General features: G+C 42.0%; 11 protein-coding genes across 17 annotated transcripts; 5 read left to right on the forward strand and 6 right to left on the reverse strand.

Moving 5' to 3' along the window:
* Positions 1 to 1187: 1187 nt before the first annotated feature.
* Positions 1188 to 4668, forward strand: rd3 (retinal degeneration 3, GUCY2D regulator; the record flags this gene model as incomplete). Its single annotated transcript, XM_079291165.1, has 2 exons — positions 1188 to 1477; positions 4311 to 4668. The coding sequence occupies 2 exons, from the start codon at positions 1188 to 1190 to the stop codon at positions 4666 to 4668; spliced, it is 648 nt and encodes a 215-aa protein (XP_079147291.1).
* Positions 4669 to 4999: 331 nt separating this feature from the next.
* LOC306793662 (uncharacterized protein) lies at positions 5000 to 9003 on the reverse strand. The gene is made up of 7 exons (XM_079291363.1): positions 8864 to 9003; positions 8454 to 8526; positions 7940 to 8089; positions 7724 to 7785; positions 7517 to 7609; positions 6455 to 6544; positions 5000 to 6370 (listed from the first exon to the last, which is right to left on the reverse strand). The coding sequence occupies exons 1-7, from the start codon at positions 8864 to 8866 to the stop codon at positions 6320 to 6322; spliced, it is 522 nt and encodes a 173-aa protein (XP_079147489.1). The 5' UTR covers positions 8867 to 9003; the 3' UTR covers positions 5000 to 6319.
* Positions 9004 to 9923: 920 nt separating this feature from the next.
* On the reverse strand, positions 9924 to 18751 carry rhag (Rh associated glycoprotein). The gene is made up of 10 exons (XM_079290393.1): positions 18522 to 18751; positions 14030 to 14213; positions 13611 to 13761; positions 13347 to 13494; positions 12857 to 13023; positions 12631 to 12768; positions 12368 to 12489; positions 11895 to 11968; positions 11673 to 11746; positions 9924 to 11391 (listed from the first exon to the last, which is right to left on the reverse strand). The coding sequence occupies exons 1-10, from the start codon at positions 18700 to 18702 to the stop codon at positions 11317 to 11319; spliced, it is 1314 nt and encodes a 437-aa protein (XP_079146519.1). The 5' UTR covers positions 18703 to 18751; the 3' UTR covers positions 9924 to 11316.
* Positions 18752 to 36427: 17676 nt separating this feature from the next.
* On the forward strand, positions 36428 to 42727 carry LOC306793226 (macoilin; the record flags this gene model as incomplete). The annotated part of the gene is made up of 11 exons (XM_079290738.1): positions 36428 to 36519; positions 37999 to 38140; positions 38262 to 38388; positions 38480 to 38603; positions 38952 to 39130; positions 39334 to 39796; positions 39873 to 40031; positions 40518 to 40688; positions 41316 to 41442; positions 42133 to 42307; positions 42537 to 42727. Exons 1-11 carry the CDS (start codon positions 36443 to 36445, stop codon positions 42725 to 42727), a joined length of 1935 nt encoding a protein of 644 aa, XP_079146864.1. The 5' UTR covers positions 36428 to 36442.
* A 3370-nt stretch (positions 42728 to 46097) lies between these two features.
* On the reverse strand, positions 46098 to 53286 carry nrbp1 (nuclear receptor binding protein 1). Of its 2 annotated transcripts, XM_079290449.1 has the most exons (18): positions 52753 to 53286; positions 52268 to 52526; positions 52059 to 52181; positions 51261 to 51362; positions 51070 to 51159; positions 50881 to 50921; positions 50549 to 50643; positions 50341 to 50424; positions 50066 to 50124; positions 49817 to 49915; positions 49600 to 49732; positions 49031 to 49121; positions 48865 to 48915; positions 48491 to 48626; positions 48227 to 48280; positions 48042 to 48105; positions 47784 to 47839; positions 46098 to 47690 (listed from the first exon to the last, which is right to left on the reverse strand). In XM_079290449.1, exons 2-18 carry the CDS (start codon positions 52496 to 52498, stop codon positions 47595 to 47597), a joined length of 1605 nt encoding a protein of 534 aa, XP_079146575.1. In that variant the 5' UTR covers positions 52499 to 52526; positions 52753 to 53286; the 3' UTR covers positions 46098 to 47594. The 2 variants fall into 2 exon arrangements, with proteins under 2 accessions (XP_079146575.1, XP_079146576.1); XM_079290450.1 differs by lacking the exon at positions 51261 to 51362.
* Positions 53287 to 54899: 1613 nt separating this feature from the next.
* Positions 54900 to 67145, forward strand: capn3b (calpain 3b). Of its 2 annotated transcripts, XM_079291494.1 has the most exons (23): positions 54900 to 55428; positions 57760 to 57829; positions 58403 to 58521; positions 59074 to 59207; positions 59663 to 59831; positions 60196 to 60279; positions 60378 to 60469; positions 60589 to 60666; positions 61153 to 61313; positions 61438 to 61619; positions 61712 to 61723; positions 62297 to 62505; positions 62600 to 62636; positions 63467 to 63490; positions 63700 to 63783; positions 64363 to 64437; positions 64545 to 64602; positions 64686 to 64750; positions 65140 to 65208; positions 65290 to 65368; positions 65454 to 65570; positions 65787 to 65845; positions 66428 to 67145. In XM_079291494.1, the coding sequence occupies exons 1-23, from the start codon at positions 55117 to 55119 to the stop codon at positions 66452 to 66454; spliced, it is 2316 nt and encodes a 771-aa protein (XP_079147620.1). In that variant the 5' UTR covers positions 54900 to 55116; the 3' UTR covers positions 66455 to 67145. The 2 variants fall into 2 exon arrangements, with proteins under 2 accessions (XP_079147620.1, XP_079147621.1); XM_079291495.1 differs by lacking the exon at positions 63467 to 63490.
* A 21-nt stretch (positions 67146 to 67166) lies between these two features.
* Positions 67167 to 76448, reverse strand: znf106b (zinc finger protein 106b). Its single transcript, XM_079291493.1, has 21 exons — positions 76392 to 76448; positions 75870 to 76003; positions 75684 to 75745; positions 75096 to 75299; positions 73907 to 75004; positions 73510 to 73825; positions 73352 to 73412; positions 73074 to 73228; positions 72907 to 72967; positions 72253 to 72823; positions 72116 to 72165; positions 71868 to 72010; positions 71525 to 71659; positions 71292 to 71408; positions 70737 to 70928; positions 70372 to 70434; positions 70058 to 70177; positions 69739 to 69810; positions 69557 to 69628; positions 69283 to 69429; positions 67167 to 69050 (listed from the first exon to the last, which is right to left on the reverse strand). Exons 1-21 carry the CDS (start codon positions 76405 to 76407, stop codon positions 68994 to 68996), a joined length of 3846 nt encoding a protein of 1281 aa, XP_079147619.1. The 5' UTR covers positions 76408 to 76448; the 3' UTR covers positions 67167 to 68993.
* A 165-nt stretch (positions 76449 to 76613) lies between these two features.
* Positions 76614 to 78219, forward strand: churc1 (churchill domain containing 1). The gene is made up of 4 exons (XM_079291449.1): positions 76614 to 76785; positions 77082 to 77217; positions 77781 to 77851; positions 77947 to 78219. Exons 1-4 carry the CDS (start codon positions 76747 to 76749, stop codon positions 78037 to 78039), a joined length of 339 nt encoding a protein of 112 aa, XP_079147575.1. The 5' UTR covers positions 76614 to 76746; the 3' UTR covers positions 78040 to 78219.
* Positions 78220 to 80584: 2365 nt separating this feature from the next.
* Positions 80585 to 88225, reverse strand: ttbk2b (tau tubulin kinase 2b). 2 transcript variants are annotated; one of them, XM_079290440.1, is made up of 15 exons: positions 87987 to 88225; positions 87435 to 87557; positions 87160 to 87307; positions 86836 to 86909; positions 86588 to 86728; positions 86377 to 86481; positions 85871 to 85936; positions 85692 to 85784; positions 85474 to 85599; positions 85238 to 85392; positions 84785 to 84974; positions 84241 to 84455; positions 83659 to 84124; positions 82632 to 83332; positions 80585 to 82089 (listed from the first exon to the last, which is right to left on the reverse strand). In XM_079290440.1, exons 2-15 carry the CDS (start codon positions 87501 to 87503, stop codon positions 81735 to 81737), a joined length of 2904 nt encoding a protein of 967 aa, XP_079146566.1. In that variant the 5' UTR covers positions 87504 to 87557; positions 87987 to 88225; the 3' UTR covers positions 80585 to 81734. The 2 variants fall into 2 exon arrangements, with proteins under 2 accessions (XP_079146566.1, XP_079146565.1); XM_079290439.1 differs by having other exon boundaries at positions 80585 to 82092.
* Positions 88226 to 89946: 1721 nt separating this feature from the next.
* Positions 89947 to 98811, forward strand: mideasa (mitotic deacetylase associated SANT domain protein a). 4 transcript variants are annotated; one of them, XM_079290812.1, is made up of 13 exons: positions 89947 to 90387; positions 90856 to 92555; positions 93903 to 94121; positions 94857 to 95193; positions 95288 to 95354; positions 95494 to 95636; positions 95763 to 95866; positions 96041 to 96116; positions 96274 to 96362; positions 96888 to 97031; positions 97238 to 97351; positions 97489 to 97655; positions 97785 to 98811. In XM_079290812.1, exons 2-13 carry the CDS (start codon positions 91107 to 91109, stop codon positions 98047 to 98049), a joined length of 3174 nt encoding a protein of 1057 aa, XP_079146938.1. In that variant the 5' UTR covers positions 89947 to 90387; positions 90856 to 91106; the 3' UTR covers positions 98050 to 98811. The 4 variants fall into 4 exon arrangements, with proteins under 4 accessions (XP_079146938.1, XP_079146941.1, XP_079146940.1 ...); XM_079290815.1 differs by having other exon boundaries at positions 96888 to 96944; XM_079290814.1 differs by having other exon boundaries at positions 95494 to 95621.
* A 15498-nt stretch (positions 98812 to 114309) lies between these two features.
* LOC306793296 (delayed-rectifier potassium channel regulatory subunit KCNS3-like) lies at positions 114310 to 116484 on the reverse strand (the record flags this gene model as incomplete). Its single annotated transcript, XM_079290855.1, has 2 exons — positions 116371 to 116484; positions 114310 to 115813 (listed from the first exon to the last, which is right to left on the reverse strand). The coding sequence occupies exon 2, from the start codon at positions 115807 to 115809 to the stop codon at positions 114310 to 114312; it is 1500 nt and encodes a 499-aa protein (XP_079146981.1). The 5' UTR covers positions 115810 to 115813; positions 116371 to 116484.
* Between the last annotated feature and the right edge of the window lie 24709 nt (positions 116485 to 141193).

Here is a 141193-nt window from a genome sequence, read left to right on the forward strand (position 1 = left end):
TGTAAAACTGAACAGTGGGGATGTGAAGAGAGAGAAAGAAAGTTCAAATTTCTATAATTCCCTGGAAATAAGTCAAATTTGAATGTACCAAAAACTGGTGAACATGAGAGAAAACACTGCCGAGCTATATCCACTGTAGAGCTGCAACCATTAGTCGACCAACTATTATAATAATCATTTAAGCAAAAACAGGTTTCTTGCCCTTGCTTCATAGTAATTGAATATTTTGGGTTGTTTTGACACTTGAAGAGATTGGGCTCTCAATTGTGATGGACAGGTAACGGCTTCAACTCATCTCACTCTGTGGAAGCTGTTTTGATGCACATGTTTACAGCCCCATTAAAGTGCAGCAGAGAGGTATGAAGCTGTCGCTTGGAGCACAACCTCAGCACCTCAACAGATTAACTCAAGATTAAGAGAGTTACTGAACTAAATGGAGACCTGATAAAAGAAAGAAGGGATTACCTACATGTGTAAAGGTACAACATGAAGGTAATGTGTACTTCTGCTGAAATACTCAGTTTAACTGATTAATTGGTTGTTAAAAAACAAAATCCATTGCATCTTCCCAGAGCCCAGGGTGACATCTTAAAATGTCTCGTTTCGTTATCTGTTACGTTATTGTACTTTCATCTCAAAAAGAAATGCAAACAAAAGACTGCCTATTGAGTTGAATACAGCATCAGAGCGGCTGTGACACCTGTAGAACAAAGAGCCATGTGGATGGGAGAGACGGGGGGGGGGGAGGCTTTGTCCAGATGTTGAAACAGCGTTCAGATGTGGTGATATAAATGATGCAACAGACACCATGCTGCCTCTTTCCTATGTGGTAAAAACCTTGAAAAGCAAACACTTATTCAACTGAACTCCATCAATGAAATGCTCATTACAGCAGAAACTGCTGCAACTCTGTACTGCTTGTTTTGTTTTATTGGTTTCACCTTTCAAGCTCTGCAAAGTACAGACAAGTAAATTACTGCACAACCTTTCCAAAATCTCATTGTCAACTCATCAGCAAATGAAAAGAAACCCCATCAGTATGAATTCTTCTTTTATTCTCCAGTCACAATTGAGACAAATTAATCGGAGCAAATATTTCCCCAGCTCGGGGGTATTTTTGGTGTGATCTCGAATCATTTCGGTGATTGTATTTGTCTCATCGGTGGCTGTAGAAGGAGGACAAGGCCATGGCCTCCTGGTTCAGCTGGAATGAGCCGTATCACCGGAGCCCACAGCGGAACCCGGCCGATGTGGTCACCGACACCCTGATGCTGGAGTTCAGCTGGCAGCTGAAGGAGGCAGAGAGGCAGCAGAGAGAGAGGGAGAACGAGTACCAGCGCCTCAAAACCGGAGTGGACTACAGCTGGCTGGCCAACACGCCTCGGGCCTCCTACAACCTCAGCACCGGGGAGAGGATCGGCCTGGAGGACCTCTGCTCCAAGGTGCCGCCGCCTTACTGCGGCCAGGTCATACTGAAGTAAGGAAACACAAACACTGCAGCTTAGTGAATATCACATTCATGTAATGACCATATAGTCCACGTTTAGGAATAATAGAATTATGGCCAACATCTAATAGAGGAAATATCAGATCAGATCAGCTCCAAAACTGAATTAGCTCCAAAATCAAAATCGAATCATTTAAAGTCAGCTGGCCGACCTCTCTGTTGTCCGTCACATGACTCTGTAATGCTTTGGTGTCTTTGCCCTTTAATCTGCAGCAGAGACAGCCTGAGCTTGTTGGAGCATCTGTTCACAGAAAGATGCTGAGGTCTCCGGTGTCTTGTTAGAGGTCCACAGCTTTTTGGGAAGCAGTTTGGCTGCTGGTGTTAATGTGAGGTGCTAAACGCTTCACGACGCTGGACAACACACACACACACACACACACACACACACACACACACACACACACACACACACACACACACACACACACACACACACACACACACACACACACATTTAAATTAGCTGCACAGAGGAGGAGCCCTACGTTGAAGGTACTTCTGGGTTTTCCCAAATGCCAGCTGGTCCTTATCTCTTATTCTTATTCTATATTTGGAATCCCATCAACTTCCACGAAGCAGGCTACACACACAATTATAATATTTTGGATGCATAAATAATTGAAAAGAGGGGAGAATGAGTTTTAAATGTGTGACGTTTATGTATATTTTTTTATTCTTCTATTTTCTTTCTCTTATTCTACACATACAGTGGATATTTTATTCCTATTTGAGAATTATTAAAAGAAAATAGAAAATGAACATAGTTACAGAAGGGAGATGGCTTCTGTGTTATGAGGAAGCTCAGAAAGACGCACAGATGCAATTAAAAGTGTGGACTTAAAATGAAGGTTCAGTTTTGTCAAATGTAGCTTCTGTAAAACGTTGGCTTACATTTGTAAAACTGGCTCATGTTTCCAATTATTACATATTTGAATAATCAATTATATATGTGAATAGTGCAGCTTTAAGTAATATGTTGAACAAATTACGGACTAGGTCCTTAACGACATGATGAATTTAAAGTGTGAATAAATAGTCGAACATCGACTCATAGACGTATAACAGATAGAACAGAAGATAAGGGTTCTTTTTCAAGAGAATGACCTTTCATGCTCAATCAATAACTTTCATCCAGTCATCACCGAATGAATCCTCTACTAAAGGTCAACCGATGATTATGAGGCTGACAGCAGGTTTCAGTCCGGTATTTTCAATGTTAAATGTGATGCTACATTTTCATTCTCAATTGAATCATGAATTGTGCCTTTACTTTAGCTCCTTTCCACTTTGATTTGATACCATTTGAATATTTAGCTTATTGCTAACAATGACAGTTAGAGATGAATATGATTCTGGCCCTGAATGTGTCCTCAGAGCTCACATGAGTTTGTGTCTAAGAGGAGTAAAGTGGGCCACTCAGTCATCAGTCAACTGGAAACACTTCCTGGGAAGCAGATTCACAAATAGCCATCTATCTAAAGGTTTTATTAGGCCTCGGCACCTTAGTACGAGGATGACGAGTCATCGAGGCGATAGCAGGAGTGTACCGGTCACACGCGTGGAGAGATGATGACTGTGATTCAGCCTTTTATATCATTTGTCATTTAAGTAGATGTCATTTTTTCTCAAAGGCCAGAATAATACTCTGTTCTAACGTTCTACGCTTATATTTTCTTGATACCGTTTCATTGTTTAATTTGACATATTTTCACATTTGTGTTTTAGTTTTATCCTGTACTTCCTTGTCATCTGTGCGTTAGATGGTTAAGTGTAAAACTATTTATTTTTGTACTTCTGACCAAATAGTTTTTCCTTTAAGCGGCTATATACTGTATCTACATTATATTGTATAATTTAAATAGATCACATGACTTCAAGCCACTGGAGCCACCAAAATCTGTTATCGGTGCTTCTTGAGAAGGACTACTACTGCATTTGTGAAAGAAATATTGTATGAAGCAAAGTCTGATAAAGTGCCTCAAATTATGTCATTTGTAAGTTGGGTCCAAACATTTGAAAATAAAAAATAAATCTGTGAGTGTGGAGTTAGAAAGAAGGGAGTTTACCTGATCCCAGTTCATCAGATTGAATTGGCAGCAGTTGAGCTGCATTGTGGATAATGTATGGGTTCGTGCACCCCCCCCCCATTAATAAAAAAAAGCAACAGAGCCTATATATATTTATATATATTTAATATTATTACACCATCAGACCGCCATTACACTTCTCCTCTCGAGCACCCCCTAGAGCAGGGCTCTCAAACTCATTTTCACTCCGGGCCACATCAGCATCATGGTCGCCCGCAAAGGTTGTAAATGTAACTACTCGTAACATATTGTTGAATAACTCTGCATTCACAGTTTAAAGTAGTCTTCAATGTGCTCACAATACATTTCCATGTTAAATGTACAGTAAGCCAAAGTGCTGCTTCTATGACTGTTTAAATATCTCATAATTTTGACTTTCTATCTCAGCATTATGACTTTCTATCATAGTTATGACTTTCTATCGAATAACTTCGACTTTCTATAATTTCGAGAATAGGGATATTTTTATTATTATTAGTCTAACTTAAAAAAAAAAAAAAAAAAATTAAACTTTTTTTTTTGCTGGCGGATTCGCGGGCCACATAAAATGACGTGGCGGGCCGAATGCGGCCCGCGGGCCGGGAGTTTGAGACCCCTGCCCTAGAGGCAGCTCGCGCACCCCCAGGGGTGCACGCGTGCACTTTGGGAATCCCTGCTCTACTGTTCTTCCAGTATGACAGAAAACACAGCGTAAACTTGACCTTTGCTCCTCTCAGGTTCAGGGAGGTTCTGCGGGCCAATGAGCCCGAGGTGCAGGAGCTGTCCGACCTGTTTCGCTCCGTCCTCCTGGAGACTCTGGACCACCTGAAGGAGGAGCGGGAGATGCAGCGGCTCGCCCACCAATGGAACAACAAGCGTGCCATGAGCATGTCCCTCATGAACTTCAGGTCCCGGATCAAGATCAACCCGTTCGGAAGCACAGTTGGCCTGACCTCCGCTGTGACTGACGAGGCCGGCTTGAGTGACCTCAAGACCGTGTCAGAGGATGTGGAGAGAGGCATGGAGGGGTCACAGAGGGTGTGGAGCATGCCTGACTTCAGATACAAAGGAACCAGCAGCAGCAAGGTTGCCTGATGTGGGGCGTTCACGGCACAGGACCCGAAGACACGGCATGTCCACTTTGCACCAGACGAGGCAGGATGAATCGTCCTCTCGTCAGTATGAGACCAATCAGCATCGGTCCATTTACTGATTTACCTGTTCACTTAAATGGGCAATGTCAGGTGTATTTTTGTGGAACTGAAACAGTTACAATTTAGTGTAAGAGTATCGCCTCTGGCAGTGATGCATCTTGTATTTTGTAGACATTTGCTATCTAAGCATTGATGGCTATTTACTTCTCGACTCCTAAATATTGCCGGAATGCATGAAATATGTTGGTGTTGTTTTCTCACACAACACAAAATGGCTGCAAAGGTGAATGGTCTTTTATGACAGTACGCATGTATGTACATATATATATATATATGAATATATATATAAAAATTGTATGTACAAGTTATTGGTGATAGTCAACGCCAGTCAGAGGGTGAATCATGCTCCTCTTCCACAAACAGCACACAGAGACTCAGCACAATAATTCATCATTCAATGTCAACAAACTGAAAGCGTTCCTCTGGTTCTTCATTGAAAGAAGGCATCAAAAAGACCTTTGAGTGCAGAAAACAATCCTCCCGGTCGTTAATTGTGGTTCCTTTTCTGTTTGTCAGATCACGCTGCAGGTTTACTCCATATACAGCTCTCAAGTGGATTGATTTATTTCAATTTAATAAAACGACTGATGCTGAAACAATATCCATGACAGAATTTGGGGGAATGAATGTTCTGAAGAAGACATACAGTTACCATCAGAGTTGATTCCCATATCATTTGAAAGAAGATGTACACATTTAACTATCAGTACACGCTGATAACACTCCGGCTCTCACCGTCACCGTGGAAACATAACGGTTAGGTATCCACAGAAAAATAATAAGAATGATGGGCAATCCTACATTAGTAGTACGGTTGACATGAATGATTGACAGAGCCAGCAGGTAAACAATAGCTTCAACTTTAAAGGAGAATCAATTTTACATATCAAGGTCTGTTTAAGGGGTAGAGGAGCACTACTGCACATGTGACAGTAAACGTTGTGTCTTTCAAAAACCTGTGGGTGGGGAGTTAAGATAGAAATTAGTCTACCAGACCTCTGGGGCTCGTCAAGTTGCATTTTGGGTAGTGAAGGCGGCTGGTTTTGAAGAAGAATGCATGAAATAAAAAGGGTGAAAGAAGAGAATGTCTCTGGTCCACTGCGAGTCCCACACTTATAGGAATAAAATGCTCAAACGGTGGAGAACTCTTCACGGAGTCACCGTACGTTCAAACCACAAGCAAACGTTGAGAAGCTGATCGCTGGCCTTCATCTGATGTAGTTAATTACAGACACAATATTTGATGACACTGCTCACCATAAAACACTTCTCATATCACAAAAGCTCTCAGACCAAGCCGAAGAATCCGCCACCTGGACAGTGCCACGGTGAAAATCAAGCCGGCGGTCTGAACACAACCCCTTCAGTCCCATCAGGCTCGGTGCTGCCTGTGTGTGTGTGTGTCAATGCAAGTTGTATTCATCATCTCTTTCTCAGACAACTCTTCATCGCTGTTCTCCGGGAAAGCCGAGTTGTTGTTTCCTGAGTTCTGCCGACGTGTCTGAGCACTTTCCCTGCCGTCCACAGCGGCATCACACGGTGGAGTTCAGGAACTCAAGAAGTTCGGCCCGATTTTTATCCCGCTGTAACAAAACAAAAAAAGAAGCAAATAACACACTGTACAGATACACTCGGTTGCCTACTTGACAGCAAAAATGTGAGATTACCTGTTTGTCTTTCTTTGACTTCTTTACTTTCATCTTTATCTTCTTCCCAGAAATCATGCTGTACTTGCCTTTTTTCTTGTCCTTCAAGTACTGAAAGAAGACAAATGTAAGTTGACAGGGCTAGATGACAATAGAATAGAGTAGGTTGACACAATGACATAGCCTTCATTACAAATGTCACGATGTGCATATCATACTAGCACATGTTGGGGGGGCCCTCATTGGGATTCCATTAAATGGCATCGAAATAAAAAGACTTGTGTGGTTTGATGTATTTCGGAGCATGTTTGCAACTTATCGAGGTGGACTTGATTTTAGAGCTCAGTGGAATCCAATGAATGGAAGTCAATTAGAAAATGGGGTCAATGTAATGCAGGGACTGTCTAGAACAGAGGTAGCCAACACGGTGCCCGCGGGCACCTGGTCGCCCGCAGGGACCACGTGAGTCGCCCGCAAGGTATGTTCTAAAAATAGCTCAAGTCACCAAGGAGCTCCGTCTAAACATTTTAGTTGCTGTTCATTTTTTATCAAAAACGCTTGCATTGTTGAAGATTTTGAAATGACAATATTTCCTGTCATAAGAGAGTTGAGTACCCAGAAGCGCACGGCGGACAGCCAGGAAGAGGCTGCCGTAATGCACTAGGTTTTCAGGTTCCGAATGGCGGGCGCTTTACTAAAATATCAGCGATGTAATACCTCTAACTTTCAAATGTTGAAACAGAATAACAGAAATAAATGTTTAAATATATCTGTGTTTCCTGCCATCATGTTGTGGGAATCAGTTAATAATTATTGTGAGGAATAAGTAACATTGACATGTGATCAGACAGTGTCTTCACACATATTATTATTATTATTATTATTAAAAGGTGATCTGTGGAACTTTGTTTTTCAGGAACTTTGTATCAAACAAGTAGCCCTTCGTACTACTTGAAGTAGCTCTCAGCTTCAAAAAGGTTGGTGAGGCTGTGAGGCTGCTCTAGAACAATGTGCAGAATGCATTTTCTGACAAATGTATTTCTGGTCATTTTTTTGTCTCACGGCACGTTAACGGGCAGTTACCTTGGAGATTTGTACAGGTCCCGTGTTTTCCTCTCCTCCTTTCACTTTCTTTTCTTTTTTACGTTTGTGTCGTTTTTCTTTCTTCCCTTTCGGCTGCAGGACACAAAATAAGTTGGACTCAGTTCTGTTCCATTATTACACAATTCAGTCACTTTTACTGAAACTTGCAGTTGAATATAAACACGAGATAAAGATGCACAACATTACTTTTTTGTGTTGTTTCTCCTTTTTCCTTTTCTTAGACTGCTTTCTGGATTTACTGTCCGAGTCTAAAAACAACAAAACACAATGAGTCAATGTATTGATATTTGTACCGTTATGATGATAGAAATCACATAATATGTGGATGAACAAAATACAACATTCATAAGAAAACATCTGACATCAGATGTATTGCAACGCAGACTTTAAAGATACACTTACCGCTACTGCTAGAGCTACTCCGACTGGATGAGTTCGATGAGCCCGACGAAGAGGAAGAGGACGACGAGGATGAAGACGTGGAAGATGTCCTAGAAGAGGATGACGAGGAAGACCTACTAGGACTACGTTTGCGCTTCGTCTTTTCTCGACCTGAACAAACATGAGACAGAAATACAAAGATAAACTTGAGTAACTGCACAGAAGACGACAATTGATTCTTATTAAGAGCAAGAAATAAGACCTGTGACCTGATGCACTGATGATATTATGCTCTTTGGGATGCCATTCTCCCTTGCTTCCACTATACAAGCAGAATAATAATACAACTTTGTAACCAGGTTAGAGAGGGACGTTTAGAAGACAAGACTAAAAAGGACTGAAGCGGTCTGAAAACAGTTCCAACAACATTTCACTTGAAAGTGAGAAAAACAACAGTGGATGTGACTGTGAAGGTATTGTTGTTGTCGTGGCGGTGAGTTTCATAACTATCTGTCACATCTATAAGCGGTCTTACCTGAACTCGTTGATCTCTTCCTCTCATCTGTTCTGGAGCTCGAGCTGGACACCCTCGTCTCCGCTTTCGTTGACTAGAAACAAAGACAAACATTTAAACCAAATTGTATTCGGCAATTTTTCATTGGAATCTGACCTGAGCTCCGGGGGAAGACGTGGCTAACACTGACTAACCTGATGAAGTTACACATGGCCGAAGCTACCTAACCGTTCAGAATAGGTAAACCATTGCATGTAATCGGGGCTTTGTTGCGACAATTCTGATAACATACTTGTAAAATATTAACGCGTACCTTAATTGTCCTTTCACTTGTGCTTAACAAGGCTACGTTTACTAAGCTAAAGCTAAAATGCGCTTTAAGCTACTAACGTTGAATGATCTAATGCTGGTGAAGGAAGTTCTGTACTCACCATGATGCCGACAGCAGAACGCCGTTAATCGATCACATATATATATATACTGACACATTAACAGCTGAAAGAAGAGTACGATTTATGTTTATTCGCGATTATCTCTCGCAAAATAGCATTAGCCAGCGCTCTGAGGAGACATTTTGTATCCCATGATGCACCTCGGGAAGTACGTTCAAAACAACGGAGCGAAAACTGACGTCCGCCAGTTAGCGCAGCAGCGCCACCAGAGCCGGTTACAGTGCTGCTGTGTACTGTGACTTAAAGCTGTTCATTTAAAGATAGAATACCTTTTATTCTGCTTTAGGACTTTTAATCTTTAACTGTCTCCAAGCATCCACAAACCACTTGGGAAGAAGCTTTATTAGTTAACGTTATCTGCCATGTTTCCTCACTTTCCAGTAACGTGACGTTACAGTCAATGTTTATTATGACAGGCAATGTTACACCAAACTACACTAAAATGAATGCAGAATAATACTGCAGCTTTGCAATAAATATAACATTCGTTATACAGTACTTATGATGCTTATTAGTAGAGCCTGACCCAAAGAAGGTTTGTAATACATCAATATTTACTGTTTGAAAGCTGATAATCATGTATCGACCAGTGTTTGTATTTGAAACATAAACAGATAAAATGATAAGCAAACGTTTATTATAAAGCTCTTTGAAATGTGTAGTATTGTGACAAAGATGTCGTACATTTTACAGTTTAAAGATAAACGTATCAGGAAGCATATCATAATTTGATACACCAGCCTATATATATACGTGTTGGTCGAGTAGACACATTTGGACAAATAACAATTCTGTCCAGCTGGTGGTGCTAGAGGAAAAGTCAGGGGATCACAAAAATGATTCATCCTGAAGGGACATGAATGTCTGAACCAAATTGCTTGACAACTAATCCACTAGTTCATCAGATATTTCACTCGAAACCACACTTGGCACAATTAAGTTACCGTGCAACGTTACAGTCAAATGTAAGGAAGTTATTAGACTGTAATATTTCCACAAATATCTGCATGACTACGACCACAAAACACAGAAACACTGGTATTGTACAAAACCATATTTATTATGACAGTATTAGTATATTATACAAATATGAGCACATCCACACTGTATAAAAATACAAAATCTTGATGTGTTCAGGACATACCAAACCAAAATATTGATTCACACTACCGTATGTGTGTAGTCAGTTCCATCTTGCCCTGCAGTCCATGTTTAATGTTGAACACAAGAAATCTGTCCTTCATCACTCAGACACCATGCAGCTTTGTTGCAAGTGCCACAGTTCAAAACTAAACCAACTAAACTAAAACAAAAGAATCCAACAGTAACTCAGCTACAGAGAAAATGTGTGAAAAATGATATAAAGTTTATTTTTTTGACACGTTTCCATCTTCTATAAATAATAGCCCTTTCTTATTTATCAGTATGTAAGTTCCTGTTGAATTATTGGAATGCTTCTGAAAATATTCAGTACCCGTTGCTCCTTCTTTTAACCTTGCAGGACTTCAATAAAACTGACCATGTCAATTCATCTAAAAGCTAAACTGTACATGTAAGAATACATGGGGTATACATTGAAAGGAGACACAAAATAACTTTAGCTTGCCCAGTGACAGCCAATCTAATGCTAAATGCATTTATCGTCTTTGCATTAAAGAAATTGTTCAGCTGCCCTCGGACGAATAGAAAATAATTGTAAGCAGTGGGAGATAAGCAACACAAAGGTTCGTTAGTTACAACATATCATGCGACTATCCCTGCCCATGTCAGAGCCTCGCTGCTGGTTTCACACAGTCTGACTCTGACTCCGTACAGAAGGACCATGGGCTCCAGTGAGTTGATGTCAAGCAGCAGATCAAAGCAGGTTTAACGCCTCAGCTGAAATACAAATGTGAGGTGTATGGAAATATAAAAGAATGTGTGAAGAAAAAATATCATACTCTACTAATATCTTAAAACATGCTTTAATGCTTCATTTTATTATATAAAAACGACATAAAGGAGTGGGAATAGTTGTATCAGCAGTGAATCTGTGGCGTGACGCACTGTGTTTTTTGATTTAATCACAATTTTCAGTGTAAAAAATCGCTAAAGGTCCTTGTTTCAAATTGTTTTTATGTATGTAAATGGTATTTAACCAAATCTTTATGTTAACAATTTTTTAAAATGACTCGTGTGTTTTGGAGACTCTATTGTGAAACCTTCACTGCCGACCCTAATGTCAAATGTAAACTGTACTTTGATGGAAATACACTGCTGTAGACATCTTTGCTCACAAAACAGTTTCAAAATTGACATGTGTCGGTTAGTACAGCAAAATCGTCTATTTGAAGAAAAACAAACTTGACAAATTGATTTGAGCAGACATGGTGTGGCAGATTAAAAGTCCTTTACTTCCTAGTTTTCAAGCTCAATGGATGGTGAGCAGATATTTAAACCTCTGCTTTGTTCTTTGAGTGATCAGCGTGAGTCAAGCTCTCCTCATTCTCCTCCTCCTCCTCAGGAACCTGGAAAACATGTCGTCCAAATGATTTGTCCGTAGCATAATGAAAGAGACATACATAAGACATGGGTGAACGGCATGTGGACCTCGAACAAGTATTAGCTTGTGTGCTGTACCAGCTGGGTACAGAGAGTTAAAGTCTAATCGAATGAAATATTGATTGGAACGACACCAAAACCACAAATATAATAACTTAAAAAAGATACTGGGCTGCTGCTTCTACTACTTGTGATCCTCGACAGTCAGGAGCGAGAGATAATATGCATGAGAAATGGGATTTCTTACCTCCCAGTATATAGAGTCATCGAAGCAGTTCTGGTCCGGAGGCTGGCCCCAGCACGGCAACTTCATTACTAAACCTGGAAGAAGAAAAGTCATCGTTTGATTGCTCAGGCTTTTTAAAACAATCAAAAAGAGGATTGATAAATAAGGAAGGCCTTTTCCGTTGTTGCTTAGGAATTTAACTGTTGTGTCACATTGATGGCCTCGTGTTTCATCTCCACCCACCTGTAAGGGCACCTCCAACCAGAGCGAACCCGAGGGACGAAGCCAAGGCAGCAGCTTGCATGGCAGCGACACCTCTGAGGGGGCGGAGGAGGCAAGAGGGGAATGTAAGAGCTGGCATTTAACGAAAGCATGCCATTACCTCAAAGCTACAATACTGTTATGTGTGCTTGTTAAGGCTGGGTGATCATTTAATGTGATCATTTATTGTCTTTCCATGGAATGGTGTTGTGACGAAATCATATATTTAGATACCGTGATACACAATTGCGACGTCTAAATTGATAATAACAAGCCCCAGTGTGATCATTCGCACTTAAGTTCTTGATTAAATGAGAATATACTCAATTGTCAAATTTGTACATGTACAGATACAAACATGGTTATATATATGCATACACACACACACACACACACACACACACACACACACATTTATGTATATGTAGAGTTGTGGAGATAAGTCTGGCCCTTACCCCTCTTTTTTTCCCAAAGCCACAGCGACAATACCAGCCAATCCACCCAGGATGCCAGGCATGCCGTGCAGATTGTGGACGCCGCAGGTGTCCTGGATGCCCAGTTTAGATGCCAGGAGGGGCTGCAGAGGAGGAAAAAGGTCCCTTGTTACAACCAAATCAGTGTCTTTTTTAAAAGGTGAAAAATAATTGTGTTATCAAATACATCACAAATCTAAAATCTGCTTGTTTTATTTTGCACCTTTGCTTTGACTTGAACTTACAGTCAGGAACTTGAAGCCCAGGGTAGAGATGCCGCCGGCCACTAATCCAATCAGCATTGCCCCAAATGGCCCGATGTTCATGTCAGCGCATGTTCCCACAGCAACGCCACCAGCCAAGGTAGCATTCTGAATATGCACCTGTAGTATATAAAGACATGTAAATCATTGTTTGTTTTGTTAAATGATTGAACTTGTGGTATTAGACATTAGAGGAAAGTAATCTGACCATGTCCAGTTTTCCTTTGTGCTCCACGAGGCTGGAGATGGCGTAGGCAGAGAGCACGCAGGTAGCCAGGGAGAGGTAGGTGTTGACCACGGCTGTGAGCTGACTGAAGCCGGGGTCAGCTATGGCCGAGTTAAAGCTGGGCCAGAACATCCACAGGAAGACGGTTCCTGGAGGGTGATAAAGAAACCGCATTTAGTTCATCTTAAAAATGTCATTCCTATCAAATCACACTGCAAGGTACTTATAGATTCAAATATTCTGTTTGTTTCTGAACGGGATTGAGAACTAGTTGAGGTCAGGATCTCTTCAGCATCACTGTGCCTGCTGCACGGTTATTTGTGTCCACTAGGGGACATAAGTCGTACGTGTTCAGGAGGCCAGTGATGAACCAGTGAGGGAAGATTAAGACCAAGTAAAACTCATATCCCTGTTCAAAATGTAAACAGATAACTAATACATTACATGAGTTTGAAGTGTAACTGGCTCTTACCAATCATAGCAAACAGATCAGAGTGGTAAACAGATCCATCGTTCTCATGTCTGTTTTTCAAACCCGGTCGGTAAAGTACTCGAGCCACTGCCAGGCCGAAGTAGGCTCCAAAAGCGTGGATGATCATGGATGCACCGACGTCATTAGCCTGTGAAAGAAAAGGTGATGCAGTTTATTGCAAATCAGTTTACTCCTGGTCATAATGCAGGATTTAACTGTGCTCATCCAGTTCATCAACATGTGTATGTGTCGTTGTGTGCTTACTTTGAGGACTGTGGCCACCAGATGTTCATTGATGGCGAAGATGGTAATCTCCAGTATGGTCATGATGAGGAGCTGCACAGGGCTGGTTTTACCCAGAACAGCTCCGAAGGAGATCAGGACGGTAGCTGTGCTGAAGTCTGCGTTGATTATTCTGCAGCGTAGAGAGGAAAACAAGTCTTTAGGAGAACAGAAATTATAGGACGATGATGAGAAGAGTTCGAACATAAATCCCCAGGCCAGCACAGTTCAACATTCATCATTTACTGAACCTAAAGTGATCTGTTAGAGCTACTCAGCAGCCAACACGACAGCTCATTGGTTTATTGAGCAGCTACTTAGTTGGTGATGTATGTATAACTGCATAAATGTTAATCGGGGGGTTACTGAAAACCAAAACGTGCAGAGAAAGACATTCATACTTGAGGATGTTAACTTTGATCTTGCCGTCGTCTAGGTGCCAGAGACCCTGCGTGAGAAGGCCCCACTGCAGGCCGAAGGCAGCCAGGAGTAAGTTGAGACCAACGCTGCTGAACCCATATCTCTTCAGGAACGTCATCAGGAACCCGAAGCCGATAAAGATCATGACGTGGACATCCTGAAACACTGGAGACACGAGAAGGGAGGTCAGTTCTGCTGCTGATTCGATGACAGGGCGCTGCTTTGTCGTGAGAGTGCCACTTTGGCCTCAGCTAAATGCTGACACGAAATTTGATTATATGAACGACTTCTTTTTTTTTCTCTTTTACTCTGCCGTCAATTAGAAATTAGACTTTGCCTGACACGGCGGTATTCTTTAGACTTTGTAGTTTAAATGATTAAGCAGTTGCTGTACTTCCCTTGAGTCATTTCCCTCCACAGGGACTGTATTGTCAGCTGTGACCTGCTAGCTGGAAAAGCAATTCAACCACACTATGAATAGGATTCTGGGAGAATGCTTCTGCTGTTCCTGCTTCTATTAAGTGCATATGATCTTAATACATTTAACTGACACGTTCTCGGAGGGAGCACACCCTTATCCATTAGTCTGTGTTAATACTCGGACAAAGACAGCAGGGTTTGGAGTTTATTTCACCGTCAGTTCGTGATGTTTTCACTCTATTTTCAGCAATAAGAACACAAAACAAGGCAAGCTCTTTAAGAGGAGATTATCGGTGTGAAGGCGGATCTACGTAGAACTAGGCCAGCTTCATCACCCTGACAGGAAGTGGGACTCCTGTTTCCTAAAGGCCTTTACACTTGATAGATTGAGCCCCGTTTGTGGGAAATACATCACGGTGGAGGTGTGCGCAGGCTGAGAAACAATGTGCTTCATTACCTATTGTGCAGACAGGTCTCTGGGGTTGGGCGATGTCTACCGAATTGGCATATGACGTTGTCCCAATATTGTTGTCCCTATCGCGGTGTCTTTGGCTCAGTAGGGTCATCACGTAGAGCGTTGACTTACCATAACTTCAGCGGTTTGATCTCTGGGCCCTGCAGGCTATATGTCGAGGTTACCTTGGGGCAAGGTAATGGCTGGGCCATCTATCTGTGAGGGTGTACGGTAGCTTCTGAATTTCTGAATGTGTGTGTGAATGGGTGAATGCTGGCTTGTGTTGTTTCCAGTCTTTGTGCTAAGCTAAGCTAACCATGTGCTAACTGTAGCTTTATATTTGCCAGACACACATTAGAGTGGTATTGATCTTTTCATCTACCTCTCTGCAATGAAGCAACTAATCATATCTCACGAAGCTATTCCTTTAAATAAAGACTGATGTCTTAACTCCACTTATCTAAAAAGACTATTACATACATACAGTAGATATGAGGAAAACAAGTACACGTGCAAAATATTTAAATATTTCTATTTGTCTACTTCAGGCTACATTTCAATATAACACAGAATATCTTGCAGGCACTGGTGCCGCCGCTTTAGAATGGTACTATGAAAGAGATTCAATTCATCCAGATCTATTTTCACAAGCAATATTTACATATCGGGTATGTCAGCACATTTGAACATGTCGTGAAAAAACACCCACATCTACTTTTGTGAGGCAGAATCCGAAGATGCTACAGTTTGAATACGGTGCCGTGTTTTACTGGGTTTCTACATGTGCTCAAAAAGCAGTTGACTGAAACAGATGTTACACTGTAGGCTGCTTTAATCATTTACCAATCAGATGAAAACAGAACTGCTCAAATCCAACTGAGTCATAGCGGTTGCCTGGCTGCTCCATATTCAGAATGTTGTTTTTAGAGGTTTTAGGGGGTAGTAATTAATAGTTGAAAGGGAATAATGTTTCAACTACTTGAATCTGAAACGAATTAATGTTTTAAATAAATTTTAAGTACCCTAATTTACTCAGATAAAAAGGATAAAGATCCATAACGACACATGACAGAGTGTTAACTTAGAGAGTCTGTATTCAGGGTGATTATCTCATCTTGTTAACCAAACATTTACGTTCTCCAATGCTTGATAAACCAATCAATCACCTTACGAACACAGTCAGAATCAGATTTAAAGGCCAAGTATGCACATGAAAGGAATTTGACTCTGTTTTTTCTCTTACAATGTACTTACACAGAAATAGAAATAACACCAAGGGACAAGGACAACAAAGCTGGACCGATAAAGGTAAAGAATAGGTGTGAATATAATTACTATATACATATACTGTATATAATAGTAATAACACAAATAATAAAATAAGAAGTGTTTCTTAATTTGTAAACAAAACGAATGGTTTAATGAGTCTGTATAATTTAACAAGAAAATAATCATGAACTTTGTGTTAATGTTGGGCTTAAATAAGTCCTGGTGTGTGTTCTTGTAGCGCTGCATAACACGTGGTCAGCGTTTCAAACACTGATATCGTCAGCAGCGAATGGAGGTGTAAATATTGATTTGGCTCACATTCATCTTGTACTTTGACCCCCCTCCCAAACTCAGTCGGTTGACGCAGACTTGCGTTTCTCGTAGTAGGGGCTTCTAGTGAACAGTAGATGGAGGATGGGGAGCAGGTAAAGCCTGGAAAGCAGCCACAGTGTCTGGCACCACGCCCAGATGTTAGGCGACGCTCAGTAATCTCCTGAAGAACTGGGTGAGCCTTTACGATAAAGAGAGAATCCCCTCAGGACCTACTGTCATGCAGACTGTAGAGGAGGGAGGCAACCGGTGCTAAAACATCAATTATTCTTTCATTTGTTTGTTAAATACTGAAGCAGCAGATTTCTCTGTTGTCTTTGGTGTTTTTATGCAAATAGTTTGAAGATAAAATGATTTTCCAAGAGTCTTAATTCGAAATGCGTGCAGTGTTTTGTCACTTTACACAATTGTATGATTGATCTGAGCTTGAACTCAGTCCAGTGCAGTCCACATGTGTCTGCTCATACGTCTTCCTTTGATCCTATAACTACCGATGCCTGGTATGCAGAACTCTCTGCACGCAACCCGCAAGTCGTCATGTTATCCAATTGCATTCTAAGTGGTCAAGGCTGTAGCTCATTCCACAGAATTTAAATTCTTGATACTTGATATCTTTTTGAGGCATTTTGCAGATATGTCCTTCAACAGCATGAAAGTAAACCTCTTTAAAAAAAAAAACCTGCTCATTGTGACCTCACTTGGATGTTTGTATGTGACTCTAGAAAGCTGTTTTCACATCCATCTGCTGAAGGAGGTACGGTTTCTCTCTGCTCACCTTAAATCTCAGTTCTGCAGACGTGCACATCAGATCGGTATATTATACCACGACGTTTGGAAGCCAATCGTGGTCCAATATGCAACTTACACGAGTGTAATGTGGAAACTACACTCACACTTTTCCACTGGCGTAGAAGATGTCTTGCGTCGAGCAGTTCAACTTTACTGAACAATATTTGCACATTAATGTGTGGATTTTCATTAAAGGGAAAAGCAGTGGATGTGATTTTAGGAATATTTAACACAGCAGCATCAACGTGTTTTGTGGGAAAACCGTATTAGAGGCAAAGCAGACATGTAATAAAATGTCGGGAGAAGACCGTAACTCAATGCGGTCAAAAAGTAAAGAAGAAATAAAAAATAATGATCGAAATTCTGAAAGGCTATATAAGCTGTGCATGTTGTAGTCTATCCTATCTAAAGTAGAAGATGAACTCAGACTTAATTATGACCAATGAGCTAATCTCTTTCGGACACACTTGCCCCACCCAATCATGACCAGACGTTCAACAGACGATTCGTTTTCAAGATGCAAGAAAACCCTCAACTGCAGAAGCCGCTCTTTGCTCAATGAGTATAGATTAAACAAAAACACATATTTAACATCTGCCATTATTTTTCTGTTATCTGTGTGTTTGACACATTGATTTAAAACACATGTGACCTCCGCTCTATGACACTTTTCCCTGCAGGATCCTCTTTGACTCCTCGGGCTGCATGTGTATGAATAGACTTTGTGAGAAATGGGAATGTGACCCCATGACTCCTCTTATTGCAATCAGCAGACCTGCTCTGGAAACAGCCTCCAAATTATTCTATTTCTGTTTGCAAATAATTGTGAAGATTTCACCCGTAAAACAGAATCAACATTCTTCCGAGGAAGGAAAGGCGGCTCTTTTCACTTCACTCAACACTTCAAAGTTCAAGACTAGAGAACCAAAATTTGGAAATATGAAATATGGGAGATTTATTCTTTAAAAAAAAATCTTTTTTCAATTCTTAATTTCAGCATATTCCCCAACACACACAATTGTGTCATATTCTACTGAAGATCCGCATAACAATGACATTTTTTCTCTGTCACCAGCAAAGCTGCAGCAACGGCAATGTGTTAAAAATCTGATTGTACATCATTTTTAACCTCTCCAAAAGAAGTCTAGTGACCAAATATTGAGGCATCCTGTAGCAGAGCATCCCTAATTAGCAGACCCACGCAGACTTACTGGGGTAGAGCTCCATGGGCTGCGCCTCCTTATGGTGCGTCTCATTGGAGTGCGTGTCGTGCCCGTGACCTTTCCCATCATCATAGACCACAAACACAGCAAACAGGATGATGGTGATAATCTCCAAAGTCAAGGCCACAATAGGGAACTTTATCCTCATGTTGGTGGCGTAGGCAGGCATCCTGAGTCCAACTATGGTTCTCTCTCTCTCCCTATCTGTGTTTTTTTAGGGGTAGTGCGGTGTGAAGGGAGAGAATAAACTGGTGTCTGGGTTTTAAACTGATGCAGGTTTGGTGGTGACCAATGACAGGGCAGAAGACTCTGAGGCCTTGGTGGGGAACACCCCCCTCATGGACTTTGCTCGCGGGGATGGGTTTCCTCTCTGGGCGTCAGAGTGGACAAAGCAAAACAACAAACGTAATGACAGTCGGCCAATGAGCGGACACGAGAGGAATACGTAATGACTGCGCCTTCCAACTCATTTTTCACTGTCAAAGTTTTGTTTGTTGACGTAACTCGAATGTTGGGACTGGTGCACTTCTTTCATGTCTTACATTAGAAACAGAAAATTCTTTAAACGATGTCAAAATAAATGTCTCTATTTACTCGTTAGAGCTGTTGCTTGCTCAAGACAATATTCGGTACCTTTCATACTAATTTCAGTTTTTGAGATTCCTCTTTTTTTCTGCTCTTTTGTTTCTCTTTCTTAGTGCAGAAGACTTTGGTAACTGTTCTCTTGATATTGCAGCCTTTTGCAGGTTTTTTTTAATACACCTGCTGTTTCAGATACATAGATACAAAAATGTAAATAACACTCAGTAAAGTATTACTTAAAAGTATTAGGTAAAAGTCCTGCATTTCAGTTTTGTATACAGGTAGAAGTACAGAAGTAGCAGCAAAAAAGTATATGAAGTAAAAGTACTTTTATGATGTGTGGACCCATTATAACTAATCCATTCATGTATAAGCAGCGTTTTAATGTTGTAGCTGGTTGAGGTGGAGCTAATGTAGAATCCTAATCTGAATCTCTAAATGCAGTTATATGCAGTTATACAGATACACATTATAATTAATAAAATAAAATAAAATTGTCATGAAGTAAGTACCAGAGCAACAGAATGCAGTTCAACATCTAACCTGCAAAAGGTAGAAAAAGTGGATCGAGATATATCTTAAGAAAGACGACTTCACAATAAACCAGTCGGGTACTGACACTAACAATTGATGTAACTGTGCTGCATATATAATAAACAAAAAATAAACCAAGTATATAATTGTACAGTATAAATGAATGCAACTATGGTATTTCAGTAATAGAACTACTGTATATGGTATGTACGGTATGCACCGGGACATGCTATGCAGTACAAACAGCAATAGGATAATGTGTACAGTGACCGAAACGAAAATCTCCTCCCTGAAAAGCCAACTGTTAGCTGTGGTAGTTGTCTCACGTTGCATCTGGTGCTCCATACATGACCCCTACAGACAGTGTGTGCAACTGCGATCATGTCCCCTCATAGTTCAAGCCCTTCACGACAACCGTTACATACAGCACATGCCTGAGCTTCCTTTCCCCCTGGAAACCATCCGAGCATTCTCATCTGATCGGCTCGTATCGGTTCAGTGAATGGCTCCCAGAGTGAGTGTGGGGACAATCTGAGGCAAGAGCTTTATGAATGAGCGGAGCTGTTAATCACTGCCAGCGACACATTTCTGTTTGTCTTGGAGCTGAGCGCTGTGAATGTTTTCCCAGACCCTTTTGGGAAATTACTTCCAAATGTTGAGAGGTATCAAAAACTCTGCAGCACAGCTCGAAATAATCCACTCGTGCTGAGCATGTGCTTTACAATGGTTTTTTTGTAGTATTTGGCAGACAGTGGAGGCTTCTTCATTGGGCGGGGACGTTGTTTTTGTTTTTTGACAAATGAGCTCAGCGGCGAGCTTGAAGAGCACGAGAGGATTTGTGGTCCAACTGCTGCAGTCATTCATTCATTCATTCATGCATGGCGGTCGCAGATACTTCATTCGCTTTCTCTTCTTTGAGCTCTTTCTTAAATGAAATCTTATGATTATCTTTATCAACTTTTCTCCACTCAGCTGTAATCTGTCAGAGTTTTGACAGAGAGCATGAGAACTGTTTGTATCGTCAACTGTTCAATAACAGTAAATGCTCTGAGTCTCACATTTCTCAGCAGAGTATCCCAGAGGTACCAGTGCTCTAAGGTTGTTGCTTTACGTCTCATGACCCAAAGAGGCATGAGTGAGTGTCTTGATTCGACATTGAGACAGAGTGGTAACATGCTTTAATCTCCTAGTAAACAGGAATCTCTGCAGGATGGATAATACGTTTGGGAAAATACACTGATTAGCTTTCTTTTCGAGAATAAGATGAGAAGAGTCATGAATGTGCCTTAAGTATGTACCGGTAGCTACAGGCAGGAGACAATAGGCCATATTCGCGCTGCAGGCAAAAGAGGCCGAAATCTGACCACCTTTTGCGCAGATGTGACACATCTGTTCACATTGTGAACGGCACAGATCACATAGCATCCGATCTCTTTTACTCTGATTTAAGACACTTTGTCAACCTAAATCAGATACAGGTCAAGGGGACCTCAGTCTGTACAGTCGTATCGAAATTCATGCGACTTTTACGTCCTCTGAACAAAAGTAGCCACCATTACGCCACCATAACTGAAAATTTGGCTCTCACTCTCTTTGTTATCATCTGCTTACAAATTAGCTTGCTTCCACTGCACATCATCTTATCAATGAAAGGTGAAGGCGGTGTAACGGGATTGTACGGAGGACACAGGAAATAGTGGCAGCACAGAAATCAGAGGCAGAGGCAGTTCTGCAGTTTTCAGGACAGAACAACAGAAAACCTTGCTCAGTCCAGAGCTCGATCACAAAACCTGAGAAAATAAACTCTTTCAGCCGGGGCCGCTAGCCGGCTCACCGCTCTTAAATCTCTCCAACCCTGGGGATCTTAGGGAGGCGCGACCCTGCTCTCCGCCTGTTCTCCCCTTGATCAGCTTTCCTGCTTCACATTTACTCATCTCCCTGATGAGGAGATCAGCTCCAGGTGTGCCTCTTCCCACGCCTCTTCCCAATGCTCTCCTGAAGAAGTGGGTGGAGCCCTCTGGCCGGAATGTAGATTCCTCTTACTACCCTGGACCTCAGCCCCTTACAGCTGTCTTCAGAGGCCTCCATTATTTACCTCCTCAGACAGCATGCTGCGAGTGATGTCTTTGTTGTCCTTCGTGCATGCGTGTCAGCTCAGGGCCGTGAAGTTCACACAGGAATCTGATATTGGCCATATTTTAAAAAAAGAATCTGATCCCAGCAATAAATCTGAATTTAGCACAAGAGACTTGCAGTGTGAACGTAGCCGTGTTCATATAGACTGAAAGCACTGGGAAACTGCTCGCCTGGCTCAGTGCAAAGTAAAAAAATACAATCAATAGCATCTCTAAAGCTCACAAAATCACAATAATACATATCTTGTTGTTTGATCAGATTTAACTAACAAGATGCAATGTATTATGAGTAGTTGGTAGATGCATAGAGAGCTGGTTTAATGTTTCCCCAGACAAAACTGATGGTGAAGTATGAGTATCCATTTGTCAGAAGTTGCCTAAAAGATCACGATCATAAAAAGAAAAAAACATTCAATTCTCCACCGATTTATTTTTTGTCTTTTCTACACACGCATTTGCTGACGTTATTGAAATTGCTAAACCATTGTTCCTTTAATTATTGGCCTAAGTTGTCTTATGTTGTCTTCATGTTTTCTGTCATGTTTCTATCATTATTCTATGACAACAATATCTTGACAACGTATCACCACTCTAACCACCGTTGTATGGTAGACTAGCATTGCCGCATACAGCCGCATACGTTCTGTCCTCATTGGTCCTGTCAGTGACCATTCTCATGCTAACTGTCAGTCAGCGGCAGGTAAAAGCACAGAGCAGAGAAAATAGAAAAAAGCTTGGTAAACTATTGTGACTGACTTGCCCTCGCAAAGTTGTAGGAACAAAACAGGACAACCCGAAGGTTTCCACCTCAAATTCTGGCTCCTTTTTCGTTCTGTTACTCGGTCAGTCTGATATGGAATATTTTGGCAATTTCATTGAACAATCCCTATTATTGCTACTGGGACAGAAAATGTGTTGGCTTGTTTAGGTTCACAGAATCTGAGAACATTGAAGACTTTGAACATTAAAGCCACAAAGCAGAGAAAAAAACAGCTCGGCTAAACAGCTCAATTGTTTATCAGCTAAAAATCTGTTTTAATCTCGCCTCCCTGTGAACATTTTGAAACATTCCAGGAAAACCATTCAGCGATTTATCTCTGCTCACCCACAACCCGCGAGTGAGCAGAGATAAATCGCTAAATGGTCTAAATCGGCGCCATAAAGCACAGATTTGTGGAAAAATAAACAAGCCATCAGGCCGAAATGAACTCTGTCCTTTGTCTGGGATCCCCATGTGCCGTTATGCAACATACATGACTACACAGACCTCCCTGATGTCCTGATTGCTTTGAAACCACACTGACTGAATAGTTGATACTTGTTCACTCGGCCCATTAGTCACAGATTGAGTCTCATGCAAGACGGCTTGGTGAGTGGAAGGGATCAGAGAGCAAAGGAGCAGGACGATGGAAGCCTACTTTGGTTCGCTTTAGTTGTCAACGTCACGACATTCCTGGACAGGCTTCACTCTGCCACATGTAAAGGTCAAACTGAGGATCAACATTTCTCTGCTTCACATATTGTTCTAATAATTGCATTTTGATGAAACATCCAGGAAAACTATTACTTTTATCTGATCTGTTAGAGCAGATACTGTAGATTTATTTGACATTGATGGTGAAAAAGTTCAGCTCACGTATTGAAAAGTTGTACATTGGATAGTAATTCTACACGTTATGTTTAAATCTATCAAATGACATCATTCTCAGTGCATCTACTCGGTGTTTCTACTCTCATCTCATGTGAGGGACACCACCTTGCAGCTGATATTTATGTATGGACATTCCTCCGTGTGGTTGTTTGCTCAGCTCTTTCGCATGCAAAGGTCAACTAAGGTCAAACGGTCTATAGAGCTGTAGCTGTGAGTTTACAGGCAAATTGGATCTGCAGTGAGTCTAGGTGGTAAGTGCAAAAAACCCTCTTCTCTCAAGTATTTCACTGGAGAAACGAGCAAGGAATGTCTTGGAAAATTAAATTAAATTAAATTAAATTTCACATTTCCAGCTGCAGAATGCTCGTGTACTCTTTTCTTTGAGCCAGAACGTGTCCTGCTCATTATCTCCATGTTTCGTGTAATGTGACAAACGGAGCACGGGTCGGTATGCTTACGCGGGTCAAAGAAGTAGTCCACATTAGACGCTTAGTGGGTGACTGCTGTGGAAGCTAAAGATGAGAAGCATGGGGGTGAGGAGAAAGGAGCTGCTCTCTTTTTTTCCAGAAGAAACCATAGAAGACCAGACTAAAACATCCCGGCTAAAGAGTGTGCAGTAGAGATGGCATTTTATGTCTTTACCTAATGCAGATCCTTACATTTTGTATTTATTCAGAAATTTTTTATTTAGAAACATTTAAATCAAAGTGTTGTTGTTTTGTAATATTTCATTTACCTTATCCCTTTAAGGTCATCAAGTCCTCAATATGCCAATCTGCCGTTAGAAGCAGTGACGAGATGGCAAAAAAGTCACAACCACAGACCCATATGAGATGGGTCTGTGGTTCAAGATGGGTCAAGAGGGCCGCTGACATCGGCGCAGACCTCTGACGCAATGAGGACAGCGAAGGGTGCCATTTTTACCCCGCGGACATCATGGAGCCTGCACTAGCTGTTGCTAGCAGCTAGCCAACTTAACGACAATAAAAAAACAAGTTGACTTGCTGACCTGTACAGTCAATCTCACCTGTTGCTAATTTTGTGGATGTAGCTAGGTAGCTAGCTAGCATATAGGAAGATGACGTCCCCATTCTTAATCCCGCCTACAAAGCTCTGGTTGGCCAAAATAGCCATCAGTGAACACAACACCAGACCTGAATCCCGATTCAGAGGCCTCTTAGGAACACGACTACATTCAACAGCAATCTGGTCTGTTGTTTTTGAGAAATCATGCTCTGAAGTGACACACAGGTATCCTTATGCGCCATCACTAGAAGGGAAAAAAACATCACTACCAGCACCACAAGATTAATTTAGGCCTCCACACTTTAATTCCCAACACCCCTGATGCATCATGCGGGTATGAACTGGCAGGGAAAGGATGATAGCGCATAGATACTCCTCCTCTCTCACCACAGCCCCCCCCCCCTGAAAGTACCCCACCCCTTGTTTCCTGTGGCTGGGGCTGAGGGGAACAGTTGCACACCCTGATAAGCCTGCTCGAAGGGAAGCCTATGCATGCTGGCAATCAGCATGTTAGATGCGAGCAATCAAGAACAATTACAAGTTCTCATCGTGTTTATGTTGTGGTGGCCCTTTTATGCTATTTAAGTGAAGGGCAACTGTACAGCATCCCATAGTGTTTTTACGTCACACGGTTAGGAGGGCACACATCTGATAGAGTTTGTTCAGGTGAGGAGAAAATAAACTCATTGCAACAAGTTGAGGCCGAATGGAAAGTAATGTAAGTTTTGTCAGTCAAACATTGAATCTTTCTAACACTTTCTCTTACGCCAGCACCTATGTACCCAAAAGGCTTCGCAAACAACTGCAGACGCTGATAGGCCCGCGACGCTGGAAAAAGGCTGAGAGCACTCGAACACTTAACAGGTGTGTGAACGATTTAACGCCGCGCCTATCGAGTTACCGTGGGATGTGAAACAGGTGTCAGTCAAAACAGAGTGCATGACAGGGGAGCGTGAGTACAGTATGAATGCTGTGGAACCACACGTGCAAAATGTGATCTGGAGAACTTCCAGTTACGTGTTCTTCCGTGACAGCAGGAAGATGTACAGCAGTAACTGACCCTCTGATGCCCCATCATGCTTCTTTTAAAAAGAGGTGTGGTCGCTCCTGGAGGGTTGCTAGTTTAAATCCTGTTTTAGCAGTATGGCAACACATTTTGGGCATTTGCAAAATATTTGAAGAGAAATAGATTCCTTGTATGGTAATGAGAATAACGTAATGGTTGGATGGCATTAGCTGGTTTCCTGTGTAAGTTTGGCTCCATGAAGACATGTTATGTCTACGAATACATTTCAGCCCATGCTTACTGTCTACATATACAATATGCGACCTATTAGCAGGGGGGAGGGCTTCGTTTGGTTACTTTGCAGTGCCTTGGGACTTCTTCCATTTGCTTGCACACAGAGATAAATCTTTGCTTTACTTTCTAGTTTCCGCAATTATAAAGATAACACTGGCAAGTTGTAGTCCCAGGCCACCGCAAGTCCGAAATGTATGATAACGCTCATTAACATTTCTCATCGAGAAAGTGACAAGAAATGCATTCAAAGAGCTGTCCTTGAACTCATAATGTCACTCTGAAGCCACATTTTGCTTTTCAGTTGTAAATGTCAAGCTCATAGGATGCATAGCAGTGACAGCACGAGCAGTACCTCTGTTGTTTTTTTGTTTTGGGTTTCCCACAGTCTTTCTCCATCTAAATCCTCCCAGCCTGGAAGGAATTGCCTGTCATATTATTGTTGGATGAAAGCCTTTGCTAGACAGTGCTTCGGCTTCCTCGGTAGTACATCCTGATGCCATGCTGCATTTTAAACACAGAGCCTCCAGTGATGCTGTAATTGCTTTATCTAGCGCAGGCTTCTTTAAATGACGCCTAATTGAGGGTCTGCGCCGCACCCTTTCCTCATGTGGCTCCATGCGGCAATCAACCTGCCTGCTATCACCACATCTTAATAAAAACTAAAATGATTGGACCACAACCCAGGACTTCCCATAGAAATAGGAAAACGAGGGAGGAGGGATGCGGTAAAAAAAACAAAACATCCTGACCTCAACGACATGCGGAGTGGGCTTTCAATACACAGGATGTAGAGCGAGATTGGTGGTTTGAGGCATGTTGGTGAAGTAGAGGAGGGATGGAAAAAGAGAAAATGACTTGTCACGCAAACGACTGTAGACCACACAGCGGGGAGGAGTTTCGTGTACATGTGATATGATGAACGACTACAGTATGTAAAACATTTACACTCTGAGAAAGTGCTTGGAACACAGAACAGTCATGCGAGTTTCAGCTGTGTCATGAAATCCCTCTTGAAAACATTGATTTAAGGCAATGAACTATATATAATATCAAAGAATTTCCAGCAGCCACATGAAACAGAATATATGTTGACTGTGTCGTTTGTATGATGGTCCGGCTGTTTTACATGCTTCCCCACATGTTAGTTATTATAGGAGGCATGTTAATTACATAAGAGCTAAACACAGATGTACAGTATAGGGTCAGTTTACTGTACATGAGAAACCATGTTTGTTCTCTCCTCTTAAAGCTTTTCTCCTGGCAGTTTAAGACCTCAAGGCAAACCCGTGATAGAAACACCATAAGTTCGGAGGGACATGGTTAACTTCAAATGTTACGAGCCATGTTTGGGTTGTACAAACAGCTTTATGTGATAATATTTGCAATTTTCTTAGAAGGTATGTGTTTGTATATGTGTTTGCATGCAATGTTGGTTTAAGTTCACAGTTAACGTCACAGTGAGGCCTGTTTACACTGACGTACGACGTGTAAACAGGCCTCTTTGACAGGATCTCCCACTTTTGTATATGCCCTATTTGTACAATAGTTCTTACTTTCTGTTTTCGTTTATGTTTTTGTAGCTTTTTTCTTGTGGCACTAAAATTACGTTAAGATCAACTTGCTGCGATGTGCCAACAAATAATTATTTAGGTTTCTGTCGTGAAATGAGGACTTATTGTACAGATAACTCCTCATGTCGACTTCACAAATTAGCCATTCAAAATGAGCTTGTAATGGTTGAAAGACTTAAAAGGTGCTCTATAAATGTAAAAGTCCATTTACCGTTGCAACCCAATTTAGTGAATCACTAGTTTGAAACTAGCTTGTATAGTTACAAAGAACTTATTAAGGACTTTACACACACACTTAGTAAAGGTTTTTTAAATAGTGGTGCAACCCAATCCTGAACTTGAACCTTTCAACTCTCTTCTCTCATGTCACATAACTGCTGTACCATGAATACATTGGCTGCCACTGAAATAATGAAGTGAGTGATTGACCCTTGCATGACCAAGCCATTCCTGAGTGAAGCGTATGGATTTGGTCCCTGCATCTGTGTGACACGGCTAATCGCAAACAGATTTACCAGGATGAGAAAAGGGAATGCGCTCTCATGCAATTATTGTCAGGGCATTGTGCCTCCCTCTTGGGATAATACACCAGATTGGATATTCAATTCATGCATTTTTCCCAGGTATCAATTTTCAAGAATTGTCATAATGAATGTAAAAGTTGACGGTGAAGTTTGAAAAGGCGCAGGAGCCAATCTTAAAAAACAACAACACAGAAGGTGGCTCTGATGATACAACACATTGAGTTCAGAGCAAACATGTGTGCGCGGTAAAAAAATGTATAAAACGATAACAAAACAACGAAACGGATCGGCCAATATGGATCATAGATGATCGGCACTTGGTCTTGCTGATCGGCAATAAAACGCGATGGTTTCACAAACCACAAGAATTGATTAAGTACAGCAACTACCAACCCACTAATAACAGAAGCAAAGTGAGCACTGCTATTAAGGCTGTTTTAGCTTCTGATGATAAAGGCCGATTGGTTTTTACTGAATTGTTTGGATTGGTTGGTCCCGATATAGCCTGTGGATAAGTGCCTCGTATTCTTCTGGGCATTTTATTCCACAAGAAGAGGAGAGCTGTTGACTATTATAGATACTTTCAGTTGCGCACACACATCTGGGCGTCTTGCCAACGCACAGTAGACGGAGCACGAAAGGGAGGGCTATTGTAACAGAAAAAACTAAAAAGAATAAAACACAATAGGCAGTGAAAACCTCTCCTGGGAGAGGGCCTGGTGTTGTTAATGTCATATGAGCATTTAAACCAAAGTTCCCCGTGGCACAGAGCTTTTCTGTCTTTTTGCCAGTCGGTGCAAATCTAACTTTGGTTGTCTCGTGCCTTTGCACACTGAGTCTGATGATACCAGTTTGACCCTTTTTTCTCAAGTCTTACTGAATGTGTGGCGGCAGCCTCTATTTTGTAAGGTCCCGTCCACCTTGGTTCAGTCCATTTTCTTTTCATGACTTTTAACCAAACCCACTCTCCTTCTTTCACCCGATCCTTGGCTTGCCTCTGCTCATTCTGCACCTGTTGAGAGAGGGAAGCTACCAATGTTGTTAGTGCATCATAGTATACTTTACCCTCTATACTTGATAGCTCTACAGGCTCCGTCAGAGGGCCACTGGATGCCGGTCCTGGCATCCTTCTTCCTGTTACTAATTCATGGGGAGAGAAACCTGTGCTGCTGTTTATCGATGATCTAATGCTCATTAGGCCATGAGGTAATGCCTCCACCCGATTGAGGCCGGTTTCTCTGCAGGTTTTTGACAATTTGTCCTTAAGAGTCCTGTTTGCTCGCTCCACCTTCCCCTGGGACTGCGGGTGATACACTGAACCGTAAGCGTGCGTTATGTTCAACACAGCCTCTACCTTTTTTAGGTCCTTGCTTGAAAAATGTGTTCCATTATCCGATCTTAGCCTCATAGGGAGTCCAAGCCTAGGGATATGTTGATTTACCAAATATTTTATCACTGGCATCCTCTTTATTTAGTGGGGACTGCCTCCACCCACTTTGAGAAACAGTCGACTATTACTAACATGAACCTGTGACCCCCAACTCGTTCTTGTCCCATGTCTGTATAATCGATCATTATTTCTTGGTCATAGGTCATAGGTTGTAAATGTCTCAGGATACTATTGTGAAGTATGTGGTTATAGAACCAGCAACCACATACAGATTAGAAATGAAGTGTCTGTCATGGCTACAATCCCCCTTCCTTCAGGTCTTTGATGATGAAAGCGATTGACTGTTAGTGCTTTGGCATGTGGCGGAGGAGATCTGTTTTCAGAAGGCTTCGGTTTGACGGTGGTTCTGCGATGTTCGTGTATTTGTTGTGATGACAGCTTAAGAGGCGAGCCGACGAGCCTGTTAGCGAGTTTTGTTGAGCTGCATCTCAAAGCACTCAATGGAAGGAAGGAAGCTGCGCAGCACTCTGCTTTCATCAGAGGGAGGTCTGAATGTTTCAGTCGCACTCAGTGGGCAGGAGCTCACTTCCCACAGGTAACACACTACGGTGCAGTACTGGACCGTAATCCAGATAAAGGTCGCAGAGGGCAACGTTTATGTCACTCAGGCGACTATCGGTGTCAGGTGGGTGTGAAGTCGATTTAACGCAATCCATTCCATTAGAGTCAACACGATGTAAAAATCAGAGAGAGCTGACTGTGTGGAATGGGTAGCTGGAATATAATTGTTTTTATCAAACCCCATCATCAGACAAGTACATCAAGATTGGGCCATTCTGCAAAACCTTGGCTTACATCCAATACCAATTAATTTTTGTAGGGTTTTTCAAAATACAGTTTCAAAGAGAGAGAGAGACAAAGAAATACATGAAACTGCTAATAACATCAGGCCAAACGACAGGACAGGGAAACATCCAATAAAGGTATTTTATACCAACATGACCCCAAACTTGAGATGAAGTCAAAGGGTTCTTTAAATAAAGAGATGATTACATTTTATATTAGATCACAGATTTGAGCCAACATTTGTGACTGATGTGTGTACAACTAAAACATGTGAAAGAACAGGTGATGCAGAAACACTTTCTGATTCGTTCAGGTATTGGCCAAAACGCTCCCATTTAGCTCTCCAAACAAACTCAACTAGTATGAGCTATGGAGTATTTGATCTTGAAGTCAGTGTCAGTAATTCAAATACAGTTTGCTGCACCGATCCCTCACATCTTTGGTCAGATTCAAACGGAGTGAGCTCTTTTTTTCAGCATCCTGTTTCTAATCCAGAGGGATTGTGATGTGGTGAGATAACAGCCCAGACTAAATGAACTGTCTTCAGTCCGGACAGACTGATGTAACTGATCCCTCGGTGTCTTCCTGCCTGTGAAAATGTCTCTTGGTTTTTCGCCAACATATTTCCCTTATTTCTCTCTTTCCCCCTTAACCTTTTTTCACGCTTGTATCTCCTTTATTTTCTAACACTTTTAAAAGAAATAGCAAGTGAAATGTATCCTCTGCACTTGATTACATGCTCTGCCACTAGACATGCAGAGCGCTGTCTGGCGGAGCTGAAGTAAACTTTGTTAACATATCTGGTTTAGACTCAGCCTGAATGAGATTAGATGAGGTAACCACACAGCACAGGGCAACTGTTGCTGCAGACACTTGCAGGATTATCCAGATCGCACTGTTGATTTATACAAAATCTCCAACATAGCATAGTCCCCATTTCCCCCGTATTACGCAATCTACTGTTAAGGAAGTCAAACTGACACCAAAGTCATGAACATTTTACGGCCCTGGGACCAACTGTTGAGGCTTGCTGCTGGAGTTGATAAGCCCCACAGGATGGCAGAGCCGGGCTTATCGAGCTCGGCCAAGCCAGAGGACTTTGTGACCTCTGCTATCGCTGGGCGCACTGGCAGAGCAAAAACTCATCCCCTTATCTCCCCTCTGCGGGGGGGAATAATACTCCTTCCAAGCTCCCCAGTCCGCTCACGTCAGGTGGCGCTCTCATCCGTCCTCTTAGCATGGAGATTGCAGTGACGGAGCAGAAACAAGAGGCTATGCTGTGGTGTGCAGATCGAGGCTCTTTTGGCACGCAGACACCATTACAGACATTTAGCCCAAGTGTTTGTTCTCAATGCAAGAAGTTTGCTGTCACACGAAAGGGAGCTAATTTCAGCACAATAGCTGTGCGTGTGACAATGTGGCAATAGGAAATCTAATGTTGAAGTTGGAGCCTATTATTTAACGAGCGAAAATGAAAACAATCTCTGTTGTGATTGCAGAGTGGAAACCCAGAACAGAAGGGACAAAAACATCCACTCGGACTCAAGGACCAGCCGATTACAATTTGGTGGTCAAAGGTCACTTTGACGTCACAAAACATATTTTTGGCCATACCTCAAGAATTTAGAAACAAAGAGATTAGGACTGTTACCTAGTTTTTTTTTTCGTGGACCAAAGTTGTTACCTTCTGCAGCAATGTAAATTGCAAAGGGAAGTCTGCAGTGTGAAGGTGTGCGTCGGCCTTTATGGTCTCGGTGACGTCATGGCCGTGTCACAGGGACTCCCTGGGGTTCCTGTGGGTTCTGTCCAATGAGGCACCGGTATTGTGGTTTAAATCAAATGGGGGTTTGTCGCGGTTTCATAGTTTTAGCTTTTCTTTTTAGGCCTCTCTGTTTGTTTCCCCCACATGTTGAAGTCCTGTGAGTGTGAGTGCAATCTCAATGTTTCAACGGGTTAAAAAGAGAAAGATCAAGGGAGCTTTGCTGCAATCAAATTATGAAAAATATTATTTAATACATTTCTTAAAATGAGTTGATTTGTGTTGGAAGCAGCTTGAGATACTGCTACAACACAGTTTTCACTTTTCATAAAGCTTTAGGGCCCCATTTTAGACTAAAATATAACCCAGTAAAGGGTGAAAAGTACAATATTTTTTCTGAAATGTATTCGAGTCGAATGTAGGATGGAGTTTAAATTGGAAATAATGCTTACAGAGTGAATGTACTTGGTTCGATTCCACCTTTTGGAATGTATTACGTACAGTTCAACACTTCCTTTGAAATGGAGATCAATGTGTTGTCAGGTCAGGTTTCCATCTTATCTAAGAGGAAGCTACCTTCTCAGCGTCCTGTGAAAACCATGCGGCCTGGATTCCACAGGAAACCCCCCAAAAATGTACCTGACAGTGTTATCAGTGCATCATGATAAAATAAAAGGGTGTTCTCATTGGTCTTAGAATATCAGTTACATATTTTAAGGATGTAATCAATGCGAAGGAAGTCTTGATTCAAGCGGCTTAAAGCCTGGATGTACAAAACTATTACGATTACTTTATTATTAGCCACAGCAAGCAGGTGTGGTCGCAAACTGTGGTTGTTTCTTGGCTTAGTTGTAGGAAATCCATGTGTAATTACTTTTCCTCCCCACTTCTGCCAAATCCACCCTGCCAAATGTGTTCTCCTTCCTCTTTGTGAGTTCACGTCTTACATGCAGTCAAAGGGCACCTGCCGCTGCAGGCGGTGTTTGTCCAGAGAAGTGCAGTGACAAAGTAAGTTTCCTTTCTAATCTCTGGTTTAATACTTCACGCTATTTAACCTGTTCAGTAATCAGCAGAGGGATAACAAGCTTCAAAGATAAGCGTCTTTCATTGACACTGACTGATGAGTCAGGGCCTGGGTGGACATGTATTTTAGACATGTATACGTGTATACGTCACTGGTTGGAGTCTTTCTGTCTTGTTCAATACATTGAGATTCAGGAAAAGACAGAATTAAACTGAAGGTATACAATATCAGCAAACTGTATGAACATAAAGAAAGCTGACGAAACAAACTAATGAAGTGAACACCACCGTCATGAATTCATTTATTTCTTCTGTCGATACCTTTCTTTCGTAACTTTGTGGACTCCTCTCACTGAGGTTTAACTCATCCAGTTATAACTTGAATGTATTCTTTATATCTTACTTCTCACTCTTTGACATGTGATTTTACTGATAATAATTTAGGTTTTTATTGTATTTTTCATTTTTATTGGTAAAGTGATATCAATTAGTCCTGCAGCCCTATACTCTGCACCAATGACTACAATGGAAAGTAAGTTTTGGATTTTATTGTGTGACCTTTGACACTTTGTAGAGATTTACTGTCAAAAAAGCAAAGCTAAGATGTAGGCTAACCCATTCAGGGAACACTTTGCTTTAACCGCCCTAAAGAGCATATATAAGCAATAGATAAATAATTAAGAAATGGTTTACAACACACTTCAATGAAGTAAAGTGTTTTCCAAAATTGAATTTGCCACTTACTGCCCAGTCAGCACAGGAGGGTCCTGCTTTGTCGGGGAGTGTTCCTGATGTTTCCACTGTAATGTAGGCCAAAGCATCAAATATTTAACGTATCAGAAATAGACACTCGCACTGGATATCAGCCCCAACAAGTCACGGATATGATCCGGGAACGCATTGTTTAACAACTACTCAGCGAGGTGTAAAAGGACAAATTAGTTGTGATCAATGCAGACCATCACGGTGTTTTTTCTTGCATCCACTTTAGTATTTCAATGAAGTGTTCAACCTTATGTGTATTGCAAGAGCACTTAGAGCAGGCCACCGTAGTCTCCTAACTCCGAAATACATTTAATATTACATCATGGAACGTGGTCTAGGATCCATTTAACCCATTCAAATTCATGGGTCCACATCTGTAATTGTATGCACTCAATCCACAGGTAAACATACCGGTAATTAAGTTATAATTAGATATTGATTTTTCCCAATTAAGTTTGTTCCCTTCAGATGTAAAATAAATATAATCCATATTCCTGGATATAACACTATTGTTTTATTGTATTTTTAACAGCATTGTCTCATATAACGTTCGAAATAGTAACGTTTGTTTATGTTATATTTGGACGCTTCCATTCACTAAGGACCAGTCTGATCATCGGCACAAGACCCACACATAATATATCTTCCTGTATTTCATTTGACTCATGCAGCTACATCAGAAAATTGCATAATAAGCTGCCACATGAAACTCGTCTATAAAACCTGCCATGACATTTTCTTCACGATGCAAGGACTTAATGTTTCTGCCATTAAAGACTGTAGATATGGTGGCCATTGAACTGTAAGTAATGTGATTTGTCTGGGTGTCAGTGTAGAGTTTAATGTCTCATGATGCTCTAAAATTATGTTTCCGATTATCTCATGCTCTGATAAGAATAAAAATGCTTGAAAGACATTCAAACTTACTCAGTATCGCAGTAGCTCTCACTTATCTATGTGCTTGTACAACAGTGTGGCTGAATTTTTTGTGAACTTCACTTTTACAACAAGTGGCGTTATAATAAACTTACAGCTGTTCTCTTTAGATTCACGAGGGCTGTAGTTTATGGAGCAGGTGTTGGCCCATTTCTGAGCTTCGCGTTCAACCTCGCTGTTCCAGCTCTGTTGGGAGCCGATGACAGATCTGCCTTTAGCACGTAGATCACTACAGTGATACACCAGAACATCTCCCAAGTGCTGCGTGCTTGCCCGGAAAATGATTTGATCTGTTACTAATATGCTGCACGAGGGAGCATGTGTAATATCAAATCAAGCACTAATAGGCTCAAGTGATAATCCATGCTCAGAATATTGATCAGTGAAGCACTTTATGCTTTTGAGATCATGAAATCATTTGAATGCATTATCAGGATTTGAGGTACTTTTTTTTAGGATAACGTAAAGAAATATATCATTTTCTAACAGAGTGGACATTTTTAACTTACAACTGATGCAGAGGTGCTTGGAACCGGAAGAGACTTGAAGGCGGACAGATGAGTGAAAGTGTACGCAGCCATAAGACAGGTGTCAGTTATATGTGTACAGGACCACACAGACGTGTGACAAATGAACACATGCGCAAGGGCATAGTTTTGTATTTTGTTTGGTTTCTTGTGCCTCATGTTTAGCCTGGACGTTGCATCATTCATTCTTTTTATTTTTCAGTTTGGATCAGGAGAAACACAATGGTGTCCCTCTATGTGCTGCACTGTATACAGATTGATGACAATAACTCCTCTCTTAACTGTACAATGTCCAACTTGCTCTCCAGACATTTCTCAATAAAGCTTTGAATGTTGAATTGAATCTTAAATTGATAAAATAATAATCTATGGTAATGACAATAAACAAAATCAAGTTTTTATTGCACAAACGTGTCTACTGTGTGATGAACATTTTTCCACAAGGTACTTCTATAATGTTTTTAGAAATCAAAATTATATTCATAGTGCACACATAGTGCAGATCTGGACGCCGGCCCTCGAGCCTCTGAATCTGCCGTTGTCTATGTTTGGGTCTATTCCCTGTTGCCACACTCACACATGCACATTATCTTGATGTCCAGTCGGACATGAAGTAGATGGATATGTCTGTCCTGGGAGAGGGATTCTTCCTCAGCTGCTCTTCCTGATGTGTCTTCCATTTTTACCTCAATAAAGCTTTTATTGTCGAGGGGAGTTTGTCCTTATCTGAATCACGAGTCTACGGAAAGAGGGTGTTGTACGCTGTACAGATTGTACGGTTCCTTGGGGGAAATTTATGATATTAGGCTCTATAAATACAATTGACTTGACTTGATACATATATATTGTATGTGATTCTCAATGTGGAGTCCAGGAGAAACCCTAATCTAAATTTAAAATAATCAAAGAACATGTTTAATCTAAAAAATGGTTTATTATTTAAAATACCGTAATCAGAATTTGTGTTTTATTGTTTAATTCATTATAAGGCTATGTGTTATTATTTTTAAATTATGTGTTTGTAAAGCTCCTCGCAATATTACTATTATTATTATTATTATTATCACCAGTACAATAGCATATAATATAAATAAAAACAAGTGTTGTTCTGCTCCCCTCCTGCGATGAACACTTGTAGGTGCAACATCCACTGGGCATGCGCAGAGCCGTTCGGGAGACTGTAGATGTTGCCAGACATCTTCATCACAGGTTTGAGCTGAACATCCTCCTTCACAACGAGGGATCTTCTTCATTTTCATCTTGTGCCCCCTTTTTCTATCTCCGCTGCCGCTGCCGCGGTGTGAAAACACAAACAGCACGGAGGGAGTAGAAGCCATAAGATGAAGAAACGTTATGTGGACGCGAACAGGCTACGGAAAATGAAAAAAATGAAAATAACGGAGAGGCTGTCTGAAAGGTAGCTAACGCGTCGCCTGGCGGAGGCTGCTTTTGTTGTGGTGCCTCGTCTTTGTGTGAAAATTCAGCCGTCGTCATCATGCTCACCTGTCTGCCTCCCTTCATCGCGTGCCTCACGTTTTTACATGCACCAGTCTGGGGCTGTAAATGCGCTTCATCGCGGGTTCAGCTGCGCAGACATGCGTGTAGAAAATGTGCGACTTTCTTCACCCGGATTATTGTTTCGGGAAAGGACAGAAATCAGCAGCCGTGCAAGTTAACGTCGGCCTGCTTGCTCCTCGGCGTGTGACATCTGCTTTTACGCAGACACAATTAGGCAGAATGACGCGCGTGCATTTGACGTATTGTGTTTTTATTCGCTGTATTTTCCCTTTTAGGCCAAAGGAAAGCTGCTGCTTTTGCACAGAAACAAAAGCAGAATTTAAAAGCGTCTAGACAAGAGTCCAGATAAGAAGAGATAAAAAAAAACACACTTGTTTTCATTGAATTTGTTACACATGAGCAATTCAGTAAATACAAACAGATAAGCTGTATATTTAAATACACACACTGCCTTCTTTTGTTTTCATGAATTTACAATAAAATATACAATTCTTGCTCCTTAATTGTGGTATACTTCTGTATTTGGTAAATAAATACGTTAAAAACGATTTAAAATGAAGTTCTTTGAATAGTTTAAGACGTGGTAGTCCTCCATATCTCACCCTCTTTACTCTTAAAGATGAACTCGCATATGTGTTGTATTTAAAATAGCAGTGAGATGAATTGAAATTGAAGATGTGCTCGTCCTCCCTCTTTGTCCCTCACTCTCTCCGATAAATTACAGCTTTTCTGTTGTTGCATATTTAGTATCATATTTAAGTGTAAACTACCTGTAAGTTGAATTCAAATTACATTCCACATCAGTAACATTAAATAGGGGACATTTAAAACTTCCATGTGCAATCCGATGCTGTGGTGCTCCCTCTCTCCTCCAGATGAAATATCGCCATGGTTACCAAACAAAGAAGGGCTGACGTGAGCAGAACAAAGGAGGAGAGCACGGCTCCCGTTTGGCTCCTGGTCGCCTGATGAAATGAACGAGGGAACAGTCATTGTTCTGTAGTGCCTCTACTTAAAAGGACGGACCGCGGTTTTTAAGATGCAGCTGCTTAATTATAGGTTCAGCAACATGTATCCCATTGGCCTTGTGTTGGCTTCTGTGTGTGTGTGTTTAATGTTTTGACTTCAGAGGCTTCTCTATAGCTCTCTTCATTTGCTAGAATCAGAGCCTAGAGTACAAATCACATTTACCCTGCCTGAATACACCCCCCTGCTGATGGTTTATGCATAATAACAACAGTACGGTGCTTGATTTACTATTATTATTCCTTTACTTGTTTGGGATTTGTTTTTCTTTGCTACAAAAAAAACCCCTTGATAAAATATTGAAGTGTAAAAAACAAAACAGTAATGGACTTCATCTGTCATCTATTTGCAGTGCATACACTTTCCTGAAGTTCATGATGATGTGGACGCTGGTGCTGCTGGCAGATTTCATGCTTGAATTCAGACTGGAGTACTTGTGGCCATGCTGGCTTTTCTTCGGGAGTGTGTACACCACGTTCCACTGCCATGGGCTGGTGAGAACCCTCCACTGTGTGATTTCATATTGTGTGCCAAGACGATCATAAGTCCACAGAATGAATCCAGTGCATTTTTTTTCCTGAAATTAATGTTTTGTGTTGTTGTTTTTTTTTGCAGGTTATTTGTGTTGTTTTTGTCTGTGCTGCCTTCACTCTGGACATCTTTTGTTTAATTTTTGTGCCTTTGCACTGGCTGTTCTTCGTGGCGAGCACTTATGTGTTATTCAATTACATATGGCATACAGGTGAGTGTGCGATTATTGTGTCCTACATGTGAAAAAACATACCAAACTCTGTTCCTGTAATAACAAAATGAAGCTTTGCGTTTGTCTGCAGAGAAAGGCATCTGTATATCGACGGTGTCCTTGTGGATTCTGCTCGTGTACACGGAGGCTTCACTCCGACTCAAAGACCTCAAAACCTCTCATGCCAACCTGTCTCATTTCTTCGCTGCACACTGGTATGTTGACTCAACACAAATCTTTCGGCCCTCAGAATAACTTTCTGATTTAAAATGTCTTACATAAAATTGAGATGCGATAAAAAAGCATCAGCATTAAACTTGTATTAATCCACCGTGTGATAGTATGACTTGGCCTAGATGTTTGTGAACCATTTATTAAAGGAGCAAATTCACTTTTATGCTACTAGCAGCTAGCTAATGACCTATAAAGTAACAAATGAAGGAAGTCAAAATGAGCAGAAATCTATAAACATACCAATCATCAATAATAGAATGTGTTTTCATCATTTTAATGTGGCACACATATTCTAACTGTGTCTTTCCCCCCTTTGTTTTCAAACTCAGCATTGGATATCCTGTAGTGTATTTGGGCTTTGATGCCACCTGCTACTTCACCAACATCTTCAAGCTGCGCATACAGAAAGCTGTGCAGAGTGAGAACGACTTCCACATGCACCTCCTGCAGCATTCGCTCCCTCCGGGCCTGCAGGTTTACCCCAAGGACGGCACAGATGGCAGCAGCGGTGAGTCATCTGCACCATCTATTGACACACACTTGTATCTAATTCATGAGATCAGAGGTTCTCGGCACTCTTTTGTTTGTTTGATCGCTCAAAGTCCGAAACGGTTCCATTCCAAACTAACAGCAGGAAAGACCTGCCAGAAACAATTATGCATTACATAATGTTAATTTATTATCAGGTTGTTTCTACCTGTATACCTGCAGGCTCAAAATGGAAGATAAAGCCTGAGTCGACTCAGTACCAGTGTCAGAACGGCACTGTAGTGGCCCATGATGAGGTGCACACTGTGGACTGCCTCCAGATCCGCAGCGAGGAGAGAGCGACGGAGAATGGAACACCGGAGATGAGGTCAGCTGAATCAAACCGGCGGCCGTTATCATCCAAACCTGGTGAGTCCAGAGATCTGCTCCACTGTGGGGCAGGAGGACCAGAATCCTCCACAACCCCCGAAAATCTACCTCAAGATGAGCAAGGCAGCAAAGCCACAAGGGCGGCTAAAGGCTCCTCGCCAAAAGCCCGCAGAAGCAGCACAAACACCCCTTCACCCCCGGCGAGGAGGACGGAGAAGAAGCAGAGATCCAGCTCGAAAACATTCTGCCTCAACCAAGACACAACAGAGAAGAGTGCCGCGGCAGCTCAGAATCACCACGCTGAGCAGATGACCAAGTATGCCACCATTAACGTCCTTCAGCTAGAAACTAGGCATGTGTAGGTGAATTTAAAGCCTGTAATTTCCTTTCAGGCTGGAGCAGGAGCTGAGGAGGCTGAGGGGCGAGCTGCAGGTGAGCCGGCAGAGCGAGCAGGAGCTGCGAAGTCACATCTGCAACTTGACGAACAGCGAGAGGAGCCTGAGACCAGAGGTTTCCCTGCTCAGACAGTCTAACATGCTACTCCAGAGCAAGTGAGTCATCCTCCAGATCCGCTGCTGAAAGCTTGTCTCTGGCTCCTTCTGTGGGCCGTCGTCCACATTACATCCGTCTATAAATACAAAGCAAGACGGGGATGATTGCGTGCAGAACTGCCGCCAGGACTACGGCTATCTGTGTGAACGCAAACCATGTGTGGGCTGATGATGGATGGATCTCTTCTTGAGAATTAATATCATATGAAGTCGTATTTCATGTTGAGGGATTGTGGCTCATACTTCACGTCTGTGTTTTGGGGCTACCAATGCACAATCATGCTTGATCGTGGTATTTCATTTCCTGTGTCGTTAATGCATTTCTCTTCTAATGAGACATGCTCCAGCTTTTAAAGCAAGGTGCTCCCCAGCAACTACAAGGATTCTGTCCGTTGCGGAGACACTGTGAAGTTAATCTCAAACCACTCCTGGATGTGGTCCTATTTCTGGCGTTGTGTAAAGTGAGATTATTGCTTTTTCATTCAGGATTCTGTGTCTGACTAAAACCAAGCAGAGGGACAAACAGAGCAGTGCGATGCTGGAGAAGAAGACCAGAGCAGAGACGGAGGCCAGGCTCTCTGTGGAGAAACAGTTGGCTGAGCTTCAGGCTCAGAAACTGGAGGAAGCCGCCATGATGGCTCGGAGTCTAACAAACAGGTAAATCACAGCTAGCGCACCTTTAGAATTCCTCGTTATTGAAGTGGCTTTCTGCCCTGGGGAAGTAAAGCTGGATCTGCATTAGTATGATTATATACAGCTGTGAGTGTATGGCCAAACATTTGCAGAAATACTTTGAGTTATTATTATTTGCTTTCTTGCCAAGAGGGTGTTTTCAGTACTCTTTGTGCTAAGCTTAGCTCATTTTAACTGTCGTCTTATTTTGAAAGTACAGATATGACATACAATACAATTACTAGTTACTCGTACCAATAGGATTTCTCCCTTTTATCTGTAACTGTAACATAGTACAGTAACCTTTTTCTTTGTATCCTAATGACATGACGCCGTTCCATGTAAACAGTTACCCCCCCCCCCCCCCCCCCCCCGGGTATCAATTGTCTCATCCAAGTCTTGGCAAGAAAGTGAATAAGCGTATTTTTTAATGCACGCATTACATTTACTTTGCATTTTATGTAACCATCTACATTACATGTGTGTAACATAAACAACAACAACAATGCAAATGAAATGTCATGTTTCTTTCTGTGTGAACTGGTCTTCATGTCCAGTAAAAAACCCTCTCCTGCTGCTCAAAACTCTTATTCTCTCCATCTCCTACACCAGGCAGGAACACTGTGAAACCCAAATGTTAAGGAAGAGAGTTAAAGATCTAGAGACAGAGTACAAACAACTACAGCTGGAGTGTCAAGTGAAAGAGAGTCGTGTGGTAGAGCTAGAGAGTGATGTTGAGGTATCTTTTTACACTATTTGGGAATGAGCTTGTGAGTTTAAATGTCTGTGGTCCAGTACTTGGTTGTCCTCAGTTTGGTCATGTAGTTGTTTTGCTGTTTGAGTTCTAATTTTTTTTTTGTCTGTAATTCTTTGTGTTCGTAAAAAAAGAAAAATCGATTAGAAAACCGAATTGTTCATCGGGACCATTTTTGTTTTTGGCCTGCAGTCGACATATTGCACTTTGTCATCATAACCGTATGCGGTAATATTGTATGGTTGTGTTGTTGTCTTTACATCAGGTGTGTACATTGTTGTAATGTTTGGTAATTGATTTGATGTGCACACTCTCCATGAAGCATGCTGAAAACAAAAGCCCGGTCTTTCATAAAAACATTGCACTGCTTTAAGAAGGTTTCAAAGTACAGGTCACCTCCTTCAAAAAGATGTTTACGGTCAATGTTAACGCAGAAACAATCATCCCTCAGCGTACGTAATGTCTAATCAAATGTGCAGCTTTCGTGTTTTTTGAATGGCTGGCCAATTCATCATGGAAATGATTTTCTCTCTGCGCTGCATTGGTTTCTTAAGTCGATGAGCCTGAACTCGTCTTTATGAAATAAAAAAACAACACTTAAGAAACCAAAGCACGTAATCCCTCAGGTGGCACATTTTACACGTCTTCTTACTGTCAATGTGTTTCTGGACTCAGGCTCTGGGAAAGTACCGCTGTGTGGAGAAAGAGACAGACATGCTGCTGTCCACTCTGTCGGCCATGCAGGAGAAGGCTCAACATCTGGAGTACAACCTGAGCGCAGAGACTCGCATCAAACTGGACCTGTTCTCCGCTCTGGGAGACGCCCGCCGGCAGCTGGAAATCGCTCAAGGTTCCCACTCTTCTTCTTCGTGTGTTTTGTGTCCTTGTGCAACTTCATTTTAAATCTGTGTGTATTCTCAGCGCCTGTGTTGTGTGACCCTGTGCGCAATGTTTTTTAATACTTAAATGAAAAGAATAACCCCTAAGAATCCAGCTTTTCATACATGATTGGTTAAATGATGGTTTGCCACATCCTGCAGTCTCCACACACTCATGGATTACCTTTGTTTGTCCGGCAGATAAAGTGATGAGGCAGGACCGGGAGATCAAGGAGATGAAGCAGAAGATTGCGGAGGTAATGGCCGTCAGTCCCGCAGTGTCCTACATGGCTCCTCGGCCTCCGGTGCCGCAGTATCTCACCAAGTTACTCAGCTCTGAGCGCTACATGCTGAATCCACGAGCACTGATGTACCAGTGTCTGAAGAAATAAAGGATGTCGTCGCCTTTTCTTTCCGATCCTCAGACCCCTCTGTCATGAAACATTAGGGAAATGGATCTTTATTACAGAGCTAATTGACACCATGAGGTCATCTACTTCCAGCCGTGAGTGGAACCAGAATGAGCCACCACAAGTTGAATGCCTTTCGCTGCACTGATGGTGCTGACTTTTACATTGGGTTGAAGCGTTTCACTCCAAAATAAGAAATCTGATATGCAGAGCTGCGGCTTAAGATGCAGCATGAACCATCAAGTTGGGATGCAACAGAGAGAGAAAAGCACAACATTTCTTCAAATTCACAACCGAAAGATTTGTCGAAATGGACGATTTCTGGATATGTTTAGAATGTACCAGCGGATGAGTCACGCGACCCTGCAGACCCACTAAATTACCCACCGTAAAAGGCCGATTAACTCTGTACAATATGTCGTCATGGCATGACAGTAGAACGTCACACGTTGTTTATGTTGCTGTCAAAAGTATTATACTGACAAAGTTTAAAGAATTTAGGGACTATAACAACCTTTGTTTTAATTACACAGAATCATTTTGATCTGCAGGGATATTGACAACAATATTTAAAATAACATGGTGTCATTTTTTTATCTTTTGTATCCCTTTGAGTCAAATGATTTTTGGTATATATTAGAACAAAATGATCTCACAAGTATGGAAAACCATTTCTGGCAATGTGGTGAAAAAAGAAAGATCCTGTAAGTCATTATAATAAGAAACTCTCAAAATAAGTAGTAAGTATCTCAAAATGACGACGTAGCAGTGACACTGCCAATGGACAAGTTAAAGATAACTTTCACTCAGAACTTCTTTCAAGTTTTCTATTTTGTAAAAGAGAATTGCTTTTAATACATTATTTAAAAAGAGATTCAATTCAGAACACGATTCGAATTAAATCATGTTTAAAATACAACTAAATGTTTCGAGAGCAGCAACAGTAAAGTCACGATGTAAACTCCATAATATCTCACTGGAAACAATCTGAAATGAATAATAATCCCAACATCCGATACTGGTTGAAGTTCAGAGCGACTGACTGAAGAAACACCAACGCGTTCAAAAGAACCGATAACATAGAAGCTTATCAATACTCCAGTCTTTAATAATGTAGCACTGGTGCCCATTCCGGGTTTTGTTACCCATCCCTACACAATAATCCTGTTGTGAAAATCTGATATTGTGACAGCCCGAGTCATGATTTACAGGGTCTTTTTTTTTCCGGCTACGTTTTTGTATTTGTATTCTCTGTTACTGGCGGGAATGGGCTTCCATAAATAAACCTTTTTCCCAGCCAGACAGTTTGACTTGTCATAAGCCCACAACAATGTCAATACCTGTGCTCTTCGTACCGTGACAAGTCAAAATGTCTTTCGTGAAAAAAACACCCTTAAATTGTTAAGATATCATGTTTATCATGCTGCGACAGATTTAGGTAAAACTGCACTGTTCAAAACGACTCAATATGAATATGGAGAGATGATAAATGATAATATTGAATTCACCCCAAAACCTAGTTTTGATAGTATTTGATAAAATACAAATATAAGGTCCAAACAATATTCTATTTACAAACATAAAATATCAAAACAAATATAAATATTAACTGACATCAACAAATGCTGAATATTTAAGGAAAGTCTGTGCCTGTAAATAATGGATTATAATGATTATTTGAATTGTGCTGAAATGAGCTTCGTGGCAGCGGTCCGGTATTGAGAGCAAGGTGCAGCGATGTTTAATTGCTGGAGACAGACGATGCGGTAAAAGAAGCTCACGCTCAGCAGCAACTATCACTCTTTGTTTCAACTGACCTCTGCAAAAGAGAGAAAGTGTGACGAAAATTAATGTTTGCCAGAATTAGACTCGGAAACGAGTTGAAGGGGAGTTGTGAATAACAAGGAACGGTGTTGACCAAACATGGTTCGTGAGTTTAATTACTGTGCCTAATATACATTACTTTCAAACTGGGGAGTAAAACACAAATTTAATGTGAAAAGTAATGTGTTTGAATTGAAGTGCTATGTACTGTTTTTGTAGATTGATTTTTTGTTTTTACTCACACTGTACAGAATTGAAAAAGACCCACGCAGCGGAAAAACACTCATGAACTGGATGTCGCCATTTTGGTAGCTTTTTATTTAGAGCGTGTTTCTAGGGTGTTTTATATCAAAAATATTTTTTAGTCTTGCTGTACCTTTATTATACTGCTGTAATTTTGTACGGCAATGTGTTTGTCAGCATGAAATGTGTTTTATTCAACTGTTATTCGAGCACACATTGTGACTTTACGTACGTACAGGAATTTACTTGTACAAGGGCTACAGTTTCTTAAAACTTTGAACAAACAACGAAGTCAAACAGTGATGCTCGGAGGGCAGAGCTCATGCTCCTGATCCTCCAGGATGGGTTTTTTTCTATAAATAATTTCAACGATTGAATTTTGTCTCAATTGGTTTCTGTGTACATTATTTTACTTTTAGAATGTGAGTTACAACTTGATACACCACATTTTACTTTCAAATGTAATTTCCTACAAATAGTATATTTTTTCAACAAGCTATATGATGACTTTTTCTCAACATGGACTTTTTCATTACTTATTTTGACATCATGTACTATGACTTCTTAATGATTTTTTTAGACATATACGATGACTTAAAAAAAATATTCAACATATTACACTTACTTTTAGGACTTTTTTTGACATACGATCACTTTTTTCAACAGGCTATGCTATGACTTTTTAGACCTACTATACTGACTTTTTTAAAGCCTTTTATTGACATACTATATTGTAACCATTTTATGGCACACTGTACAATGCCATTTTTTATTCACTTAAATTCATATTACTTTTATTGGCATGCTATACTACTTTTTTTGACTGTGCTATGATTCGTTTCGACACGACACGTGACTTTTTAATAACTTGTTTCAACATACTATACAATTACTTTTTTCGACAAGCTATACTTTGACTTTTTAAAACGTTTGTCAACATACTCTACTTTGACCTTGTTTGACGTACGATACCAGGACTTATGACTTTTGTCAACATTGGAAATAATTCATTTTTTCAACATGCTATGCTATGACTTTTATTGACATGCTATACTAGATTTGTATGACTTTTTAAACATGCCGTTATTGGGCTTTTGATTTTTTTTCCGACATATGACACCAGAACTTTATAAAGAATTTTTCGACATGCTATTATTGGCCTTTTCAATTCGTTTACGTAGGATAGTATCCGACTTTTGCCGACATCAGAAATAAGACATTCTTCTCCAGTCTTTATCTTCTTCCACTTTCCTTGATCATGAAAATTGACACCAAACTAAAAAGCTGAAGTGTAAATATTTATTTCAGGAAGTGAAAAAGAAGGTAAATGCGTCGCAGAAACAGAGCACTGGTTCCAGCCTACAGTGTACAAGATGGTTACAAGCATGCCAGGCAGTTCCACACTTGTATCTCGAAGCATCTACAGACCTGTCAAAAAAGTAGTGTCACAGCATAGAGCAGACTCGATCGCCGACATTTTGAACGATGCCATATCCAATTTATCTAAGTAAAGCAGCCAGAGGCCACAGGACATTTCCAAAAAGGATATAAAAGTGTACAGCAGTGCAAACTAACAGAGTTCCCCAAACAGGTAACACAGAAGGGGGACATGAGCCGATATCTATATGGCGGGGGCAAAGCGTTAGCTCTGGTGTCACGTAGAATACCTCATCATGATTACATAACTCCATCACCATCGATGTGACAATGAGACGGGAACAAACTCCAGAAGCGAGCTTGTTGCACGCATCGGTTTCCTTTGAGGCACAGAAAAGCATACATGCATTCACTGAACCTCTTGAGAACCAGATCATGTGCTGAAACGCAAAACCATCTGCACATGAATCTAACCAACCTCTCCTGTGTGAAACATCCCCAAAAGACAACTTATTATGAATCTAGACCTAATCAATGACACAGACGCTACAGTCGTAGTTGGACCAGTCAAGTGATGACTTCCTCTTCTCGTAGCAAAATAACGATTCAAAGAAAAGATAGCAAATTAAAGCATACATTCAAACACCCACCGGCATTAGTGCTGGAAGTGAATGACAAGAAAAATACACAAATAAATACTTAGATTTCTATATATTTTAGCTAAAGCTCTTCAAATTGTGTCGCAGCTGCAGATTACATGACTTCTTTGTATAATTACAGGATTTTGAAGGAAAAGTGACGTCGCATCCGTCGCATTAACCAGCTCGATGCATTCGAGAGTCTTCGAGAACCGATAGAAGGTCGGAAGTTTCCTCAGTCGCTGCTGAAGAGAACGTTTAAAAGGACCAGACAACAAGACTTTACCTCACGACACCATAATACATACACTTCAGTATGCCGGGACAAAGATTATTGTTTTCTATACAGACAACTATTGAACAGTTTGAAGTAAAAATATTTAAAATACAGTTTTAATACTGACTTAAGGGAAACACTGCTGTCATCAAGTCTAATGGAGCTTTCTTCACTCAAAGAAATAAGTGGCAGAAAAGTGAAAACATTTGTATTTTCCTGTAAGTTGCAACTTGTATTTCTTCTTTTAAAAGAGAAGCAGATGGCTGTATTGGGTGGGAGGAGGAAAAAAAAAAAAAAAAGAAGATTGACAGCGACAACCACTCAGTGGCAGTTTTTCCCACCAGGAGATACGACAGGCTGCAGGATGTGCAAGCAGACCAAAGGCTTCCTCCTCTGTCCTCACAAAGCTGTCCTGCAACACAGAGGCGGAGCAGAAAGCTAGTCCTGTTGTGGAGCACGAGGGCCGACAGAAGGCCCAGAGAGTCCTCCGCTACGAGGAGACAGTCACCGGATTGAGGGAACCGTTCCGGCTGTAGAACTTTGAAAAGGCCTCTTCAAGGACGGACGCGAGTCGTGGCTGATCGCCCTGAAAATGTGGAGACGGTGAGGTTAAACGTACGTCTCGGAGGTTGTGGTGACTCATCGGTTCGGCAGCGTAATGATGATGAACTCCACTTACCTCACTGATGAATCCCAGCTGAACAAGCTCCACAGCCAGCTCCTGCACGTTCTCATCTGAACACAAGTACTCATGTGATTAAAGGTGCAGTGCGGAAGTTTGACCATTAGTGTTCCATTTGTTTTTCTCTGTTTATGTGCATTTGTTGCATGTTATTCTTCATCTCTGTCTCCAACTAAAGACTGGTGATTATAACAGAGAGTGAGAGTATTGGGTAATAGAATGTAAATGAATGTGTGCACATCGCAAGATACTCACTTGGTAACAAATCACAGCTTAAGTGCCTGTTCAGTTTATCCTCAAGTTTCAACAACAAGGTCAGCTGGAAGGAGAAGAAGTTAAGGTATATTATTCTACGGTCTAGAACAACAGAGAGCACTTTCATGTATGAAATAGTTACTGAAAGCAGAAGCAGTTCATCACTGATCAGACTTGAAGCTTACATGATGCTTGGTTCCCTCATCAACAGGCTCAATATTGCACTGCATCTGAAGGACCTGTGAAGGAAGAGTGCTTAATATATTTGACACACTGACGCTCAGAATATGGACAGAAAATGATGAGGCGCAACACACATGAAGAACTAAATGCAAATCCCCAAACCTATGATTAAATGATCAAAACAGTTGATAGTTGCAACCCAAGCAAACAGTTTTTGAAGTAATATAAAATCTTATGTTTGAGCCCATCTGCATGTCACTTCTTACCTTCCTGGTCTCGAGTTCTGCAGGTTCGGGAGTCGGGCTTTTCACCGAGGGCGGCACTATGGGCGACTTCACGGTCTCCTGCTGCGGTTGTTGTGGAGAGGGAACGCCAAACGCAGTCAGAGGATAGATCCCATTCCTATTAGGCCAACGGAGAAGAGACGACGCCTTCAAGATGATTGCAAATTATTTCATGATGTGCAGTCTATGAAGGCTTTGCTGACCATACATGTGTATTATAATGTACACACGAGGCTCTACTTCAGGCTTTGCTCTTATTCAACTGCAATAATACGACAACAATTTCTCATTCTTGTCCTCTGTCTGTTGTTGCATCATCTCACTTGTAGATCGAGGCATCCGAGCCAGAATCTTACCTCACATCTTCCAGGAACTTGTCCAGCTCAAGGGCAGGAAACTGAGACAGCCTGAAGGAGAAGAACAAACATCATTACTTACGCTGAATATTCAGCCAATCAGGACCTAGTGTGGCGAAATCTTTATTTCATTAAAAAGCAGTTTTGTGGTTTTACTCAGACTTACTTCATCTGAACTCCGTCCTTGACCTCAACAATCACCAAGTTGGGGTCCATGTTCTTTGTCATCTCTTCTAAAGCATTTTCTGGAATCATATCTACAGACAAACAGAGAAGACCAATCAGATACGAGCGTCCACCCATGATGTTAGTTTTTCCATTTAATAAATCGAGAATTTCCGCAGTGGGTTAAATTATTTGCATCACGGCTTCACTTACAACAGCTCTAAGCAGCTTATAATATATCATTAAAACTTCTAAAGCAAAGACTTTTTTTAATCAAAGCAAATATTCAATTAAAAATACAATCATTTATTTTCCTAATAATTTGAATTGTGTATTTTTGATATGGGCATTTCAAGCATAACGTACTCTTTGATAATCACTGGGAACCATTCGATGGTTTTTACGAGTTTTATTCTATTTCAACAACTCAACGTTCCAACCACACATTGGTTGTAGCAATATGGACGGTGAAGACGTGGCAAAAGAGTCACACCCACAAAACATGGACGGGTTCCGTATTTCAACGTGGGAAGCTCATACTGATAAAACGCTGTGTGCACTTTGACTCACGTTGGTGGCTGACGATGCAGTGTGCAGCCAGCAGCTTGAGTAAGGGCACCTCAAACAAGGCCTGGTGAAACAGCAGCTCCTTCGCCGTGGGCCGCTTACTGGGGTCGACCTCCAGACACTTCTGGATGAATTCCTGAGAAAGCACGAGGTAAAGAAACTTAAGGTTATGGATTTCTCTTCCAGACTTGCAAAGCTTGCGTCTCCCTCACTCACTAACCCGTTGCAGTGGGTCCTCTAGGAACTGGATGGCACTGTTTATGGCTTCTTGTGACACATAAGATGAATCTCCATTACTCTGGATTTCCAACACAGCCATCTGAGGAAGAGATCGGACAAAGTAGGGTGTTGATTGGAAGGGATTCATATTTATAATACAGCACAATACCAATCAAGCACATCTCCCACAAAATAATGAGCAGTTATGTTTGTCACGAACTGCTCAGAGCAGAACAAGGTAACCTCTCACCTCTAAGGCGCACATTCCAAAGGAATAGATATCCACCGCTGTGGTAACACTGGCAACAGCTGAAAGCAGAGATAAGCTGATCAATATCCAGAAACGCTGACGCGCATCACAATGATATGACACAAATTACAGGATCTTTTTAAAATGATGATGATGACGAGTGAGTGAGAGGAGAGATAGACAAGAGAGAGAGACAGAGACAAGAGAGAGGAGACAGACAGACAGAAACAGGGATGAGAGAGAGAACCTTTAATGATAAAATCACGAGATCGTACCTCCATATTCTGGAGCAAAGAAATGAAGGCTCTTCTGCTCTTCCCTGCAGGTTTTCACATGGTTATTGATGGTGTCTGGAGCAACTGAAATAGAGTGGAAAAGCCTTAATAATAACAAAGTTAATATAAAAATGAACATGCTAAAAATGTGTGAAAAGAGGGACATAACAGTGGCTTTCCACTGTCCGGATCTTTAAATGAGGTCTACCTGAGCCGATCTTGATGAGGCCGTTGTGCTGGATGAAGATGGTGTCACAGGTTAAGTTGCCGTGAATGATGGGAGGTTGACATGAGTGCAGGTAGCTGGAGACAAGAGAACGAGGGTAAAGTCAATACAAACATCCGCTACCACACCACAGAACAACTAACTTTGTCGTTTGCATTTGGTGAATTCTAAAATGTACAAATCACTTCCAAAACAAATATGATTTGATTGCCAGCAACAGCTTTACATTTGGACTCTTGAGTTGTGCCAAAGCCCGACGCGACAATTTACTCTTTAAAGCTAAGTAGCTCACAGAGAGTTGTTGTGCTACTTACCTAAGAGCAGAGAGTATTTGTGTACACCAGCGCTTCCAGGCCTGTCAGAGAAAAAAGGTAAATACAAAAAAAATGTAACACAGCAGTTTGAAGTTACATTTTTTTATCTACCGTTCTTGACTTGTCAGTGTTATTTCGTAGTAACTTCCTTTTAAAGTAATCTGATGAGTTACAGCAGCGCTTTCACACCTTTTCATTCATGGTCTTGTGGTTTTTCTTCGTCTTTTTCAAAAACTGTTTGAGACTTCCTGAGGACATGTACTCCGTGATGAATATGACCTGCAGACAAAACAAATGCAAACGGATCAACATAGAAGCCATTACACTCTACGCTTTCTACACAATTTGATAAAAACAGCTATTTTTTAACAATCTCCCACCCTCGCTCTAATCTCCTTCACATCCGCCCAGTACTTGTGGAACTTCACAATGTTTAAATGCTCCAGCTGGATCAGATTGTCAAAAACCGCTTTGACTTTTTCCTGCGGAAAAAACAGACAACATTCAATTCACGTTTAAATGCATACATAATGTAAATATGTTAACAGTAGCATACAACTGAACTGTGCCTTTTCCATCCATGTCGGGCTTCTATTGGTCAGCAGGTCAGACAGACGGCCTTTTAAGTGCACGGTACAATGCTAATTCCACAGCTGTAAATGTCTATAAATAGCACCTCTGGGCCTGGTTCTTTACTCCATACAGACCATGATGAGCTTTTTAATTTGGAACTAAATACATTTTAAAAGCTCCATGAAACTGAGAACACAGTCTTCTTTCAGTCATATGCAGATTAATCTGAACAGTTTGCACTAACTGGTCGCTAACGAGCCTTGCTCAAGCGCACTCAGTAGCTATCTAACACAGAAATACTTTCCCATGATTTAAATTGAAAAGAAAGCAACATACTGTATATGATGCCATTTTTGCAACAAAGATTAGAATGGGAAAATAGAAACTTAAAATACCAAAAAAATTGCAAAAGCTGGAGCCTTAAATCTGACTTCTTCTGGTCTGCTTAAGCACTCTCCTTCAAATGTATACAACTTGTTTCTGCAACTACTCAGGTACAGTATGTACTTTGCTACGGTGCTGGTAGCAACATGTCTGACCACTTACCTAAGGACCTTAAAGCTAAAGGGGGGAACTTAGCTCCATCAACCTAGCGTTGCACCTACCTCCTGTAGTTTGAAAATCTTCCTTTCTGAGAACATGACCTCATTCCACACCACCTCAACTCCTTCTTCGGTGTCCATGGCCAAGTAAGCATTATCGATCCCAGGGACGTTGCGCTGATTCACCTTCAGGAAGACAACAAAAACAATGCATCAGGCTTTAATTATACATTAGCGAGGGTAAACTTGACCCCTCTAGACATATCCTGTACCTCTTCTCTGCGTTTCTGCCAGCGTCCACACGGGCTTTCCTCCAAAATCTCCGACTCATCCTCACTCTCCTCTTCCTCATCCTCTGTGGCAGCAGTAGCTGGAGGCTGGGTCACCATGGAGACAGGGGGGGACACGGACGACACGGTTTGACCCGTGGGTGCAGCAGCGATGGACTCTGTCTTCACTTCCTGGATTGTGTCTGAGGCCTGCTTGTTCTCTCCCTGAGACATCTTCTTGGTTGTCAGGCCCAACAGCCAGCTGCCAAAACACAATATCATCATGGTTCACATCGCTGCCTGTTGAGGGTATACAATACACAACGTGCTACTTAAACTAGCTTGACAACAATGGTATGAACTTGGGGTGTATAGCTGGCTAACACGGTTGCAGACGTTGACACTTTGCAAAAGTTAACGTTAGCTTCACTTCATTGGCTACAGGAAAGGCCATAACAAACATGAGTAGAAGTAACACATAACGTTACGTTTTAGACACGGGAGATGTGACGATGCCAGCTCCAGTGTAGCAGACTCCCCACCGTAGAAGACCAGTCCCAGCTCCGTGTTGTGTTAGCTTTGTTAGCTGAAAATCATCAGTTTCTCAGCCGAGTTGCAGCTAGCTCTGTGACGCTGCTAGCTCCTTAGCTTAAGGTGCGTAGTTAACTTAATGTAACACCGTCCACAGTCGTTGCTTCCTTCACTTCGACGTTGCTCGATGTCGTATTTAGGCAGCCAGCTAACTAGCTGGCTCGTTTAGCTGCTAGCTAGCGACGATTTTCGCAGCTTCTCAAGACTCCAGCTAATGTGTGCTCTGAAAATTAGCCACCGCTAATGTGAGAGTAACGTTTAAACTACACACTATTACACGAACAGCGCCGGGTCCTCGACGCGTTCACCGGATAACAACATCATAACAGCTCACAGGTACTTGACAGAAGAAACAAAGAGAGGTTAATGATATCATTAACTTTGTGTCCTCGAACCACAACGGCTGGATGACTTAAAGGCTAGCTTGACATTTAGCCAAATATGATGGCGACAACTGGCAGATGCACACCACTATGAGCTCTGTGAGCCAAGTAGGGTTGCCAAGTACAGTTTGTCCCATCCCCCTTCTGCAATGTTCGAATCACTGCAGCCACTTTGTTCCCTCCGTGATGCAACTGGAATGTAACAACTGTGGTTGTTTGGCATTATTAACATCTTAAATAAAGGCCAATTTACGTGTCTCACTTTACAGAAATACTTCTGCCTGAAGTTAAGCAGGATGAAATCAAGTATCTGTAAATCAAAGGCCTCGGACCTCCAGGGGCCCCAGGTTCCCTGTGTGTCAGTTTTTCTTCTTTCTTTTTGTAAACTTGACGAATTATACATTTGTTAGGACATTTGCAAGTACAACAAGGTATATACTGTATTCATTAAAGATCCGGTTTTAACACAGTTCATATTTCATTGAACAAAATAATCTCACCAAAAGGTCAATTTAGCTTTTCCTGAGCTTTTCATCTCCATCACAGAATTGTAGATTTTCTTTCTGAGCACTCTAAGGACTTATTGTCCAAGTTGGCTCAAAGGTTGTTCTTTTCTTGTACCTTTCCTCTCAACATAATTATTGTGTTTTGAATTGTGTAAACCGGGGACATACCATGTTGTTAACACAGACAACCTGGAGTCAGGAATGCTGGTTATTCTTTCGGTCTTTTGAGATATAATGAAGCTGCTGTGCACATTGTAATGTAATGGGAACGTGACGGTGACGGGGTACTTGTAGGATGCAGTGGTCAGTCGGGGCACAAGAATACATTGTTGCCCGAAATATCCATAGTAATCAAATCAAAAAGATTGGATAGAGACTGAGCTTACCAACTCATAACTTTGATTTAAGAAGTCATACATTTGACTTATTGTCTCATTATTTTTGATTTACCGTGAGCATTACTTTGTAACAAAACAAATGCACAATTTAGTTGAGAGGTCCTTTCATCCTGGTTTAATACTGAAACAACAATGCAGGTTTCTGTCAAACCTGGCAATCCTGCGCTCAACAGCCTCCCTCCTCCTCTTTGATACGGGCATGGATTGACAGAGAATCTGACCAACTGAAGACTGACTACTTGTGATGAAGGGTTGGTTTAGTGAGCCACAACAACCCATTGACGGAAGGAAGAACCGAGGCATTTGTTTTACCACTAGGTGTCACTATAGCTGATATTATAGATGTTGAACAGAGATTTGGAGTAACTGTAATTCGGTTAATCACGTGGTACTTATGTTGTGCAATATAATAAGATAAACTAAGCTAATAGTAAATATCAGATGTGTTGCTAATTGTAAGCACTAACTATAGGTGTTATTGTATTTTAGTACAGGAAATGACATACAGTTAAAAAGGCCACTGCATGACCTGACTCTGACCAACATTTTTCAGAATTACATTTCTCCAAAAATTCTCTCTCCAGTAATTATCAGCACATCCCCCCCCCCCTCTCAATACACTGTGACCTTAAAATGTTGTGTCAGTGTCCAACCTTTTCTCAGGGTCTCTCTTTGAGGAGCCTCCTCCCCTCCTCTAAAGAGGCCTATATTTAGGTGCAGCCTGGCAGCAGCAGGGACACACCAGTGACTGCGTCAGAGGCTTTTTGGCTGGTGACTGTCGGTGAGTGGGGACAGGATTTCAAGCAAATAAAGGAACTAAAAAAGAAACAGTACCAGGAAGGACTCAGGAAGCGTCTTTGGCTGTTTTGCAAGTCCATGCTGTTTCTGCAAATAAGGAGTGCCTTTTTTTCTGTTGCATTTTATAAATTGACTTGTAAATAGAAACACCAGAGGCTGAGGCTTTCACTTATAAGATGGGGGACGAGAAATGTAAAGTGCCTATTGTTGAAGATACAAAGGTGAGAGTGCTTTATGAAACTGAAGCATCATCCGGGCCGGATGAAAAAGCCGATTACCCTTCTGCTGGTGCTAACTCCATCTACTCGGCGATTCTAAGCAGAAACGAGGCTGTCAAGGATGCCAAGCGTCTCAAGACTTTTTTGGAACTGCGAGACAAATACGTGAAGAAGAAGGTGGTGTTTGAAGACCCCCTGTTCCCTGCAAATGACTCCTCACTCTTCTACAGTCACACACCTTCCATGAAGTTCGAGTGGAAACGTCCCTCGGTGAGTGCCAGCCTTTAGTAATCATCATCTCCTTTAGGCCAAGTTACTCTAAATGCAAAAGGGACTCTATCGTGTTCAGATGAACTCCTCTCTAAAACCCGTCTATCTCATCACTTCCTCACAACACATGGCTGGGGTGTCAAGTGGCTGCATGCTGTGTATGCATAGCTCTGGGTGATCACTTTCTCCAATCACAGCCAGCTCAACCTCACGCAGGAGTTCGCCCTCAATGCTGGGAAACATAGTGACAACTAAGCACTTCAGGATTAAAAGTGAGAGTTCTTATAATAATCTCTATATTATTATTGTTGTCATATATTAGGCTATATTATGTATATTATATTATCATTATTATTTTAGCATTGCTGTAACTATTGTTTTAGTCAAGTTGGAGGTTTAACTATACTTTATATACTCTCTGTAGTTAAATATGTGTAACAGTGCATCATATTTAAATTGAACTCAACATTTAAAGTGTAGTGGAGTATTAAAGGAATAGTTTCTCATTTTGAGAAAAACACTTATTTTCTTTCTGAGAATTTGATGAGAAGATTGACAAAAGTAAAGTACATTACCTCAATATTGTTTACGTGTAGTAAATATATTTAGCTACTTTCAACCACTGCCTTTACATACATGAGCAGAATAACCATAACATGAGTTTCATGTCATTGGTGTGTATTTGTATAATAATATTTCGTCTAGATATTAACACATATTTTAAAAAAAGACAATGCATTCCCACAATATGAATTGATTCTATTTTAATTATTTTCAAATTATTAGCAGTGAAAATAAATAACAAACTGAACATGGAGATTATTTTATTTTTTAATTTCTGCTTTTGCCATTTAGAGATCAGTGATACATGAATCTCATCCAGGGATTCAGCAGTGGAGCCTGCTCTAAATTCGGAACATGAGGCTGCATTTTTAAACCTAGTTATGGTAAATAATGTGATGAGGGGAACAGATTAATTGCTGTGAATCCCCGGAATTAAAACGTCTCATCGGTATCCTCTTTTATAACCCCCGAAAACTGTCATTTTGGAGATTTAAGTTGTTAAAAAAAAGTTGTTTCTTGTTTGATTATCATGTTTTTTAAGTTTGTCCAAAGCAGTTTCTAAAGGTTTAAAAGAACAATGGTTCCCACACATTTTGTAAGACCTCTTCGTATTTTGTGTAAATTTGTGTTTTTTTCTTCTCTAATTGCTTCACTTGAAGAATCTTTAGAGGCCTAAAGAGGTGAACGTATCAAAAGTATAACAGAAATATGTTTTCATTTCATCGTCTTATGACCCCCTCAGATTTATCTTCTGTATCGTTATCCCTTTGAGGGTTCAAATCCACAAATTGCAAACCACTTTTATGGAAGACAATGTAATATTCCAACATGAAATCAAGCAATGTGTGCTCCAAAACAATGTTCCACAGTATTAGCATAAACGTAACACCTCACCAAAGTCAACTTTGGAGAAGAATAAACCATAAAGTCGCTTTAATAAGTGTCTGAATATATGATTCAGATGGATGATAACTTGTAATTTCCCACACAGACACAGTCAATCACTGCCATGACTGAGACATGTATGAGCTGAGGCTTCTCTACATTCAGCAAAGCATGACCCCTTGTTCAGAGCACTAAAAGGTCGTGACCGGCGGACCGCCAACAGCTGCTTCTTCATAAATATGCAGCCAGGGAAATTTCTCCGACTCGCCTTCAGTTTCAGGGTCAAATCCTCATATTGTCAATCGTGTCAGGTGTAGATTTGTAAATACAGATTTTTAAATGTTGTGGAGTGGAAATGTTTACCAATACCAAAATGAATCATTTATAATACCTTGCTTCAAAAAAATATAAATATGTCGTTTTACAAAAAAAGATGAATCTAAAAACGATCGAATATAATATCTAAAACTGGCAAAATGTGCACTCAAATCAAGTCCTCAATTTGTTCAAGGAATAAGTAAACGAGAATATGACTCTGACCCGACATTCAAGCCATATTTTACAGATTTTGGGATATTAAAAAGTGTTGAGGTTTGATTCCAAACCCTAAAGACATTTATCCGTTTTACAGTCATGATTATTTTGTTGTCTTTTACTTTCTTTTGAATATAGACACTAAAGACTACATGTTATCTTGCAGGACATTCTAAAGTGGACTTCCAATACGAGATCAATATCGTCTAAATGTTGGCTTTTACAGCTAATGCATGCATCATTTCATCTTCCATGGTATTTCATAATAAGTAAAAAAAAAAAAAGATTTGAACTCTGGCATTGATATTTCACAACATGCTCAGAAATCTTTTTTTTTTTGTATGACAGGAAATTTGTGAAAACCCCCAGTTCATCATCAATGGAGCCAACAGGACAGACATCTGTCAAGGAGAATTGGGTAACATTTAAACCGTCTCTGCTTTCAAACAAGTGGTTCAAAAGCATTCAAGTACTCATCACAGCCTGGGAACTCACTGGCAGAGAAGGATTGGGTATTTGGATTCATGAAATACTGGTCTCTCCTTCTCTACTTTCACTGATTCTCCAGGCATCTCTATATCAACACATAGAACACATGTTTTCTTGCTAAATGTTCATAATACTTGAAAAAAAAAATAAGAATATAACAGCAAGAGCATTGGAAAAGTGTGAAAAGAAGCTGCTTTTGGTGCCGGATAGATGTTCAACAAAAAAGTGTGTCTCAGCTTAAGACAACTTGTACCTTCTGTGCAAGCAGAAAGCGTCCTGTCAGGGGACATGGCCAGAAAATACAAGGCACAGCCAAGACATGTGGGAAACTAGAGCCAGGCTTACGCCTGACCGCTGAAATACCAATCAGCCATATTTTAACTCCCAATTTATGTTGACTACTGACATCCAGGGACATGGCTTTAAATCTGTGACAGCTGCTTTAGGAAGTGAAATGTTTGGATCGAGTGTTTTCGTAGCTCGTGAATCTGCTGTTTGACAGGTGACTGCTGGCTGCTGGCTGCCATCGCCTGTCTGACAGTGAACGAGAAGCTGCTGTACAGAGTGATTCCCTCGGACCAGAGCTTCACAGACAACTACGCCGGCATCTTCCACTTCCAGGTTTTACTTGGATATTTGGCACATTGTGCAAGAAGCATGAAGTTTCATGCTGTAGTGACAATGATAATGACAATTACCAAATTCCATTAAAACAAATAATACAGTTGATGAACATTAAAGAAATAGTTTGACATTTTGGGAAATACGCTTATTTGTTAGATGACATATTAAACATGTTAAAAGTATTGGATAAATTGGTTTTAAACATGCTTCTTGGTGGATTTTGTTATATTTAGACAGAGTCAAGCTGTTTCTCCCTGTTCTTTATGCTAAGCTAACTGGCTGCTGGCTTTGTACTGACATGAGAGTGTTGTCAATATTCTTTAATAGCAGCCCATATATTGTTATCAGTATTTTGTAAACTCATAAATATTGATATCAATAATAGTTAATAAAATAAATAAAAGTTGTTGATAGAAACTAAGATTTTTTTTAACAGATATGAATCAACAATCTGAAAGATGGCCCTTTTCTTGGCACGATGATAAATGTGTTTTCTCTGTCTCATCACTGACTTCCTGTTTTAAATCTGTTCTGTCTTCTTACACTCAGTTCTGGCGTTATGGCGAATGGACCGATGTGGTCGTGGACGACCGCATCCCCACCTGCAACAACAAACTGGTGTTCACCAAATCTTTCAGAAAGAACGAGTTCTGGAGCGCTCTTTTGGAAAAAGCTTATGCCAAGTGAGTGCAGTCCATAAACGCCCACTGCAAAGTTGGGAGTTACCTCCATGATGTTGATTGATTCAGTTTGTAAAAAAAAGTTTGTCATTTAGTCTTCAGTTCTTTTTTTGTTGCTGAAAAAGTTAAAGCCTGGGAACATGAAGCATTTCAGGTGTTTTAAATGCAGTTTTTGATGAATGTTTATTGTTAGTGAAAGTATTGAGGAATAGAAAATGACTGCATCGAGGTGATGCCACATGACTTAAAACATCTGTCAAACAAATATATCAATTTTTTAAGATCCAATTTTGAGCTAAATGTCATATCAAGGTGTATATTTTTTGCAGTGCAGCAACACAAACTGGCACACCATTCCTCCGTCCTCATGTTTTAAAATTGGCTGCAGACACTGTGAAAAATCCAAGCCATGACATATCATCGCATTGACCAGGATGATTCACCGGTCTCTCTCTCAGGTTGCACGGGTCTTATGAGGCGCTTAAAGGGGGCAACACTTTGGAAGCCATGGAGGATTTCACAGGAGGAGTTACTGAGTTCTTTGAGTTGTCCGAGGCGCCCAAACAGCTCTTCATCATCATGAGGAAGGCACTGGAGAGAGGCTCGCTGATGGGCTGCTCTATAGATGTGAGTGGAGATGAAAGCTGTGAAACGAAGTGCACAGAGAGAAGTCAAACAGTAAAAAACATGAGAGACACAAAGCAAGAAAACATTAGAAGAGACATACAGCAATACAACTGGATGTTAAACAGTGGATTCTTTTCTTCAGGCGTATCAGCCCGTTTCAACAATTCTGTCACAATATGAGAAGCTGAATTAAAGTGTACAGTTTGCTTTCATTATCCAAGCTTTTACATCTTTGACTTGATTGTAGGAAAACTAGATTTTAACCAATCCAGAGTAAATGACTGAATTAAAACAATGTTTTAGCAACATGTATTGCCTCAAAGTCCAGTCTGTGTTATTTACCGACTTGTGTTGTATCTGTCAGACTTTTTCAGCCACTGAACTGGAGACTCAGACTGATCACGGGCTGGTCAGGGGGCATGCCTACTCCATCATAGGCCTGGCGGAGGTGCAGTAAAATGTCCACTTACTACAAATCCAGATTTGTGTTCTTTGCAAGAGAAGGCCTGCTAAAGGGATGCTGACATGCTTGGTTGTTGTTTCTAGTGTGACGAGGTTGCAAATGACACCAGAATTCGCCTGATTCGATTGCGCAATCCCTGGGGTCGGGTGCTGTGGAAGGGACCATGGAGCGCAAAGTAAGATCTGAGACCTGGAAAAATGATGTAGCCTTTTATACTATTATCAAATGTAAATTATTACAAAATAACTCATGTGTCTTCATGTTGTGTATTAATATTATTTTGTCTTTCTGAAGCTCAAAGGAATGGTCGACCATTTCCACCGCAGACAAAGACAACCTCAAAAAACAGACTGTCGAGGCGAGTGAGTTCTGGTGAGTAAAACACTGTGTTATAATCTTCTTCTTCTTAAAAAAAAGATATTGATTTTATACTTTCATCAGTTTTGCAGTTGTTTTGGTTCAACCTCAGTGGTCTATTCTGGTGGTGTACTTCATAGTACACTGGCACAACATTGTAGTGCCTAACAAGAGGTGATTTGTTTTTTTTTTGCTTGTAATGAAATTATTTGTGTGATCGCCAAGTAAAAGGGAAAGACAAGTTATTCAAGAATTTGTTCAAATGTATGTTAACATCATAACTATACACGTGCAAATACATGGATACATTCATTGTACTTACCATTAGCATGTTAGCATTCAGCTCTAAGTGCATCTGAGGCTGACACAATACAACTCCCACTCAGCCGCTTCACTTTTTTGTTTGCCCCACTAGTGGTAAAGAGTGAAAAGCTGCAAAGTCCTCCTCATCATTCACCAAATATAACTGCACAGATCTTCTTCTTTCGTGTTCCCCTTCAGGATGTCTTTTGATGATTTCAAGAGGAACTTCACCAAGCTGGAGATGTGTAACTTGACCCCTGACACCCTGCAGGCCGATGTAAGGCACAGCTGGACAGTGTCGGTCAACGAGGGTCGGTGGGTGAGAGGCAGCTCTGCTGGCGGCTGCAGGAACTTCCCACGTAGGACTTGGCTTTTTTTTAACCTCAGCTTTCATAGGAGTGATGTTGATCACGTTCTTGACGTCCCCACGTGGCACGCGTGTCTTCACCCTTGTTGCAGATTTACTTTTTTTGCATTCTACAGAGACATTCTGGACGAATCCTCAGTATCGGCTGCAACTGTACGAGGAAGATGACGATGAAGATGACGACCCAGAGCACGGGCCGGCGGCCTGTACTGTCGTCGTGGCTCTGATGCAGAAAGGCCGAAGGATGCAGCGCCATCAAGGGGCCAAATTTCTCACCATCGGATTTTCAATCTACGAGGTGCTGATCACATGAACCCTAAGTCCCTGGATAAACTGATGTTCATTCACTGGAGTTTAACTTCTTCTTTGACTTCTTCTTTGTGTCTGCAGGTGCCGAAGGAGGTATGCCCATGTTGGAGAAGGACGTTAGTTTAATGAAGTCAGCGTTTTCACAGTATTGACCTGTATCTCCAGATAGTTGTGTTTGTGTGTGTTTGATTGAGCTGTACGTGTGGTGGTAGTGGTAGTATTAGTCCAGGCTGTGGAACCTCCATGTACACCTTACAACACAAGACAAATACTTTGTGTACAAAGTACAGGATTATTTACATCCTTGAATAGTCTGTCAATTGTTTTTGGATTATTCTACTAACTGTTGAGTCAACAAAATGTCAGAAAATACAAGAAAATGCAATTCACAATTTCCCAGAGCCCAATCAAACTGCTTGCTTCATCCCACCAACAGTGACAAGTTAGAAGACCATTTCCACGGATATAAAGCCGCTAAAACTGGCAAATCCTCACAGTCGAGCAAATATTTTGTTAACTTCTTTTGCATGATAAATTATGGACGCAATGTTTTGTTGTTTTACATTTTTGGTGCAAATAAATAATATTAAACTGCCCTACAGTTCCAAAGATCCCAATTTTCAGAGCTCATTCCTTTCTGACCAAATGATTTGTTTCCATCCAAAGATGTGTGGCCAGAATCAACACCTGCAGAAGGACTTCTTCCTGTACACAGCCTCCAAAGCTAAATGCAAGACCTACATTAACCTGCGGGAGGTGACGGAGCGCATGCATCTGCCTCCAGGAGAGTATGTCCTAATCCCCACAACCTTTGAAGCCCATCAAGACGGAGAGTTCATTCTGAGGGTCTTCTCTGAGAAGAAGAGCACGTCTGAGTAAGGATCACTGACGGTTGTGCCATAGTTCATGTTATTTTTGGGATTGTTAACAGCAAAATTGCAATTCTAATGTGTCTGTTTATCCTCACAGGGAAGCGGAGTACACCATCGGGTCTGACAAAACGCAGGTTTGCAACGAAAATAGTGGGATCAAAACATATTTTGATAATTCTGACTGATATTCCAGAAGTGAAATGACTAAAGCAGAGAAGTACGTTCAACAAAATTATTTTTGACATGGTTTGAATCATGGTGGGATTTCTCCCTCTCTCCTCATATTAGTATTTCTGGTTTAAAGAGGCTCGACTGTCAGACACCGTCTATTGTCTAAAATGTATTTAAAAGGCCAGATTTTTGTTGAAACACTTTTTTGTTTGACTCATTTTTATAACATTTCAGATTTAACAGGGATGGGATGTAGAACACAAACTTTCGGACTCGAATATTTCATTTTCATCCAGTATTTTCCACCCTTCTCTTTCTGTCTTTCTTTTATTTATGGAGCAGCGATAGCTGAACGTGTCTGTGAAAAGGAATATTTCTTTGAGGCCATGCGGGATAATCTTTTTACTGGTAGCCATAATAACGCTCTTCTGGAAGTATTTATCACTTTTACTCAAACCGAAATGAGACACTAATACTAAAACAAAGTATCCTTGGCATTAAGCTTCCCACTTCCTCTCACAAAGGCTGATTATATGGACAGTGCCAAAAGAGGTCAGTGCAAAGGCTAACTGCAGCATACGTTCACACTGCAATATCAGTTCGAATTTCATCATTTGTAAACCCCATTAGTGTCACACACGCATTTCATCAACATTGTTCTCTTCGTCTTTGTCCCAATTCATACTGTACTCGTTGTTTTTCCAACAAGAGTGACTAACAGACTTGAAAAGTGTTTTCCTCCTTTTCCATCTCATTTCATCCTTCTGTCCTTCTTTGTCTTATTGGCTGTCAGCAAGACCAGAAAAAGAAAGAGAAGGTACTGCATGTAGCATTAGCATTGTTCGATGACTTTTTAACTCTGTTTCCCCACTGCCACTCTCCATTACATGTCAGCTGTTATCAATGTTGGTAGTTATAGTTTGTGTCATCATTACACATATAGATCATAACTGTTACAATAACTATAAATTAACTCTCTCTCTCTCTTCTGTTTTTGTTTGTCTTTTGCCGTTATCCACATGCCAGCCGATTGTATTTGTGTCAGACAGAGCACGAGCCAACAAAGAAATCGAGCATGACGGCATTCAGGGGGAGAAGAAGAAGCCAAAGGTAGGTAATTCCCTTGCTGTAGGAGCCAAAACGTTGACACCGCAGCCACGCAGCAAATAGCTCCCAGTGAGACTGACGGCTGTGAAATGCAATCTTGACCAGGTCAAATAACATCCCTGGGAATAAAACAATTGAATTTGAGGCCAAGTGACCCCAAGTGGCTCAACTGCACCTGTTTTCCTATAAGGCCTCAGTCAGTGTATACAGGCTAAGTTGTTCATGTCTTTCTCTAATGTGCTGCTCTCATCTGGTACTATGAGGAAATGCATCAATCCCTATAGTGTAGTGTTGTTTATACTGCACTGCAATTAAACCAAGCTGCAGAGACTCAGCAGTTAGGGAAAAAACTTTTTTTTTTAATGCTTCAAAATGTTGGTAATTGATTTTGTTACATCACATTTAAGCTAAATGTAATCACAAGAAAAAAGAAACACCAGATAAACTAGTAAAGCTAACTAGCAAGCTTAGCTTTAACCTTGTCCATACCTGTGGTCCAAACGCATGTCAATCTTCTAAAAGACATACACTTTAGGTTTTAAAACTTAATATAATTTACTTCTCTCTTACGTGTCCCCTCAGCGAAAACTACTCCAACCAGAGGAGACTGAAGAGGAAAAACAGTTCAGAGCCATTTACCAACAGATTGCTGGTGAGGTGAGTACCGGTACACAGAGAGGAGAGAGGACGAGGATAATACAGGACAGGTGTGGATGTCTGAGTGTTATAAGGCATATGCAACAAATTGATCCTCCCTCCATCAGGACATGCAAATCTGTGCCAACGAACTTAAGATGATCATGAGGAACGTACTCGCCAAACGTGAGTGCTCCAGAAAGGTTGAGATCATCATTATATAGTCGGTGTCCATGTGATCGATCATATCCAGTTGTCCTTTTCTCCAGACAATGAAGTGAAGACGGAGGGTTTCAGCCTTGAGACGTGTCGGAGTATGATCGCATTGATGGATGTATCCTTTCAGTTTATATGGAGACGACAACAGAGAAGCCTCGTGTTGCCTAAGCCTGACATCAGCAGGTTATTGGTTTGAATCCCTCTAGACTAGAGGCAATGAAATAACCAGTACTGTCCATCCCCAGTTGCTTAGTAGAGCTGCCCAGTGCTAGTACAGGCAAACAAAACAAGTCAGTATTTTAGAGGACTGTACTACAATGGTGCTTTGAGGTAAGGCTTATGGATGCATATAGTAAATAGTAAATTTAGTAAAATATACTCTCAACTCAACTTCATCTATACAGCCAGTTTCTTACAATCGTGCATCCCAAATTGCTACTCGGAGATAAACACATGTATTTAAAAACATGTGTGTTGGTTTTCCCATAAGTGACCCTCTCTTAGACCGATGGGACGGGAAAGCTAAACCTGCAGGAGTTCAAACACTTGTGGAAAAAGATCAATGAGTGGCAGGTATGGACCGTAGTAACAACCCTAGAGCCTCTGCTCACGTTCAACAGACATCTGACTGTGCATCTCCTCGTGTGTTTCCAGCTGATCTTCAAACGATACGATAAAGACAAATCCGGCTCCATCTGTAGTTTTGAGATGAGGAACGCTGTTGACGACGCAGGTGGGCAACATGAAAGAAATACCTGTAACCTGTAACGTGATATAAACTGTGGACCACAAACCGTATCTGTCTTCTCCACATGAAGGGTTTCACCTCAACAAACAGCTGTACGACATCATAGCCATGCGCTACGCAGACGAACACCTCAACATCGACTTTGACAGTTACATCTGCTGTTTTGTGAGGCTAGAGGGCATGTTCAGTAAGTACACACCCCCAGCTGAGCTTTTCATGGATTCACCGAACAATCCCGGAATCACTGCTTAGGCAAATACAGAATGGTTGTTTTTTTTTTACACTTTTTTATGAATCTCGGGCCAAATTGAACTTGTAGGACCCACTAATGTCAGGCTTGCCCTCCAGCTGTTCAAGATGTATGAAGAGGTGGATGAAGACTGATTTGTTTTGTCTGTTGCAGGAGCTTTTAATGCCTTTGACAAAGATGGAGATGGAATAATAAAGCTCAATGTCCTGGAGGTAAACACCCGTTTGATATTCATGATATTATGTGCATTTTGTTATTTATACGTTTCATATTTTCTTTGTGTTGAGGATGTTAAGACATGTTTGGGATGAAGGGCATCAAAGTTCATTCTTGCTATTTTAAGAGTATAGAAGTAGTAGTTTGGCTAAATGCTCCCAATTTAAGGTCAACTTACAATGTAGCTTTTCCTGAGCTTTTAACCATATTACAGTCTTCAAACCTGCTAAGAGTCAGAGTAACCAAAAAAGAGGAACACCAGTTGCCTGCCTTTCAGGAAATATCACCTTACGTATTTTGTATCGTCCATTATTTGTGAGGTTGCACTTTGAGGTACTGCTATGTTGGATTGCATTGTACTGACAGGTGTCTCGAATATTTTGTCCACTTAATCTCCATATTTAGAAGACCAAAAACAAGGGGGGAAACAGTCACAATACAGTGCAGTGCAATACAACGCCACAAACTACAGCCATGCATTACATTACAATGTAAAGTGTCTTGTAGTTTTCACTTGTGTACTGTAAGTATAATGAAACCCTTTATGCTCACTTGTGTTTCTTCGTCCCTCTCTGTAGTGGCTTCAGCTAACGATGTATTCTTAAGTCGCCGTCTTGACGTAGCGTCAGCCAGTTGGAGCGTCACATTCATGGCTCAGCTCTCCTGGACGGCCTCCTTATGTATTTCTGCACAGCTTTTGAGATTGCAACAAAATCAAAGGGTTTGATGATTTCTCCAGTTTTTATGTGAATTAGCTTTCTCTCAACACTCAAACTCTGATGGTTTAGACTTCATTTAAGTTCATTTTTAAATGGAAAACTTCGCCCCCGTTTTATGTGGATGTCCAAGAACAACAGATTGTGCAGCTGCAAACTTTCTCAGGGAATACGGCATGCACCGAGGGAGTTATTGCTTTAACCGACTACATTTATCATGAACATTGATTGGACATCCACATAAAAAGGTGGTGCATTTCCCCTTTAAGTGAAATGACATCCGTTCAGTTTTGAGCGGATTCCTGAAACGTGATCAGTTCTCTTTGGTGGCGAGGAGAGCGGCAAGACCTGATGAATGCTGAAGTCAGTGTAGCCTGATAACATGTTACATCAGTGTTTGGTGTGAAGCAGCGATGGATGGTGAAGCAAGCAGGCGAGTAGCATTGACCTTTTGGTTCTTAACGTTCCTATGTTGTGAAGAATATCTTAGAATATCAAAATGTTTGAATATGAGAACTGAGAGAATTAGCATGTTTGACAAATCATTGAAATGAATGTTCTGTATATTCTGTTAGAATAAAGCAGAGGTGAATACAGTAAATTGTATTTGTATTTTTTATTGCTGTACACATACAGTAGGTATTAAACACAAATCAAATACACACTGTACACTAGAACATACAAAAATTAAGGCAAAACAGCATTCTTAGAAGTTACTTTCTGGACAGTTCAGTCAACTTTCACTACTACTTTTCAAAGTAGTTTTCTAGGTGATATGGGGACATTGCCTAGAATAACTCTCTGGGAAATGTGGAAATGTAAAAGTTAGAAGTGAGTGGAAGGTTCATTTACGTAATGATGCTAAACATATTTTCTATAGTAAAACCTCTCAGTCAACACAGGGAATTCATTTTCAAGTTTCTAAGTGTGAAAGTGGGTAAATAAGGACACATTGTCTTAACACTGTGATGTTGGGGGAAAATCTAATACAATTCTGATTTAAAAGTAGGCAGGTACAGATACCCCTTTCACCCTTTGTACAGAAAGTGTCAGTTGCTAAATATTAGCTAATGGATGTTAAACCCTGGAGCTCCTTCCCAAACTGCACTTTGTATAAATAATACAGCACAAAGCAAGTTAAGCCTGTTTATTTCCACAACTGAGCCATCGTCCAGAGAATCTCAGAACTAAAGTTCTGAAAAACTTTAGAAAGGATTTTAAAATCCTCCCGACAATCCTCAAACCTTTCCTAAAATGACCAAAAATGATCTGATGTCTGAGGTGCTGTATATGTGAAAGAAGAAGTATAAAGCCTGAAGTTTTGTGGCTCCAGAGTGCTGCACGAAATCTGATCAATTGTGTCATTTGGGCTTTAAACTACAAGTTAGAAAATGAAAACAAATCTGGAGGCGTTGCTTTAGCGTCTCATCTCTGCTCGAACGCTGGTGGCTCAAGACTACATTAGCCAGCACTAGCATAACACGCCCAAATCTGTGACGGAACTGTTGGCTGTCGAGTTGCATTGTGGGTATTGTAAACGCCAGGTTTTAACGAGGAAGATGAATGCATGGAATAAAGAAAACATATCGTGTTCTGACGCGTCGACTTTGATCCTTTTTTAAAAACTGATCATTGTCAGACCGACAGGAGCTCAAAGCTAAATCGGTGGAATAAAACTTCATGATAACTCGAGTGTGCAGACGGACGATTGTCACAAACTGGGTGTTGATGTATAACTAAATTAATTTGGTTTCAGATTCAGACACTGTTGCACATCTGCTTTGCTGTTCTTCAATATATTCAAGACCCGTTACCTCCACTTTGAGTCAATCGTCAAAACAAATGAAAACAAGATCGATTCTGAAGGTTCACACTATTGCTGCTTCGCAAAAGCTACTCTGAAGTGTTTATTTCAGCGCTGCATAGTTGAATAAATGTTCTGAGTAGTTAGCTCCACATATACTAATGACATCTCCGAAGAGGCTTACTGTACAATGTACATAAATATATAGTGTACAAAACCACATCATAAATTCATCGTGAAAACAAAACACTTGTAGACCAACAAACCAAAGTATGAGTATTGAATTACTCATCTCATTCAATTTAGATTAATTACTGACAACTGCAAATAATTTATGAAGAAATTAGCTGAAAATAATTATTTTAACAGGACTGATAAGAGTGTTAGAGATTGAACGTCTGGTCATGCAAAGGCTTCAGGCATCAACAACAAGTAGTCTGTCACAGAGACCATACAGTGCGCACAAGACCAAGAGATGTGCTCTGCACCTCAAAAGGAAGACCATAACAGGAAAACATCATCTCCTGTTGGAAAATGACTGGAAAATTAAAAAAAAGGAATTTAAAATATAACCAGCAGAGGTGTTGTTATGAACCGTCTCTGCTGCATCAACTTCACCGCAGCTCAAGGCTGCACTTTACTGTCGTTGTCCACGTGGCACTGCATGTGTTCAGGCAAATTCTGCAAGAAAGATAACAAACACTGAGCAACTGTTTCATCCCGTTTTCTGCCTCGAGCTACATGTATTAGTATATTAATATTTTTCAATAAAACACCGGGGATGAAAAGTGGAAATTGCTCTCATGGTAATGTTCAACCTGCCCAAATGTACCAAGCTCTTACACATTGCTGAGCTAACGAGCCGACTGGCAATCTTCACTTTGCTGAAAGTCAGACGGCGTTGGTTCATTACCTGCTGAACAGACTGCTGTGTCCTGAAAAAAGTGCTGCAGCCTCTCCACCGACATTTGACATGTTGCAGGCTCAGGTTGCAGTGATCTCTGACGAGGTGCTGCAAAAGATGCTCCGCGTTGCCGAAGATCAGAGCGCAATTCTGCCACTGAACAGAGGCCGGAAGACACAAGTAGCACACGTTACAATGCAAGCCAATCAGAAAACATTACAAACCATACAACCATTTAATATCTTCACGAAGAAGAACGTTGGATAAGTTGTTGTGTCGTTACCCAGCAGCGGTAGTTCTTCATCAAGTTGAGCTTCACAGCTTGAACGCTGCCATCGTAGCAGCCTGTGTAGACCTGGTTGGGACAAACGATGAACAATATCCATCCATCTTTTTGTAAAAATGAACCTCTGTCGTGCAAGTTTAGATTGAAAACCATGGCTGGACCAGACTTAGACCACGTACCACACTCTTATGCACGGCCATGCACATGACCATGTCACTGTGACCCCCGTACACCTGCAGACGGTCATGAGACTGAAAAGACACAAACACAAAGTTTAAACGAATAACAGAGATGATTCACCTGATGCACAAGACAGACAGCTAGTTGTAATACATTACACGTGATATCGGCAAGAAGTCAAATGTCTCTCGATATACGATTCATTTTTTGGTTCTATACACGAACACCTTATTCAGAAATCAGCGTCAAATGGCCGTAGTCCACTTCTGGAACCACACGTGATTGTTAAAATGCACAATTAAATCATAAATTCTGTACCTGTAGCTCATAAACTCTGACCAGTTTATCCAGACAGGCGGTCACCATCACTTTCCCCAAGATGACTATCGATGTGACCGCATGATCGTGACCCTTGTAGATACGAACCAACTCACCCGTCTGCAAATAAAGACGCACGACAGAAATACCGGCGACGGTGAGCGTGTGACGTTCGAAAAGACGAAGACAGACGCAATACTTCAAAGATTATAAATTCCAATGTTGTTCACCTCAGTAACTAAAGAAACGTTCAGATGAACAGATCTGTGATGTTAAACGGTCATTTAATACTCATAGTTAAAACTCATACTTACGTGGATGTTGTGGGCATGAACAGATGTGTCACTGGAGCCGCTAAAAACCAGGTCGTTCACCACCTGAAAACAACAAAGGAAGTATTATTCAGTATACCAGAGTATGTTTTAGTAATAATATCTTTGATGGTCTACATTTCATCTACACGTCTATAAAAATACAGCAATTAATTGCAGCATTTTTAAGGGATGAAGTATTTACAGCTTTAAGAAGATGTAAATTCTATGTTTAGTCATTTTAGATGTTTACGAAGCATCTGCAAGTGTCAGCGTCTGAATTTCCAATTACTTAGTCTCCTCATCTGGACAAGACGTGTTTTTAAGTTTAACAGTTGAGGTTTTCAGAGCTAGGTTGATCTCCTTACCTTCATACAGAGAACAGTTTTGGTGTGACCCTGCAGCGAGCGCAGCAGCAGGCCACTCTTGGCGTCACGTACGCTGATGCTGCTGTCGTAGGAGCCGACCAGCAGCACCCGGCGGGCGCCCTCCTGTGATGTACCCAGACAGCTCACGCCTCGCGGGCCGTGGCACTCGAACACATCCAAGTGCTTCAGAGTCTAATGAGAGCGATCAGAATGAGGTGAAAGCAAAAGTAAGAGAGAGAGAGGGAGAGTTAACGGTTCTGCTGATGTTTTTGAGCAGCTGACAGAACATTACTCTGGCAGACAAAGATAAAAATAACTCGTATGCTCTGGAAATATAATCCACAACACTGATATGTCAGTGGCTACATTTACAGAGATGGAGATGCTTTCAGCCTGGACTGAAATACTCAGTGTTGCAAATACTCAGTGTTGATGATCGTCTCACTCAAGTTGCAGCATGTAGTGCTTTTAAGTGTTTTAGCACAATAAATACCAACCTCTCCTGCTAACAAAATCATGAGCTACGTACTTCTCCTGTACAACAATGTCACTCACCTTTAAGTCACAACTAGCGACTGCTCCATTGGCCAGTCCAGCATACAGGATGTTCCAGGCAATGTGCAAACACAGCACTCTGTCCATCAGATAGATCTGCTCCAGACACTTTGTGGTCTAGAGGTGAGAGGAGAAAAAATAAATTGCCAAATAAAATCATCAACATTAATAACTGACACGATTCCCTGTCTGATCAGAGATGACGATATGGCTTGTCCAGTCGTTTTCTGTACCTTTGTGCTGTGACAGCGGATGGTCTGGTCACTGGATCCGGTGTAGAGTCGGGGTGCCATGTTTGGGACAGATGACACCAGGAGACAGTTGACTTTGTTTTTGTGACCCTCAAACACTGATTGGCACTCCCTGGTCTGGACACACACAAACAATTTGTCTTATTATTTCACAGTACCGGTCGTCATTTTTCAGTGTAAAAAGCAGAAAATCAACACTGCGTGAAACAGAAGGACGCTCTTTTGGTTTGATCATATTTTCTTATTGTCTGAAGAAAGATGCAGTTGTCAGCAGGGACAAAGTCTGGTGAAAGTGGGTATAAATTCAGGGCCGTGATCAACGCACCATCAGACTGTAGGCCCGTGCTGTGTTGTCCCCTGAACACGTGTACAAGCGGCCGCCGTGAACCTGGAGGCCGTGGACGGGGCCTGTGTGATGATAAAAAGCTCCCACGGACGGCTCCTCGTCCTCGACCACATCGACACATTCTAACAAAACAACGAACAAACCGTGATTACGGGGGAAAAACATCCTATCTTTGCATCTAAACGTGTCCTGAGACACTTGATGCAAGTGGAACAAACAATGCTCACCGACAGAACCGCCGGTATCTTTCATTGGCACAAGTGGAGGCTGAAATTTTCTGAGTGGGCGAGAGAGAAACGTCGGTCACATTTTCAAGTACAGTAACGCCTGTAATGTTCAGGATCTACACAGAGCGTCATCTCACCTCTCAACGTCATTTTGCGGAAATGTCTGTGAGCTTGAAGAATTGAACTCCACACTGACGGACTTTTGAGGAGGCTCTTGGTGGACCGGAGCATCTGGTGCATCCTCAGAGTCCGATTCATCGATATCAATGACCACGGCGCAGGGCTCCATCATTTCGACGGAGGCGTCGCTCTCGTTCCCTCCGTCGTCGTCGTCCGGTGCTGCAGCAGATGTATTTGGACCTCTTTGGGGGAGAAGAGCGGAGGCCGGCTTTCCTCCCATCTCTTCCTCAGAATCACTGACAGACGACTGCGTTTCTTCTCTCACTAAAGGCGCTGTCTGCTGCCAGGCAGATGATTCGGGAAAACTATTTGTACCGGCTGACACAGAGCACTCGAGTTTCAGTTGTTCGAGAGAGATTTCTTGCTTTACTGGCATGTTTGGCAGGGCAAGGGGGCTAATGGATGATGCTGGGTTTAGGAGAGACTGCTGGCCAGAGGAGATGGGGAAGACTGAGGAGGGAAGGGGAGAGAGTCTTGGATGCAATATAGCTGATGAGGTGGTGGCTTTCTCTGCTCCTGTGTATCCTCCTGAAAGAGATTCAGAAAGAAAAAAAGGTTAAACTACTCATTTGATATGAAGTCATTCCAAGCGATGGGTAAATGTAACGTACCTTGCATTCCTTGCAGGATTACAATGCGCTGGGCTCTCAGACTGTTGACCTCCGCAGTGAACTACAACACCAAAATGAACAATTTAATGTAAAGCCTTGACATGAAACCTGAGGAAAAAGTTTTAAAAAAATAATATTTTGTTATGCGTGTTCATTAGTGGTGCTACCTGCTGTCTCATTAGCAGGAGCCTTTGCACTTCTGTGTAGGCAGCTTGAAGGGCATTGCGGGCCAGGACCAGAGACTTGTCCAAATCCTGCAACGAGTGACTCAGCTCATCCTCCCTCAGAGACACAGCCAACAGCTGGTCCATCTGGCCCTGCTCTGTTAGGTAGGAAAACAACAGAAACCAGTGTTTTGGGTGACTTTTTTCTGGGATCAGACGACCTCACTGGGATCAAAACGTTGTCCATCTAAAAAATAAAGCACTCAAAATATCAGAATTACCCTTGTTTGACTTTTTCTTCTTCTTTTTTCCACTTGGCTGCATATCAGAAACGCCATCATACTGTAAGAGCACACAAGAATTATATTCCAACCATAACAATATATCAGTTTGACGTTTCAGCTGTGCCCTACACTTAAAAACACCGTACACCACTTACGACGTTGTGTTTCCTCTTGCCGGCACTACCGTTGGCTCGCAAATTTTCATCATCCAACTTTGGCTCCACCTTCACGGAGACAGCTTCAGCCGTGTGGCTGCTCCAGCCTTCCTGTGCTGCACCCGGCTGCTCCTGAGTCTGAGAGTCTGACTGGGAGTCTTTGTGGGGCGGAGGAGGTGACGAGGTCCAATGTGCCCCCGAAGGACCGTCTGGGAGCGACTCCCAGTGAAAGCCTTCTGACAGAGTTGCGTCATTGTCCTTTGCTTGTGTTGAGCTTTCTTGGTCAGACAGAGGGTTCGCCAACTCAATTCCAAACCTGTTGCCACACAGAATTAAAAAACTATAACTTCAAACGAACGGTAAAACGAAAAAGGAAAAAAAAGGAAAAGAGGTTTACCTGGGCATGCCTTTGCCGCTCTCCTGCTTCTTCCTTTTCGTCCAGCTCAACGTGTTCTTGGCCCCGGATAAGCTGAGCAATTTATTCACCGTTGGTTTAAGCTCAGCCTCTTTCCGCACTTGACCGTTGGCCAATTTGTGGGCAATTCGAACCTTGCGGGTGATGTTCAGGTTGGGCTCAGAGGATGTGGTCGGAGAAACACCAGCTGCAGGGGCCGGGCCGTCAACCTGCGAGGATTGCTCAGATGTAGCTGCAGCAGAGGAGGCGTGAAGTGTCGCCTCCTTCTCAGCTGGAGCTTGTTGCGTGGAGCTCTGATCAGCCACCCGGACACCCGTCTCGCTGCTCTGCTTCCGGGCTTCGCGGTCAGCTCTACACGGCTCCCTCACACCCAGCGCTCTTCTGATTTGCCGCAGCATCGCACTGACGTCGACATCCCGTATCGGAGCCTCGTTGGCGGTCCCGTTTGCTGTAGCAGTTTGAGCTGAACCTTCTTGTGCCGACGGAGAAGATCCCAAATTCTCCTTCTGGTCACGACCGAAGATGATTGCTCCGTTATCAGGAAGGTGATCACTGGTGAATTCCTCATCGTACTGCTTGTCGTAATAGTCATTCTGGGTGACGGTAGACCATGTTTTTTGTTTTTGCTTGTTAGTGGCACCTCCTTGGGTTTTGTAACCAAGTATGTCCGTTTGGGAGCTCTCAAATTTGACAGAACAGTTGTCATTGTACTTCAGCTGCTGAGCCGATTGAGTGGACTGGTTTCGGACAGAAGGGCAAGTTTGACCTGCAGGCTCCTCTGACAAGCAAACCAATGTTCCGCTTTGATTCTGAAGAGTTGATTCTCTTTGGTGAAGAGACTTGTGCAGACTGGACATTTTGTTCTCTTTGTTTTGAACAACAGCATTGTTCCTTCCTTGGATCTCCTGTCGCAGTATCTTTGTGTTCGCTTGTTTGGTTTTTACCAGCTTCGCTACTTTGGGCGCCGCCGTTATTTTCCTCTTGGCTCCACATCGCATTCCCACATGCTTCTGACAAGCTACCTGCTTCTGACCAGCTACCTGCTTCTGTTTCTTTTTTCTCTTTTTCCCTGCTTTCTTCCTGTAATGGAAAAAAAAAGCCCCACAGTTATTAAAACTATTACATCATGGAGAGAATAAAATGCATCCAAATGAAAAGGTGAAATTATTACTCCTCTTTCTTTAGTGTCTTGTTCCTCTCCATGATCTGGCCCATGGTCTCTTTGCTCAGAGTGTTACACAGAGAGACAGGCTTTCTTTTTTTCATCATCAAGCTCTTCAACTTGATCTGGTGTTGAGCGGTGGAGATGTGCCGAGCATACTCATTTAACCCCATGGAGGACGCCTTACACGCCTGGCATTCGTGATATGAATCCCTGTTAATGGAAGAACGGGACATTTAGTCAGATACGAGTACATGTCAGAATCTTTGCTTTAAGATGGGTTGATGCATGTTATGATTATGTTATCCCAGTAAGGCAGGAAAACACTGGATAATATTTAAATATTTTGATACTAGTGCCTACACAACACCTGAGTTTCAGTACAACAGGTACCTTTTATTGATACCTTACTTTGAGTAAGAACATGTTTTTATACACATTTTACAAGTGGTAACGTACGAGAACTTAAGTCTAAATAAAATATGTTCTCTGCACCACGAACAAATTAAAAAGAATACTACAGAAGAATGCAACCATGACATTTGTTGTGCATAAGGTGTGTCAATAACATTTTCATATCTGACAAATATCACTCACTTGCCCAGCACTGCCTCAAGCTCTCTGTGATGCAGCATACCATGCACATGGTCTTGTGCTTCCTGTAGTTAAGAAACGTATTGTCAAGCTTATAGATAATTTGGAACGGCTGTAGGTTGGTAAAAACAACATACTAGCCAGCACTACTATTCATTTAAATGTGTTGGTAAAGTTAGAGCCACTTACATGTTTCAAATCAGACTTGCGACATAAAATACAGTAGACTGTTCTTGCGTTCTTTGAAGCGTTTGTGTAGTTGCTCTTCTTCTTTACACGGGCTTTACCCACTTTACCAAGTGGGGTTTGAACCTTTGACATTTCTACACAGAGGGGGGAAGAACACGCGATAACAGCGCACGTGAATCAGAGCCTGGCACGAGCACGACACATGGGATAAATAAATGGCTCCATAGCATCCTATCGCCACTGAATAAAGCCTACAGCCTATAGGATATAGACTGTTAGTGGATATAATCGGCTTCAGGGTGAAATGTTAAAACGTTGACTAATATAACACTGCAGTCATCGAGTCTAAACTTATAACAGCAGCACAACGTGGTTAAGTCAAAAGTAGCCAGCGTTCACGTTTTAGGTGGACTAACGTTAAAACCACACAAGCCGTTAAGGTCAATGGCATTTTAGGTAAATCCTTAACGGATTATGATGATAAAAAATATTAAGCTTGAATTGTAAATATATCAGAATTACCAGACAGATTTCTCATAGCAACACAACTCTACTGCAGCTCAACCGCCATGTTCGCTCACGTAAACTGACGTACAGTTCACGTCGACCAATGGTTGGCTAAAGAGGACACCGGAAGTGTGGCAGCCGGCAGCGGGCAGCCTTCGTAGATCTACAAACGATTCGATGGGAGCGATTCGGGGCTTTTGCAACGACATCCGGGCCATGAGGGTCTTTTACAGGTCTAATGAGCCGCAGGGGCCACCGTATCGTACGGAAGAGGAGTTTTTGCCAAAAAAAAGGAGGAAGAAAAAGCTGTTTGTTTGGTGGTTTACAGTGTTTTATCGACAAGTGACTCGAAAGATTTTCCAAGTACAAAATGTGCAACGGCTGTGTGAAAAAAGAGTACCCGGACCGGGTAAGTTAATTTGATGTAATGTAGCTGTTAATCTAACTTAACGTTAACCTTTAACTAGCTACTTCTGACGTTCCGACGCAAACACGCTAAACACGTTATACTAACTTAAATGTATAGCTAGATACTGACGCTAGCTATGAGTTACGTTAATTAATGCACAGTTGTGTTTACCAACCACCTCAAACGACGACGCCCTGTTACAACCATGTTACAGCGCTAAAGTTTGACATTTTAGGGCGCCATTGAGAATTTAAAACGAGTTGAATGCGTTGTTATTGTTATGTTTTCCTGCTCAGGGTAACACGTGTCTGGAGAATGGCTCGTACCTGATGAACTACCTGGGCTGTGCCAACTGCAACCAGAGGGACTTTGTGCTTATCAGCAATAAAGCCACCGAGGATGAGGATGGCGAGGAGATCGTCACATACGACCGTCAGTCATTCTTCTTATGCTCCTGACACAGTGTTACCAATATGTGCTGATATGTTATGTAACGTTACATCTGGGGCTGGTTTTCAGGTGTTGTGTAGAGACTCCTAAATTCAATCTAACGTAATGCTGCAGCATCCAGTGTTGTAGACAGTAGTGCACTCCCACCGATTCTGGCAACACTTTGAGGAAGACAGTGTTCCTGTTTAAACATGCCATGGTTCCTACATGTTTTCCCTGGTTAGTGTGCAAGAATGTGACACCTTTAGGGTGAACTAGATTCTCAACCGTGAGTCAGGCCGTATAACCCAACATCAGTGGCCAACCTCACTCATGCTCTTGTGGCTGAATCGGACCAAATCCCTGCAGCCAGGTTTCAAAATCTTGTGGAAAGCCTTTTTAAGAAGAGTGGAGGCTGTTATAGCAGCATATTATATACTATACAGTGTATTTCTTCAAAGGGCCTTGTGAAGTAAAAACAATGACCAGAATCTTTCATAATAATCCGAAATCTAATAATGCACGGGCAGAGATGTCATCCACTAATGTCCATTTTCTCCTTCCAGATGTTTGCAAAAATTGTGACCATGTTGTTGCCAGGCATGAATATACTTTCTCCGTTGTTGATGAATACCAGGTAATGCATCTCTCTAATTTAACAGTATTCCTGGTTAGTTGTTGCCCCTGGATAGTCTTTCAGTGTGTATATAAGGTGTGTTTTGTGTTGTCCAGGAGTACACGATGCTCTGCATGCTGTGTGGAAAGGCTGAGGACTCAATCAGCGTGTTGCCAGATGACCCCAGACAGTCCGCACCTCTCTTCTAGACCTCAAACTTGTAGGTCATGATTTACTTCCACCACCACGGATGTGGTGCTGGCTGCTGACATCGGGGCTTCCGACCCCTTTTTTATCCTCCATTCAAGGTTTTGTGCAAATCTTCAATTAAGTACACCATATTTTAACTGCTTGGCTGTAGATAAACTACTGTAAATAAACATTTCTTTACTAAGAATTTTATTACCGTCTGCATTTTAGTTCCTTTTTTATGATCCAAAAAGGCTATCATTTGTAATTATTTTTTTAAACAAAAGTAATAATTATCAGCACATGTGGTTCAAAGTTATTTATTTAGCCAAATAGCAAAAATAGTATGGCTCATATTCAAACAGTTTGGCGTGTTTCAATTGTTAATCACTGAGCCACAGTCTTCATAGTTATGAATTTATTTGTGAAGGTGCTTGAGATTAAAACTTCATTCCTGATCACCACACGGGTCAAGATTTAACTGTCGAACATACATTGGTAAGCTAACATAGACTGGAAGCCCCGTTAAGTGTTCAGATAAAAATACAATCCTAAACATTTCCAAGACAGCTGGTCAAACTCAAGCTCCAGAACGGCTACTGAGTGAAACATTTTGTGAGTGTTTTTAAGTTGCTTGTGATATTGTCAACATCTGGCCATTTGTTGTAATTTCAGTTTCTTGTACAGCAGTCGAGATTTATCACCGACCTGCAATGTTCCCTCTAAGCTGCGCGCTTGAGCAATCGCGCACTGCTCGCACATTCTCAGCGCACAAGAAAATCTATGCAGCGCATAAAATAAAATTCAACATAAACGTATTAATTAATATCTAATATTAGTCCTACTCTTATCTAATCAATTAAACCAATAATAATAATAATAATAATAATAATTTTGTTTTCTGTACTATTTTGCAACGTAACTCAGTGAGTGACAGGTGTCCAGCCAATGATACGATTCGGTTCACTTACGCTACGCAGCCAATCATAGCATTGACACTATTGCCCTGCCCATTCGCGCCGTGCAGGTTAGCTAGCTAACAACAGTGCGGCGGAGTTACGAGACGCAAATGCTAACCCCTTATCATGGCGAAACGAACGGGCAGCGACACATCCACTCACCAAGCCATTGGAAAAAAGAAATGTGGTTCTTTTAAGATGGAATGGCTGTCGGAGTATGTTCAAATAGAAGAACAAGCGGTGAAACTGGGTGAGATTTTTTCTTTTTCGAGGGGGAAGGGTCTACTCTGCAAAACATGCAGCGAAGCTAAAGTAGCAAATGAGTTTTCCGAGGGAAAAATGTGGACTGAATGGAAGTTGGACTACCTCAAGCGTCACATTCAGCAGAAAAAACTAAAAATAAAATCAAAACAGCATCCAGAAATCGTCTTGAAGTGGCACATTTGGACCAGCTGATGCGCATAAAGTCAAAGCAAGAAGCAGACGAATCCATCAACCTGGACAAAGTGTACAACCATTGGAGAAGTGAGAAGGACAGACGTGAAAAATAAGGTAAAATTTAAGTCAGATTTGTGCATATTCTCGTGACATTTATTAAGATTTTTTACTTATGGATATTAATCATTAAATTATGTTACTACTAGATCATTTATGGGTAGTAGAAATGATAATAAAAAACTGAGTAATTACATATTTTACAGACAGAGTTACAGGAATTTACACTGTATCACAAGCTACAGCACACGTCATTGTGCAAAATGTGAATGTTTTAATGTGAACAAAATGTTATGTCTGAAAGGTGTATATGTATCATTTCTTCCAGAACAGGACCCTCACACAGGCCACAACAGGACCTCACACAGGCCAAAGCAGGACTCTTCCCATGGCCAAAGCAAGACTCTCACATAAAACATACTACACATCTCATGAACAACAAGATTTTTGTCTTTTTCCTTTAAAGTTTGTCAAATCACTTATATTAAAAGTAAACTAGTGAAAATTGCTGCTGTAATTTGATTCTTTTAATAAGCCATGTAACTTGCTATGATCCAAGGTTTTGAACAGGTGTGATACTGGTGTGTGGCCACAGCGTGCACATCTGATGTTGCTCACAGTGGTCCTCAGTGTGCTCAGGGAGCTTGTGTGTATGCCCAGACACATGAAAAATTAGAGGGAACATTGCCGACCTGCATCTGCCACACTGCACATCTTGTATGTAATACATCATCATTATTTCGTACATAACCACTGGTAAGCCAGGTTGGAAAAAGTTTAAGACTGGAGTCTGTATAGCAAGAAAGCCCAAAGGATGACTAATCTTGCCGTTATTTTAAAGGAGTTTTGAGATTCAATCTGTCTCTGTCTACACATGGTGTGACTTCCTGTCAATTACTGATGTTAGATTTAAACATTGACCACCACAGATGGAGGAGCCTTCATTTCTCCGTTGTCATCTGGGACTCCCACCATTCAGTCACCACCTCGTCAGCAGTCTCTCTGTCGCGCTTACAGGGACGTCTGTCTAAAACAGCTGCTTCAACAGACTGACAAGTGATTGTTCTCAGCGGGCATGTTGCAACTTGAGCATAAAAACATTACATTGTCTTCTGAGCATGTTTAGTCAAGATTTGAATGTCTGCTTTGTCTGTCTTTTCCCATTTATCTGATCACCGACAGTGCTGCTGAGCCGTTCTTCAGTAAATGTATACGTAAACGTCCAATGTTTCCATTCACTTGTGTCGAGGTGGTGACAGAAATCTCAGAGACAGACATCATTACACTCCCACGGTTTGAAGTACTGAGAAACATTAGTTGCACTGACCCTTTATTCACAACGTAAACAGTCTATGGTGTCACCAGGAATTCATATTTCTTTTTAAAGATCTGGCACTTATTGAATCTACTTATTTTAATATATATATTTTGAATTTTGCTAAAAAATAAAATGCAACAACAACCAGACATGAACAGGTTCCACTTTTTCTTCCTTTACTGTTTACTTGATGTCAGAAAGAATAATTGCACATCGATGCTGGTCTATATTATGATGTATTTCAATCAGAAGCAGTTCAATAAAAATACGTCTTAGCGGATTGTACAAATGAATAAAAATAAAAAAGTATTTGCAATGATACCCATGCACTTTTACAATACTTAAGTATGAGTGCACTTACACGTACATTCTAATATGCGGATGCCGTTTGCATGACAGATATTTTCTAGCAAAGTAAAAACACATTACTACACTTGTGATATGCCAAATGAGCAATTCATTGTCACATAGAATAATTCATCGAGCTGTTTTACAGGAGTGAGGTCGACATGGGGCACCGTGCTCTGGTTCTGTACATGAATGCCGATGTTAGTATACTGCTCGTGTTATTTACTCAAGTGTTCTTAATGCGAGTACATGGTTTATATTAGTGTTCAATATTGTCCTCATGGTACATATCTACAATAAGCATCCTTTTTACATCCCTCGAGTATTTAACATTATCTTTTTGGTCTCATATTAGGCCTTTATGGAGATTTAAGAGGAGTGAAATGAGAGGTAAAGTTGGCAATCTTCAGGTATCAAGCCACATTGTCAAGTATTTTGAGACACACATCCATCAAATTAATAAATACAATTTATACATTTTACATTACATACAGTACATTCCCTTGAGTAAATACCGTATTTACACATGCTATCAGCGATTGAATGCGAAGCAATCTCGCTGAATCCGGATGAGTCACTTGTGTGCCAAATACAGTCATCGACTCACTTTGCCGGAGCCTTTACCCTCGTGGGTCAGACCCCTTCCCCTGGAGCCGTGGACCCACTGACCCGGGGGGCCTCCGGACCTGTCGTGTGGGTGAGCGTGGCGAGGAGGAGGAGGGGAGCCGGAGAAGCTAGATGGAGAGCGGCTGCGTCCCTGCAGAGCCCCGACCTCCCGGAGCTCGTGGCGGGAGGGGGAGGAGCTAAGTGAGCGCTGCAGGGAGGAAGAGGAGCTCCGAGGGCGAGGAGGGGGGCTGAAGAGCATCCCGCTCCGGTCCTGCATCAGCTGAGTCAGACTGGCCAGAAAGTCTGCGTCACTAGTGCTGCTGGCGCGCACTCTTAACCGCCGTCTTCTGGAGAAAAGAGCACAGGACAATGTGATCACAATGCCTTCTGGATTATCCCTCAAATCTCTGTGTGAAGAGAAATGAAAGTTATCATCCTTAAAATTTACATGAAATCAACCCACAGTTTTTTACATTTACTTTCAGCAATTGGCATTTAATATATTCACATTCTTGTAGTTTTCATTGGTAGTAGTTGAGTCCGCCATTCCTGCTCTGCATTCTAATTGCATCAGGGATTCACAGGAAACGATGCTCCTAACGATTCTCCTAACACCGTATCAGAGCTAAGACTGAACATTTCCTTCTGCTGCTTATTCACATCAAAAGCATTCAACTCAACACAAAACGTCTACAAAAAACAACAGTAATATTCAGCATTTTTTTGACAGCAGAATCTAGCCATAGAGACCATAAACTCATGTTTAAACTACGTTTACTGAGGTAATAATCCAACGGATTATAGCTTTAAATATTCACCACCAAACAGCAAGTGACAACTGAATTGGTGATGTAGATGATTTGATCACACTTTTACAGCAGCATACCTGTTGTCCACACACAGGCGGATGGGTGGTTTCCCAGGTGGTGGTCGAGGCAGAAACCTGCTTGGGAGCAGCTCGGGTACAAAGGTGGCGCTCACCGGACGTGGGATCTTACTTCTACTACCTGATGAGGAGGACAGAGAGAGAGGGTCTTCTCCTACACAGTCAGACCTGGAGCCTCGCTCTGAGAGGAGCCTGTCTCTCAGCAAAGCACAAGGCAGGTTGTCACAGGACAGAGATGGAGAGGGGGAGTGGGTGGGGGAGCCAGGGACCGGGCTGCTCCAGCGATGACGCCTCTCCATGTTGAGGTCCCTGCTCGGAGAGTCCAGGGGGTTGTTTGGGTCTCGTACTGGGATTCGGCTCAATCTTGGGGACGAAGGAGAGTCTCTTCTCCTGAGCAGAGCTGGCGGTGGAGAGGAGGAGACGGTGACGGTGCTCTCCAGAGCGCCTCCTGCCGTGTCGGCTTGAGGCTGCTGATTCGGCTCAGAGGAGCGATCGGGCAGACCGGAATCACTCTCTGGGTCTCTGTCGTTTGTCAGGTGAGCGGCGTGGCCTTTGGCTGAGCTTGGCACTGGAGCTAAGTCCAACCTCCCTCCATCTTTTAAGATGTCCTCTGGGAGTTTTTCAGATTTATCAGATGGAGCCTCGAGTGGTATCGCATCGCTCCTCTCCTGTACAGGGGACTGTAGGGCACAGCTGGAAGACTGAGGAGATTTTAAAGACGGTTAGAGGGTGTGACCGTGAAAAGGTTTAACACAAATATTTGAAAAGTCCTTCCTATTTAGAATAGAACAGAATAGAATATATACTATCTTTATCCCTTTAAGGGGGAAATTTGTCTCTGCATTTGACCCATCCCTGTATATAGGGAGCAGTGGGCTGCCAATGACAGGCGCCCGGGTAGCCGGGGGTTCAGTGTATTGCTCAGGTACACTTCGACACGTGACACGTCCCAGTCGGGGATCGAACCGTGGACCTTCCGAGGACAATTTATTAGTTCATGCACAAATAAATGCTTGGTCACCCTTACCTGGTCCATCTGGGGTCTTCCCATAATCACAGAGGGCATTTGTCCCAGCATCCCCGTCAGTCTCCTGTGGCCCAGTAACCACGTGCCGGGCATGGACATCTGCGACAGAACAGGACTGCTCGGCACCACTGCGGGCTGGCCATCCTGTGGCTCAGAGGACTGGTTTTCAGCCTCAGCAGGCGTGCGTGTCGCAGGCTTGTCCTCGTGCAGGGCCTCGCCTGGAGGCTTGGTGGCTCCAGAACCGCTGCCTTGCTCTAGCTCCAGCATCACCCACTCCTGGGAGTCTCCCTCTTGGGGCACAGGGCTGAGGTTCACGGCCACAAAGCCACTGCTTGCTGCGCCCTCTTCGTGGTCAGGGGTTGCTGTGCCAGAGTGTTCCTCGTTGCAGGAAGACCGCTGCCCGTGTCCCCTCTCAGGAATGGATTTCTCCCCGAGTTGAGAAAGGATAGGGCGCTGTTTGCCCAAGCTGAAACAAGATATTATAAGTGTAATGGTGAGTTCCAGTCGGGCTTCCAAAACATACACATTTTTCGAGCTCTTACAACGGTATATTTTGAAATTTGACATGTATCGAGTACTAACTAGGTCTCGAGGAAGCGTTCAATGGTGGGCTTGGATTCAGGTGCGAGCCTCTTTTCAAACGCCAAGCTCTGACTGTGTCTCATCCTCCGGAGGAGTGGCGCGGCACGCTCTAGGAACATCGTCTCTGATCGCACCCGTCGAGGAGAACTCTGCATGGAGCCGGTGTTGGGGCTCTGGTTCCCCTGGTTCTGACTGTGCTCATCTTCACTCACCACCTGAGAAGAAGGAAATATTGCATTTGTATCCCCCAGAAAGACGCTGTAGCATGACATCCATTTCTTTATATGGGGAGGCAGGCAGAGTCAGAAGTGGGTTTCTATACAAGCCCAGGAGAAGTAGATGTAGTAATAGAGGATGGCGGGGTCATTATTATTATCATTTCTCAAAGGCAAAGTCAATGTAGTCTTGTGGAGAGTTTTGTGCATGACATGCACTGCAGTGCAGATAAACAATGCATCTCAATGCACAGGAAGAAAAGCAGTTCCATGAGAGCACTGTTATAGCAGTAGGTAAGAACATCTACAGTAAACCACATTGCCCTGACCTTCCTGATCACCGGCTGGACATGTTTATGGTTGCGGTTGCGGTCCATCTCTTCCCATACATCTGCACCAGGGGTGGTGGGTGTGGGGATGGGGGGGCAGTTGTCAGCATCGCTGAGGCGCTCCCCTTGCAGGACATCCTCCGTGTTCTCCCTCTGCAGCTCGCCCGGCAGCACTGAAGCATTGGCCATGCTGTGGAGGAGAGGGACGGTCACCCTGCAGCTCATTTGCCACAGCACAATTTAGAGCAGCGCCTTTTTCTAAAAGGGATCGCCGACTGTGCAGAAATTCAAGTCGAAAAAAAAAGCTGCAGCTATATATTTTACCACCTGTCCGACAGAGTGTGAAGGAAGTTCCAATAGCACAAGTGGAACTACGACAACGAAAACCAATTATTCGAATAAAAAGGCGATATATAGATCAACAGGGATAGAGCTTGCTTTAGCTGCGAATACCCTAAGTACGCCGGTGTGAGCCGAGTCAGCTGCTGAGTGGTTGTTGCGGCGGTGATGGTCAGCATATCCTCCGAGTCACATTTCTCCCAGTCATAAGGGTCATTCTCCAGCACGCTGTGGCTCTTCATCGCACTTTCAAACACTGACATCAGGAGCTGCCACAGAGAACACACAAGCGTCAGCATTTGACAGCTAAACAGTGTGTGCAAAATATGCCAACCGAGCGATAGAACCACCTGATAGTCTGGCTTAGTGAAGTAGTCCAAGATCAAGATGTGGTCCAGGAAAGTACTAAACTCTGTGGGAAGGTGCTTGAGCATGAGTCGGTGGTCATACGTGTCTTTCAGATTTCCTACTTGTTCCTGAGAGCAGCAGGGATGAAATAAGAGTTTTTGAATGGATACACATAGTGTGAATTATGAATCGATGCTGTCTCATACATAGACACACGTACTTTGTCTTTGATTTTCCTCCAGGGCAGCTGACCAACCGTGAACTCAACCAGCATGTAGAAGAGGGACCACAAGTCATCGTGACGACCCATCTCCTACAAATTACAACACACAAATGTGAGTCATTTCAAAATGCCAAAATAACATGTGAATAGCATACATGTGCTTGGTCCACGCTCACCTTATTCTTATGAGCATTGACTGACGCATATCGCACAGTTCCTCTGAAGCCTGCCACGGGACGAGGCTGAAAGAGAATCGCGACACAATGTAATCAAAGATAATATGGAAAACAACAATGTTTCCACCAAGTTTATTGGTCCTAAATAGCATGCTGAGGTGTTTATAAACACTGTGTTGAAGGCAACTGGATTGACTGTTAATCTTAAAAGACATCTCCCAGTCCCGAGCATTTAAACCTTTTTGGGATGTCACATAGCAGCCATGTGAAAGTTGCCACATGAATTAAATGTGTACATGGTGTGCCTTTAACTCAGTGTTTCTATATATCCTATCACCAGGATGACTCCCTAGTGCTGTAAGAGTAAGTTATATCATTCTTTAAGAACACTTTTCTGGGTTAACATGCCAGACCAAACCTCTAAGGGGTTGACAGAGTCAGCTTTTCTCTGACAATAAGTAACTTGTGAAAACATTTCTTCAAGGAAGTTTACATAGAGCACTTACTGGACGGACTTCCTGGCTGGAGTTGGTAAACTGACGGGCCAAGCCGAAATCAAGCATATAGCAGCATCTGCAGGTGCTGGCTAGTCTTCCCATCGCAAAGTTAGACTATCATTTTAACAACACAGAAAAAAAGACAAGCATGTTTAAGGGGGAAACTGAGTGTCATACAAAAATACATTGACAAACCATCAAGAGTTTCAGGTCAACTTACAGGTTTAATGTCTCGGTGCAGGAAGCCTACAGAGTGGATGCTTTCAATGGCCTCTAAGATCTGCTTGCAAAGTCTTAAAGTTGTGGAAATGGAAAAGGTGCCGCGGGCCATGGTTCGACGCAAATCTGCCAGATTCCTCCCCTGAAGACAGAATCAGTGTTCAGCATGGCACATTTATGACACGGTGATCAGGTGTCAGCAACAAACTAAATACTTGACCAACACTGACTCCTAAAAAAAAATCCTACCTGGAGTTCCATCACCACATAGTTGAAGCGATCATTTCGCCCACAGCCCACAAAGCGACAGACGTGGTCTTTGCCTGTTCAAGAAACATGAATCGTTTCAACAGAATTGCACTGCTAGATAACAAATTGTGTCCGTGTTTACTTCCTGTCTGCTGAGATCATTCATTTAGGACACACCTTTTCTATCTATGTAAGGCCGTCATGCACTAACGCAATTGACAAAATGCGTAATGATCTTTGGTGTTATCAATTCTTGGGAGGGAAAACTGTGCTACTTTGTAATTCTCTAGGAAAAGTCTGTGACAAGGGGATAGCATCACTCACCCTGAAGCTTCTTCAGCACAGCCACCTCCATCTTCAGCACCTGTTTGGGTTGTTGAGCAGACTCCACCTTTAAGGCAACAGTGGCCTGGCTCAACTGATCCAAAACCTCGTAGATCTCCCCAAACCCGCCTCCTCCTATCTTCCTCGTCTGAAAAGAAAGGGAATATTCATTGTCAACCCAAAGTGTCGTTATGGAGAAAACACTGCTCTTCATTTGGGGCGATCTGTTTGTTACTTCTTTTTTTTTTTAACGTGATTTTGTGACTTTCTCTTACCACTTTCCATCTGTCTCTGACCACGTCTGCCACTGACAGGATGTCTGTGTGCTCTCCAGCCCCACTCATCCTGAGTGCTCTCAGCTACAGCCTGCACCTGGCATCAGTGGCGCAAGCCTCTCACTAAAAAAAAACAACACAGGGAACAGATTTTAAAATTCAGGTCCGTTTTCTCTCTTTGAAAAATCACTGCACTCTGCACGCTACTGGGGCGTGCAGAAGATGAAGCATCACTTGTTTTCACATGTTACTGTGCCTGACAGAGACAAGGAGCAGAATGACATTTAAACGGCTACATGGGTTAGCTAACCGTACACCGCACGTCTTAATTAATGATATAAGACGCTAACAGATGCTAGATGGTCGCGAGCATATAGCAAGTTAGCATTGGACAAAACAACCAGCACAACGGCCATAACCCGAGTTTTTGAGAGATTAGCCTTTAGGGGGATAATCTATCTATGTAACGTCGGTGGTCCTGTAAACAAGCTAACTAGCATGTACACTAAACATAACCGTTAACGTTACAGCGAGCCTCTCTTGACCTCGTACCTCGCTCCGTTGCACCATTGCGATCCAAGTTAAAATCCAAACAGCCCCCATGATGCTCCCAATCTGGTTGTTAGCTAGCAAGGTCATTCCCAGTAGTTGGTTATTTTAGAAATGAGAGAATAGTGATGATGGACCATAGCTGACGTTAGCTACAGTTAGCCACCAGCTAGCCTGCTAATGGATGAGGAGTGTTGCCCCGTGCTCTGCCTCACGGCAGCGGCAGTGACGTCACAGCTCTAGTCTCCTGATTGATCCGCAAACTCCATAAAAAAGAAAACCTCCTCAGTCACTGCATCCCTGAGACACTGAACCACTGCACATACAAGACGACGCACAGGCTACATGAGTGTGGTCCAAACTGCGCAAAGGACAGTGGAAGGGACACTGCATCGCCAGCACTGTTGGGTCACCATTCAAACTGATCAGTTCGTCGTTGTCGAATAAAATAAACCATATCAGCAGAAAGGGCGTTGCAGGGATTTCTGGTGCTCCTGATGAAATATTGATAGCCCTCCACCCCCGTATACCTCCCCACCACCACTGGCCAACAGTGGTGGAGGAAGTACTCAGACCTTCTGAGGTAGGCAAAAAGTGACAATACTACAGTGTATAAATACTCTGTTGCAGGTCAAAACCACGCATTAAAGATTTTACTTCAGTACAAAAGTATTCGCATCAAAATATACTTTCCAAATAATGTATATTATTGGGTTATAATTATTGACGCATCAATATGTATGTTGCTGTAATGTTGCAGCGGGTAAAGGTGAATTTATTTTATACTGTAATTCAATAAAGTCTATACATCATAATTTATTCATGATTATAATTTCTATTATTAATCTGAATATGCAAATTAACTAAAAGTATAAAATACATGTATAGGAGTAAAAGACGTCCCCCTGAATTGTAAGTACAATATCTCGCATAACAAGTTAGTTACTTTCCACCACTGCCACCCAAGTACACACATTCTTTTTTAGTTCACAGAAAACAAATAATTTACACCTCTAAACATAGGAATGAAGTTCATTCAAGTTTGACTTGCAATTCTTATTGACAGCACTGTGTGAAAAAAGGCTGCCCCACACTAACTTAAATGGAAAAATGGGAGCAGGAAAAAAGGTTGAACTTGGCTCAACGTTCTTGCAACAAACTGCAAAGTCATTTGGCAAACTCATATGTGCTGCACTGGCCAATCAAAAAAGTGCAAACATACATTCCATCTTAATTATCCTGTAATAGCTCCAGACCTGTGCTCATTCCCACCCCTGCACAATGAGATATACGAGCCATCCCAATGCCCCTTGGAGGTTGCAGCGAAGCGATCCTGACATGACACTTTCCTCTCGTCAGCTGTGCCTTGACATTGTATCCAGAAAGAAACCAAGCACAAACCTGACAGGCCTCGTGGACACAGCTCTGGCTGTGCTTATGCAAAGAAAATACATGTTTTGATGGATGTGTTTCAGCCTTGTCAAAGCAAATATTTTACTTTTCAAAATAGGAATTCCTTTGATTAATATATATATATATTTTTTTTTTTTGCTGTGAAGATATAATGATCACAAGTTAGAATGTTAATATATAAATATCTCTGTAAAGACTATTTACATGTGAAATATATATTTATAATTATTATTTTTCTAAACAATCCTCATAATTACCATTGTGGACACATACGGTCATGTTTAAAACCACAACATTGTAAGTCGCTTTGGATAAACGCGTCTGCTAAATGACTGTAATGTAACAACAACAAACAGTTTCGGTGGGATGACTTGAGACTCCGCTTTCCGGGCAGCCCGGACAACAAAACAAACGTACACGGATACAGCGATGGGCGTGACCAGACGATCGGATTGGATAACAGGATGTGAGTTGCGCTGTTTTGGGGTGAGGCGGTGCGTTCCGGGGTGCACAACTTTCTGCATGTTTGCGCAGTTTCGTATATCCCGAACAAACCGAAACACAAGGCTTGAATTCGCGAGGCTCATCGGCGAACGTGTTCAAATCAGCGGAAATACCGGAGCAGGCCGCAGCACGGCACCGGTGTCACACTTCCACCGTCTCGCGTGTGGTTTACTCGCTGATGCGGGGAGAAAGTTGTGGACATTTTTTTTTTTCCTGAGGTGCACGGTCGTAGGGATACAGTGTGCAACATTGCAACTACAGCGTCAACGAGCCTCTCCAGCCTGTCCTGATTTTGGATTATGTGTTCGTGGGATTGTAAACACGCCTGTTCGCCATATTGTGCGCTGTGAAACTCGAGGGAAAGTTGTCCGAGTTATGACATTTGCTGCGCACAATCCCTTCATGGAGCTGCATGCAGTCGACTTTGATCGGAACCAAAGTGACTCCATGGAACTGGCTATGGAGAGTTCCGTGCACCATTGATAAGGTAGCCGATCTAACCTACACTGTGTTTAACTAATGCTCACTATTCCGCTGTCTTGCCTAACAGTACTCAACTCTCCAGGCGCTTCCTTATTGTTGCTTTTTTAACATATCATCACAGGCTTTCGCACGGGCGATTGCACGAGCCCCTTCGTTTCCTGTATTTCTTGTTATGCCAAATGGCAGCTACACAGTAAGCGCCTCCTTGTTGCTGTTGTCCGCCGCTTCAAAACTTATTCAGCTCACAACGTCCCGTCTGCATGCACTCGGACGTAAACATCGACTGATAGGTTTTGCTCCTCCAGCGTTTGCATCGACAGACAGGTCTGAGTGATTTACACTTTACTGACTGAGCGACTTGCTCGTGTAGGCCTCAATTTCCTCTTTGCTGCTTACGAAAGGCGACTGAAAAAATGTGAGTGCTTGTCGTCAGAGAAAAAGAAAGTGTCTAACCACTCCTTTCTCTCACAAGGTCCGGCACCATAAAGAGGATGAGAAGAAAGGACAGCAAACCTCAGATTTGATTCTGGAAGGAGGTTGCATGCTCCCCCCTGCACTTTCCTTTGGGATTTGTATTTCCTCCCAAATACCTCCTGTATACACAATTGAACAAACATGTCCTCAACCACAGGCATTGAAAGCACACTACAGAGGCAGTAACATTTTTGCACGCTCAAGAGATCAAGATTGAGAGTTCTGACTCCAACATTACCGTATATTACTATGAGTCTTCCTTCTCAAGTTAACACTGACAAGAGCGGCAAGCATCGGGCTGCAGCCATGAAAGAGCCCGTGCAACATTCAGGGGAGGTTTATTATGGTATGGGACCTCCGGCTTTAGAGTCGAGCCACAGTGACTCTGCTAGCAGTTCTGGTGTTTACAACCCCGAGAAAGGGCCTCAAAGTCTACCGCACTATCAACAGGCTGCTCCAGTAAAGTGGGTGCCCCAGGACTCCGCACAGGCCCCCGGCTGGTCTCAGGAAGCTCCTGTTCAAGCCTGGGGGCAGAACTTTGGCCCCTATATGAGTGGAGTGAATGTCAGGGGTCAAATGGCGTTCCACAAAGGAGTCCATGAGGGTGTAGCTCTGCCAATCGCGGGAGAAAATCAACTGCCAGGACCGGTTGAGGTTTACAGAGATGCCACCCAGGCTCAAACTCAGGGGAGGGGGCTCGAGTGGGAGCAGCACGCTGCGGCTGCAATGCACCAGGCTCAGCTGCAGGCTTATCAAACCGCCCACAAAGGCGTGGAGCTTCAGGGTCAGCCCCATGTGCCTTCTCACACTTTGCAGGGGCCCATGCTGCAGCCCTTCCAGACAACATTTAGGCCCGGCAAGCAACAGTTTTCATCAGGTTATTACTCCGTTTTTCCAGGCAACAAGGGAGTGCAGAGTCTGGCGTACGGCGAGCAGCCAAAAACTCAACAGCAGCTGCTACAGCAGATGCAGCAGCAGCAACAAATGCATCACCATCACCAGCAGCATCAACAACAACAACAACAACAGCAGCAGCAACAGCAGTTGCAGCAGCAGCATCACCTTCAGTTGCAACAGCGGCAACATTTGCAGCAGCACCAAATCCAACAGCATCAAATGCAACAACAGCAACAACTGCAGCAAATGCAGCAACAATATCACCAGCAACAGATACAGGAGCGACAGCAACAAATTCAGCAGCAGCAAGTACAACAGCAAAATGTGCCACAGCAAGAAGCGACGCAACCAAAACGGCAACAAACCCAAAACTTTGTGACTTCTCCGCCTCCTGAGCCCGGTCCACCTATCGCCGCTCCTAACAAGGAGGGAGTCCAGTCAGCGGAGCTGCAGCAGGAACCAGAGGATCAAACCTGTGAGGCGTCACCCGTTCCTGATTCATGCCCCGAAAAGCTCGCCACAAATCCCGAAGAGCCTTCAGATGCACAGGCCGCCCCTCGGCGTTCACGTCGCCTCTCCAAAGACGGACAGTCCCCGCTGGGACCCCCTACGACAAACATCTGGTCCAAAGATCCCCCACCGTCCCTGAACGGAGTAGCAGGCAGTCAGGCTGCGAAAGGAGGGGAGGTGACAACAGGAGGGGTCATTCGTCGGAGAAGGAGGGCGTCTAAGGAGATCAACTTGGAGACTCTGGCCCAGAAGGCATCAGAAATGGAGTCCCTACCTTCTAAGATGGTCAAGGTTAAAATCACTCACTACACTGCCACTGTAATTGTATATTTTTGGTGTTTTACATTTTTTTTTAAATAACCATTTAAATGCTTGCTTTAGGCCCAGTTTAGTAGAGCAAGAAAGACAAAAGCAGATAATCTGTGCATGTAAGGGCAACTATTCATCTGGCAAAGTGGGCGAGCAGCTGCACAAAGAGGAAGAAGCTTGTTTCTATGCAGAACTTCCCTTCTAGCTTACGAAATCCTTTTCTTAGGTCTGTTAACTTGATTCCTACAGCCGTTGATCCCCGGCCATAGCCGGCTGTTTAACAAGTGTACACATACGATACAATACACTGTCATGCACTAGATACAGATACTGGTGCAAACTGAAAAACGTCTATTATTGGAGAATAAGAGCAATCTTTCAAATCCAAAAGGAGGTAAGAAAGATGATCCTCTCTTAATGCTGTTGTTCAGGATTTTGTTTTTTAGGTTACGACCTCAGTGGCACACCCACTGAAACCGGCTTCTTCATTTTCTGTCAAGCAGTTTCGTTAAATGGACACCAAGCCCATAAACAAATTCAACTCTGGTTTTGTCAGTGTTTTCTAAGCACAGGGATGTCTGGTGCCCTATACCCTCAGGGGTTCGAAGGCTTGTGCTTGGGGATTTTGTGCAGAGTGCGCATGCAGGTCGTACAGTTGGAGCAGCTGCATGTCTGCACACCTCCACATTCCTTCCCAGTCATTCAGCAGAGCTAGGGAGGGGCTGAGTTCTCAACCGTACACGCCTATAATTCCCAACACACACCAAACCGGTTTAATATTGCTGTTTCAAAACCCAGTGCTGGTGGAGTGTGGTTGACAAGCAGCACGTATGAGGGGTTTAGGGCCTGAGGTTCAAGTGTTTTTATCTCAGTTCTTTTCTTAGAAATCGTAAAAACTATTTTTATATGTTTCATTGACACCAGTAGAATTTAGGACTGCTGAATTTTTTTTCAGTCATTTAATCAACAGAAAATGCCACATTTTCACCGGTTCAACCATCTTAAATGTGTAACGAGGCATTTATAAATGTCTCGTTATGTGATGGCGATTTTTAAAAAATTCTTTTTACTTTTCACAGTTTAAATGATTCATCAAAAATAGTGTATCTATTAATTTATTATAAAATAATTTAAAATGGCAGACCTAATGTAATTTATTTTAAACACAAAATATATATTTTATTCAGGAAGAAAATGAATTAATGACACCATGTCCTTCTTTTTATATCTAACCTCTTTTCCATTTTCCCTGCTTCTTTTCTGAATCTCTGTGTAACCTTCTCTTTTCCCTCTCCCCTTATCTCCGCCTCGTTGCTTTTGGTGCCTCAGCAGGAAGACGGTTCTTCAGGCCGACAGGCCTCTATGGTGCCTCTGGTTATCCCCGTGTCCGTGCCAGTGCACCGGAGTCAAACGGATCCTCAGGGTGGCTGGACTCTGGGACGACTCTGCCAGGGTGAGCGGCCTGCAGGACTGTCCGATCACAAACCTTCCGTCATTGTGGCTCGTCGGCGATCGCTCAGAAACCCCATGACTGAGAGCTTTGGTCAGGTTAGTAAGGAGATGACATTAGCATCCGCACACTCTACAATGAGGTGTATACAGAAGTTATGGTTCCAGATCTTTATTCCGTCTCAGACTACTTTACATTACTACTTCAAGATCCTTGAGGTGCACAGAAGCCTGCATTTGAGCCCAGAAAACCTCCACTGGAAACCAAGTTGGCATGTTTGTGTGACTCATTAACCCTCCAAAACAGCTCCGTCAAACAAGCGTGCAGGTTCACAGTGAAGCCTCATTCAGCCAGTACACAATGTACTACCTATGTCATGGTTATTAAGATGTGACAATGTTTTGGGGACAGCCCCCATGTGTGTCCATTTTGAAAATCGGAAGATGAGACCAATGACAGCCCAGCAAGTGTGATGCTTTGGTCCAATCAGGTGTGGGGAAAGGTCCAGGTGCCTTAAAGTCCTGGTTTATTTGGCGACAGCAAACCCTTCATGAGCAGCTTCTTTGTCAGAAATTCAGCAGAAAGACTGGCTGCTATATCAGTTTGCAGGGCAAACAAACTCAAGGTGTTTTAATAAAGAAGCCAATGAATAATATTAGCAACCACAATCTGATTACATGCCATGCACACAGCGAGAAGATTTCCACACAATTTCGTAACTGACATGCATTAATAACGGGAAAGTAAGTTACAGCAAATGTACGCCATGCTCCGTAACAGCAGAACAACTGTAACTTTTTAAAGGTCTGATCAAACCCGTCCTTCTGTTCTAGGGTGGGGAGCACGATCCAGGGCTGGACGAGGATGGAAAATTCAAATTTAAGCGCCGGCCTCGTCCAGAGCCTCTCATCATCCCGCCGCACAAACCAGCCACCTTCATCCCGCCGTCCCTCTACTCCAGCATCTCTTCCTACCAGAGCAACCTGCGCTCTCCTGTCCGCCTGCCGGACCACCCCCTCACCATGCCCCCCTACACGCCTCCACCCATCCTGTCGCCTGTGCGTGAGGGCTCGGGCCTCTACTTCTCCGCCTTCTTGACCAACATCGCCGTAAGCAACCAAATCCTGCCGCCCCCGCCCAAATCTACGACGCGCAGTCTGTTGCGCTCCAGTAAGTCCCAGTTGTTGCTTCTATGAGACAAATTCTACTTAATGTGGCCTTCTCAGATAATGTGTGAAAAGGAGATTTATTTTTGTATTTTCAGCAAGTTCAGATATCACACCTCCTGTTCTGCCCTTGATGACCGATGCCACACCTGCTAGCCTTGAGCCGTAAGTACACTCACCGAAACAGGTGTTCAATATCTGGCCCAAAATACAACTTCTCCTTTATCATAAATGTACTGGCATCACCAGAACTCTCTCTCTCTCTCCTCCTCTACCCCTCCTTTTTTTTGTTCAACTTGTTCAGACGTATCAACATCGGGCAGCAGTACCAGGCAGCAATTCCCGAGTTACAGGATCATCCGGCCTCCCAGTTTGTCCAGCACAAGGCTGACTTGGTTTGGCTCCCTATGGACAACTCCCACCTCAAACACGGTGACCAAGAGACCAGTCAGTATCTGACATCAGCCATTCCCCGACTGTTGTTATTATTTTCTTTGTGTGAGATTTTTACCACCTTCTCATCCATGCTAATTCTTACAAAACATCATAATTTTCTCTTTTTTTTTTCTGTAGTGGAGGATATGATGAACATGGCTTGTTGCAGTGTGCTGAGGGGCGGAGGAACCAACCAGGAGCTGGTTTTACACTGTTTACACGAATGTGGCGGTGACTTCCTTGTGAGTATAGTGACTCATAACCAGACACTCAATTATCTGCAATTCAGTTGGCAGCAGGACAACTTTAGAATGGCTTTGTTTTCACTGAAACGTCAGACTTGTTTTCTGGTGTTGGGGAACACTGAGCTTGTTAAAGAATGGATTGTTCACTGATGATCCATGTTGATTTATAAGGAAACGCTCGGACGTTTGATGCTTCAGGACCCAGTTTACCCCAAAGCTCACCACCTGGCAGGTTATCACTACTCAGGTGAGCATCGACATCGCAGTAAAATGAAAGCGGTTTTATGGAAGTCACTTCGATAAATTCTCTGACTGTCTTGGTCTCTTCATCTTCCTCTTTCTGTCGCTTATTTCCTAACCTCTCTTTTATTCAATTTGCACTGATTCGTCTGATTCACTCACAGGCTCCGATTGCTGGACTGCAGAAGAGAAGTGCTACTTCAATAAGGGGATCTCTGCCTACAGGAAGGACTTCTTTATGGTGCAGAAATTGGTACGCTTGTTAATTTCACCCCGCAGCATGAACGATTATGAATCAGAGTAAATACATCTAAAATACTTTTGAATGTGCTCTGTGTAGCATTTCAACACATGAGGCATTGGTACAATTGATCTAAACAAACTATCAAAGTATAGATTTTCAGACGTTTACGCTCCCATTTTACAATATGAGGCCCGATTCTGATGTAATGGAAAATGTCCTTTTACTTTAATCACAAATGGCGTTAAAACCAAATGAGTTACGATCGTGCAAAAAAGACAAAAATTAGACTAAACGCGCTACATCCTCTATGCGAAAGGAAGTCGATTTATGGGAAATGTCTTCACTTCATAGAAACATGAACAGCAACAATACCAGTGGCATGAGGCGGAGACTACCACTCGTCTGAAGCTTGTTCTTCGTCTACTTGTGTCATAAAATGGACATAAATAATTAGCATTTAATTGAAAGATGCATCTCAGTGGAAAAAGGTCACTTCATTATATTAAACTCTGCATGCGTTTACTTTTTTTCAAGGTGCAGACCAAGACTGTGGCTCAGTGTGTGGAGTTTTACTACACGTACAAGAAACAGGTGAAGATCGGTCGCAATGGGATTTTAACCTTCGGCCCTCCAGATTCACCTCTGGAGAGGAGCACGGAGGCTGTGGTGGACGTTAAGGTGGAGTGGCGTTAACCTGGCTTTGAATGTACCATGGCGATGTGTGGTACAGCATTCCAATGAAGTTAATGTTAGAGATTGTGTTTGCCGAGCAGTATTTTCATAGACTGGTTTACAGGAAATATGTGATCGTTTGGTGAATTTTTCATTTTTGAAAAGAGACGGCAAATAATCTTTTTGTATTGTTCTGTTGTCATTCGTTACAGAGTTCCCAGCGGTCAAAATATATTCAAGGAGAGACGGATGACGATAAGAGGGATGTTTCTTATGAGATCAGCCATCAGGCGAGGGTTGCTCAGTCACTACAGTCCCATGACTATGTAGGTGTTTCCCTACATACGTCTAATAGTTCACCTCAGACCACATTGACTATTATCACAATCCGGTTTCATAAATATATGTATGAAGTAAAAAAAACAAACTGCAAAACTAACGACACTTATTCGTGGCGCTCCAGGCAGGAACACTGCTGGTGATCAAAGAGCCGGACCCTGTGAACAAGGAGGCTCTCCACCCGTCGGCACCTCACAGACCTCCAGCCGACCCTGCGGCAAAGAAGAGCAGAGCGCCGGCGAAGCCCCCGCCGGATCCTGACGCAGTATTTCCGTGCAAGAAATGTGGCAGGTACATCAGAACCATCAGAGATTTGTCTTTGTTTGTAACTTCACTTCAGTCGACGCTGTAATCTTCGATCAGATATTAAACTGCTGCTGTTGTGTGTAATGTTGCGTCATTTCCTTCCATTTCCTATAGGGTGTTTTATAAAGTGAAGAGCCGAAGTGCCCACATGAAGAGTCATGCGGAGCAGGAGAAGAAGGCGGCAGCGTTGCGTCAGAAAGAAGAGGAGGAGGAGCAGGCAGCAGCTGAAGCTCGGGCCCGGAAGGCGACGGCAGCGGCGGCGGCAGCGGTGGCGGAAAATCTACGAGGTAATGGTAACGGAGTGACGGAGGAGGCGGAGGTCAGCAGCCAGGAAGACTCATCTGAGGGAGAGGATGACAAGGATGAAGACTGGCACTGAGAGACAAAAATCAGGGGAGCGGAGAAAAGAAAGCAATGAGAAGATGGATTGATGGGTAGCGATGGAGGTCGAATCAGAGAGGGAGGGATGACAAAAAGATGTCCCGCCTCACCGAGAGCAGAATAAAGACGAGAAGTGTTTTTCAAGTCTTCCTGTTAATCTTCACGCTCCTTCCCCAGCTGACGCTGACTCTGATTGACTGTTCTCCACCAACTAGCCAGTCACACTCCACAGCTTCACACATTTTGTATCTTTTAAAAATTCAGAGGAAGTTCATTTTTTTGTAAATGCACTTATCCCGAATGCTTCTGCTTTTGCCAATATTGCCTTTTTATATCCATTATTTAATTGAATTTAATGTCAAAATATTATACATTTACATGGTGTGGACTTAATGGTTGTATGATGTTTCATAAGATAATCAGAATGCCTGTTGAGCAACAAATCAAGATCAAAGCTATCTTTCACTTAACAGTATCAGTCCTTTTAAATAAAGATAGAGTGAGAGCTTGTATTTATCTTCTTTTTTTTGTTTTTTGGAAAATACTGTGGTGAGTTTTGCAGAATTTCCCTCAGATTTTTAAGTTGGTTTTGTACAACTAAGGGACCTTTTGAAATGAATATGTACAAAAAAAAAGATATATATATGAGATGGCCATATATTTATGATACTGCAACTTTTGCAATGATTTTGGTAAAAACGAATCATGTCGGCTGCAATAAGACTTGTGAATTGAAAAGTTTATTAAAATCTCTACTGTTCAGCGACGTGTCTTTATTTTTTCAATCAGGAAATGGTTCGTGTATGGATGCAAGACTTCGTTGACCCAGCAGGTGGAGGCAGTGGTTCATTATTTTGCAGAGTATTTCTTTGTGTGTAGATAATAGTTGTCAGTATAAATTAAGCTTGGCTGAAATTGTTTGTAGATCCATTTGTCATTTTACCAGATTATCTCTTTAAATCTTAACATTTGAAGTCTTGCTTAAAATGCTGTCATTACACTGACATCTATATCTACTGAGCAAGATTCACCACCATAAAATAGAACTCCAAATACTCTACTCATAGGTCTGATTCAGTGTGCTAGAAATGTTCCATCATCTTTAGATTAAGGGCCGCAAAGCCAAACTCGTCTTCAAATGTTGAGAAATAACTCAGCCATTTAAAGAGTGTGCTCAGTGAAAGGGAAGTGTAGCCTCAGGAGATGAGACGCAAGGCATATTTCTCTGAGATCACGGAGGACAAAATGTCCCCGTCTCCCACTTCATCACTGACCTATCAAACCTGGTCTGCTCTCATCTACTTTTATGGCAGAAACCAGCTGGAGAAGCCAGTTCACACACAATGCTTCTTGAGCCAAGAGCAAGAGGAACATCCACTGGCTTTGCTGCTCTATGTGGTCCTTAGTCGTCATCTCTCTGTCTGTAGTTACATTTGACTTTCCGTAGGCTGTATTTAAATACAGAGGTGCTTTGAGGTAAATGCTAACATCAGCATGCTACGATAACAATGCTAATATGCTGATCTTTAGCAGTTACAATGTTTCCCCTGTTCAGCATCTAGCATGCTCACTTATGTTAATTAGCACAAAACACAAAGGGCAACAGAGGCCAATGGGAATGCCATTAGTTTTACAGGTGTTTGGTCATAAATATTTTAAATTTTTGACCAGATTGTAGTGCTACATGGCCACATTTAGGGACTGTGTGGGAATGATTGGTGTGGGAAGGTGGGGTAATTATTTTAAAGTAAGATCCTCCGCAACATTATCTATACCTTCTTTGGACCCGCCCCTTGAAAAGACTGCAACACCCTTTGCACAATATTGCCAAAATCACTACTAACATTAACAAAAGACATTAAGAATGTAAGATGGATGAACTTGACTTTTATTACAGTTAGCTTTATGTTGCACTTTTTGTTTTCTTTATGTTATGCATCACAATTAGGCAGAATAAAGAGAAAGTTGGAATAACCGTTGGTTAACGTTTAATCACTTAATGTCCACAAAGATCCAGTGTATTCTGTAAACTGACATTGGTACTATTAGTTACCGATTGATCCGAGACAGTATCTTTGTTTGCATATGTCCTCCGCAGACTTCCCCTATTATAATCATGTAATATTTCTCTTCTTAAAAAAAAAAATGCACAACTCTTTTCTGATCCCCTAATACTTTTGGTACAACCCCTTACATGTGGTTGGGGAGGATTGAGATACATTTTCAAAGACTGTTTTTTTAATCCTGCAGACTTTAGCAAAGGATAATGGTCCTTGGGCTTATGAAATCCTTTCTTTGAATTGTTCAATTTTGGAAATCTCCAGTCGACAATGTAAAAGTGTGGCTGCTTGTTGTTGACCTGCTGTCCACATTCGAGGTGTAGTGCTTGCAATGAAATGTAACCAACAGGCATTCAATGTCCTCAGAGGGTCCTCTTTAGCTCGGGGCTTGTGACAGAGCAATGGAGGTTTACGGTGAGGATCAAATGTATTTCCTGAACAGTGGCCCTGCTAATAAAGCCCCATTAGAAACCAAGCTTCATGGGCACAGTAAAATAGGTTCGGGATAGACGAGAAGATGAAGACCTTGAGGCAGACCGGTGTTGAGAGATGGAGAAAACTCTGGATCAATGTCACCAAGTGTCTTGAAGACAAATGATAAGATCAATTTTTCTCCTCCAGCAGAGCCGAGGTTAAATCTGATGCAAAGCAGAAATGGACATTAAGATTCATGTTCAGCCACTAAGCAATACAACTTTGATCCTTTTCTGGGCGTGACCGAGAGGCTGCAGGTCAATGTCATTGTTACAGTTAGTAGGCTAGGAAGAAACATGAGCCACAGCATACAGCATGTTCATGTTCCATCATTAAGGCTCTTTCTTAATTTGTGGGGTTAAAAGTACGAAAATCAATCACCAAAACTGTGGAAATAATCATGTAATCATGCCATCTTGACCTGGCACACCTCTTGCTTCGTTTGGTTATCTGTCAGTCATCTTTACCGACAGCTCTCCGGCATTATACAGGTTCAGTGCAGTGGACGTTAAAGACCCATTCGCTCTGCTGTCGTTCAGCTGCTCCTCCGTCCTCACACTGCAGCTCACATAATGGAATTAAACCCATCTGTCAATATTTCAGCGGGAGTCAGCAGCATTACTCGCTCACCGTTATGCAAATGGCCCTCGACCATGGTCCATTCATCTTTGGTAAGGGAGGTTGTGATGCTTTAGAAATACGAGCTGCTGGTGACTGACACTGGCATGTTTCGTGAGATCTGTATCACTGCTCATTTTAATGGAACATATATATCTTGGCCCTAATCTACACCTTGAAGTGTTGCCTCTCCTTACCCTACACGCAGGGGTGTCAAACATACGGCCCGCGGGCCGGATCCGGCCCACTGCGTCATTTAATGTGGCCCGCGAATCCGCCAGCCAAAAAAAAAAAAAAAAAAAAAAAATTTTTTTTACAAAAATTTAAAGTTAGATGTGAAAATAAAAATATCCCCATGGTCGAAATTATGAGATAGAAAGTCGAAGTGATGAGATAGCATGTGTGCCGACATTAAAACTATCACAACAGGTGGACAGGAGATGCAACAACCCATAAAGAGGATTTCCAACAAGTGATCGTGCCTTTCTCAACATGCGTACTTCTCTGCACTTGTGAACTCGTGGACTTGTGAAATGTCATCAGTGCCCAAGTACTGTTCCAATTCAAAGTTCACATCGAGCCAAGCACGGTCCTAATGCCCGGATGTGGCTCCGCCCATTTTACCGGGGATGCATCGGAGGTGACTTGTCTGTACTTGGGACAGCCAAATATCCCAGAATGCATTTTGTACCAGCAACAGTAAACAATGGCGGAGGAGAAATCACACAACTGGAAGTTGAAACTTTCAAAATACTACTGTTGTTAAGTCACAGAAAATAATTTTAGGATGTTTTGAGGCGAGAAGTTAGTTGTTTAAGCATTTAAGTTGACCATTCACGCCGCCGGTCTCGCCGGGGGCTATTTGTGTTCATTCGCAGTGGACGCGCCGGAGAGGGGGCGTGGCTTATCGCCCTGAAAGCCGTTCAACTGTCCGCCATTAACCATGGAAAAAAGAACCTATTTCTGCTTAGTAGGTGTTGTGGAAGTCACAGATATCCCGGGAAACTAAACTAAATATATTAGGAGAAGTTACATTTACACCATCTTACATTTACAACCGGCCCTTTGAGGGCGACCGTGATGCTGATGCGGCCCCAGAGTGGAAATGAGTTTGACACCCCTGCCCTACAGCAAGATGAATGTAGCACCTTGTCCCAAGTCCATCAAATCTGCCCCGAGAGGACAACATTGAGTTCCAGCTGCTTAAAGAAAATGATCGGAATTACGCTTATTCTCATCCTTTCTCAAGATTGATCCTCTTATAGAGAGAGGTATCGATCTTCTCATTTAACTCTCGGCATGAAAGAGAATAAGCGCAATTCTTAAAATGTCAAACTATTCCTTTAAATATTTCCCTGTGGGGTGCTGTAATGTGATGTGAAGGGTTAAAAGTAAAGCAAGAAATGGAGGCTGGATTTGGGGCCCCCAAATCACTAAATCCGGCCCTGAAAAACACACCCAGGTTGGGGTTACTCGCGGTCAGAAACATCGGTGAAAAAGACAACACTTAGCAGAGGTACAGACAGACATACAGAGGGAGATTCCTTACTTTATGTTGAGATTAAATACAATGCAACCACCAGGTGTGGAGGATGAGGGAATGAGAACTTAATCTAGCTGAAACACATTTAAACAGAAGGCTTTAAATCGCTGCAGCAACAATACAATGGAAGCTGTGCTCATTCGCCCGTCCTCTTCCCTATAATAAACTCAATTTTGTTTATTACAGGAGACTCCTCCTTTCTTATGACTCTGCAAAATAAGCAGCTTGGTTGGCCACCTTGCTGAAATCTGAAATGATCCGGGAGTGAGAGAGCTGGTGGCTGTAGCCAAATGCACTCACTGTAACTGTAAGACTGTAAGTGCGCTCAATTCAGTCCTCATTTCCTGACTCCTGCCAATCTTCCCATGAGAGAACAAGAACTTTTGGCCCACTCTCAGTAAGCCAAACGCGTTAACAAAGACAGCTTATATACAAGGTCATTATTTACTGCTTGCACTGCAATAAAACTGCTTTTCTTCACTAGAAACGGGGGAAGGAACATCACAGAAACACATTTGCCAGGAATAGTAACCCTCTCATACATTTTTAAAGGTGCTTCTTAAATATGTATCACATCAGGACACTTCAGAAGGTGTCACACCGTTACAGGGAAGTATGCTGTATGTTGTTTCTGAAATGTGCTGTAAAAATAAACTTGTCTTGCCTCAGACACTCTTTCTCCATCATGGAGCAATCAACATGCCAAGGAAGTATCCATTTATAGTATCTTGTTTACACATATTAGGCCCCGTCGTCATATAACTTGCATCTGTTTGATGTCGATTTCGTATTGAAAGATTCCCGTAAAAGGTTGTTAATCTTGGCAAAGAGAACTGAGCAAATAAAAGTGTCCGTCTCGAAGGTTCTCGAACGCTCCACTGAACTCACAGCCGATATACATGAACCACATCAGCATGTTTCCCTCAAACCCCTGAGCCAACATTTTTCAGCTCGGGCAACGTCCCGTTCTGTTCCCTCTCGCTGTGATCCATCACCCGATCTGATGGATACTGAATCAGTCATCCATCATAAAGTCAACAACATGCTGCCCTCACCTCTCAGAGGGGGATGACGTATCGACCGGGATGCTTTGATTTATCTCTCTGGTGATTCACTGTATTCTCTGGCCGCACTATGCCTGTCCCGTCCGGCTCACCTTGCCCCCCCCCCCCCCTCGCCACCTGCCCCCGCCACCTTGATTAAGCTGCCCTGGTGCATCCAGACGTGATGGAGTGTCAGTCTACGTCAGCCACGGTAAACTGGAGTACTGGTCGTGATTGGTTGAGATCAGGAATTCTTCAGCATTATGGCGTTGTGATCGATATCTGGGCAGCCAGAGCTCCATTAGTGAACAAGCTGCACTGAGAGCTGCATTAAGGACCAGTTCCTCTGAGGGGCTTTCCTCAGTTCACCATTACTCATTCAAGTATGAGCAAGGTTTTTAGCATTAGAACATACATTGTTGATTAATAATATATATGCGTAGACTAAAATACAACGGCTTATTTTGAGTATCTTAGGAGTGTGATGTTTATACTTAACTGGTCTGAATCATAAAGAAAAGTTTGCTTTTATAATTTATAAGAATTTGTTGTGAATCTATCGAGTTCACAACTTTACAGTACAACTTTTGGTCTTTGTACTCTGTCTTGACTTTATTGGACGAAAATCAATAACACGCATACAAAATCATGAATTGCAATCTTCATCCTTATGAGCAGAGAGTCATTTGACAGCAGTGAACCGCTGTTTGACCCACGTTCTCCTCATAGCCCTGTTCCCTTTCTTTATTTTGACACATTTGAATGCAGAAATGAAGACGACACCGCATACATCTTCTCTTAGTTACACCTCATACATTCGACCAACAGGAACATTTTCTCTGGTGCCTGGGGGCGATACAAATCGGACTTATTGCCTCCTAATGACCGCACAGAAAGCTGTTCTATCCGTCTCTGCTCAGTGGCTATATTTTAGCTCCCAGTGTGTTATTGGACAACGCAATTGCTCTGTCCAAGAATGCTTTCTCTGTTTACATATCCAGGTAAATACGCTGTCACTGCCCATTAATCTTGCTCTTCTCTCTTGCTGAAATTGAACTAACAACTCCAATAACGTCCATATCTGGGCTCCAACATAAACAACCATGTTCATTCCCCGCAGCCACGAGGACTTCGTGTTTGTAACGGTGTATTGATGTTAGAAACACATTATGTAATACGCTATTAATGTCACGAGGATGAAGTGGAGACGGTTGTGCGCAATCCTTACGCCAACTTCAACTGAGCTCCCTTGCTAATTAGATACACAATAACGTTCACAGAATAATAATAAGCAACAGTAGGTCGGTGGGTATAAGAAAAGAACATTACAGTGCTGCAATAAATGTAAGAGGTTATTTTTTTTCCAGCAAATATGTAAAATGATCAAGGAAGCAGGGTCATCTCTGCTTGTGTTTGTGCATTTCAGTGGAATGTCCTCTGCATTTTATAGACTTTAGTTCAGATTAGGAACTAAAATATTGATGAAATGAATCAACGACATGTAGATCGATAGTCTGCAGTTTGTTGGGTACAGATTCACTACATCTGAAGGAAATACAGGATCCCCCAAACAAACTGATCCATCTTCCCCCAAAAATAATTGTATGGATCATCAGACCAGAACAGGAGTCCAGGATGGTTGTGCTTCATTTTAAATTGCATTGCTATCGCTTGTCTTGTATATAAAGATAAAATCTACTCGAAACAAGTACTTTTGAAGGTGCACAGATAAGAGCAGGATTAAAAGTAACTTGATGTACTTTCACCTTTCAGTGGCATCAATCATTCTGGAAGAAATATAATTCACCAATCAATTATCCACAAGGTCATCTCAGGCTAATCAAAGCAATCACTGGGGCGCAATAAGGCTCAGCAATGCAGCGGTCAATTGCTCTCTGTATATATCGTCCTCAGAGCTTTGTTAAGTGCTTTTGGTATCAAAGTCGATTTCCATTTTTATGTTAAATCCACAACGCATAGCAGACGCTGCTTGTAACTGATACTGACACAGTCATAACAGTCAGCGAAGAAGAAGAAGAAGAAGAAGAAGAAGAAGAAGAAGAAGAAGAAGAAGAAGAAGAAGAAGAAGAAGAAGAAGAAGAAGAAGAAGAAGAAGAAGAAGAAGAAGACGAGTGAGAGAGAAAGAGAGAGAGAGAAAGAGATCCCTGTGAGCCCAACCTGATCCCAATCTTTGGCATAAAATAAACATTTACTGGAGGTTTTAGGGGTGATTGAGGAAGAATTTCCTCCCTTTCTCCAGGTTCCTTCACATTTGTACTGTGCGATCTGTAGATTAACTTTATAGAGCCGCATTTATCTCTCACTGACAGAGGCACTGCATTTTTTTCCACATAATTTGCATTTCTCTATTGTCATCGATTTATCGGAAAGTTGCTGAAGAGTTGTTTGCTGCTATATTAACGCTCTGATTACCGAATATTAGGGGTGTAACGGTTCACAAAACTCACGGTTGGGTTCGGTACGATACAGCGGAGCCACGGTTCGGTACGTTTCGGTACAGTAGAAAACTATAAATGCCAGAGAAATGTACTTGATTTTAAAATGTATTTATTCATTACAACTAACATCATGAAGTTATTCTTTGACTTTGAACAATGATGGAACTATACCTGAGTGACCCATCTTCTGGGGTGTCTTCTTAGCAACACATAAGCATAAAAAACAAAAACTGCTCCTTAATGTTATGCAGTATTGTTACTTACATCTTGTATTGTTACTTACATCTTGCAAAAGAGATTTTTAATCTCAATGGGACTACCTGGTTAAATAAAGGTTTTTTTCTTTTTTCTTCTTTTTACTCAAACGTATTCGGTTCGTCACGCGTACCGAACCGTGAGCCTCGTACCGAACGGTTCAATACGAATACGCGTACCGTTACACCCCTACCGAATAGAGAACCTTTAAGTAAAATATCCGAGTACCTCTTCCGCCACTAATCATACAGATAGATATTGAGACTGCTCTCATTGAAACGTTGTCTTTAATCCGGCTATCCTTTTCATTTTTAAAGCATTATGCAAGAATTGAGAGCAGCGGTAATAACATCAGCGTCATTCACATTAACTTCACAAGATGGATGCAACCATCCGTCTGCTTAATCACGTTCACTTTCTCGTTGCAACGGCCAAAAAACTCCCAGTCACGGTCATTCATCGGGAGATGTTGAAGCGAAGACAAATGCTGATCTCAATAAATCAACTTGGCGGAAGATTAAACCGTGTCGCATGAAAGTAAGTAAACTACAGCGGAAATAAAATTCAATCAAGGTTTTCATTGCTTTTTAATTACAGACATTTATTGATGCTTGGAAAGGCTGAGGGGACACAATTGTGTATGCAGACTCCAGAACAGTGCTTTTGAAAAAGCTTTTTCAAAGTTTGTTTTATGCTCAATAGATTTGATCTGATGATAGCTATCATTGAACTGTTTTATCCTGTGATGTTTATGCAATTTTTCCAGTAAAGTCTCCTGTCCTCAACCTTTATTGGAAGTGTGCGTCGCTCATGGAAAGTGAGGTCAGAAGAATGTGAGTGTGTCTATGCGGTGCTTTACAGAACGTGTTTTTCAAGACGGCCATCCCTCTGATCTTTAGTCCCCCTCTCTCTCCTCATCCTCCCTTCCTCTGATTCATTAGCAGAACTCGGAGGCCCTCCTGTCCTCTTTTACTGCCTCCATTAAATCCTCGCTCTCTCCATTGCAACTCTCCATGGATAGCGAGGGCGTCAGCTCATCATACCAGCAAAGAGTCGCAGCCATGTTCTACATTTTTCATCCGAGCCACTTTATCGTTACTTAGGCCCAGCCCAGCTCAGCACCCTGAAACACAGTAATGCAATGTAAATTAAATGATGTAATGCTTGTGAGCCTGTGATTAAAACTACGAGAGGTACAGCATATCTACAACTATATGTGCAAGTAGATATGTGTCATTGTACCTGCTGTAGAGAGAGAGAAAAAACCCCCACCTTTTTCATGAACATACACTGTTGGACTTCAAGAAATAGCGAAGTGTGGTGGTAGAATAATGAAGCTTAACAGTTAAATGGTGCCGGTGGTGTTTGTTCAAACTTTACTTTAAATTCTAGTGAAGAACCCAAAGTTTCCACAGATACCAAACAAACATTTCTAAAACTGTCAGACAGGGTTGTACAAATATTCTGTAACAACCTTAAAGCTTTTGGGAATTAAAAGGCAAAAACTGTATGTTTAGTTTTTAACTATCACTATTAACGACCTGCCCCAGTTTGAAATGACAAAGTCTCAGAATGACAATCAGAAATATTATATTATTGATTAATATTGATGGGTTACAGTTGCTGTTATTTAAAAGCATAAAGACATATCGGGGAAAATAGAAATAAAGAACTCTGTAAAATGTAAATTGTACAACATATAACACAATATATGAAGAGAATACAAGTAAATAACAAAAACAAGTGTTTATTAAAATGTACACTATCAATAAATGTATTGCACAGTTGATCATTATTGCACATAGGAGCAATCAGAGCATATAGGGTGAATTTGAGTGCTACAGCGTCTCCTTATTGCTGATATACTGGGGTGTTTTAAGCTCTGTAACAACCTTGAAGTGTTAAAGCTGTCACCTCACGTAACCTGTCCAAACAAACGGGAATGGAATCCCTCTGCACAGGTGAATATCACAGGTCCCAGAGGAGCGGAAGCTGCTGTGAGTGCATGTTGAGGTCGGGATCCCCCCTCTGAGATGGATACCAGTTAACACAAGGGACACATTGATTATCTGCCTTCATAATTGCTGAGGGTATGACTGTAATGGTGGTCAGTAAGTAAGGACAACGAGGGTAATGGAAAAGCTTCAGCCTTCTCTTGTTCTTAATGGGATAAGTCACACTGCAGTGTCCAAGGGGAGGTGAAGGGGAGTTTGGCCCGAGCTGAGGATTTTTAAGCCTAGCATGCTTTTACTGTCTTTGCTACGACTGGCTTGACAGCCACAACGCAAAGAGGTTAGATGCAACATAATACAGCACTTGTTTAAAACAAGACGAAAATGGATGACACAGGGGAACACAAAACTCTACGTCTTGTGTCAGGGAGTTTGAGAAAGCGTGTGGGCAGAGTAACGAGCCACATACATATCCACACTAGGCCGTGTCTCGTTGGATGCAGAGTTCTCAAATAGAACCGATCTCCGTCCACACGGGAGTTTTCAGCATTATTGGAGCATCCACACGGCAGCCTTCGAAGGCGGACAGTGAAAAAAAAGATATATTGACCCACCAAACACCATTTTATGCAGCAAACCGTTTGACGCGTCCGGGATTTTTTTTGTACTATCAATCCCGTCTCAAGCTCAAGGTTCTTTCTTTCTTACGTTCAGGATGAAATTATTGGAAAGGCGGTGACCTAATAAAAGAACACGAGGAAGACAGTCGCAGGTAGCCGTGATGCAAAAGATATATAGTTTACCAATCTTTCGACATTCGCAGTCTTCCTCAGTGGGAGAACACTGAAGATGACTGCCATGTGGAAATGTTGATGAATTATTTAATATCTTTAGCATTATCGCAACTACTTTGCTTGCATGTCAACAGGTTCATCTCGATACCAACTGAGCAGTTAAAGGACAACTACACTATAAACAGCTTAATCCAAATAAAATTTAACAGATGTACAAAGGTTTATAAGTCAGACTGAATTAAAGCAGAGTTATATGTTGCCCAGTCAAAACTCAACCTCTGTCAGAGTAATAAACGATTATGGAGATGTACAATCACAACGTCCATCCAGCCTCACTGTAATAAACCTGCATGAGGGAGGAAAGCAGGAACCAATTACAAACAAAGTGCTTTCTTTGTTTTATCTGACCCTGAGCTGAAACCACACAGCTGCTAATGTCCGAGAAGTGATCTGGCAGTACTCTGTGGCGAGCAATGCCCATGTAATGCCTCTGATCAAACCATAACAGATTGGCTTAAGCTAATGGAACATTAGTACAACAGTTTACAAGTGTTTTCTTTTTAGAGTTTGGTCAATATCTATAATGTCGAAGTACAAGCTGCTGTGTTACATACATTATACAAATACACTCCACTACCTCAGATAGCTGCACATTTTAACAATCAACTTGCGGACAAAGTTTAAGTCTGGTTAATTTGACTGAGTTGCACCGGCTATTGGTAAATCCATGAATAGGTTTGAAGTTTATAACTAACAATATAGTTTATGATTAGTAATTTACTAAATGGGGTTGCACCATTAAAACGTGTCAGCTAGTGAGCATTTTAAATCTGTTACGAGGAAATCAAACAGAAAATCAACTTCTTAAAAAAGGTGTCACTGTAGCTCCAAAACCGTTTAAAGAGTCAATTAATATTGTGAAATTGGGGCAGTACATATATATTATATGCGAAAACATGCAAAATGTGTTTCAGAGTTTGTAGTATTTATATTGTGTGGAGTGAGTCGGAAATATCTCATTACGCTAACCTAACTAATGCTAATTAATGTAACGTCATTAGCGTGTGTTGTCAGGAATGACTTCTTTTTTTGAGAAATGTCACTTCAACTCTTCCCTGTTTACATGACTTTTAAACACCATTAGAGGTCCGGTCAGATGGCCATTTCTGATATAGAGTTCTTCTATTCTTCAATGTAGAATGGTCCTATGTTAGCAAGCTAGCATTACTTTTGTTTAAATGCAGTTAGCTACATGACATCTATACCTGGTCGTTGAGATGTACATATAAAGATAACTAAACTCTATGTCGTGCAATCTGTTTTTCATGGCATTTTGCTTCGTTATATTTGCGTTTCTCCGCCACTGTGTCCAACATTTTTACAGCTTCCTTTTTGATGTGTGCTTACAATCTGGCACCTGGTCATTTTTTATAGTTTGACGCCCAGGAACTTTCTGAACACAGTAAAATAAGAACAATCGGCAAAGGATATCCACACACTTCTAGTGTCATCAGTGATGATTGAGAGGGAATATTATTCTGGTTTTTAAAGAAAATCATACTCATTCTGTCTTTAACATTTAACACTCAGGCTAAGTTTGAATTTTAGAGCTAGTTCAGTGCCTCCAGCAGTATTTCACACAACAACAAAAAACCCTTTTACCTTTTGCACATTCATCACTGTAGTGACCTTTTCCTCTGTGTAAGGTAGAGGGACAAATGCCTTCAAAGGCCCTGAGGCTTTATGTAGTATACATACAAGGTCATACTCTTACCCGATTACAAATGTCAGATTTTTCAAAAAAAGATTTATGCTTGTTCTTCAAAAACCTGAAAAAGCTACACAAACACTGATCTGTGGCGGCTTTAACTCTCTCCATCCTTCTCTGCAGTGACTTTTGTTAAACATTGATGTCCATGAGACTCTGCAGAGGTATCCCCTCCTGACGACACCGCAAACTGAGAGACATCACTGTCTGTATTCACTTCAAATAAGTATCAAACTGGCTGACGATTACAAATATATCTCAAAGAGAAAAAAAAGCTTAAATAAATTGTGTTGATTTGTTGTTTCTGAAACTGACAGTCTTTTTGGACAGGAAATCGATTGTTCAGTGACACCTTTCATCCTGGTGCTTTAATGCTCCACTGCATCCAATCGGTTTAGATTACGACTTTGCTTGACACATCAGAAGTATGATGGCAAGCAACTTCACCTCGGCCTAAATGTAATGAAGTTTGTTGTTTAATTTAAGGAAAGAAAAAATGCAGAAAGGGGGAGTTTGAAATACAACTCAGTTCTGCAACACTGACATTTGTGCTGACACACTCACTGTGACCTTTTTAGGTAATTGGCTTTTTGCTTTACATTAACAACTCCCCTGGCTGCTCTCCTCTTCATGCAGTGTATACCGTGCTGCCTTTAAAACGTAACTTAACCTGAATCCAGTTTCCCGAGTGAGTAAATTACATGTAGAGTGACTTTATTATGCTATTGATTCCAGTACCATTTAGTTTATTGCAACAAAGGTTATCAGGTGCCGTCCGTACTGCAGACTACAAATAGCAGCATACTTTGCCGATATCATGCCCAAAGAAACCAACAATTGCATTAAAAACAGTGCTTTCAGGAAGCTTTTATAGCATATGAGCTGATTAGTTTAACCAGCTCTGCCATATAGGAGAATAAACTTCTCAAGTAAAGAGGAATAGTTTGCGAACAGCTGAGACAGGAGTTGATGGCAAAAGATATTTTGAATAAACTCAAATATTAGCCAATTAGCAACCAAGCTAATTCGCGTCCTAACTGACTAAAGCTAGGTACCTCTGAGAGCTTCTTTTTTCTTCGCTGGGGCTTAATCTTGAACAATGTTTTTTTTTAGCTTATCATTGTTCCTTAATGCACAATCTCAATTTGAAAATGAACTGTTAACTATAGCTGTCAGATACAAGTGCAAGTACAATATGTGCATTTTAGTGGAGTAGAAGTATAAAGTAGCATAAAATGCAAGTAAAGCAACTCAAAATTGTATTTAAGGACAGCACTTGAGTAAACAATGAAATGTAAATGTAATTTTCCACTAGTAACTGTAAGAACTACAGTTGCCGTCATAAAATACCAAACTTTGTGGAAGTCAGTTGAGAGACACCAACTGAAATTATGGGAAATATAAGACGCATTCCCTGACACAAGTTCAATAAGAGAATTCATTTCTGCTGACAGCAAAGTGACAGGATATTGAAACCCACTTTCCTCCACAGAACCCACGCCCAGTGCAATGAGGTTGGGCGTAATGGAGAGGCAGCAAAACGATCATTACCAGTGGCCGGCGGTGCTGCATTGTCATCTGTAACTCCTGCGATGGATTCTTCAACAGCAGACTGAGATCACAAACATCGAATGAAGACTACAGAAATGCCTGAAGAGTCTTTGAACTCAATCTTAGCTGAGCAAAAATCAATTGATGATTTTCTTGTATTGACCACATAAACTGTACCCAACATGGGTTAGCATTTTTTGCAGCTTTCCACATCGTTAAGTTAGTCTTCGATTCACATTTACTTAATTTGAAGAAGGTCCAAACGAGTTCAAAGTATGCAGTATTTATTACAAAAAAGGCGAAATAATTAAGAGAAATATCTGAAAATTAAACATATTTTAAAGCAATAGAACACTGTTTGACATATTTTTCTTGGGAAAGAGATTTAAATAATTATATTTAGCCCCGTCTTGTACTGTAACTGCATAATTATTATTTAAAATCAATGCATGTCTGAACCAATACTACGTTTGTCATTACAATAAATGGCAGCTGACAAAAGCAAAAAAGAAAGTGCGGATTAAGCAACATGCTAATGTGATGCACTCAGGAAGCCCAGCAATCGAAACTCATTATTCACACGTACAGTAATGGGCTTATCTGTGCGGGTTAGGCTGCAGTAAGTCTTTAAACCAACCTCCTCAACTGACACCCATTTACTTTCATTTTAACAGGTTTCATTCGTTTACCAGTCATGGAAAATGTGCCAATAGATACATGCAAACGGTCTAAAAGTTAAATGGTGTTTGGCTCTGAGAGTAGATGCTTCTGGTCAACTTCATGAACCCCGTTGAGACCCCTGAAGAGAAAAGACCTTTTGCATCTCTCGCTCGAGGACAGCGGCTGCAGCCAACCGGAGATTTTAACAGGAGACAGGAAATCAATGCTTTCAGGAACAGAAGAGTGAAGAGGTGCAGACACTTTCCACTACATTTCCAGTGCATTTCACCACTGAAGAGAATACATTGTTGATGATTTATATTTATATTTTAGAGTCATTTTAGTGGCAAACACATGGCGATAAATAATGCAATGAACCTGAGCTGAAAACCTTGTCTTAACGAGTGCTTAGTTCAATTCACGCCATGTCACAAATGAGAGCCATGTTGCATGAGTTTTATTTCATGTCCACATGAATTATCCTCCAGGAGTCACCATGCATGCCAAAACTGTCCAAAAGAAAAATGAAAAAGAGAGTTGTGTGGCCTCTCTTCTTCTCTGCAGCGTCAATGATAGTTCATAATTCTACACATTACTCTCTTTCAAAATGTATTTATTTCTGTTCATGCAGGCTGTGTAACATCAGCGAACTTAGAGCTCTATAATACCATTTTGAAACATCAAACAGTGTTGTCATTCGATGCTTTTGGCAAAATTCTCTGTCTGAACTTTCAGCGAGCAGACAAATCAATAAAGGACATTACTTTGAGAAAACATGAACATTATGGCCTCCTACATGCATCAATGCAATTTTCTCAAGCAGAAAATGGGCTTTCAAACCTCCAAGCAAGGCTGCGATAATTCCCATTAGACTTCCTGGTTTTAGCCACGCATGTACATTTCACAAGCTCTTCCCGTGTAGAAATTTTAAAAAAGAAAGAAATAATGGCCACAATATTTCTCTGTCAAATTGCAGGGGGAAGACAATGCAGAGAGGCGGGGTCAGTGATGGAGCAGCCCTGAGAGGCACGAGAGTGACTTGCAGTCATAAAAGGGAGCAAAACTGTGAAACGGCAGAATTTCATTTTGCTGACCCATTTTCACAAGTGTCATTATCATACACCTCTAAATCTTGGAGACTGGAAGCATCTGTAGTGTCACCTGCGCTGCTCACACTGTTCCTGAAGGCGATACCGCCAATGAAGGGATACACACCTCCTGTGAACAGGTCTCTGATGCTATAGTAAGGGATCTCCGGGTCTTGTCTTTCAGGCTTAATGATACACTGTGCCTCCATGGCTTTGTTTCTTTGGTAGTACTTTGAAAACTTATTGAAGATGATGGTGATGGGCAGAGCCACCACTAACAGGCCACAGATGATACACAAGGTGGCCACTATCTTCCCTGCCAGCGTCACCGGGCAGGTGTCACCATAACCGACTGTGGTCATGGTGATTGTGGCCCACCACCAGCCTGAAGGGATGGACCCCAAATCTGTGTCCTGCTCTTCCTTCTCTGCAGAGTAGATGAGGGCAGAAAAGATGGAGATGCCCACCGAGAGGAAGAGAAGGAGCAGACCCACCTCCTCGTAGCTGTGGCGGATGGTGGCGCCCAGCGCTCGCAGCCCGATGGAGTGGCGAGCCAGTTTGAGGATCCGGAGAATCCTCATGAGGCGCAGAACCTGCACCACCTTCCCCACGTTTTCCAAGTCCTCATTCTCCTCCGCGGCCTCCTCGTCGGCTGTTTCCAGAGCTAAAGTGGCGTAAAATGGCAAAATGGAGACGACATCGATGATGTTTAAAGGGTTTCCAAGGAACTTCCTGCGGGAGGGCGCAACAATCAGCCTGATGATGAACTCGGCGGAGAAGCCGGCGATGCAGATCTCTTCCAGGATGGCGAGGACAGGGTCATCGATGGCTTTCTCGTTCTCGTCCACCTGCTGAAACTCAGGCATGCTGTGGACACACATGGCAACGATAGAGGTCAGCACCAGGCCGAGCGAGGCCACAGCGAGGATCTTTGAACCCGTTGAGTGACCTGGATCCTCCAGCCTGAGCCAAATGTAGCTCCTCACTTCTGCACACCAGGCACCTGTGAAGTTGGCCAGGTCTTTATCTAGAGCAGAGAGCTCCTCAAAGGAGGAGTCCAAACTCTGTTGCGGTTGGTCGTCGCTCCTCACGTCCCAGTCTCTGTCATCGATGTAATCCTTCCTCTCGTGGTACCAGTAGCTACAGCAGGGGCTTATGTGAAGCTCCGGGATTCCCCAGTACTCGATCTCCTGGCTGAAGGAGAAGACGCACACCTCCTCCATCATGTGGATACGTCCTGTGTGGTAGAAGTTGAGCACGCTGAGGAAAACATGTGGATTCCGGTCGAAGTAGTACTCCTTGTCGGTCGGGCTGTAGTCGTCGCACAGTTCCAGGATCGCCGCTTCGCTTTGGCAGTGCAGCAGACGAGCCAAGCGTGTGTGAGGGAAGCAGAGCAGCATGCTCGGATCCACTTCGTGTCGAACCCCTCCCACGTTGAGGTGCACCTGGTCCTCCTCATTCCCCCGCCGGTGGAGGATTTGCCCGTACCCCATGGTCCTGACGATACATACAGAGACATTACGAGAAATGAAGCATGCCAGTTCTGTCGATTTTTATGCCCCACACGAATATAAAGTATAGATTATAAATGGTAAATATATATGGAGGGACGTCCATCGAGACATATTTGACTCCACTGTTTGTAGCACATTAGTCCTCTGAAGGAAATCAAAAATCAATACAACACACACAGGAAATGGCTTGAGCTTGAGAGAGTGAAGAGGCGTGAGGTGCTGTCACTTCTTCCAGGGCTCAAGTACAGGGTTATCACCAGAATCATCAAATTACAGAGCGGTACAGACTAATTCAGAGAAAGTGAGTTGAAACTGAACCCACACATCATTTCAAGCAATCACTAAAGCCAGAGACTGTTTTCCTGCATTATGTATATTTCTAATTGTTCTGTCCTAATATCTACTCTTCTACCAATCAGAGCAACGTGCTGGTTTGCATGCCTCATACATCAAATGTTGTTCACCAAACCCTATTTACAAATAAATCAATAACTTCAAATTTGACTAAAACTCAATGCAAAACATGAAACTGAAACGTACCTGCACTCGAAGCTTTTCTTTCCATGAAAATAACTTTTACCCGGGTGGTTTAGTTTTCACATTCTTGCAAAGTGCGTCAGATGGCGGGTCGCGTGGCGGGAGTGCGGTGCTTGCAGCTTCACGAACGGGACATGAAGAGCTGGATGCGGGACAACAGCACGGCGGCAGTTTGTTCCCTTTTACAGGGAAGAGGGAGGGGCGAGAGAGGCGGGGAGACGGGAGGCAGAGGGTGTGCACAGATGTAGGAACACCCTGCTGTAAAACTACACGGTGTTTTTTTTTTCCCCAATAGCACTTTACTCATCATATCACGTTTATAGCCTGTTATCCTAAAAGGATAGGAGCTGTGTAGGGAGTAAAGTAGTAAAATCACACTGACATTTTAATCCTCTGTGAGAAAGCTCTGCTGGCAGGCTAACTGCCAAAGCAGGCAGTAACACTGTATTTGGCAGCAAGGGGGAAATACAACGTACCTATATAGTGGCAGCAGATTTGAAAAAGCTGCTATTGGTTGTCATTGCTCTCAGAAATGTTTGACAATTTGTAATGTGGCAATGTTTTTCTTCCCCCATCTGTGTCCCAGCCTAGCTGAGGGGGTTTCTATCCATCATTTTATTACCTCAATAAAAATACATTCAGTATCTCACAGATGTGCTGCCTGCAGCATAAAACTAGATCCTAAAAGCACCAAATGCTTGCAGAGAATCTGATTTAACGTCTCTCTGTGTCATCACAAATACACATTTGTGTAAATACACATTTGTGCACCTTTTCAGCGCCCCGTGCCCTGTCTATGTGGCTACTTATGCTGTGTGTATATGTATGTATATATGTGTGTTGGCAGTCGTTTTTAAAAGACTGTTATATTCTTCTTAAACCAAAATTTTTTTTTTTTACTTACTGCTGCTCGTCATCCATTATATTGACCCATGTAAATCTGTTGCCTGTGACACATACCTTCCTGTGAGTTTTTAAGCTGTGTGTGTGCACTGGGTAAAGCTAAAGGAATTGCCCTTCAAGGGAAAAACAAAGTTATCTGAATGACAATCTGAATTGAAGAGGGGCCCCTGTGACAAAACCTTGAGAGATGAGGAGGCATCAGCCGATCAACATAAAACAAATCAACTCTCGACAAACACAGATGAAGTCGTTTCTTCAGCAAAAACATTATCTCTGTAAAGCTTTTCAGTTATAAGAATTCATGAATTAATTTATGTGTATTTCATCGTTACAGCTCATTATTTGATGTATGATGTGACTGTGACTGTGATCTGGTGCGATTTTTTTCCTTCTTCCTTATTTATGAAAACTTCTAAATAGTGGTGTCCCAATGGCTTCGGACTTAAGATGCTGACCATGAACCACAACAGCCCTAATTGAACTTTGTTTGGCGACTTTGTTCTCATTTCCTGCCAAAATGCTAAAAACATAATTGATAAAAATAAGGATACATATTTAAAACATGTTTTATACAATACTACACATATTTCATACCAATAGTTTCTAATAACAAAAACATTTCCCAAAAAGCTTTTGGAACTTGTAACTTATTTGTAGTTTAAGTTTAAGTTAGCAGGAGGAGCTACACATACGTGTCCATTTATCATTTACCATTTAACTAAGTCAATCAACCTCTTTGCATTGCATGTTGGGACTTACTTCAGGCCAGAATACAAGACACAGCCCCGCACAACCTCAATCAGGCTGTAATAGGATTCACCTGTGTGTAGTTGAGCAGGAACCTCCCTAATCCTGAGACTGGGATTCATTCCTCCCACAAACATTAGTATAAATTGCAAAGACAGGGACTCATTGATCACCAGTTTCCCCATCTCTTGTGCAATGGGTGGTCGCGGTGGATTTGGGTTAGTTTTTATTTTTATCCATTGATTTCACTCAAAGTTTGTAGTTTTTCATGCTACTTTTTAAAATGATTCAATCTCTTTCAGGTTGGTGATTCTCCTGATAGCAGTTGTAAACATAGAGGCTCAAAAGAAGCCTTCTATAAGTAAGTTGTTGTCAATTTCTAACATTATTTTAATCCTACTATATGCTTCTTACTAATATGTAAATATTAAATCCCAGATATTCACTCAAAATGCCTGGGGAATGTCATGCGTCTGGATATCGGCCCACTTGGAGGACATCTTCTTGAAGTGTCTGTTGTCTTTAGTAAGATGACATTCCTCAATGAATTCATTTTTTTGTTGTTACTTTGACTCACCTTTTCTCTTGTAACTGTCCTCTTTCCTCCTCAGACAACTCTTCAATTCGCCTTACACCAAGTTTAGCTTCTCAGTGTGGCTTCAGTGCGAGGATAGACCAGCTGGGGAACATCGTGATTTTTGCCTCTCTTCAAAACTGCTTTGCTCAAAATGTGGTAAAGAGACTGGCGATGGGATTTTTGTGGAGCAGCACCTAATGTCTCTTTTGATGTTGTGATAATTGAACGTCTTTTCTGTGTTTTGTAGGCAGATGACGCATTCACAACAAGACTAAATCTTCGACTGCATGGGAACCAGTTGGCTGAAGATGAGCTGTACCAGGTGGTTGAAACCTGCCGCTACACTGCCTGGGCCTCCAGGGAAATTGTCTGTGACCCCAACTATATGGAGGCAAGTGAATGCAGCAGGACTCTCTGGGGTCATGTTCCAGTCTATATTATAAGTGGCTTCATGAGCATCAAGGCTGGTACATTTGAAAGCGCCGGGATTGATTATCACTTCGCCTTATTTCTAGGTGTCTGTGAAAAGGACAGCTGAAGATTATTACGCCCTGCCTGACTATCCCATCTCAAGCATTAAAAAGTTTGGTGCTTCGCGACAAGCTGCTGAGGTAAGAGCTTATGTCCCTTTTTTTTTTTTTAAGATTCTGGAAACATCTCTTTCTGTATTAACTGTCTTTCGATGTTTGCTTCACAGAAACAGCCCATGGACGCAGAATTCAAAATCAAAACTATTACGTTCTTCACTCCTGAGGAGAAGATCATGCCGTTGGCTGAGGCCCACAGACGAGGTTATGGGATCTCAAACAGTCCTACAAGGATGGTGCTGCGAAGCCCATTAACTTCCCCTGAAACATACATCCAGAATGTAAGTTTTTAAACAAGCCTTGCTTGATAACAAACTACTTGTGAACTATTGGTTTTGGAACACATGATGTAATCAGACTGGCTACATTGTTCTATGTATACCCACCATTATATAAAAGTACCCACATCCTTGAGCTTTTGTTTAACTGTATGCATTAAATGGATTTAATAAAGCATTGACATGATGATCTGTAATCTCGCAGGTAGCAGGTGTGCCCATGTCTGTGCTCAAAACCTCAATAGTATTTGAGAAGAGGCTGGCGACTCCAATCCATGCAGGCGCTGCCTGCCCAATACTGGATGGTAATGTTTGGGGAGCAGTAAGCAGGGCTATAGCAACCACTGACATCATGTCGTTAGTTTCTCAGATAATTTGGGGTTGAAACTGTCTTTAAACTTGGACATAGTTGGTATTTTATTACTGATTCCAGTATTCTCAGACTCGACAACAAATGAAATGTGTCCATGTTGGGTCTTTCCTTGTCTAAGTGCTGTATGTGTTTGCCTTGTGTACAGGTAGCGTCTTTTTCACTCCGGACTCAATCAGCTGGTTCCTGCCCAGGCACATTGAGCCCTTGACTACCTCTGGCCAGTTTCAACTGTTGGAGGTGCACATGGGCGTCGATGGCCAGAGGCTCGACGTTGCCGAGATGGCCGGCAGACATTACTCCCTGTCCGTCAATAACGTCTACATCCTTACCAAAATCCCTGTTGGGGCTGTCGGTGGCCACTTTAAGGTCGGTTTTACTTTAAGGACAATTTTATATATGACTTGGGTTTTTATATTTCTCATGCATATAACCGCCTCCATGGGCTTAAAGTAAATACATTTTTAAAAAGGTGGATTCCGCATGCTGAGTCTTAAACAAAATATCCAAAAACCTTCAACTGTGCCGACCTACATTTTGATTTTATAACGGAAGAGAATCTGTGTAAATACTGTAATTAAATGGTCCCTCCTTTAAGGCACTCTGGCACACCAGAATATGTCGGGGTTTTGTCGCGTGATAGTAAATCATATCTGTTGAAAAGAAAATGGGATTTACACTACTTCTTGCAAGATACAGGGTTGCACTTTAGCTCAATATGCATAGATGTCTTAATATGAGTTTGTCAAGATGACGTGTCTCAAGGAAGGCCTTACTGAGGCTGTTTGATTTTTGCAGAGTCATGTTCAGGATGGTCAGTATCTCACTACTTATACAATCGAGCCAATGCTCGAGTTGCGCTGGACAGAAAATGCCGCTCACAAGGACACGAGATACAGAGTCTTCCTTCCCATCACGACACCGTTGCTATCTCAATCTCCACAAGTTACTGACAGTAAGTCTTATTATCTTGGTACGCTTGTGATTTTTAAATGTATTACACACTGTCTTAACTCTTTGTTTTTGCCCAACAGACACTGTTCCTGAGGAGCGGGTATTTAAGGTGCAGCTTGGGCCGTTCTGCTCTGATGTGGCACTAATGAACATCACCATCTCCTCTGAGGTTTTATCTGTGGCGGACTGCAGTGCCAGAGGCCTTAAAGTCCTGGAGCACGTGTCCCCCAAGAGCTGCTCGAAAGTCTTTACACTTGAAATACCTTTCAAGGACCGTGGCGTTTTAAAAACAGTGAGCTTTACATTCAACTTGGGAAATTAAATGCAAAAAATGGCTTAATTTTGACAGCTATTCTGTATTTCCCAGCAGGAAGAAATGGAGATTACGGTCTACTCTCTTCAGCTGACCTTTAGCTTGCTGGTTCTGCCAGAGTATGCACCATTTTCTCACACCACTTCTCTGGAAGCTAGATTGGAAAACAAAGGTCTGTAGTTATGAATATGATGGATTAATTCAGAACAAAATGGGCAAATTTATTTAAAATCTGGGTTTCTCCATTCTTTCCCCCCACCCCTCTGCAGTTCCTCCCCCTGTCTCTGGTGGCTGTGATTATCAATACTTCTACATCCTCGTGAAATACGGGACCCACGGCTTCAACTTTCAGACACTAGTGGGAAGGAGACTAATGACCTCACTCCTGGCTAAAGAATATGGCTTAATGGACAATGGCACACACTTCAGTTTTTCAGTACCATTTTCTGCCGTCGATGTCATGGTTGAGGTACAATCGGTTACATTTATTAACTTAATGTGCAGGGATATATCTTGGTGACATTTTTGTTGTAGAGATTGTCATTCATTAGTGTCTAAACCTTTATCATTTTGTGTTTCTGACAACTTGTCAGGCTGTTGAGGCATCATCCATCAGGAGCAGACTCGACGTGTCTCTGAGGAATCCAGCCACCAACAACAATATTAAAGAATTCTCTGTGGCTTGCAATTTCTTCCCAAGACTGACTGGTTTGTTAGAGGAAATATGTTTCTTATATCAAGACAGAACACCCAAGCATACTAATGTCTGCTCCTCCTCCTTTTCAGAGTGTTTCTCTAATGGCACGATAACCGCTCTGGCTATCAAACTGGAGTCGGTTCCCAGTCTGAAGCCCAGTCAGCTGACCCTCAGAGACCCCACCTGTGTGCCCTCCCACAGCAATGACCAATATGCTTATTTTGTCTTCTCTGGGAACTCCTGTGGGACAACCAGAAAGGTACCATACTGTTAACCTGGTTGTAGACTGTTGACCCTGATATTGGAACATTGAGTTAACTTTTTTCTTTTCTTAGTTTCTGCCCAATATGATGCTGTATGAAAATGACATCTCTCTGCCAGATGCAATGAAAACGGTATCCGAGACTGACGAGCCAGAGTATGAGTGAGTGTCTTGAAACTTAAAAACTCATCATGCTGAAATGAGTAGATGGCCTCATCAAAGCTCTTGTCTATTAAGTTGATCAATTAAAATGTCACCTTGGACACCATCCATTTTAAGTAAATATCAGCAGATTAACAATAGTAAATAGTTATTTGCAGCCCTAAAGTAAAACTTATGTAATTCCTTTATTTAAAAAGAAAATGTATTTCATGGGAAGTGGATGCTGTTCAATTTCCACTGACTCATTGATCTCCTGGATTGTCTCTTTCTTCAGGCTAAAGGTTGCTTGTTATTTTGACATACACACAAACCACGCTGTGGCCTTCAACAGACTTCGCAGGAGTGAACCATATACTGAGAATGCAATCGGCGAGCTAAAAGTTGAAATTAAACTTGCTCTGGGTAAGGATGTTCTGAATGCATTGTCCAACAGTAGGAATCTCTTTTGAGCCATAAAAGCACACTTTACAGGTAATGCAAAGGGATATGGATCAGATTTGTATTAACCTGCATCGTGAAGGCTTTGGGCTTACTTGGACAGTTGTGCTACGTTATCAAAAGATTTTCAAGAAAGCCAGTGCCTGTTCCTAAATTGGTAAACTAGCGGTGTCCTAAAGTCAGGAGGCAATCGCACAACTTGATTTTGAGCCAATTGTGTTGGACAAAGTAATAGGACTTATGACAGTTTAATTGATGCATCTTTAAACCTAATCGGCTTAATGACCCAAGTTGGCTAGTGGGACAATATGTTAAATTTACTCACTTATCTGTATTAAACCCGAAGTTTTTTTGTTTAAAATTTTTATATATATAAAAGGTTTGGTGTGCAGGCAGTTTCTATTCCCCTCTGAATCGCTAATAATTCAGTTCAACAACTTGTTTCTCTTTACTTAGATGACTCCTACAGCACATTTCACAAAGTTGAAGCTGATCCCATCGCAAAGTACCTTCAACAGCCGTTGTATTTTGAGGTGGAACTGATAAAATCTAGAAACCCTGAGGTATCGCTGGAGCTGGTGGACTGCTGGGTGACGTTGGCGGACGACAGGAGAGCCCTTCCCAAACGGGACCTCATCATTAACGGGTAACTTCTTAATCTTGCCTTGCTGGGGCATTTGCCCGCATACACTAAATGTAAGTGAAACTTGGGCATTACTCTTTTCCCTCATAATGGACACTTTTCAAGGAGGGTGTCGCACTGCAGACTGGGACATCTTTTACACAATTAATTAGTGGGTACTTAATTTAAATTTTCATTTGTATCTTCAGCTGTGTAAACCCAAGGGACCCGTACCAGGTGATCTTCCATCCTGTTTTGCCTGATGCCAGAGTTCAGTATCCATCAAACTTCAAGCGCTTTGAGATCCCAATGTTTGCCTTTGCCAAAGACCGCGAGAACTTGAGTCTCCAGGTAATTTCAACGACAACATTTTTATTTATTTTTTCAATGAAAGGCTTTAGATTTTTGGAAACTAATGTAGACACTATAAATATAATTAACGTTAGTTAAAATTGTGTAGGTCTTTGTCCATTGTGATGTGGTGCTCTGCGATGCCAGAAATCCAGTGGGTAGCGCTTGTAATGTGCAGTGTTCAAACCAGGATGAGGGGATCAAAGGTAAGACTTCTCACACTGATAACATTTCACTGTTGCACACACTAAGGTTTCCATTTGTTGCTCAGATGAGGGATGGGATGAATACTCTAGTTGGTGTTCTCCTATTGGGGAAGCGTGTGTTTAAAAAAAAAAGTTTCTTTATTGAAGAAGTGGCTAAGATGTATTTATTTTCTTCCACAGGTCAAAAACGTTCTGTTTCAGATGGCCACCGTGTCGAACAAGTGTCATCAGGACCAATACTCATGAGCTAAAAAAAAACAACCAAATAAAAATATTTTAAAAGGACTTCAGACTTGCATTGTTTTCTTGGAAATATTACCCTGGAAATGTGTGTGTAGTTTGGATGAGGCCTGGGCCATCAAGAGTCGTCTGAGTCTCTTAATTCACCGTGAGGGTGATCAGGGAGACTATCCCCCGTTCTTGAGGGGGAGCGGTTTCGTCGCGACCTTTAACTATGTGAAGGGTATTGGTCTTCACGTCTTGAATCATGCGTTTTTGCTTCCCTTCTGGGTGGTTGACATACGCCACTAACTCTAATTGCTTCTGACATGTGTCGTCTGTACCAAAATGCTTGCTCGCTCACAGAGTTGGCGTGAACGTGAGGCAATTGGCCACCGCATCTCGTAATACGGTGTCTTCTAGAGCTACAGGAGTGGAGGTTTTCTTGTCGCACATTCTCTTTTCAGTAAGCGCGTCTCCTAGTGGTTATTGATTCCCTACTGTTAGTAAGAAACTGAGCGTTTACGGTTAATGCAGGAGCACAGTGAAATGTCTAGTTCTGTGACTTACAAATTTCTACTGTACTACTCTGAGATATCACTACTGCTTGGCAACCAAAGGTACAAAATGCTAATGTGGCTTAGCGCTTTTGGCCTATGACAGCTGTGTATAACTTCTTTGAGGGATTTAAGAAAGCAAAGTATTGGTATTACAAATAAACGATCAAACCTACTACACAGCTGTTAGTTTCGGAAATTAAACTAGTAATTTAACCTGAAAGGAAACTAAATAAAATTTTGAAAAGGAAATTAAAATTAATTAAAATTAAGATTAAAATCATAATTTAAAATCAAATTACAATAAGGATAGATTTTGAATATCAAGGTCTACCTATTTTGGAAAATAAATTTCAGAAATTTGGGTCATTCAAAAACAGAAAAAAAAAAATCTGAAAAAAAATAAGTTTGGAAAATGAATTGTTCAAAAATAATTATGGATTATTATGCATATATACTGTAACAAAACTGGAATAACAGCCTCTCACGGGGCACCAATATGTTGGGAATGTAGAGGGGTGTGTTTGGATTATCAGCATTTCAGAAACTGAATTGTTGTTAATTGTTACTTACATTAATAATTCTATTGATGTCAAGAATTCAGTTTCTTAAATGCTGATAATCCAAACACGCCCCTCTACGTTCCCAACAGTGCAAAATGTGTTAATTTCTCACAATTAAAATTCAAATCTGTTTTTCACTGATCTCGACTTTAAGGCAAGCACAAACATGCATGTACATGAAAAAATGAATGTATAATGCCTAACCTCATTTGCAGTGGTGGGCCATCAGCAGCTGCAAAGCGAGAGACAGCGATATCCTTCTTGTGGCACTAGCACCTCTGTCACTCAGCGTCAGTCTGTGGCACTTCAGCGGAAAGAGTCAGCTGTGGCAGGCGAGCATAGTTCGGCACCCGTCAAGAAGCTGCGGAGGTAGAGCCACATTTCCTGAGACATTTCCTGAGAACACCCATTGTTGTTACGACAGAGACTAAAAATCTGGGTGGGACTCTCTGGCACAGCACTTAACTGGTTTGAATCCTACTTGAAGGGCCGAGAATACTTTGTCTGTGGCTCATTACACATCGGAGCTGACTAAAATGACATGTGGTGTTCCCCAAGGTTCAATACTGGGGCCTCTTCTGTTCAACATCTACATGCTTCCACTAGGAAAAGCTGGACATTTCAGGAAAAGCTGGACATCGTAAGAAATGTCAGTCAACCCCACAGCTGGCAGCCCTGACTCAGCCAGGAAAAGGATTTGTATGAACGGTATTTCTTGCTGACAGCGTCAGAGAATATGAAGGCAAATCACTGTCAAAATCCGAGAGCGCAAATGAGATCCATGCACGTGCGAAAATCAAACATCCGTGCGCGTAAGCAGAATTCACTCTTGCGCGAGCAAAAGTCGCTCGCGAAACTTTAACCTGCTCGCTCGCGAGTAGTTTTTCTTTTTGACAGTAAGTGGGCGGACCCAGTCTACATTGTATCTCTACATCTAATTGGTTACAATCCTCGTCTTTGGATAAACCGGATATCACTCTGACACAGACACTAGTTCTGGTAGAGGTGGTTTTCAATCGCCACTAAACACTACATCTCACGATGTTCTACATTTGTCTGACAGGTTTTGTAAACTTTTCAGACTGTAGAGGCTGATGCAATACAAATGTTAGTTGTTAAATACAACAATTAAAAATGTGTTAGTCAAGTTGCACAGATTGGTTTAAATTCACTCTATCATTCTACTGGTGTGTTTGAGTCAAACCTCTGCTCAAGAGCTCAACAGCTCAAAGAAACTCTTTGATCTTAATTGATGAAAACATGTGATCATATTTAATCATACTGTTTACAGAAGAGATATATAGTTGTATATAATATGAGCAACAATTTGGACCTGCTCAAAGATCTGGATACAAGATTAGGGACCACCGTTTGTATATTAACTGTTAAGCTGACAAGTAATTAGTGGATGAAAACGTATTCAGATCCTTCACTGCAGTAAACGTACTAACCATACTGATGAAATAATCCACTACGATGCTAAAATACCTGCATTCAAAACCTTAGTCAATGTTATCAGCAACATGTACTTTAAGTGCAGAAAGTAAAAGTACCCGTGCAGTAAAATGTACATAATTTGGCCAAGACCTGTAGTGCAATCTGAAAATCTCCCCCTAGCGCAGGGGTCTCAGACTCGCGGCCCGCGAGCCGATATTGTGCGGCCCCCTACCTAACATAAAAGTGTAATGTTAATACGGCCCGCGCGTTTTTCTCACGCGCACCTTTTTGCCGAGTTGTTGCGCGAGTCGTGGGCGTTTTATATTTACAACGTGAATTAGCAAAACTCGTCAGTTGGTTGAAACGTGATTCAGGAGTGACACCAAGTGGAAGAAAAATATATCCCAGTCCCAGTCATGTCTTTCTCAAAACCTGCCGTGAAGAGAAAAGTTGGCGAAGAGCACAGACAATTCCAGGAAAAGTGGGAGACGGAATATTTTTTTGTTGAGCACTCCGACGTGTCTTATATGCACAGAGAAAGTCCTCAAACCTCAAATGTCATTACTCAAAGAGACATGCCAAGGAGTATACAAAATACCAGGGAGATGAGAGAGAGGCCCGGGTCGGCGATCTTAAAACATGTTTACTGAGGTGACAAGATTTTTTCAAGAAAGCGAGCAAAGCGAGTGACGCGGCAGTCACTGGCGTCCATTAATCGAGGACTTCTTACTGGAACGATGTACTGGGATTAAGAATTAGGATTTGGGAGTGAGTGACTCTGATATGAAAGCTAGTTTAGCAGCATTTCCTTTACAAGCAGGAAAATTATTTCTCTCAATTTATTTGAGAAAAGTTCATATTTGTGTTGACAAATTTCACTGAAATTCTGTCTCGTGTTATCGTATACTGAATGCAAGCAAAATCACTCGTTCTGAGTGCGCCATATGGGCACCAAAAATAAAACATTCCCGCGCACTGTGCGCGCAAACATGCCACTCCACTTGGGGCTATGCCCCCCCTCTCTTTGAATCCTAGAAACGCCCCTGGCTCAGACAGCCCTCAGTTGAGACCTCATCACAACCATATAAAAACTACCAAAAATATATATATAAAACACTTCCAGGGTAATATTTCAAAGAAAACAATGCAAGTCTGAAGTCCTTTTAAAATATTTTTATTCAGTTTCTTTTTTAGCTCATGAGTATTGGTCCTGATGACACTTGTTCGACACGGTGGCCATCTGAAAGAGAACGTTTTTGACCTGTGGAAGAAAAGTAGCAATACATCTTAGCCACGTCAACAAAGAAACACTTTTTTTTTTTTAAACACATGTTTCCCCAATTGGAGAACACCAACTAGAGTATTTATCCCATCCCTCATCCGAGCAACAAATGGAAACCAGTGTGTGCAACAGTGAAATGTTATCAGTGTGAGAAGTCTTACCTTTGATCCCCTCATCCTGGTTTGAACACTGCACATTACAAGCACTACCCACTGGATTTCTGGCATCGCAGATCACCACATCACAATGGACAAAGACCTACAAAATTTTAACGAATGTAAATGTGATATTTATAGTGTATACATTAGTTTCCCAAATCTAAAGCTTTTAATTAAAAAATAAATAAATAAGTCGTTGAAATTACCTGGAGGCTCAAGTTCTCTCGGTCTTTGGCAAAGGCAAACATTGGGATCTCAAAGCGCTTGAAGTTTGATGGATACTGAACTCTGGCATCAGGCAAAACAGGATGTAAGATCACCTGGTACGGGTCCCTTGGGTTTACACAGCTGAAGATACAAATGAAAATTTAAATGAAGTACCCACTAATTAATTGTGTAAAAGATGTCCCAGTCTGCAGTGCGACACCCTCCTTGAAAAGTGTCCATTATGAGGGAAATGAGTAATGCCCAGGATTCACTTACATTTAGTGTATGCGGGCAAATGCCCCAGCAAGGCAAGATTAAGAAGTTACCCGTTAATGATGAGGTCCCGTTTGGGAAGAGATGTCCTGTTGTCATCCAATGTCGCCCAGCAGTCCACCAGCTCCAGCGATACCTCAGGATTTCTAGATTTTATCAGTTCCACCTCAAAATACAACGGCTGTTGAAGGTACTTTGCGATGGGATCAGCTTCAACTTTGTGAAATGTGCTGTAGGAGTCATCTAAGTAAAGAGAAACAAGTTGTTGAACTGAATTAGTCGCGATTCAGAGGGGAATAGAAACTGCCTGCACACCAAACTTCTTTTGGATAGATACACACACACACTACAGGGTTAATACAGATAAGAGAGTCAATTTAACACATCGTCCCACTAGCCAACTAAGTCATTAAGCAGATTAGGTTTAAAGATGAGTCAATTAAACAATGTCATAAGTCCTATTACTTTGTCCAACACAATTAGCTCAAAATCAAGTTGTGCGATTGCCTCCTGACTTTAGAGGACACCGCGTTTACCAATTTAGGAACAGGCACTGGCTTTCTTGAAAATCGTTTGACTAAGAGTAGCACAACTGTCCAAGTAAGCCCAAAGCCTTCACGATGCAGGTTAATAAAAATCTGATCCATATCCCTTTGAATTACCTGTAAAGTGTGCTTTTATGGCTCAAAAGAGATTCCTACTGTTGGAATACAATGCATTCAGAACATCCTTACCCAGAGCAAGTTTAATTTCAACTTGTAACTCGCCGATTGCAGTCTCAGCATATGGTTCACTCCTGCGAGGTCTGTTGTTGAAGGCCACAGCGTGGTTTGTGTTGATGTCAAAATAACAAGCAACCTTTAGCCTGAAGAAAGAGACAATCCAGGAGATCAATGAGTCAGTGGAAATTGAACAGCATCCACTTCCCATGAAATACATATCTTTTTTTATTAAATAAGGAATTACATAAGTTTTACTTTAGGGCTGCAAATAACTATTTACTATTGTCAATCTGCTGATATTTACTTAAAATGGATGGTGTCCAAGGTGACATTTTAATTGATCAAATTAATAGACAAGAGCTTTAATGAGGCCATCTACTCATTTCAGCACGATGAGTTTTTAAGTTTCAAGACACTCACTCATACTCTGGCTCGTCAGTCTCGGATACCGTTTTCATTGCATCTGGCAGAGAGATGTCATTTTCATACAGCATCATATTGGGCAGAAACTAAGAAAAGAAAAAGTTAACTCAATGTTCCAATATCAGGGTCAACAGTCTACAACCAGGTTAACAGTATGGTACCTTTCTGGTTGTCCCACAGGAGTTCCCAGAGAAGACAAAATAAGCATATTGGTCATTGCTGTGGGAGGGCACACAGGTGGGGTCTCTGAGGGTCAGCTGACTGGGCTTCAGACTGGGAACTGACTCCAGTTTGATAGCCAGAGCGGTTATCGTGCCATTAGAGAAACACTCTGAAAAGGAGGAGGAGCAGACATTAGTATGCTTGGGTGTTCTGCCTTGACATAAGAAACATATTTCCTCTAACAAACCAGTCAGTCTTGGGAAGAAATTGCAAGCCACAGAGAATTCTTTAATATTGTTGTTGGTGGCTGGATTCCTCAGAGACACGTCGAGTCTGCTCCTGATGGATGATGCCTCAACAGCCTGACAAGTTGTCAGAAACACAAAATGATAAAGGTTTAGACACTAATGAATGACAATCTCTACAACAAAAATGTCACCAAGATATATCCCTGCACATTAAGTTAATAAATGTAACCGATTGTACCTCAACCATGACATCGACGGCAGAAAATGGTACTGAAAAACTGAAGTGTGTGCCATTGTCCATTAAGCCATATTCCTTAGCCAGGAGTGAGGTCAATAGTCTCCTTCCCACTAGTGTCTGAAAGTTGAAGCCGTGGGTCCCGTATTTCACGAGGACATAGAAGTATTGATAATCACAGCCACCAGAGACAGAGGGAGGAACTGCAGAGGGGGGGGTGGAAATGGAGAAACCCAGATTTTAAATAAATTTGCCCATTTTGTTCTGAATTAAGCCATCATATTCATAACTACAGACCTTTGTTTTCCAATCTAGCTTCCAGAGAAGTGGTGTGAGAAAATGGTGCATACTCTGGCAGAACCAGCAAGCCAAAGGTCAGCTGAAGAGAGTAGACTGTAATCGCCATTTCTCCCTGCTGGGAAATAGAGAGAATAGCTGTCAAAATTAAGCCATTTGTTTTGCATTTAATTTCCCAAATTTAAAGTAAAGCTCACCGTTTTTAAAACGCCACGGTCCTTGAAAGGTATTTCAAGTGTAAAGACTTTCGAGCAGCTCTTGGGGGACACGTGCTCCAGGACTTTAAGGCCTCTGGCACTGCAGTCCGCCACAGATAAAACTTCAGAGGAGATGGTGATGTTCATTAGTGCCACATCAGAGCAGAACGGCCCAAGCTGCACCTTAAATACCCGCTCCTCAGCAACAGTGTCTGTGGGGCAAAAACAGAGTAATTAAGACAGTGTGTAATACATTTAAAAATCACAAGCATACCAAGATAATAGGACTTACTGTCAGTAACTTGTGGAGATTGAGATAGCAACGGTGTCGTGATGGGAAGGAAGACTCTGTATCTCGTGTCCTTGTGAGCGGCATTTTCTGTCCAGCGCAACTCGAGCATTGGCTCGATTGTATAAGTAGTGAGATACTGACCATCCTGAACATGACTCTGCAAAAATCAAACAGCCTCAGTAAGGCCTTCCTTGAGACACGTCATCTTGACAAACTCATATTAAGACATCTATGCATATTGAGCTAAAGTGCAACCCTGTATCTTGCAAGAAGTAGTGTAAATCCCACTTTCTTTTCAACAGATATGATTTACTATCACGCGACAAAACCCTGACATATTCCGGTGTGCCTTAAAGGAGGGACCGTTTAATTACAGTATTTACACCATTCTCCACCTTTATAAAACCAAAATGTTTGTGAATTGTGCAAAATGAAGGTCAGCACATCTGAAGGTTTTTGGATATTTAGTTTGAGACTCAGCATGCGGAATCCGCCTTTTTTAAATTTATGTTTTCTTTTAAGCCCATGAAAGCAGTTATATGCATGAGAAATATAAAAACCCAATTCATATATAAAATTGTCCTTAAAGTAAAACTGACCTTAAAGTGGCCACCGACAGCCCCAACAGGGATTTTGGTAAGGATGTAGACGTTATTGACGGACAGGGAGTAATGTCTGGCGGCCATCTCCGCAACGTCGAGCCTCTGGCCATCGACGCCCATGTGCACCTCCAACAGTTGAAACTGGCCAGAGGTAGTCAAGGGCTCAATGTGCCTGGGCAGGAACCAGCTGATTGAGTCCGGAGTGAAAAAGACGCTACCTGTACACAAGGCAAACACATACAGCACTTAGACAAGGAAAGACCCAACATGGACACATTTCATTGATTGTCGAGTCTGAGAATACTGGAATCAGTAATAAAATACCAACTATGTCCAAGTTTAAAGACAGTTTCAACCCCAAATTCTGAGAAACTAACGACATGATGTCAGTGGTTGCTATAGCCCTGCTTACTGCTCCCCAAACATTACCATCCAGTATTGGGCAGGCAGCGCCTGCATGGATTGGAGTCGCCAGCCTCTTCTCAAATACTATTGAGGTTTTGAGCACAGACATGGGCACACCTGCTACCTGCGAGATTACAGATCATCATGTCAATGCTTTATTAAATCCATTTAATGCATACAGTTAAACAAAAGCTCAAGGATGTGGGTACTTTTATATAATGGTGGGTATACATATAACAATGTAGCCAGTCTGATTACATCATGTGTTCCAAAACCAATAGTTCACAAGTAGTTTGTTATCAAGCAAGGCTTGTTTAAAAACTTACATTCTGGATGTATGTTTCAGGGGAAGTTAATGGGCTTCGCAGCACCATCCTTGTAGGACTGTTTGAGATCCCATAACCTCGTCTGTGGGCCTCAGTCAACGGCATGATCTTCTCCTCAGGAGTGAAGAACGTAATAGTTTTGAGTTTGAATTCTGCGTCCATGGGCTGTTTCTGTGAAGCAAACATCGAAAGACAGTTAATACAGAAAGAGATGTTTCCAGAATCTTAGAAAAAAAAAAAGGGACATAAGCTCTTACCTCAGCAGCTTGTTGCGAAGCACCAAACTTTTTAATGCTTGAGATGGGATAGTGAGGCAGGGCGTAATAATCTTCAGCTGTCCTTTTCACAGACACCTAGAAATAAGGCGAAGTGATAATCAATCCCAGCGCTTTCAAATGTACCAGCCTTGATGCTCATGAAGCCACTTATAATATAGACTTGAACATGACCCCAGAGAGTCCTGCTGCATTCACTTGCCTCCATATAGTTGCGGTCACAGACAATTTCCCTGGAGGCCCAGGCAGTGTAGCGGCAGGTTTCAACCACCTGGTACAGCTCATCTTCAGCCAACTGGTTCCCATGCAGTCGAAGATTTAGTCTTGTTGTGAATGCTTCGTCGGCCTACAAAACACAGAAAAGACGTTCAATTATCACAACATCAAAAGAGACATTAGGTGCTGCTCCACAAAAATCCCATCGCCAGTCTCTTTACCACATTTTGAGCAAAGCAGTTTTGAAGAGAGGCAAAAATCACGATGTTCCCCAGCTGGTCTATCCTCGCACTGAAGCCACACTGAGAAGCTAAACTTGGTGTAAGGCGAATTGAAGAGTTGTCTGAGGAGGAAAGAGGACAGTTACAAGAGAAAAGGTGAGACAAAGTAACAACAACCAAAAAATGAATTCATTGAGGAATGTCATCTTACTAAAGACAACAGACACTTCAAGATGATTTCCTCCAAGTGGGCCGATATCCAGACGCATGACATTCCCCAGGCATTTTGAGTGAATATCTGGGATTTAACATTTACATATTAGTAAGAAGCATATAGTAGGATTAAAATAATGTTAGAAATTGACAACAACTTACTTATAGAAGGCTTCTTTTGAGCCTCTATGTTTACAACTGCTATCAGGAGAATCACCAACCTGAAAGAGATTGAATCATTTTAAAAAGTAGCATGAAAAACTACAAACTTTGAGTGAAATCAATGGATAAAAATAAAAACTAACCCAAATCCACCGCGACCACCCATTGCACAAGAGATGGGGAAACTGGTGACCAATGAATCCCTGTCTTTGCAATTTATACTAATGTTTGTGGGAGGAATGAATCCCAGTCTCAGGATTAGGGAGGTTCCTGCTCAACTACACACAGGTGAATCCTATTACAGCCTGATTGAGGTTGTGCGGGGCTGTGTCTTGTATTCTGGCCTGAAGTAAGTCCCAACATGCAATGCAAAGAGGTTGATTGACTTAGTTAAATGGTAAATGATGAATGGACATGTATGAATAGCTCCTCCTGCTAACTTAAACTTAAACTACAAATAAGTTACAAGTTCCAAAAGCTTTTTGGGAAATGTTTTTGTTATTAGAAACTATTGGTATGAAATATGTGTAGTACAGTATAAAACATGTTTTAAATATGAATCACATATGGCATCATTAACTGTAAAGGGAAACAGGAGCACTTCAGAATACATGTGTAGCCGGTAGTGAAATGTCCCTCCCTGGCTACTGTAGGGTTAGGTATGCTTTAGCACCTCCTACTTTCTGGTTCCTAAATTGTTTGTTTACTATATAAGCCGTACCTACGAGCTGTCTCTCTCTCTGATCCCTGGTGTGACAGTTTGTGCCTGTGCCATGCGGTGCTTGGGTCCGACTAGACAGCGACCCTCTCTTTCCAGATGGGGGTTGCGCGCTGATCGGGGAGGAGACGCCGTTTTGTTTATCCTCTGTGGCACTCATTACTTTCAGTGGCACTCATTCGATTTCCTGCATTTTTAATGCCCCGTTTAAAGTATTTGACGTAATAAACTTTGTAATCTTGGGGGAATCTTGTCTCAGTCCATCATTCACCGCCACATGTACCAATAGAGGATCTGTGGGATTTTTTTCATCATGAGCCATTATTAAAGAGTCAGTGCACTCTAAAACTTGGAAACCAAATCCGGGCCTTGCCGCAGCCACACATGCAACGTAGACTTTATTCTACTGAACAAACATTTACATATTGCCCGTTTATCGAGAAGTATTGTGCAGTAAAGCACACTTTCCTTCAGGTTTAAATGCCACCGACCAAGCTGTGTTTTTCGAAGCATTAGTATGAGAACATATTTCCTATATGCCACAACCCTATGACATTGTGACCGATGGTCAGTTTGAAAAAATTAAAAACAGCGATATTCATTTAAAATTGGTCAGTTTGTTTGTGTATTGCAGTCATTTCTAACAATGCAACTACAGCATTTAGAATGGCAACTGTATCTTGGTTGACTTCACTCAAGTATGAAGTTACCGAGACAGTGGTCATCGGTTTTGTCATTTTGTTTGTACTCGTTCATTCTTCACCATAGTGTTTAGATTAATGCTCAGCCCAGGGGCGTCGTTAGGCCTATTTTGGGGGCACTGAAATGAACAAAAGTGAGCTTTAAAATTTCAAGATGAGACAATGAGAGGCAATCAAAATGTTCCCAATGTGGCGCCCCATTTATTCCTATGATGGTTGCTTTGTGGTGTATGCAGCTAAAAAGTTTTGACTTCAGAATAGAATTGATAAAAATACCTGAATCTACTGCAGCCATTGGACCAAGTGCACCAGCGTTTCCATTAACCCAGCCTTATTCTCTGGCTCAATCACATTCAATTTAAATAACTACTGGGAAGTTCATTTAACTCGAAAAAAAATGTGGGCCCCATTGCATCACGTGAATCAGGAAATAGTAATTACACCATTCAGACACTACGTAAAATTTTCCTCAAAAATCAACGCTCTTCGCTTGGAGCCAGTGGCTGCCAACTACTGCAAACATGCTGAGAGAGCGTGGGTGCAACAACGCTGTATCTTCTAAATTAGAGCAGCGGGCGTGAGCTAACCCGTGGGGCACATTCATATGCACCAACATGCCAGCCCATCATCATGGCAGTTTGTAAAATAGTCACAAAATGCATTCTATTGGTTCGTGTACATTGACAAACTGGTCACTCAGGATGAAAGTCAATTAGGAGCCTAATTTGGGGGGCCACATGTATTAACTGCAGCCACGTGACAGTGAGGGCATGCCACATAAATATCCAAAATGACTATTGGTTGGCAGGAGGGGAAATTGATGGGTACAAGAAATAGGATATTTAACCAAAAGACCCAGGTTTTACAGACTTATCATTGGAAGCCCAACCAAGATGTTTTTCCTCAACCTAAGTTGTTGTTTCTTAAACCCAGCTTGCAATGTCCCCCTGAAAGAAAAAAACTAAAAGAAAAAAAAATAATGCACTTTATTTCAAACTGCCCGAGACTGGCCATGTCCAAAGCAAGTAGAAACTCAAACTGTAAATGGGAGAATGGCCTGTACTCAGGTAGACATTACATCTTCATAGTTTTGCTGCTGTAGCCGTTTTAAGTGCATTTATAGGTCCTTTAGTAACTCAAACAAAAAGGACATGATATAACTGGAGCAGGCAATACAAAAACAAGTAAAAACACTAGCTTAGAACAAAGCTGTATGATGCAAGGAACTAAACCCATGCAAGACTTAAGGGAAAGCATAAAGAAATACATGAGCAGTGCAGACAATCACAGAATATAGGCGGATAGTAAAGACTGAAGACTTTCAAAAGTAAAAAGGGGACCATGATATGTGTGGACAAACATCATTTCAAGTTTTAGGATCTACAGTCGTGCTACAGTACTTTGGACAGCTTAGAAAATGTGTGTCGTCTTAGAGTCTACAAGACAGCATAATAACATATGAAACTAGGTCACACTTGCAAACAGTTGAAGTGCATGGGACATTTTAGTTTAGCCCAAGAAGGCAATGCCCTGTGGTTCAAATTGGCAAAATGATAAACCAGGGTTTACAAGTGCACATGGACCTCTACCCCTGGTACTAAAGGGAACCCAAATTGCAAGAGTGAGTCTTGCCGCATCTGTATACAAAAAGTCATCCATTTTGATCCGTTCAATGTGCAACATCTCTCCCCCGAAATAAACTCTGCCTTGACTGTATGACTTTGCTACAAAGAAAAGACTGCACAAAAGTTTAAAGAAATTAGTTTATTCAGCAGTTTGATCAGACGTTAACACAATAGGCCCAGAGGAGAGTTGCCTTGGCTGAGTAGAGTTTGTTCCTCTATTCTCTAGAAAGACAAGAAGAGTATAGATCACAAACTGCACGTAGATTTAGTCAACAAAATGTTTTTCCACATTACACTTACCGCGTCTTACTCCTTTCATCTCTTGCGGTCTGGAGTAAATCTGGTGTGTAGGTTGCACACACTGGCCTCTGCACAAACCATCCAATTGGCCTTTTGCGTCACAAATTACTGCATCACAGTGGACATTGATCTGCAGACAGAAGGGTTTATTATGCAGGGCTACATGCAGCTGTACCATGCAATGTGGCCAATACACACTTCATTTGGTTACAACAGTCCCACTTTACCTCGTCTTTCAGAACCGCCTCCTCTTTAGTGAAGGTGAACATCTTTATAGAGAAGCGTTTGATGTGGGATGGGACTAAAACCCTGGCGTCGCTCACAACAGGATGGAAAATGGTCACATAGCCATCATCAGGATTCTCACAGCTGGGGAGGGAATAAAACAAGCTTCTGAATGCTTGTTGTTAAACCCATGACATGTGGATTATGTTTTAGAGATTGGAACAAGTCAACCTGAAGTTACAGATTGCTTTCAATGAAGAGAAAAGCTGAAGGTGGCACAACATTTTATGCTTCCATTTACCCGTCCACAATGATATCCCAGCTAGGCAGAGACGTCCGGTCTTCATAAAGTGTAGCCCAACACTTCTCCACAATGAGCTCCAAATTTGGGTCAGTAGACTCAATCAGCGCCACCTCAAAATACAGAGGCTGCCTCAGATATTTTACAACTGGATAATCTTCTGCTTGGTAGAAGACATCGTATGATGAATCTGTAAGAGTAGAGTCACATTAGTAAAAGGCATGGACCGGCCAGACTGTGTACAGTCCTGCAAAAACAAGATAAGTATAATCATACGGCAACCTTACCTTGGGCTAGACTCATTTGCACCATCAGCTGCCCTGAGCCAATCTCTGCTGTGGGTTCATAGCGTCTTGGTTTAGAGCTGAAGGCGACAGTCTGAGTCTCATTGACCACGTAGTAGCAGGAAATGGTCTGTCTATGGCGAAAAATACACTGAAGGTGTTGACCTCTCACGCGCCGGTATGTCCGGATAAAAGATTGTACGAGTCCCTTTACCTGTACTCTGGATCAACTGGCGATGTGGCGACTACTCTTTTGTTGTTATACAGACCAATCTCATTTTCATATAGCATGTAGTGGTCAAAGAACTGAAATAAAAAATATTGACTCATTAGAAGGTTTAACAAAATAATTTGAAGATTTCAGGTGAACCAACACTTACTGTTCTAGTGGTGCCACAGGAAGCGACACTGAAAGAGAAAAATGCAGCGCGCTCGTCACTGAACGCCGGTTTGCAGGTCTGGTCCTTCAGGGTCAGCCGACTTGGGCTGAGATTGGGCACAGATTCCACCTTCACAGCCATAGCGGTCATGGTTCCATTGGGGTTACACGCTGAGGATAGAGGTGGTAAGGGTTAAGAAAATGTCCTACAATCCCAATCAGCAGAAATACTGGATTTTTTTATGCCTTACTGGTTGTTGTAAAGGGGAAGGTGCAGGACAGGTAGAGATCAGAAAGCACCCAGTTGTTGATGGGATCAAACAGAAGGAAGTCAACTCTGGTTCTGACTGAATCTGAAGTGATCCGCTGTAAGACAAAAAAAAAAAAAAAGTTATCCAGTGCAGCAAGTTTATGAGATTTCATAGTTTGACATACCTCGAATACTGTGTCCTTGGCAGTGTATGGCAGTATGAGGGTAAAGTGTGTGCCGTTTCCTTGGAAATTGTATTCGTCAGCTATCTCAGCTGTCAACTCTCGAGGGCCAACCATGGCATTGAAATTGTGGCCTTGATTCCCGTATTCCACACCAATGTAAAACTGGTTCTGGTCACAGGTGCCAGTGATTGTGGGTAGCTCTAAAAGAAGAGAACCATTTGAGTGAGCAACTTTCTCTCCCTTTGGTGTTAAGGGGAGACACCAAATATTAGTTGAAATGTTCTTATTCCCCATTGGGTCAAAGCAATCAACTAGATACCATGAAAAGCAAAAGCGTGATAGCTCACCAACATCCGGAAGAGATGCCTGCAACTCGACTGGGTGGGCAAATGGAGTTTCTTCAGGCAGGATGATGAACCCAAAGATCAGAGGGAGGAAGTAGGTTGTAACCAAGCGGTCAGGATTCTGCAGATAAACAGCTCAGTTAAGTCTTTGAACCACTGGCATGCAGAGCAAATAAGCTGGCACGGAGTGGCATTTTGCATTTACATACATGTTTCAGGACTACATCCAAATCGAAGGGTACTAAAAGAGAGAAGCTCTTGGTTCCATTGGGGTGGTTGTGGTCCTGGACGGTGAAGCCTCTGGCATTGCTCTCCTCAACAGTGAGAACTCCGGTGGAGAAGGTGATGTTCCTCAGCACCACATCATGAAGAAAGGTGCCCAAGACAACACTGAACACTCGGGCCTCTGGACCAGTATCTGAGGAACAGAAACAGACAAGTTTGTCGCCTTCTTCTCGAGCCTAAGAGTCTGCGGGAAAATGTGACTTACTTTCTTGGAAGTGGGGCGGTTGAGGCATAAGAGGGGTGGTAATGGGGAACAAAATCTTGTATCTGGTATCATCTTTGGTGTCAGTGGTCCTCCACAGTACCTCAAGCATGGGCTCAACACTGTAGGTGATGTGGTACTGGTAATCTGGGGCATGGCTCTGCAATTATTCATGGCATTTTAATAAAACATGCAAAGACTAGTGACTATTGCATTTCTAATGTAGAAGACTTCCCAACCTTGAAGTGACCATCAGGCGAGCCCACTGGGATCTCAATGACGATGTGATGGCGTGTGGTGGACAGTGTGTAACCCCGTGTGGCCATCTGAGATCCATCAAGCCTCTTCCCGTTGATGCCCATGTGCATTTCTAGGACTTCAAAGTTGCCATCCAACAGCGGTGTCACACGGCGAGGTACGTGCCAAGAGATTACATCGTTGATGAAGAGGACGCCACCTGTAAATGATAAAGCAACTGTGACAACTAAATGTTAACAGTGTCTAGCCACTGATCGCTCGAGACTTACCTGTGGGACAAGCAGCTGCCAGTTTCACCACATTTGGACCATGCGGTGCCTGATAGTAGGCGCTCACCCTGAAAACTTCCATGGGGACTCCACCCACCTAAAAGATGTCAGGTTTAACATCATGCTTTTAATGTAAAGTAAAACACAAAACACTGGAGATGAGTGTTGCTTACCTCCTCCGAATAAGTCTCTGCTGTATTGTACGGGGATCGCATAACCAGACGGGTCGAGGTCACCATGGCACCATAGCCGGCTTGTTCAGCCTCATTAAGCACCATTGACACTGGTTCTGGGGTGTAGAATGTCAATTTCAAGATACCATGTGCTGCCCCAGAGGCCTATAGGGAAGGGAAGAATGAGTAATTTCCTCCGTTTGCAATAACAAATGTTGAAGGTTGAACAGCAAGTCCACCACAACAGTGGAATTTTAACACGTACATCAGGAATGGCGTCGATCTCTTTAACATCTTGAGCCTGTCCCTTTGCTTCAGGAGTAGTAATGTGGTTTGACACCTAAAACAAGAAATGATGGTTTAATAGTTTGTTAAGACACTAGTTGGTAGAACCATTAATGTAAAGCAACCTACTTCCATGTAGTTCCTGTCACAGAGAATCTCTCTTGAGGCCCACTGAGTGTAGCTGCATGTCTGCATCACATCATGGGTAACCACGTCTGATTGAGTGTGGCCGTACATTCGGAGCCTTAAGCCAACATTAAAGGTCTGATCGTCCTACAAACGCAATGCATGAAATGAGAAGAACTTTGGCATTAGTGGAGTCGAGCTGAAATCACGCATTTGTTTAAGTAATTAATGAAAAAAGTCAAAACATTTCGAGCCTCTTTTGTCCATTTTAGCATTTTTAAATTGCCTAGTGTTGAGATATTTTAAAGAGTAATTTTGTAAAATTCACAGACCAAACATTAATTTTAGTGAGATAATTGGCAGATAAATGCACCCCTGAGATTTGTACACCACATTACAAACACTTCCTATAAAATGCATATGTGGTGGGGGGGGGGGGGGGGGGGGGGGAAGAAGATACTGACAATTGCAATTAAAACATGGGGAGGTTTGATTCAAGTTTTTCCAGAGAACCACGTACAAATTAGGAACTACTGTGTGCTTCAAAAATAAGTCTCGAGAGATGGAGATATGTGAACTACACCATGATGTTTTTCTCACTGGCAAATTCTAATACACACATTGTTGTCCACGTAGCAGCCCAGCAGAGATGAGTAGATTCTGGTGTTACCCCACAGGTCAGAGTCCATGCTGTATCCACACTGAGCAGCCAAGATGGGTGTTAATACAGTGTGCTGGGTGCCATCTAGGGGGGGGG

The sequence above is a fragment of the Melanostigma gelatinosum genome (assembly GCF_949748355.1).
Source record: "Melanostigma gelatinosum genome assembly, chromosome: 19".
Classification (NCBI taxonomy): domain Eukaryota; kingdom Metazoa; phylum Chordata; class Actinopteri; order Perciformes; family Zoarcidae; genus Melanostigma; species Melanostigma gelatinosum.

Excerpts from the sequence above, each read along its gene's own strand:
- LOC306793662 (XM_079291363.1), bottom strand. Across the intron at positions 7,610-7,723 it reads AGGAGAAACAACACAAAAAA|CCGAAAGGGAAGAAAGAAAA; the intron begins GTAATGTTGTGC and ends TGTGTCCTGCAG. Across the intron at positions 6,371-6,454 it reads AGTCAAAGAAAGACAAACAG|CGGGATAAAAATCGGGCCGA; the intron begins GTAATCTCACAT and ends GTTTTGTTACAG.
- rhag (XM_079290393.1), bottom strand. The coding sequence starts at position 18,702 with ATGCCTGCCTACGCCACCAACATGAGGATAAAGTTCCCTATTGTGGCC. Across the intron at positions 13,024-13,346 it reads TGATCTGTTTGCTATGATTG|GAACCGTCTTCCTGTGGATG; the intron begins GTAAGAGCCAGT and ends ATCACCCTCCAG. Across the intron at positions 12,769-12,856 it reads ACAAAGGAAAACTGGACATG|GTGCATATTCAGAATGCTAC; the intron begins GTCAGATTACTT and ends TATATACTACAG.
- nrbp1 (XM_079290449.1), bottom strand. The coding sequence starts at position 52,498 with ATGTCTCAGGGAGAGAACAAGCAGGCCTCAGACACAATCCAGGAAGTG. Across the intron at positions 50,644-50,880 it reads CAAATACTCTCTGCTCTTAG|CTACCTGCACTCATGTCAAC; the intron begins GTAAGTAGCACA and ends TCTTGTCTCCAG. Across the intron at positions 48,627-48,864 it reads AAGTTCCTGGAAGATGTGAG|GAATGGGATCTATCCTCTGA; the intron begins GTAAGATTCTGG and ends TTGGCCTAATAG.
- capn3b (XM_079291494.1), top strand. The coding sequence starts at position 55,117 with ATGGGGGACGAGAAATGTAAAGTGCCTATTGTTGAAGATACAAAGGTG. Across the intron at positions 57,830-58,402 it reads CATCTGTCAAGGAGAATTGG|GTGACTGCTGGCTGCTGGCT; the intron begins GTAACATTTAAA and ends GCTGTTTGACAG. Across the intron at positions 58,522-59,073 it reads CCGGCATCTTCCACTTCCAG|TTCTGGCGTTATGGCGAATG; the intron begins GTTTTACTTGGA and ends TCTTACACTCAG.
- znf106b (XM_079291493.1), bottom strand. Across the intron at positions 72,968-73,073 it reads TCCTGCTAATGAGACAGCAG|TTCACTGCGGAGGTCAACAG; the intron begins GTAGCACCACTA and ends TTGGTGTTGTAG. Across the intron at positions 69,051-69,282 it reads CACAGCAGTCTGTTCAGCAG|AATTTGCCTGAACACATGCA; the intron begins GTAATGAACCAA and ends TCTTTCTTGCAG.
- churc1 (XM_079291449.1), top strand. The coding sequence starts at position 76,747 with ATGTGCAACGGCTGTGTGAAAAAAGAGTACCCGGACCGG. Across the intron at positions 77,218-77,780 it reads GGAGATCGTCACATACGACC|ATGTTTGCAAAAATTGTGAC; the intron begins GTCAGTCATTCT and ends TTCTCCTTCCAG. Across the intron at positions 77,852-77,946 it reads CCGTTGTTGATGAATACCAG|GAGTACACGATGCTCTGCAT; the intron begins GTAATGCATCTC and ends TGTGTTGTCCAG.
- ttbk2b (XM_079290439.1), bottom strand. The coding sequence starts at position 87,503 with ATGAGTGGGGCTGGAGAGCACACAGACATCCTGTCAGTGGCAGACGTG. Across the intron at positions 85,785-85,870 it reads TCAATGCTCATAAGAATAAG|GAGATGGGTCGTCACGATGA; the intron begins GTGAGCGTGGAC and ends TGTAATTTGTAG. Across the intron at positions 85,393-85,473 it reads TCACTAAGCCAGACTATCAG|CTCCTGATGTCAGTGTTTGA; the intron begins GTGGTTCTATCG and ends TCTCTGTGGCAG.
- mideasa (XM_079290812.1), top strand. The coding sequence starts at position 91,107 with ATGAGTCTTCCTTCTCAAGTTAACACTGACAAGAGCGGCAAGCATCGG. Across the intron at positions 95,637-95,762 it reads ACACGGTGACCAAGAGACCA|TGGAGGATATGATGAACATG; the intron begins GTCAGTATCTGA and ends TTTTTTCTGTAG. Across the intron at positions 97,656-97,784 it reads CCGTGCAAGAAATGTGGCAG|GGTGTTTTATAAAGTGAAGA; the intron begins GTACATCAGAAC and ends CATTTCCTATAG.